The 137,932-nt window shown below is 44.2% G+C and overlaps 1 protein-coding gene across 3 annotated transcripts; it reads left to right on the top strand.

Annotated features, from left to right (window-relative positions):
• Window positions 1–28,926: 28,926 nt before the first annotated feature.
• Window positions 28,927–124,136, top strand: MXRA7 (matrix remodeling associated 7). Of its 3 annotated transcripts, XM_073563191.1 has the most exons (5): window positions 28,927–29,424; window positions 61,625–61,685; window positions 103,080–103,176; window positions 109,415–109,479; window positions 121,144–121,242. In XM_073563191.1, the coding sequence occupies exons 1-4, from the start codon at window positions 28,927–28,929 to the stop codon at window positions 109,446–109,448; spliced, it is 690 nt and encodes a 229-aa protein (XP_073419292.1). In that variant the 3' UTR covers window positions 109,449–109,479; window positions 121,144–121,242. The 3 variants fall into 3 exon arrangements, with proteins under 3 accessions (XP_073419292.1, XP_073419290.1, XP_073419293.1); XM_073563189.1 differs by lacking the exons at window positions 109,415–109,479; window positions 121,144–121,242 and adding an exon at window positions 122,897–124,136; XM_073563192.1 differs by lacking the exon at window positions 109,415–109,479.
• The last annotated feature ends 13,796 nt before the right edge of the window (window positions 124,137–137,932 follow it).

The raw sequence follows: 137,932 nt of genomic DNA, 5'->3' as shown, positions 1-137,932 counted from the left end.
ATTACTGATGACAAGAAAACCAAGCTGTATGTGAGATTTCTGAAATCTCCTGGGCTTTGCTGGTATTGTAAAATGCATCTGAAAATTAGCATCCAAAAAAACACAGCAAAAAAAAAAAAAAAAAAAAGCTGCAAAAACGCCTAGTGTGAACTTGGCCTTAAAAGGGTTTTCCAGTACTACGATATCGATGACGTCTTCTTGGATAGCTTATTAATTTCAGATCATTAGGGGTCCTATATCTGGCAACCCCACAACTGCACTCAGGTGTTACCAGCTTGGGCAATGGCCGGATGTAAACAGTTTGTAGAGTGGAACCACCACCACTCCGTCATACTCTGTAGTGGCCACTTCTGTGTGAATAGCAGCTGATCTGAAGCAACCAGTAAACAATGTAACAGAGCACTGGAGTTTCACTTTGCGCACTACTTTCTGATCGGTGTTGAGTTTTAGACGCCTCCCGAACTGATATTAATAACCTGTCCTGAGTATAGGTCATCAGTATGGCGGAACTGGAACACTGTTTTAAAGGATGACTCCCAATAAAGATACAGCTTAAAGGGAATCTGTCACCCCTTTTCTGAGATATTATATAATGATATCCTTCAATTGTGTGTCACATAAGGATTCTCTTAGTACTTTTGCTTCCCCCTGACCCCGCACCTTTCATGCATAAATACCTTTTTTATATCGGTTCAGATGTATGTAAACTGCCACGGTCATGTGATTCGAGGAACCGCCATGCGTTTAATGCATCAATGAACGTGAAATTTTATACTAATCTCACCTGTTTCATCATTGGAGGACCCTCTTTTCCTAATGACTGTGGCGCCTTTGATCTGGGCGGCTCCGTGTGATGTCTACACCCTGATTACTTCTACAGCATACTTGAAGAGCTAACTGCTTTACCTCCATCCCCTCTGCTTAGATTTAAACCACAGAATTGTCTCCTTTCCCTCCCTCTGTATGAATGGTGAAACAAGTTTATATTGCATGGATTTTGCGCTAATTTAAGGAGCACTTGTCACCCTATCAAAACTTGTCGCAAGTTTTTGCTCTTATTGTGTTCCCATTTTATTTAGTGCACCCAATATATTAAATATTATGGTCGTTATCTAATGAGTCTATTCAAAAGTAACTTTGAAGGGAGTGAAAGCAATTTCCGTCGTCACCAAGGATGGGCGAACCCGAATGGTAAAGTTCGGTTTATAGTCCGTATCGAACACCTAATGTCCATACCCTGAACACAGACTTCTCCCTGAACATCTGGCGTTTCCCACGCTGTCATCTGTGTGTGAGCACGAGAAACAATGGCTCTGATAAGCAGTACAGATGACCAGCTATGACCGGTGGTAAAAAGCTTACTACCGGTCACAGGTGTCAGCTCATCATCGTACGCCTGGTCTCACGGATAGCAGCAAAAGCCGCTACCTGTGCAATAAATAAAATAAAACTGCGTAGGACCCCTCTATTTTTGCTAACAAGCTCGGATAAAGCTGACAGCTATGGGCTGCAGCTCTCAGCTGTCAGGTTTATATTAGGTGGTTATGAAAAATAGAGGGGCCCCACAACTTTTTTTAAATTATTTTAAAAAACTGCTTTGGATCCCCCCCTTATTTTTGACATTTAGCCAAGCTTAAAGCAGACAGCTAGGGGCTGGTATTCTAAGACTGTGAAGGGGCCATCGATATTGGCCTTCCCCAGCCTAAAGATAGAGGACATGAAGTGTTGATTTCAAATAACTTATGTGTTTATTTCAATCAAACAAATTTTTTCTTTGTGAGTCCTTAATTTTCACTGCGGCGTTAGTAAGTTCCATTAACCCCGGGGCTTGATAGCAGACATTACACAGCTGACATCAACCCCACAAATATTACCCCACTTGCCACCGCACCAGGGCAAGTAGTAAGAGCCGAGCAAAGTGCCAGAATTGGATTATATCTATTTTTTAATTTTATTTATTGCACAGGCACCAGCTGATGAATACGCTCATCGCTGTACACCTGCTCTTGCTGCTATCCGCAAGACCAGGCGTAAGATGAAGAGTAGTACTCTTTATCAGTCGATGTCTGTGACCGGCAGTAACCAGTCACAACTACTGGCTCACACGCTGTCATCTGTATGACAGCGTGGGAACCGCAGCGCTCTGACTGGCAGTAACGAATTTAACACCGACTGCACAACAAATTTCAGGGAAGTTCTTGTCCCCTGAGAAAATTTTATTGTATCTTATAGATTTTTATATGCTGAACACGAATATGTGCTCCAAAATTCTGTATCACGTATGGTTTTTAACCCTTTCATCACCGGTGCGTTTTTCAATTTTTCATTTTCGCTCCCCTTCTTTCCAGAGCCATAACCTTTTTATTTTTCCGTCAATATGGCCGTATGAGGGCTTATTTTTTGCAGGACAAGTTGTACTTTTGAACAACACCATTAGTTTTACCATGTCGTGTACTCGAAAACGGGGAAAAAAATTCCAAGTGCGGTGAAATTGCAAGAAAAGTGCAATCCCACATTTGTTTTTTTTGGCTTTTTTGCTAGGTTCACTAAATGCTAAAACTGACCTGCCATTATGATTCTCCAGGTCATTACAAGTTCATAGACACCAAACATGTCTAGGTTCTCTTTTATCTAAGTGGTGAAAAAAAAATTCCAAAGTTTGTTAAAATAAAAATTGCGCTATTTTCTGAGACCCGTAGCGTCTCCATTTTTCGTGATTTCTGGTTGGGTGCAGGCTTATTTTTTGTGTGCCGAGCTGATGTTTTTAATGATACCACTTTTGTGCAGATACGTTCTTTTGATTGCCCGTTATTGCATTTTAATGCAATGTCGCGGCGACCAAAAAAAATGTAATTCTGGCGTTTTGATTTTTTTATCACTACGCCGTTTAGCGATCAGGTTAATTCTTTTTTTGTTGATAGATCGGGCAATTCTAAACACGGCGATACCAAATGTGTAGGTTTGATTTTTTTTTTTTATTATTTTGATTAAGGCGAAAGGGGGTGATTTGAACTTTTATGTTTTTTTTTATTTTTAAACACTTTTTTTTTTTTTTTACTTTTGGCGTGCTTCAATTGCATGCTTCAATAGAAGCTGCCATAGCGCGATCGCTTCTGCTACATAGAGGTGATGCTCAGATCACCTCTATGCAGCAGAATTAAAGGCTTGCTATGAGTGCCTACCACAGGGTGGCGCTTATAGCAATCTGTCATCAACAGCCATAGAGGTCTCGAGGAGACCAGTGGTTGTTATGGCAACGCTGCGATGACCCCCGATTACATGACGGAGGTCATCGCTGCGTGTATTTCTGGACCGGTGTTCGGAAGTGCATTTATAAATGCCCGCTGTCAGAGTTTGACAGCAGCATTTAACTACTTAATATGCGAGGGCGGATCACGATTCTGCTCGTGCCTATTGCGGGCACATGTCAGCTGTTAAAAAAAACAGCTGACATGTTGCAGCTTTGAGGTGGGCTCATCGCTAATGGCACCAATATTGGCTGCAAAAAAGTCCAAGTGAGAATGTAGAAAATGCATTTTTAGTGACATATTGCATTTCATCAAATGATGCATGTTGTCCACTAGTTGTTCAAAGTTCGGTGCCCTGCTGTTGCCAAGGAAGTTGAAGGTCACCTCTTTAAAGGCTCTCCATGCCACTTGTTCAGCACGTTGCAAAAGACCAGCAAAGCTACTGTCATTCATTATATCTCTGATCTGTGGGCCAATAAAAATACCTTCTTTAATCTTTGCATCACTTATTCTTGGAAATTTCTGTTGCAAGTAAGAAAAGGCTAAAGATTTTTTGTTCATTGCTTTGACAAAATTCTTTTTTCTGTCCAGCAACCAGGTTTTCGCGGAGTGGCAAGTCCTTTCTGAAATAGTGCATTTCTCGTGCACGACTGTCCCACTCACAAATAAAACAACAATACTTGGTATATCCAAGCTGCAGTCCAAAAAAGAAGTGCAAAAACTTTTAGATCACCACATATGTTCCAGTTATTTCTATAATTAATGTGGGTCAACAGTAACTCCATATTCTCATACGTTTCATGTGTACGGCATGTCCAATAGGTATAGAAGGATAGATATTTCCGTTGTGTAGTAAAACAGCCTTCAAACTTAAAACTGACGAGCCAATGAACAGTCGCCATTCTTTCGGGTCATGTTCGCATCCAAGAGTACCAAACAACCCCAAGATGTCGTTGAAAAAGATCAAACTGTCGACATGGTTGAAAAATTTATTAAGGTCTTCTTGATGACTGCGAAAAACAGAAACACTTGTTGCTGGTAATAAGAGATTCTGTTCTTGTAGCCTTGATCCCAATAATTCTGCCTGCCTCTCTAATAATTTCAAATCTCTCACCAAGTCACTCAGATCAGCTTGACTGAACAGATGTGGATTAGATGTACAGTAGAAGGCTCAAAGTCTGGGTCTGCAGCAGTTTAATTTTCCACTGACATTGTTAGTTCATCTTCGTCGTCCTCCATTGCCTATACTTTGGGCGGCTTTGGAACACAACAACATTCATCGTGTAGAACTGGTCTTATGGCTGAAGGAAGATTAGGATATTCTATTGATTCCTTGTTCTTTGATGAATATCCTGTTACATTTGTAAGGCAGAAGTAGCAATCTGTTGCATGATCTCTCTGCTCTCTCTATATCATTGGGACAGCGAACAGCATTGAAGGTCGTGATCCATTCAGCCATGCTCTAAGTATGTCAGTATTGTTTTTTGATTCCTCCCCTGCCCAGGAGATGTGGTATGCTCCGTACCCGGTCAGCCGAATTATTCACTGCGCCTGCGCGGAATTCGTATAATAAGTGCTTGCATATGTGTAGATCAGCGATTTATGTTATTTCAGTGGAAAATTCAGAATATTACTGTTTCAGAAAAAGTTTGTGAGCTTTTCAAATTATAACAGAATATTATAATGTTTCGTATCATTTATAAAAAAAACCTTACGTGATAGGAAAAATCTGAAGTCATTTCTGAAATCGGCATGAAAAAATCTATCAGGAACACTCAAAATTGTCCGAGGGACAAAACCTTGGTAACACAGTGCGATCAGTGTCGGGGTTCCATGCGCTGTCATACAGCTCAGGGCTCAAGTTTGGGTACTGTTCTGGTACCTGAACCGAACTTTTTTTTTTTTTAAATGTTCGGCCGAACCCAATGTACCTGAACCATCCACGGGTCCATTCATCACTAGTTGTGACTTCATCTATTGTGAATGGTGGATCCTTTATCCGCTTTGTATAGAGGTGTTCTGCCTGTGATAAGGAGCCTCCTAAAAGGAAAGGAAGTATGACTCTAACAAAAACGTTAGTGGCCAGTGTGAAAATTGCAAGATAGCTAAATTAGTTTTTTAATAAATATCAGGATGTTAAAGAAAAAAGCATTGCTAAATTCAAAAAAAAACACAAAAACCTGATGAGCGCTTCACATTACGTGTGTGCCTTGAGATTTAGGGACTTTAAAAGACCGTGACTTGCGTTAACTTTATTTCTGTACAATCCCCATTAGTAAAATGTGCTCCGTTAATGACAATGCCATCCAGTGTAGAGTTGGGTCCAGAAATATTTGGTCAGTAACTGAATCTTTGTGATTCCGTAGTAATTGGACAAATTATTTTTACCATAAAGTTCGTTTTTAATACTTTTTAGAAAATCCTTTGAAGGCTATAACTGCCTGAAGTCTGGTAGCCATGAATGTCACCAAATGCTGTTTCCTCCTTTGTGATGTCTTGCCAGGCCTTTACTGTAGCATACTTCAGTTGTTGCTTGTTTGTGGGTCTTTCTACACCAGGAAGTCCGTGTTACTGTTCGGGTTCATCTGCCCAAACACCGGGTGTTTGTCGTGCTGTCATGTGCATGGCAGCGCGGCAAACACTGCTTCTGATCAGCGGTGAAATCATCTCCGCCGGTCAGAGAGCAGCAGTTCCCACACTGTCAAAAGACAGCATGAGCGCGCAGCTGTGATCGGGGGTATAAAGTTTAGCTCCAATCACTGGTGTCAGCTGATTGAACAACCGCTCCCATCATCTGACACCTGCTGCCGCTAATAACAACAGTGAGAGCAGGAGCTGTAGATGGGAGTATTCATCAGCCGGCACCTGTGCTGTAAATAAATAGTTAAAAAAAAAACTGCTTGGGTTCCCCTGTATTTTTGCTAACCAGACAGACAAAACTCACAGCTGGAGGCTGCAACCCTCAGCTGTCAGCTTCAGCAAGGCTGGTTATCAAGAATAGAGGGATCGCCACTCTGTTTTTTAAAATTATTTAAATAGTTTTGTGGGTCCCCCCCCCATTTTTGACAACCAACCTTGCTAAAGCCTGAGAGCTGGGGGCTGGTATTCTCAGTCTGGTAAGGGGCCATTTATATTGCCCCCTCCCCCCCCAGCCTAAAAATAGCAGCTCGCAGCTGCCCAGAAAAGGCGCATCTATTAGAGTAGAGTGCCGGATAAATGTGAGCACAAATGTTATGTAAAATGTTCCCAATAAAAGCTTCAACTCAATCCACAAAAAAAGCAAGCCCCACTCGGGTCTGTCATTTGTTAATGGAAATATAGGGGTCTTCCACGCTACTGGTAGTACAAAGGCTCTGGAAAAGCGAAATGACTCTCCTCCTGCCTAAAGATATTCAGCAAATTCTGCGCTCCCAAATCCAAAAGCCCCCCCTCCCTTCTGAGCCCCAGTGTGCCTAAACCACATTTAGCACCCACATATTTGGCATTTCTGGAGTGATGAGAGCCCACCTAACTTACAGGTGCGTGTTTCTAGAAGCATGAGCTGGGCATAATGTACTGGTGACTTCAACGGCAGTTTGCGATTTAAACTGCGCAACATCCACTGCTGCCTGTTTCTGGAAAACATCCATGGAGTCAAAATCATCACTACACCTGTAGATAAATTTCCAAAGGGTTATAATTTCAAAATAGGGTCACTTGAGTGGGGATTCTGCTCTTCTGGCAATTAGGGGCTCTTTTTATGGAATGAATAAACTATTCTAGGAAAAGCTGTGCTCCAGGAGGCAAATAGCGCTCCGTCCCTTCTGAGTCTCTCCGTATGGCTAAGGCCTCTTTCACACTTCAGTTTTTTGTGTCAGTTAAAATCCGCCAAAAAAGCAGAAAAGCGGATCCGTTCCTAACTGATGTGAACGGATGCAACAGGATCCGTTTTTTGACGGATCCGCAGAATGAAGAATTTTAAAGGAACCGCTGGCCGGGAAAGAGAATTTTTTTCCTCCGCCAGAAAGGATTTCAGGGTTAATTTTCTCCCTGACTTCCTTTCTCCGGGCATGCGCAATGGAAAATGCAGATCCAACAACAAAAAAAACGTTGCATGGTCCGTCCAGGCATGCCGGCGGACGCAAAAAATGTGGCGGATCCTCACAAAAATGGATCCAACGGATGGCCATCCGTCAAGATCCACCAGTAATGCAACTCAATGGGGGAAAAAATGGATCCTCAAAAAAAAATGGCGGATCCGTTTTTTTCAAAACCTGGCGGATTTTGACTGATGGTCAAAAACGGAAGTGTGAAAGAGGCCTATGTAGTACTGCACAGCCACATATGGGGTATTGCCACGTTCATCAGAAATTGTGGGACAAATTTTGGTGCCATTTTTACCCATTTCCCATTATGAAAATGTAAAACTTGGGCTAACACACAATCTTGATGGTAAAAATGTAAATTATTTTTTCTTCACTGCTCAATGGTATAAAAGTCTGTGACACACCTGTGGTGTCAATATAATCACTTCACCCCTAGTTGAATTCAGTGAGAGGTGTAGTTTGTAAAATGGGGTCACTTATGGGGGATTCTGCTGTGTTGGACCTCAGGGGCTCTGCCAATGTAACATGGGTAACATGGCACCTTCAAACAAGTGGAGCCAAATCTGCACTATAATATGGCTCTACTTCCCTTCTGAACTTTGCACTGTACCTCACTGTGATGACATATGGGGGTATCAGTAAACTCAGGAGAGCTTGCACAACAACTTTTTTTTATTTTCACAGCTTAATGTTATAAACTTCTGTAAAGCTCCTGGGAGTTCAAGGTGTTAAATACACATCTAGATAGGTTCTCTAAGGGGTCTAGTTTCCTTGTGGGGGGGTTTCCACTGTTTAGGCACATCAGGGGCTCTCCAAACATTACATGGCGTCCGCTAAATATGTCAGAAAATTTAATATTCAAAAAGCGAAACGGTGCTCCTTCCCTTCCAAGCCCTGCCATGCGCCCAAACAGTACATTTCCCCACATATGGGGAATCGGCATGCTCAGGAGAAATTGCACAACAAATTGTATGGTCCATTTTCTTCTGTTCCTCTTTCAAAAGTAAAAAAAAAATTAGGTCTAAAGAAAAATTTTTGTGAAAGAAAAGTAAATGTTTATTTTTTTCCTTCCACATTCCAAGAATTGTGAATCCCTGGAAGGGTTAATAAACTTCTTGAATGTGGTTTTGTGCACCTTTAAGGGGTGCAGTTTTTAGAACGGTGTCATTTTTGGGTATTTTGTGTCGTAGGCCCTTCAAATTCACTTCAAATGTGAGGTGTTCCCTAGAAAAAAAAAAAAAAAAAAATAGGTTTTCGCAAGTTTTGTTGTAAAAATGAGAAATCGCTGGTCGACTTTTAACCCTTATAACTTCCTAACAAAGAAAATGATTCAAAAATTGTGCTGATGTAAAGTAGACATGTGGGAAATGTTATTTATTAACTATTTTGTGCAATATGACTCTGTTTTAAGGGCATAAAAATTAAAAGTTTGAAAATTGCGAAATTCGTTTTTTTTCGCAAACACAAGTCATGTCAAATAAATTTTTCCACTTTCATGAAGTACAATCTCAGCATCACTGTGATCCATGGAAGCGTTTCCTGGTCAGGAAGATGAAAACGGGCTTCGGGGTGAAGGGGTTAAAATGTAAAAAAATTACTTTTTTTTTTGCCTAAATACAAAGGAAATGTGTCCTCTTTAACTTTAGGCCTTTTGAAGATGATATAATCTTCAACTTGCTTAACGGTTCACAATAATTGTAATTTGACCAGATGTGCCCAAACTTTTACATGCCACTGTATATATTTGTTCTGGGAATACCATTGATCGCACAGAGTGAAGTATCTGAAGGCCTTGGTCCCACTTATTTACATACTAGCTGAAGATCCTGGCGCTGCCCAGTCATAGTAACTAACTACGGTTAGTTATAACAAATTATAATGAATATATATATCCTATATATATATATCCTATAATATCCTACATCATCCCGTCAGCCAGAGCTACCGGACTACTACCCCTAATATCCCACATCATCCTGTCAGAGCCGCCGGACTACTACCACTAATATCCCACATCATCCCGTCAGCCAGAGCTACCGGACTACTACCACTAATATCCCACATCATCCCGTCAGCAAGAGCTACCGGACTACTACCACTAATATCCCACATCATCCCGTCAGCCAGAGCTACCGGACTACTACCACTAATATCCCACATCATCCTGTCAGCCAGAGCGACTGGACAACTACCACTAATATCCCACATCATCCCATCACAGCCCCCAGACTACTACCACTAATATCCCACATCGTCCCATCAGCCAGAGCTACTGGACTACTACCCCTAATATCCCTCATCCTCCCATCAGCCAGAGCCACAGAAGTACTACCCCTAATATCCCACATCATCCTGTCAGCCATAGCCACCGGACAACTACCACGAATATCCCACATCATCCCATCACAGCCGCCGGACTACTCCCCCTAATATCCCACATCATCCAGTCAGCCAGAGCCACTGGACTACTACCCCTAATATCCCACATCATCCCATCAGCCTGGGGTCAGAACCAGAGCGCTGAGTGGAATGGCCCTAACTTCCATACCGGGGATCCCTTTAAGAAAGCCTGGAATCAGAACCAGAGCGCTGAGTGGATTTGCCCTGACTAGCATACCAATGATCCTTTTAATAGAATCCTGGGGTCAGATTCAGAGTGCTGAGGGATTTGCCCTAACTTCCATACAGGAGATCCCTTTAAGACAGCCTGGAGTCAGTACCAGAGCATTTGAAGGCAATTGCCCTTACTTCCACACCAGGAATCCCTTTAAGAGAGCCTGGGGTCAGAACCAGAATGCTGAGTGGATTTGCCCTGACTTCCATACCAATGATCCCTTTAATAGGTGCCTGTGGTCAGAATCAGAGCGCTGAAGGATTTGCCCTAACTTCCATACTGGAGATCCCTTTAAGAGAGGCCTGGGGTCAGTACTAGAGTTGAGCGACTTTGGTCGGATTGGGTTTCGTGAAACTCGAATGAAACAAAATAAGTTTCAGATGAAACTCGTTCGACTAGAGCAAAAAAAGTCGGAGTTTCATCCGACTTTTATTTCCCATTGACTTGCATTGGGGTCGGGTTTCGGACGAAACTCCGACTTTGTTTTGCTCTAGTTGGACGAGTTTCATCTGAAACTTATTTTGTTTCATTCGGGTTTCACGAAACCCGATCCGACCAAAGTCGCTCAACTCTAGTCAGTACCAAAGTGCAGAGTGGATTTGCCCTCCCTTCCGTACTGTGGATCCCTTTAAGAAGGGCCTGGGGTCAGAACCAGAGTGCTTAGTGGAATTGCCCCAACTTCCATACCAATGATCCCTTTAAGAGACCCTGTGATTAGAACCACAGAGCTGAGTGGAACCGTCCAAACTTCCATACCGGGGATCCCTTTAAGAGAGGCCTGGGGTCAAAACCAAAGAGCTGGATGGATTTGCCCTGACTTCCATACCGGAGATCCCTTTAAGAGGGAAGATGTGCCTATTAGATGGAGGATGTGTGATGGGGATATGGGCACGGTAGTGAGGGAATTCATTTCTGACATGTGCTCTCTGCTCCTTTCTGGGGGGCAGACAATGGCAGGGAGCTTATGTTCCTGGGGATGCTAGATTTCTCCCACCCGGTCAGTATCTGCTGAGGTGTTTTCTGGAGTGGGAAAACTGTTGCTCATAGCAACCAATCACAGCTCAGCTTCTTTTAAACAGCTATGGTGAAATGAAAGATGCTTAGTGACTGGTTGCAAGGAAAACTGTTGCTCATAGCAACCAATCACAGCTCAGCTTCTTTTAAACAGCTCTGGTGAAATGAATGATGCTTTGTGATTGGTTGGTGATACACACACACGCACACACACATACATTCAATTTTATATATATATATAGATATGTGTGCTTCTGCTCTTTTACTTTGCCGATTAGAGGAACCAGACCACCATCAAACATTATCCCCTTTCTGGCAGCTGACGTACTTTACCGTCCATGCGACCTGGCACAAATTTACCATGTATGCTATAGTACGTCATTACGATGGGCAACGTACACGGGTGGTGTGCAGCCGATCACGGCCTGGTGTCAGCTGATTCTCAAAGCTGACACACGGCACTAAGTGCCAGGAGCGGTCACAGACCACGATCGCAGCATTCCAGAAGCAGGCAGAGGGCTGACGGCCCCTCTGCCTTTGGATCGGAGACCCCGCGGCGTGATGTCGGGGTCCTGATCACTGCCATGGTAACCCGATGTCGTCATGATGACATCCGGGTCTCCAAGGCTAAGAGACTTCCTGTCATGCACAGTGATGATCAGGAAATTTCTCAGGTCAGTGTGCAGTAAGTGCAGCACTGACAGTTTCTGCAGCATGGGGTTGCTGCTTCATCTGCATGCCATATAAGCGATCAGCCTGCAAAAAATGAGTGTCCCATAGTGGGACAAAGTGTAAGTGTTAGAATAAAGTAAAAATAAATAATTGTAAAAAAATAATAAAAATTAATATTTATTCCATCACTAAATAAATACTTGAATGAAAAAAAATCTAAACAATAAAAGTACACATATTTGGTATCGCCGTGTCCATAATGACCCGACCTATAAAACTGTCCCACTAGTTATCCCCATTATAAATTCCTAACAAAAAACTGCTTTGTGCTTATAGAAAAATACAGCTCTGGATATCTGGTATTGTCAGATCTCTATGACCATCCATGCTGATTATACCACTGGGAAATGTAAACCAAGGAATTTTATCAAGACCGGCATTTTGCACATCAGTCTGGTGTACTAGAGTTAGTTGCGCCATCAATTGAGAACAATTCAGTGGAAAAGTATGCCTTTTTTAAGGCATTCTGGTTGGTGAATCTGACTGCCACGCTAGTTTTGGCTAAGCTCCGCCAAAGTTGATGGAGCTGGCATAAAAACTAGAAAAATTGCTAAATTTTTGCCTTTCTAGTTGTGCAAACATTTTTTGACTTTCAACCAGTTATGCATCAGAAATCTGGTATAAACCACTTGATGAATTGGGGCCTAAAGGCCCCGTCTCACATAGCAAGATCGCTAGTGAGATCACTGATGCGTCACCGATTTTGTGACGATCTCGCCAGTGATCTCGCTACATGTGACACATAGCGGCTACCGGCCCCCGCTGGATATCGCTGATTGTGTTCGAATGTCCTGGGCCATATTTTAATCGTCGGCTTCCCGCTGGCCAGCGCGCATCGCTGTTTGGCGACTCAGACCTCAGGGACGCAGGCGGGAGTCGGCAGAAAAGCTGCTGTGTGACAAGGTACCAACGACCGCCGAGGTCGTTATACGGATCGTTGCTGCGTCGTTGAAGAGATCTGCCTGTTTGGCAGCTTACTAGCGACCATGTAGCAACGCACCAGCGATTCTTACCAGGTCGTATCGTTGTCGGGATCGCTGGTGCATCGCTATGTGAAACGGCACCCTAAGGGTGCAATTATATCTACTGAGTTAACAACCACTGATTAGTATAGGTTTGCTGATTTGTAGTTGTTTAAAAGACTGTTTACACTGGCGGATTGTGCTTCAGATGCACAGTGAACGATCAGTAACAGAACTTTCAGTGTTCATAGTCTGACATTGTTTTCGGCAGAACATGTCCTGTTTACACGGGACGGTATGTTGTACAGAGCAATGATTTTCTTTGGCAAAGCAAAAAAATTATTTCACCTGATAAGCAAACGCTTTGTTCCTTCATTGGGCAATAATCAGCCTATTTATACTGCGTGATTATATTGAAACGAACATTCCACAGAATGCTCATATATGACAATCATGCAATGTAAATGTACCATATTTTTCAGACTATAAGACGCACTTTTTTCCCCCAAAATTTGGGGAGAAAATGGGGGTGCTTCTTATAGTCTGAATGTACGGTATTTACACTTAGCGTAGTGGCATCAGGAGTCGCACAATTCTTCCTGTGACCCTGGTCCGACCGACGCTGCAGGGCCCGGATTGTGCGGCGGTGGTGCCGGGGCTCCGGCAACATTTGAGAAAGCCAAGAGCCCCGCACTTCTATTGCCTTGATGCTGTTGCCTCCGGGACAATGGCCGCTGGAGGCAGAGCATGCACAGGTTGAGATCTCTGCTCTGAGATCTCGTCTCCAGAGATCTCAATCTGCACATGCATCGCCTCCAGCGGACAGTTTCCCAGGGACCACAGCATCAAGGCAATAGAAGTGTGGGGTCTCCAAGGTTTCAGAAAATGTTGCCGGAACCCCGGGCACCACTGCACCATCATCGCTCTGCAGCGTCAGACATCAGAAAATGTCGCTGGAGCCCCCCACACCACCGAGCACCGCTGCATCATCATCACCATCCCTTGAGAAAGGCCATTTGCCGAAATGTGCGTTGGGAGGGCATGCTGGGGAGGGCATGCTGGGGCGGACCTCTACTTATTATCCTGACAGGTAAAGACTTTTTTTGCCATGCTGCTATATACACTTAGGTATTCTGTCTGGTTTCATTATTTCAATTAGGGAAAGGTGCAATATATCTACCATCATGTTATTATAGCAATGCTACTGTTACCTTTATCCCTTTGGTCCCTATACCCTATGTATGCCCCATTTTTTCAACCTATGTGCTCTTATGGTCATTTCGACTCAATTCCCATGTTTTCCTGTTTCCTGTCCATTTATAATAAAATTGTATTTCATATTTTTCTAAAAACTTGATTTTTGGACTTTATTTGATCGTTTCTTTTTTTCTTGTTAATTTTGATCATCATCACCATGCAGCGTCGGACATGAGAAAATGTCGCCGGAACTCACCACACCACCGAGCACCGCTGCACCAGGCTGTGATGGGAGCGAGATCATCACCATGCAGTGTCGGACCACTGGAAGAATCGCCCGACTCCTGCTGCTACCAGCGCTGCCGATCCCCCTGGGTAAGATGAATTCAGGACTGTAACACGCACCCCCATTTGACGCATTAATTTTTTTCCCCATGTTCCTTTTTAAAATTTGAGATGCGTCTTTTGGTCCGGTGCATCTTATAGTCCGAAAAATATGGTACTTTGAGAAACTAGGCTACATACCTGTATTAAAATGCCAGGCTTTTGTCATGTAAAAAGATCATACCAAGAAGAGGAGTTTCAGAACTTTTTCCACCATTAATTTTGCCTATAATCTGTACAATTCATTGGAAAAATGAATATGATATCATTTTGAGGAGGGGGAAGAAAATAAAACTAAAATAATGTTGCATAATTGTGAACAGGCTCTTATAATTGGGGATTTGGTTATGTTCAGCATTCATCACCTTTGAACTCATGTTAAATAGTAGTCAGTACACAGTTGCCATCATTAATAGTGCTTCTAATTAACAACAAAAGCCATGATAAACCGCTTACAACACAGCAAAGGGATCTCGATGTTGAAAGTTATCAGTCAGGGAAATGTTGCAACATTTTTTCCAAGTCATTGGATATACCATGTAACACAGTGAAGACGGATATCATGAAATGACTTAGATTTGGCACAACAGTGAAATTACCTTGATCTGGATGTCCCTCAAAAATTGATGAAGAAAATTAGTCCAGGTGGCTGTCATACCAAGGATTTCTGGCATATATTGGTTCTGTTCTGCATGTGACAACAATTTCCCATCTTCTTTATATGTCTGGCCTTTGGAATAGGTTGGCAAAACAGAAGCGTTTAGTGCAAAAAAAACCATCCAAGTCCTACTATGTTTAGTCAAAAAACGACATCAAGTCTGCCAAAAGCATGTTGGAAAATATGTTATGGTCTGAAGCTGAGGATGAACTTTTTATCCATAAGTCCAAAAAGTATGTTTGGTGCAGAGCCAGCACTGTGCATCTCCAAAAGAACACCATACCCACAGTGTGCATGGTGGAGGCAGCATTATGTTTGAGTCTGTATGTCGTCTCCTGGAACTTGGGCTTTAGTCAAAATGGAAAACATTATGAATAGTTTTAAACGTCAGTCAGTTTGTCATCAAAACCTTCAGGTCTCTGCTAAAAAGCTGAAGATACAGAGATTGTTCGCCATTCAGCATGACAACAACCCTAAGCACACCTCCTTATCAACAAATGAATGGCTTCGCTAGAAGAAGAACAATGTTTTGGATGGAATGTCCCAGCCAGAATCCAGACCTGAGTCCAATTGAAAAATTTGTGGGTTGACCTGAAGAAGGCGGTACACAGGAGATGCTCTTGTAATCTCACAGAGTTGGAGTGCCACTGCAAGGAAGGGTAAAGATTACCAATTCTACAGTTCTGCAATGCAAATAGACTACTACCCAAAAAGACTAAATGCTGCCATAAATTCATAATACTTCAGCAAAGTATTAATACATTGCTCAAAAAATAAAGGGAACACTTAAACAACAGAATATAACTCCAAGTAAATCAAACTGTCCACTTAGGAAGCAACACTGATTGACAATCAATTTCACATGCTGTTGTGCAAATGGAATAGTCAACAGATGGAAATTATTGGCAATTATCAAGACACACTCAATAAAGGAGTGGTTCTGCACGTGGAGACCACAGATCACATCTCAGTACCAATACTTTGTGGCTGATGTTTTGGTCACTTTTGAATGTTGGTTGTGTTTTCACATAGTGGTAGCATGAGAGTGACTCTGCAACCCACACAAGTGGCTCAGGTAGTGCAGCTCATCCCGGATGGCACATCAATGCGAGCTGTGGCAAGAAGGTTTGCTGTGACTGTCAGCATAGTGTCCAGAGGCTGGAGGAGCTACCAGGAGATGTGGAGGGGGCCATAGGAGGGCAACAACCCAGCAGCAGGACCGCTACCTCCGCCTTTGTGCAAGGAGGAACAGGAGGAGCACTGCGAGTGCATGTGTCTGCACAAACGGTTAGAAACCCACTCCATGAGGATGGTCTGAGGACCCCACGTACAAAGATGGGGATTGTGCTCACAGCCCAACACCGTGCAGGACGCTTGGAATTTGCCACAGAACACCAGGATTGGCAAATTCGCCACTGGCGCCTTGTGCTCTTCACAGATGAAAGCAGGTTCATACTGAGCGCATGTGACAGATGTGACAGAGTCTGGAGATGCCGTGGAGAGCGATCTGCTGCCTGCAACATCCTTCAGCGTGACTTGTTAGGCAGTGGGTAAGTAATGGTGTGAGGTGGCATGTCTTTGGAGGGCCACACAGCTCTCCATGTGCTCACCAGAGGTAGCCTGACTGCCATTAGGTACCGAGATGAGATCCTCATACCCCTTGTGAGACCATATGCTGGTGCGGTTGGCCCTGGGTTCCTCCTAATGCAGGACAATGCCAGACCTCATGTGGCTGGAGTGTGTCAGCAGTTCCTGCAAGATGAAGGCATTGAAGCTATGGACTGGCCCGCCCGTTCCCCAGACCTGAATCCAATTGAGCACATCTGGGACATCATGTCTCGCTCCATCGACCAAGGTCACGTTGCACCACAGACTGTTACAGGAGTTGGAGGATGCTTTAGTCTAGGTCTGGGAGGAGATCCTTCAGGAGAACATCCGCCACCTCATCAGTACCATGCCCAGGTGTTGTAGGAAGGTCATGCAGGCACGTGGAGGCCACACACGCTACTGAGCATCATTTCCTTGTCTTGAGGCATTTCCACTGAAGTTGGATCAGTTTGTAATGTGATTTTCCACTTTGATTTTGAGTATCATTCCAAATTCATATCTCCATGGGATATTAAGTTTGATTTACGTTGATCATTTTTGTTTTATTGTTCTCAACACATCCCATTATGTAATGAATAAAGATTTGAAACTGGAAAATTTCATTTAGTAATATCTAGGAAGCAGTATTTTAGTGTTCTCTTTATTTTTGTGAGCAGTGTATTAGGGTATGCATATTTATGCAACCACATTATTTGTTATTTATTTTTATTTTTCCACTTGAAATTATTTGTTTGCTTCTCATTGAATTGTACAGATTATGGGAGACTTTAATGGAAAAAGCTCTAAAATTATTCTTCTTGGTGTGATTTAAAAAAAAAACATTTTTCAACAGGGGTGTATACACTTTTTATATCCTCTCGTGTGTTTAGGAATAATTACCTTGCTCATCTCCTTCATGTCATCCTGAGGTCATGGTGATTCTAACTATCCAAATACAACAATCGATAAATCAATAATATACGGAAAGAGGAAGTGGCTCTGCCCTTGTTCTATCAATAGTATGAGGGTACGTTTGATTTCCAGCCGCAAAAAAAAAACTTTGACCATAATTCTTTCTGACTTCTAAAATCCTTGTTCTCACAGCAGGGGCGAAAAACCACAGTGAGGGAAACAATGGCCGTTCACTATCAGTTATTGCTTGGTAACACTAAGCAAACATTCCTTATTTTCACTATGTGGATAATGCAGCCTATGCAACACTCATTATCACATGTATGACAAAGAGGAAGCTACAGATGTCATCTTATATCCATTGGGCCTCCTTCAGATGTCTGGGGGTTTTGCAGATGGAACATGTATCCATTGTAGCCATGTCCACATATCTGATTTCCACAAAAATAAAACGAGACATATCTGTCTTTGATAAAAAAAAATTCAAAATCAGCCATTCTAGTGAATTGGTCAGTGAAATTTAACAGCATTCAGATGTTTTTACTGATTAACCTCAGAACTCAGGGTCCCGGTTCACATAGCGACGCTCCAGCGATCCCGACAACAATACGACCTGGCAAGGATCGCTGTTGCGTCGCTAGTAAGCTGTCAAACAGGCAGATTTATTCAACGACGCAGCAACGATCCGGTGATCCGTATAACGACCGCGGCGGTCGTTGGGACCTTGTCACACAGCAGCTATTCTGACGACTCACGCCTGCGTCCCCGAGTTCTGCGTAACGAGGTCGCTCGTCGGCGTCAAACACAGCGATGCGCGCTGACCAGCGGGACACCAGTGATCAAAAAATGGCCCAGGACATTCGAGCACAATCAACGATATCCAGCCGGGGGGGGCCGGTCGCCGCTATGTGTCACACGTAGCGAGATCGCTGGCGAGGTTACTATTGCATCACAAAACCTGTGACGTTTCAGCGATCTCGCTAATGATCTCGCTATGTGAGACGGGGCCTTTACTCATTTTGGGACTTTAAGGATAAAGGATTTTTTTCATCAACATAGCTGTATAATGGCTTGATTTATCTTTTTTTTTTTTTATGATGACCTGTGTTTGTCAGTGGCAGCATTTTGGGGTGTACATAACTTATTTCCTTAACTCTTTAAACTAAAAAAAAAACGGAAATAAAAAAGCAGTTTTGTTGTTTTTTTGATGTATTACATTTTTTTGCTAATGATGGGCTGCACAAAAAAAGATGTTAACCTTATTCTGTGGGTCAGCATACCAAATTTTGATAGTTCCATGTACGGTATGTTTTCTGACTTTTGCACAATAAACACACTGAAAAAAAAAATCCTTTGTTTTTATGTTGCCATATTTTTACAATTTTGCATAAATGGAGTGCATATTTTTTGCATTAAAATATTAATACCCCAAAGGAACTTAAATATTCAATCTTATGATCGCATTCGTACTACACAGCCTTACCTGATTAGTGCTGTATATTACACTGTCATGTTAGTGTTTGACTTCTAGTTCGCTTATCATACCTCGCCTCCAATGGATGTGAGAGGCTGTAGAGGGTGGTATAACCAGAAGGTATTTGTCAGGTGCTGTGTTGAAGGGCTGACAGAGGGAGCACTCTCCCTCTGTCAAACTCCTCATATGCAACTGGAAATATTGACAGCGGCATGCGAGAGGTCAAGCTTTTAGGGTCGTCTAGAGCACCCATTCTATATTTACAGTATGAGTTGGGCTGTGTATATCAGTTGAGCTGCTGCATCTGCTCACACCGGTACACTATGGCGGATGTATACGTCATGTAGTGTTGTGATGTTAATGGGTAGGAAAAACTTGGAAAAGATTTTTTTTTTGCATAGGAAAAAGAGATAACATATGGATGGTAAAAAAAGAACACAAAAAAAAAACACAGAAAAAAGTTAATCCAGCCCACTGTAATCAATAGTCTGTGTTTTTCTCTCATATGAATGAATGAGGACTTACTCTAAAGATGTATTTAAATGGGCAAATTTCTTCCAACAAATAAATGACAATAGACTACATAAAATTCAGCTAGCGCTCATTTCATGCACCCAGAGTTTGTATCATACTGCACATGGTTGGCATAACACTGTGTTTAAGTAGTTGGGGGAACATCAAATTTTGTGGGGAAGTGTGGAGACATCACCCCATGTGAGCGTTTCATATTGTGTGTGTTTGGGGGTACAGTGGACTCATAATGTGTGTGAGCAGCTATAGGGGCATCATAATATTTGTGGGGACTGTGAAGGCATTATTGTCATGATCTGAGTTTGATCTGACAGATTTAATGTATATAGTGGTGGGGTATGCTTTTCCTGTGGGAAGCTGGGCCATTTCATGGGAGCCTGCCCAGTGCGTGCCAAGTCTCCGGACGAACCTATGCAAGTAGGAGGTGTTGGGTTGAGTTCAGGCCTGCCTACGGTTCAGGGAGTGGTGTCGGCATGTTTTTCTGTGGGCAGACTGGTCATGTCCTTAAGGCTTGCCCATTGCTCGCCAAATTATCTGTGTCATCTCAGAAGCCGCATACCCCTGGTTGTTTGGAGGGAGACGACCAGGGAGTGTACATTTCCTCCATTTTGCCCTCCCAAGGTATCATGTCAGCAGAAGTGTTGGCTGGCGGGGCACCGGAGGTGGTACCGGTGCTTGTGGACAGCGGAGCAGGAGTCAGTCTGGTGGATGCTCGCTTTGTCCAGACTCATGGCCTGAAGTGTAGGATGCTGGCCCATCCTATAAGCGTCCAGGCCATTAACTCTGTTCCACTGAGCCAGGGGAGCCTTACCCAAGTCGTAGAAAACATCCATCTGCGTATAGGACATCATGAGTCCTTGTCATGCTACGTCTTGGAGGGAATGTCAGTACCTATCGTTTTAGGCTTCACTTGGCTGAAAAAACAAAACCCGGTGATAGATTGGCGAGCGAGGGAAGTAGTCAGCTGGGGGCAGTCGTGTGAGGGCTGCTGCCTAGGGACTACTGTCTCTGCCGTCTCTCTTCAACGGACCCCTTCCTCTCCAGTGAGAGCAGCGGATGTGCTGCAGGAGAGTAGGGGCAAGTCTCAGCCCTCGCCGCTAGCCAACTCTGTGAGGCGCAGACCTCGTGGTGGAAAGGGTTGGAGGGTGGTGTACCCCATGGTGAAGTGCGGGGGTGTGAGTGTGGTGACACAGGGGGACACCTCTGTTGTCAATTCCAGAAAGAGTTCTCTAAGTGGTGACAAACGAACGAGTGGCAATAAACGTTCAGGTCCGGACCTGTGTGTGAACGAGCATGTATGGGTGGCCACCAAAAAACATCCAGTTGATGTGTGTTGTGGAGTCTTACCAGCTCATACCAAACATACACATACACAACTCGTTCCCCAGGTCAGCGCTTCGGAGATGTGTGGTACCTCCAGAACATACATTGCCAATACCAACGGTACTCGTTTGTCATAAACCTGAGGTTCAGGTAGTGGGGGTGTTAAACTCTGGATCTGGGCGTCCCCGCTGCAAGGTGTTTCCCTTATGAGGAGTGGTCTTGAGGGTCCAGAGGCCCCTCATTAAGGGGAGGCTACTGTCATGATCTGAGTTTGATCTGACAGATTTAATGTATATAGTGAACTTTCTTTCCTTTGGCTTGGTGCCAAAGTGGGTTGATTGCCCCGGTGGCCATTAGAATTATTACACGTGGTGTCGTTTGGTCTAAGTTACCCCGGTGGTGGTTAGTGGTATTACACTTTAGTTAAAGTGCACATTAATCATGCAGGTGTGCTTGCTGGCTCTGCTACAAAAGAGTCACAGGTGTTGCAATCAGGGTTGGTGATAGTTGTTCATTTGCAACCAACCTTGGTGGAGGAAGGAGCTGGAGAGAGCTCCTTGCAGCATGGTCTGAGCCCTGTTGTGGAAGTAGTCAGAGGGGATTTCCTTGCAACTCTGACAGAGCTTGGTAGCAGCATTTCAGGAGGAGAGTTGCATTCTGGTGGTGGACTCTGTGCTGGAGCATTAGCACAGAGAGAGCTAAGTGTTTCTGTGTCTGACAGGATATCAGGACTCTTCAGACCTACAGATGACTACCCATTCCTGCTACTACATGTGGGGACAAATGACACCGCAAGAAACCATCTGCAGAGACTTTGAAGACTTAGGCAAGAAAGTGAAAGAACTGGGAGCGCAGGTGGTCTTCTCTTCCATCCTCCCAGTGGATGGCCATGGAACAAGGAGGTGGAATAAGATTCTGCAGGTGAACAACTGGCTACGTCGATGGTGCCGTCAGCAACGATTTGGATTTCTGGATCACGGAGTGAACTACTTATACGATGGACTACTTGCTAGAGATGGGGTGCACCTTACGAAGACTGGAAAGCAGGTATTTGGAAGTCGCCTTGCTACACTTGTAAGGAGAGCTTTAAACTAGAACAACATGGGAAGGGAAGCAAAAGACCAGAAAAAGCCATACACCTGACAAATGCTACTGAGAACTCTGCTATTAGAAGTGGAAAGGAAGAACAAAGACGAAAGAATCTAATTAAAAAAAATATTGGAGAAAGAGAAACCAATCACAAACTAAAATGTTTCTATACTAATGCACAAAGCATGGGCAACAAACAAGGAGAATTGGAACTACTAACACAGGAAAAGAAATATGATGTCATTGGAATCACTGAAACTTGGTGGGACAATACACATGATTGGAATACAAGACTAGAAGGATACAACTTATTTGCAAGAAACAGACTTGATAAACGAGGAGGGGGTGTCGCATTGTATGTTAGAAATGCGTATATCTGCACAGAGATTGAAGCTTCAGAGACTGGGAGTTCTGTGGAAACTGTTTGGGTAAGAATACAAGGACAGAACAATGGAAAGGACACCATTGTAGGCATTTACTACAGGCCGCCTGTGCAAGCTGAAGATATGGATGAACTCTTTATGCATCAAATGGCCAAGTTCTCCAAAAAATATGACATAGTTGTCATGGGAGATTTCAACTATCCAGACATTTGTTGGGAATCTCTCTCAGGCAAAACTAACAGGTCAAGGAAATTCTTATCCTCTCTTGCTGACAACTTTATCTTCCAAAAGGTAAAGGAGAAAACAAGGGGAACTGCTACCTTGGATCTAATCCTTATAAACAGGGAGGAAATGGTTGAGGAGGTAAAAGTGGCTGGGACCCTAGGAGGTAGCGACCATGCTATTTTAGAATTTTGGATAACTAGAGGCGGAAGACCTGTGAAGACTCAGACGTCAAGGTTAGATTTCAGAAAGGCAGATTTTAAGGGATTCAGAAAGAGAATTGGAGGGATCCAATGGCTGGATATCCTTAAAGACAAAAATGTCCAGGAAGGATTGGAAATCTTGAAAAATGAAATTCTCAAAGCACAGTTGTTAACAATTCCGAAAAGAGGGAAGAATAGGAAGCATTTAAGGAAACCAGGATGGATGAACACAGAACTTAAGCACATGCTAAAAAGGAAGCAAAAAATGTTTATAAAATGGAAAGAAGGAGGCATATCTAAAGAAGAATATAATGCTGTCTGCAGAACCTGCAAGGCACAAATCAGATTATCTAAAGCTGAAAATGAATTGAGGCTTGCAAGAGATGTCAAAAGCAATAATAAAGGATTTTGGGGATATGTCAAAAGTAAAAGAAAAGTCAAAGATGCTATAGGATTTTTACAGGATGAAAATGATGAAATGGTAAGACAGGATGTTGAGAAGGCTGAACTTTTAAATTCCTATTTTGCATCTGTTTTCTCTCAGAAAGGAAATGTAACATCAACTGTTATTCACTGTCCTATTAAGGGAATAGAAGAATCCAGGATATCTATAAACAGAAAGATAGTGAGGAAACACTTAGCTAACCTAAATGTATTCAAGTCTCCAGGTCCAGATGAATTACACCCCAGAGTACTGAAGGAGATAGCAGAAGAAATTTTTGAACCCCTCTCCATAATCTTTGAAAATTCTTGGAGAACAGGAGAAGTGCCAGAAGACTGGAGAAGAGCAAATGTTGTTCCTATCTTCAAAAAGGGGAAGAAGGTGGACCCAGGTAACTATAGGCCGGTGAGTCTGACTTCTATACCAGGAAAGATCTTTGAACAAATTATTAAACAACATGTATGTCAATACCTGGATAAGAATGAAGTGATTAAACAGAGTCAGCATGGGTTTGTAACTAATAAGTCATGTCAGACTAATTTAATTTCCTTCTATGATGGTATTACTGATTGGGTGGATCAAGGAAATGCTGTAGATATAGTATATCTTGACTTCAGCAAAGCATTTGACAAAGTCTCTCATACAATCCTTATTGAAAAAATGACTAAGTATGGAATGGACAAGGCAACTGTTAGGTGGATTCATAACTGGCTTAGTGATCGGACCCAAAGAGTGGTCGTAAATGGCTGCACATCCAGTTGGAAGAATGTCTCAAGTGGGGTACCACAGGGCTCTGTCCTGGGCCCTGTATTGTTCAACATCTTTATCAACGATTTAGATGAAGGAATTGAGGGTAAACTGATTAAATTTGCTGATGACACAAAGCTAGGAGGGATAGCTAATACTAGAGAAGAGAGAGAGAGGATTCAAAAAGATTTAAATAAACTGGAGAAGTGGGCAGCAACTAACAGAATGGTTTTTAACAGGGAGAAATGCAAAGTACTACATCTGGGCAATAAAAATGAAAAAAGCATATATAGAATGGGAGGAATAGGGCTAAGTGACAGCACATGTGAAAAAGACTTGGGTATACTAATAGATCACAGACTGAATATGAGTCAACAGTGTGATGCAGCAGCAAAAAAGGCAAATGCAATTCTAGGATGTATTAACAGAAGCATACAGTCTAGATCACGTGAAGTAATTATTTCCCTCTACTCCTCTTTGGTCAGACCTCATCTGGAATATTGTGTCCAATTTTGGGCACCACATTTTAAAAAAGACATCAACAAACTGGAGCAAGTTCAGAAAAGAGCGACCAGAATGGTGACCGGTCTGCAAACCCTGTCTTATGAGGAAAGGTTGCAGGATTTGGGAATGTTTAGTTTGCAAAAGAGAAGACTGAGAGGAGACTTAATAGCTGTCTACAAATATCTAAAGGGCTGTCACATTGTAGAAGGATCAACTTTATTCTCAGTTGCACAAGGAAAGACTAGAAGCAATGGGATGAAGCTGAATGGGAGGAGACACAGATTAGATATTAGAAAAAACTTTTTGACAGTTAGAGTGATCAATGAGTGGAACAGGCTGCCACGAGAAGTGGTGAGTTCTCCTTCAATGGAAGTCTTCAAACAGAGGCTGGACAGACATCTAACTGGGATGATTTAGCGAATCCTGCTTTGAGCAGGGGGTTGGACCAGATGGCCCAGGAGGTCCCTTCCAACTCTACGATTCTATGATTCTATGATTCTTTATCCCTGTTTGTGACTTTCCTTATGTGTGTTCTAGTACAGTGGTGGGATTAGTTTCCGCACCGACCAATTCCCTAGTGAGGGACTAGGTGCAGGGTGAGTCAGGGTTTCTAGGTTCCCGATCGGCACCCGGGGCGGAACCGGCATAGGGACTGTTGAGGAGTGCAGGGTCACTGGCTCAGGGGAGTGCAGGAGGTCTCCACGTTCCCATTCCCTAGTGCAGGGCCCACCACTGTAATTGTTCCCTGTGTTTACCCTTATTATTTAAATTCGCCAGCTGGAGGCTGGGTATCCAGTTTTACGTGTACTTCTTAAATTCGCCAGCTGGAGGCGGTGTATCCGGCTGCACGTTCCATTATTATTTAAATTCGCCTAGCTGGAGGCGGTGTATCCAGGGTCACGTGTGCCATAAATTCACCCTGCTGGAGGCGCTGTGTCCAGTCACACGTTGATCGTTACAATTATACTAAGTGCAGGTGAATTTGGGTACATCATATAGTGCGTGAGGAGCTGTGGCAACAGTATTGGGTGGCGACTATGGTGAAGTCATAACGCTGAAGGGGTTGACTTTTGGGGATATACTATGTACAGGGCACTGAGGGGGCATCATACTATGTGTGATCGGCTGTGGGGGGACGGCATCCTACTATGATGGCAACTGTGAGGGTATCACAAAAGTCACAGGAGCAAGTTCTGGTGGAGATGTGACCGTCCTCTACCTTTTATGAGTGGTCTCTGGACCCTTTGAACCAGGATTATTAGGAAACCGAAGATGAAACTTCCCAATCAGATTTTTGCCGTTAACATTACTCACCAGGACCCATAATCTCTCTTCTGGGCCATAATTCCTCCAATGCACTAGATATTGTACAGACCATCTTGCCATACTAGAATCCAGGGTTCTCTGTACCTCATACTCTAAATGTACTTTAACTAGAACAGGAGGATGAGGATTTCTGACTGGGTGCATCAGGGAATGATATGGCTTGAGGAGGGACTTATGAAATACATTGGGTATCTTAAAAGATGGAGGAAGTTTCAGGCAGAGAGAGATTATCTCATAAAGACCAGTAAATCTGGGACCCAGCTTGGCAGAAGTAATCTTAAGCTTGACATTTTTCACGGACAACCATACCTTGTCCCCAACTCCAAAGCTTGAGCCTCTTGAATTTTTCTTATTAACAGCTTAGGTCTGACCACCCTGAGCCCTCTTCAAGTTCTCTCTGACTTTAGACCAGATAACCTTTAATTTATCCACAGATTTTTCAACTTTTGGAGTATCCATCATAGGGGTTGAAAAGGAACCGAAACGAGGATGCAATCAGAGATTACAGAAAAATTGAGAAGTTTTAATTGATTTCTGATGTTGTTTATTAATAGCAAATTCAGCTAATGGTAGATGTTCTGCCCAGTTTGACTGATGATCAGTCACAGAACACCAAAGATATTGCTTCAGTGTTTGATTTGTATGTTCTGTCTGACCATTGGTCTCTGGGTTGTAGGTAGAAGAAAAAGACAATTCAATAATCTTTTTTCAAAATGCCCTCCAAAATTCAGAAATTAACTGAACCCCCCAGTCAGAAATTATATTTTCTAGAACACCGTGTAATAGTACACACGGAGGGACAAAATGATGCTGTTTAATGAACCTGTCAACCACCACCCAATAACAAGTCTTCCCTTTTGAAGGTGGGAGTTCATTAATAATGTCATTGGAGAGGTGGGTCCAAGGACTCTTAAGGTACTGTCACACTTAGCGATGCACTAGAGATTATGACCAGCGATATGACACCGTCAGGATCGCTGGTGCATCGCTAAGTGGTCGCTAGTGAGCTGCCACACAGGCAGATCTCACCGGTGACATCGCAGGGGTCGGGGGTCGCTACTTACCTGTCAGACGAGGCGATCCTGATGTCCTCCCGACCGCGTCCACGCGTCGCTCGTCTCCACAGCAGGATGCCCAGCAGGAAGCTGACGACGAGAAACGGTCCAGGACATTCTCGCGCGATCAGCGATAACCAGCGGGGGAGCGGTCGGAGGTAAGTATCAGACATAGCGATATCGCTAGCAATATCGCTATAACGTCACAAAAACCAGTGACGTTATAGCGATATTGCTAGCGATATCGCTTAGTGTGACAGGCCCTTTAGAGATGAGTAGGGGTTGGAGAAAACTAGCGGAACGGGTTCGGGGCGTCTTGGCTCAGGAACAAGTTTCACAAGCGAGCACATATTCCTTTCAGTCTTTACTATAGTTGTCCTCCAAAAATTCCTGGTTATCAGTCGGCTGGTATTGTTTATACCAGGGTGACCTGCAAACACAGAATCATGAACCTCCTGAAGATTACATTATTTAGACGAACCTGGGGAGGAAAAAATTGTTTATGGGTAAGAGAGGTGTCAGGGGCTTGGTCTTGGGATTTATGGATCTCTTCTACAAGATTTAAAAAAAAAAACTAAAAAAAAAGAGACAGACAGAGAAGGACAGAAACTCCGGGAGAGTGCATCAGCTTATGTTCTTAGCACCAGGTCTGAACGTCACCACAAAATCATATCTAGAAAAGAACAAAGCCCATCTTGCTTAGCCTAAGGTTGAGTCTCTTAGCCGATTCCAAATAAGTCAGATTTTTATGGTCCGTGACAACAGTGACTTTATGTTTTGCACCTTCGAGGAAGTGACGCCATTCCTCGAAGGCCCACTTAATTGCCAATGTCAGAATTCCTCTCAGCAGATGAAAATTTTTGTGAAAAGAAGGCGCACAGATGAAGTTGACTGAGAGGTAGGGTACCTTGCGATAACAGCGTTCTAACTCCATCCTCAGATTCATCGACCTCCACAATAAAAGCATGCTCAAGATAGGACTTAACCAATACAGGGTCAGACAAAACCATTTCTTTAACTCAGAGAAGGCACGGATTGCCTCTGCTGTTCAATTAACCACATCTGCCCCCTTCATAGTAAAGTCAGTGAGTCATTCTGCAATCATGGAAAATTTTTTTATAAATTTATGATAATAGTTTTCAAACCGAAGAAAACGCAGCATGACTTTCAGAGACTTGGGTTGCACCCACTATATAATTGGTTGGACCTTAGATGGGCCCATGTGGAAGCATTTAGTTGACAAATACACCCCACTAAATTTGCTTCTTTAACGAAAAATTAAGAAAAAAAACATTTTTCAAGTTTAGCAAATAAAAAACTTGTCTGAGTCTTTGGAGTACAGTACGTATATGTCAGATTTATGAATTAATATCCGGTGAATAAACCAAGATGTCATACAAATAGATAACCACATATTGACCTCTTATATATCTGAATATGTCATTGACAAAATTTTGAAAAGCAGCCGACGCATTACTTAGCCCAAAAGGTATCACAAGACACTCATAGTGACCCTCTGGTGTGTTAAATGCTGTCTTCCATTCCTCTCCTTCTCCAATGACTCCTAGCAGCTGGTTGTAGAGATGCAGGGATGAGTGGCCAATAATAACAGAGGGTAACTAATTTTGACTAGTGGTGCCCAAACTTTTACATGCCACTGTATCTACAACAAAGGTATCGCTTTTATATGGGGACCGGCACCTTTACCAATTTTCCCCTACTTTCATATGGTTTCATACAAATGTGCTGTCAGGCTCCTTTTAAAGGGACACTAGTCCTAAAGTGTCATCTCCACTGTATTTACAATGCAATGAAATGCAGACTATTGCTCCCTGTTATCCAGCATTACAGATTGGGGACATGCCAACTGCAATGTTTTTAATGGGATTAAAAACAAGCGGTCCAGAAAAATGTCCCCCCCACCCCATGATTGCTGGTCTGCCCTGAATCTGAGACCCTCCAGAAACATTGACCTACATTCTGTGAATGAGATTAGCAGCTGTTAAGGTTTTGTGCTTCTCTTAATGAATAGCACTTGCTGAGACATGGCACATAGAAAGGCTGAGAATAGTGATCGATATGCACATTGGTCCTGATTATTATTGTTTTGGTACTATGTGGGTAGTCATCGTGGCGATGTATTAGAGCTGAGACTTGGTAGATCTGGAGGGTCTCTGCTGCCTGCATGCCTGCTGTGTACTGTACTGTATGGGTAGGCGGAGAGATGGAGGGAGATGGATTCTAGTGGAAGAGGCAGGGCCAGGACAATGACAGCTGTTTTGTGGCAGGGTAGCTGGGAGGAGAGAGGATCAGTCAGTCCAGCTTCTGCCAGGAGACAGAACAAAAGCCTTCTCATCCCAGACAACATGGAGCAAGCAGGGGACTTCTCAATGACAATTCCCCTGATATTCACAGCTTTAGCCGTCATCCTTGCCACCCTTATAGTCAAACTCCGTACTGCCAGGGAGAAGCAGCCATCTGAGACTGTTCAAGAAGAGAAGAAAGAGACAGAGGCAGAAGAACCCTCAGAGACAGAAGAGAAAGACAAAGAAGATCCCATAGCAGAGGATGAAGTGGGTGAAAGGACAGCTAGTGATGGGGCAATCCCAGTGGAAGAAGTTGGCACTGTTGAGGAGTCACCAGAAGCCAAGGACGAGAGCGAAGTAGAAGAATGCGCTGCGAAAGAGAGGACCCCATCCAGCCACTCAAGCCAAGAAGAGGAGGACAGTAAGGTAAGACTGGAGACACCGTGTCCCCACAATAGAGTGGGGATTACAAAGCCAAGCACAAATAGTAAAGTAAAACTTCACATCTCAAGAAGTTACGTAGCTTATCGTAGCTTTTTTCCACTACGTACGTCAGACTAATGCCAGTCTGAAAGTCCAAAGAGTTGTCCAAGTTTGGGCATCATCTCTGGACATTTAACGTCTTGCCGTCTTTCAGTTTGTATTTTCTTAACAAAACTCGAAAATGTGGCATAAAGTGCATTTTATCCAAGGTGGATAACATGGACACATTAACTTAAAAATGACTGCAGATGAACTTTCGGTGCCAGTGTGTAACTGGCATCCAGCTGTCTGCCCCCGCCCTGGCTGGCTGCAAATGCATATTCATCTTCAGTGTGTATTGTTAATGCCCAGTGGCACAGTACTATTAGTCTATTTCTTCTTCTAGTCCTGGTTATGGCTCCTACAATGCTACCCGTAGGAGTAGTAGTGTGAGCCGTGAAGGTACGCCAGTATAGCAGAGAACATTTCCCATACAAATGGTATATATATATTCATTTTTTATGTGTACGTGTCTTAGTGCAGTAGTACTAGTGATGAATATGTCATATAATTCTCTGGGGCTTATTAGATTTTGTGTAAAAGCTCAGATAATATAACGGCGTGTTACCCTGAGCTGTGCCAGATCTGTACCTGGCGTGCCAGTGTTTATATCTGTGCGCCAGTGTATAGCTATGTGGGACAGCCTGGAATGTGGCACAGTTGGTATAAAGTAACATGTAGGTCTGCCAGTTTGTCTGCTCTCGGCCTTGTTTGCGTTGAATTCTGCCCTCTAGGTTAGGAATTTTGGTCTCATACCCAGGAGCAGGCTCATTTCCTGTCCACATTCCTGCCCTGTAACCCATTGCAGTCAGAGGGCTCCAGGAGACATTGAGGGCTTCTCCAGACCTCTATATAGTAATGTACCTATAGCTCTGCTCACTATAGGAGTTGTCAGCATGCTACGTAGGATGTTTGCAGTCATCTGTCATATCGCAGAGTTTTCCTCCTTTATAAAGTCTTTTATATATTTTTTGTAGCTGGTCCTAATGGCAGCCGTTACAGCTCCACCACGGAATGTCACAAACTTTTCCTAAATTCCCAAATGACAAATCTGTCTCGCTATTCAGGATTTCTGGCTAATTCCCCATATAACTTCCCTTATAGCAGCCTGCATTACAGCTACTGTGGGTTCTATAATGGCTATTAGATCTGTAATCACCCAGCTGTCCCAGAAAAAGCTGCATGCCACATAGGGTTCTTTAATTCTGCAAGCTCTGTATAATAGGCTGGACTTGTTTTACAGTGTAGAATATATTGCTCATACAGACACACCAAACAGTGGGTGGAGGTGACGCAGATTAGGAGGTAAAAAGCTGTTCTTGACCCAGGTCCACGCGCAGCACACATGTACTCACAGAGGCGGCATACATAATACAGATGTTTTGGCAGGACGCGGATGATTACATAACCATGTCAGAGTTAGAGATACCTTATTTGGGTTGGGTGTTAAACATTAAGTCATAGCTGGTAGCCTGCACATACCTTCCAGTGACTCTACTTGTATAGGCTTCTCACAAACTTATTAATAAACCTAATTATGTAATATACTATGCCATGTAATATCAGTATTTCTATTCCATTATTTTTAAAACCTCTGCTGTCAACAGTTAAAAAAGACCAATGGCTAGTTTTCCGCCTTAGGATTCCAGAAATATGAGCCTTTCTGTTTAGTACTAAATTTTATGGTCTTTGCAAGGAGATACTACTCACAGGATAATAATGCAGAGCAGCCAAAAGATACGCCCCCGAGGAATCCTGTGAGACACACCCCTTTGGTAAAGACCATAAAGATTAGCATTAAATAAAGGGTCTGATCTCTGGAACCTCATGTTGGATTTACTTAAAAGAAAACCCAAAACAAATAAAATATTCAAGGGAGCAGCAGGAATAGAACAAGAACAAATACTGGTCACTTTTGACCCGGTGACAGATCCTCTTAAGGGATGAGCGAATGTGCTCTGTGATACTTGGATATCACTCGAGTATCTGGGTGCTCGGATGTGCTTGTTACTCGGTGAGCATTAGCCAGTGCTCAATTTCAAACTCGAATCCCTACCCCGCATGTTTGGCCTCTTTTACACAGCTAATAATCATGCAGGGATTGCCTGCGCTCACTGTAATACCGTAGCCCATCTTGGTAGTGGCATTACTGTCTGTGTGACATCATTAGGGGCAATAAAAGGACAGGTGCCGCCAGGCTCGGCATACTAACACCATTCCACATCTCTGTGACAGTTCGCATTGGAGGAAGAGAGCGCTTGTCCATGCCTGTGTGTTCACAGTATAACGAATCAGACATAGGCCTGTAGTATTGATACTGGCGCTGAAGCTGAACCATCATACTATCAGTCCTTGTAATGGATAATTTTGTGTTTGCAGTTTGTATCAGATCCAATCTGCATTTAGCCTAGGGAGAGAGAGAATTGAAGGAGCAGGGACAGTGACTGAACACAGTCTCAATGCAAGCATTAGGGCTTTGCAGTCCGTTGCTATATTTATAGCTGCGGCAGTTGGCCACATTTTTATTTTTTGGGTGAAAAAATGTACTAAATTCCGAGTAAGTAGCGAGGAGTGATTGAGCCCTGGGGGCCACTGAGCCAATTTCTTCAAACTATCTAAGGTCATAATTACAACAGATGTGCATGAGAGAGCGTCGTATCGGTTGAGGCGACATTCTGGTGGGGGCGGTTCATCGGGCCTCTTCACTAATATTTTTATCGGAGAACCTCAAGAGCTTGTTTTTCTTTGTAAAGTATGCCCTAGAGCATCAAGGATACCTGCCTATGTAATGGGTTAGTTTTAGTTAGGTTATTTACCTCGTTAAGTGTTATATTGTTTTGAAAAGAGTAAAACTGTATAATTAACCCCTTAGCGACAGAGCCAGTTTGCAGCTTAATGACCAGGCCAATTTTTACAATTCTGACCACTGTCCCTTTATGAGGTTATAACTCTGGAACGCTTTAATGAATCCCGCTGATTCTGAGATTGTTTTTTCGTGACATATTGTACTTCATGTTAGTGGTAAAATTTCTTCGATAAGTCTTGTGTTTATTTATGAAAAAAACAGAAATATGGCAAAAAAATTTAAAATTTTGCAATTTTAAAACTTTAAATTTTTATGCCCTTAAATCAGAGAGATGTGTCACATAAATTTCTTAATAAATAACATTTCCCACATGTCTACTTTACATCAGCACAATTTTGGATGCAAAATTTTTTTTTGTTAGGAAGTTATAAGGGTTAAAAGTTGACCAGCGATTTCTCATTTTTACAACAAAATTTACAAAGCCATTTTTTTTAGGGACCACATCATATTTAAAGTCATTTTGAGGGGTGTACATGACAGAAAATACCCAAAAGTGGCACCATTCTAAAAACTAGACCCCTCAAGGTGCTCAAAACCACATTCAAGAAGTTTATTAACCCTTTAAGTGCTTCACAGGACCGAAAGCAATGTGGATGGAAAAAATTAACATTTAACTTTTTTTTGGAAAAAAATTACTTCAGAACCAATTTTTTTTATTTTCACAAGTGTTAAAAGAGAAAATCAACCACAAAATTTGTTGTACAATTTCTCCTGAATACGCCGATACCCCATATGTGGGGGTAAACCCCTTTTTCAGCACACGGCAGAGCTCGCAAGGGATGGAGCACCGTTTGACTTTTTCAACGCAGAATTGGCTGGAATTAAGATCAGATGCCATGTTGCGTTCGGAGAGCCCTTAATGTGCCTAAACAGTGGAAAACTCCAACAAGTGACCCCATTTTGGAAACTAGACCCATTAAGGAACTTATCTAGATGTGTGATGAGCACTTTCAACCTTCAAGTGCTTCACAGAAGTTTATAACGTAGAGCCGTGAAAATAAGAAATCCATTTTTTTTTCCACAAAAATGATCTTTTCACCCCCAAATTTTTATTTTTACAAGGGTAACAGGAGAAATCATACCCCCACAGTTATTATGCGATTTGTCCTGAGTACGCTGATACCCCATATGTGGGGAGGAACCACTGTTTGGGCGCATGGGAGAGCTCGGAAGGGAAGGAGTGCCATTTTGGAATGCAGACTTTGATGGAATGGTCTGCGGGCATCATGTTGCGTTTGCAGAGCCCCTGATGGGCCTAAACAGTGGAAACTCCCAACAAGTGACTCCATTTTGGAAACTAGACCCATGAAGGAACTTATCTAGATGTGTGGTGAGCACTTTGAACCTTCAAGTGCTTCACAGAAGTTTATAAACGCAGAGCCGTGAAAATAAGAAATCCATTTTTTTTCCACAAAAATGATCTTTTCACGCCCAAATTTTTATTTTTACAAGGGTAACAGGAGAAATCATACCCCCACAGTTATTATGCAATTTGTCCTGAGTACACTGATACCCCATATGTGGGGGGGAACCACTGTTTGGGCGCATGGGAGAGCTCGGAAGGGAAGGAGTGCCATTTTGGAATGCAGACTTTGATGGAATGGTCTGCGGGCATCATGTTGCGTTTGCAGAGCCCCTGATGGGCCTAAACAGTGGAAACCCCCCACAAGTAACCCCATTTTGGAAATTAGACCCCCTAAGGAACTTATCTAGATGTGTGGTGAGCACTTTGAACCCCCAAGCGCGTCACAGAAGTTTATAAACGCAGAACCGTGAAAATAAAAAGTCTTTTTTATTTCCACAAAAGTGATTTTTTTAGACCCCAATTTTTAGACCCCCAAAGTGGGTAAATAGTGGAAACCCCTCAATTCTTGCTCCAACCCTAACCCCAACACACCCCTAACCCTAATCCCAACCCTAATCCCTAATCCTAACCCTAGCCCAACCCTAACCCTTAACCCTAGCCCAACCCTAACCCTTAACCCTAGCCCAACCCTAACCCTTAACCCTAGCCCAACCCTAACCCTAGCCTAGCCCTAACCTTAGCCTAACCCTAGCCTAACCCTAGCCTAACCCTAACCCTAGCCTAACCCTAACCCTAGCCTAACCCTAGCCTAACCCTAACCCTAGCCTAACCCTAGCCTAACCCTAACCCTAACCTAACCCTAGCCTAACCCTAACCCTAGCCTAACCCTAACCCTAGCCTAACCCTAACCCTACCCCTAGCCTAACCCTAACCCTAACCCTAGCCTAACCCTAACCCTAGCCTAACCCTAACCCTAACCCTTATGGAAAACTGAAAAAAAAAAATATTTTTTTTATTTCATTATGTGTGCCAGAATAAGGGGGTGATAAAAGGGGGGGTTATGTACTATTTTTATTATTTTGATCACTATGATCGTTTATCATAGTGATCAAAATAATGAATGGAATCTGCCAGCCGGAGCCAGCAGATTCCCGGCGGGCGCACTGCGCATGCGCCCGCCATTTTCAAGATGGCGGCGCCCATCGGATGACGCCGGCGGGCGCGGGACCACCGGGAGGGGACGGAGGACAAGGGAGAGGTACCGGGAGGGGAGCGGGGGGATCGGGGACCCTATTTCTCTATCCTCTGATGTGCGATCACATCAGAGGAAAGAGAAATTAAATGTAAAATCGCGGCTTTTTTTTTTTTTTTTGCGGTCGCCGTTATAGGGTTAATAACGGCGATCGCAAAAGCGGGGGTCGGTAAAAACCGACCGATTCATGTTCTCTGGGGTCTCGGCTACCCCTGGCAGCCGAGACCCCGGAGAAAATCCGACACTGGGGGGGCGCTATTCACTTAAATCACAGCGCCGTGAATTAACGGCGCTGTGGTTTAAGTACCCTTAATTACCGCCGTTAAAAGGCGTATCGGCGGTCGTTAAGGGGTTAATGCTCTGTAATTCTACATACAGACTTGTACCTCAAAATTTGAACATGTTTTGCTTCTGTATTGCTGTAATCTCTCTTTATTAATAAAATAAAGAATTACAAAAAAAAATGTACTAAATTGTCATCCATAGAGTATTAGGTGCTTTGTGAAACATTTCTGTGCTATATAACACTCCAAAAAAGCCTTGAAAATTTTTTTTGTATTCAATTACTCAGTCATATACTATTACATGGTCTATGGTACATTTCGGTGTTACTGTACATAATTCCTCATCCATAGAATGTATTTGTCCTCTTGGTTACATTTCTTGGTATATAACCCTCCAAAAAAGCGTTCAAAAATTTTTCTGTGTTCACTTACTCATCCATAGAGTGTTATATCCTTTGAGATACATTTTGTGGTATATAACCCAATAAAAAAGCGTTCAAAAATTTTTCTGTAATCACTTATTCATCCATAGAGTATTACGTCCTCAGGGGTACATTTCTGTGGTATATAACCCTGTGAAAAAGCATTACATTTTTTTTAAGTATTCAATTACTCATCCATAGGGTATTCCGTGCTCTGGGGTACATTACGGTGGTATGAAACCCCCCCAAAAAATTAAAACATATCTGGATTCAATTTCTCATTCATAGAGTATTACTTGCTTTCTGTTACATTTCGTTGTTATATAACCCTCCAGAAAAGCGTAAAAAAATTTTTAGTATTCAATTTCTCTTCCATAGGGTATTACATGCTCTGGGGTACATTTCTGTGGTATATAACACTCCAAAAAAGTGTTCAAACATTTGTCTGGATTGAATTAGTAATCCATATAGTGTAACGTATTTAGTAGGCAACAAGGTGACAAAGATGGCAGAATCCAGCGAGACTCCCAAGGGAGCGACCGGAGGAAAACCAAGCTGCTGCGACATCGGAGGTAGCCCTAGCCTGTCGTCAAGAACCAGTCACTTTCCCAGAACCACCAAGGCCCGAACCCAGGCCACAGCCTTCACCACTGGGGTTCCTGCGGACTGAAGATGGGAGAACCATGATCCAGCAACTAGTAAGCGGACTGCGGGACCTAGCATGTGATTCATGCTTTAAAATACTTACAGGCATACATTCATTATTATTTCTTTTATTCATCCAAGGCTTCTAAAATGAAAAGTGAAGCAACTTTACCAATTCTGCTTTTACATCTATATCTCTAATGCAAACTTTTGTGTCTCCGTGGTTACAAACTACGAAAAACTCCTTGTACGTAGTCATACTCCCTACAGTAGCCATACTCCCTACAGTAGCCATACTCCCTACAGTAGTCATACTCCATTCTGTCTACTTCCTATTTCTTAACAATGTATATTTGGTAGGAATCTGACTATGCATGTTTGTTTGTAGTCTGTAACCATGGGAACACTTAGGTCTGCATAAGAGCTCTTTACAAATTGAGACATTTTTAATTAAAAGTACTTGCATCATTTTCTGAACTGGGATAATGAAAATAAATATTGATTTTGAAGATGTACCTACCCTTGAATATTTTTGTGTTGCAAATTTAGGATATGTAGTTGTTAGTTTGCATATTGCTGCAACTCTCACCTTTAAATCACCGCTCTCGTGGTTTACATCCTATGTAGAAATTTGAAATGGTTAAAATAACTTCTTTCTTGCCCAGCCTATGAATGGTTAATGCCTGTCATTCCCAAATGAGTCACTACAGCTGCAATCCACCCTTACAAGGCAAAGCTCTTCACTAGGTCTTGACTCGTGATCACCCAGAATATTCCTAGTTCTCTTTTTCCACATATGATATATACGCTTTGACCCGTGTCCTGATCCAACCCTTATGCTCCGTTTTTTTCTTTCATTGTGACTCCTTGTGCTTTGTCGTGCTGTATAGGGCATTTGCACTTTCTGTGTATGGGCCTATCCTGATTGTGGCAGAATCCCACAACATGGAAAATCCTCCTCATTATCAGTGTTAGGACATGTGCACAGCCAAAAACCAGGAGTGTAACGGTCAGAGGAAAAGCACAATAGAAACATTTGCACCACTTCTGAATTTTTCACCCACTCCTGGTTTTGGCTTACAAATACGTAGGTAAAAATTCACCAAATACTGAATGTGTGCATGTGGCCTTGAGGCCCCGTCATACTAAACGATGTCCCAGCTATCCCATCAACGATCCGACATGATGGGATCGCTGGGACATTATTAGGCTGATCGCTGGTGAGCCGTCACATAGACAGTCCCAGTGATCAGAACCAGCAACGCTGGACGCTGGTTTCTAATGTAAACGTCGGGTATCCAGGAGCCGCGCGACTCCTGGATACCCGCTGTTTACCTTGTAAACCGGCGTACACGCTGGTTTCCAAGGTAAACATCGGGTATCTAGAAGCCGTGCGACTCCTGGATACCCGACGTTTACCTTGGAAACCAGCATGTACGCCGGTTTCCAAGGTAAACAGCGGGTATCCAGGAGCCGCGGCTCCTGGATACCCGACGTTTACATTAGCAACCAGCGTCCAGCGGCGCTGATCGCTGGTCTCTCGCTGCCACACGCAGCGATGAGCGCTGGGCAGTGGGAGACCAGCGATCGAAAAACGGTCCAGGCCACTCGAGCACGATCAGCGATAATCGGCAGGGGGGCCGGTCGCTGGTCCCCGTCACACACAGCGATCTCGCTGGCGAGATCACTGATGTGTCACAAAATCAGCGATCTCGCTAGCGAGATCGCTTAGTGTGACGGGGCCTTTAGATGTCACATTGTAGTCTTTGCAGTGGGACTGTCTTATCTGCCCCTTACACAATTTGAAGTATGGCTGGAACCTGACAGAGGAAATAAGCAGATTACAGACTGGAAAAGATTAAACCATTTAAATCTTCACTGCGGGCTAATTCTAATGACAGCAGGTTACTTTATGTGAGGTCAAAGAATGGCTATATAGTGTCTAGTGTCACGATTATCAAAAAGCATAGTCTTTGGAAAAGCATCATTTATCCCCTTTCCGACATGTGGCGTAATAGTACGCACATGTCGGACTCCCCCTGATTGGTGCAGGCTCCGGCGCTGAGCCCACACCTTTTCGGGCACATGACAGCTGGATCTATACAGCCGACATGTGTCCGCAACAGCCATGGGTGGAACTGCGATCCACCCACGGCTGTTATCTAGTTAGATGCCGCTGTCAATCTCTGACAGCGGCATTTAGCTCGCGCTTACACTAATCCCGCCCATTGCTAACCCTGTCACATGATCGTGGGTCACCGATGGGTCGGCATGACAACCAGAGGTCTCCAGCAGAACTCTGTGGTTGTCATTGCCTGATTGCTATGAGCGCCGCCCTGTGGTCGGCGCTCATAGCAGTTGAGCATTTCTGCTACACACAGGAGATCTGATCATCACCTGTGTGTAGCAGAGGCGATCAAAGTACTGCAACTTCTAGTCTCCCATGGATACTATTGGAGAAAAAGTAAAAAAAAAAAAAAAGAAAAAGGTTTTTAAAAATATTAAAAAAATAAAAGTTCAAATCATCCCCCTTTCGCCCCATTCAAAACAATAAAAAAAAAATCAAACATGCACATATTTGGTATCGCCGTGTACAGAATCACCCGATCTATAAATATAAAAATAGAATTAACCCGAACGCTAAATGGCGTAGCAAGAAAAAAATTCAAAATGCCAGAATTAAGTTTTTTGGTCACCGCTACATTGAAATAAAAAGCAATAACAGGCAATGAAAAGAACGTATCTACACCAAAATTGTAAAAATAAAAATGTCAGCTCGGTGTGCAAAAAATAAGCCCTCACCCAGCCCCAGATCACAAAAAATGGAGGCGCTACGTGTCTTGTAAAATGGTGTCATTCCTTTTTTTTTTTTTTTTTTTTTAACAATTTTGGATTTTGTTTTCACCACTTAAATAAAAAAGAACCTAGACATGTTTGGAATCTATGAACTCATAATGACGTGGAGAATCATAATGGCAGGTCAGTTTTAACATTTAGTGAACATGGTAAAAAAAAAACAAAAACTGGAATTGCTATTTTTTTGCAATTTCATCGCACCTGGAATCTTTTCCTGTTTTCCAGTACACGATATGTAAAGGGGTTGGTTTAATAATGTTTATTGATTTATTTATGTCTGTTTCTTATTGGGTATTGCTACATGTTTTATGTACTATCTAATTCATGTTATGGTACTGTTACCCCTTTGGGTATTACCATTACTGTGTTGTCATATTCTTCACTGTATATAATGTAATAATGTTTACTATGGCTCATGTACAGTTTAGGGAAAGTGAAGTGCACCCTTCGGGCATTAGAGGGGGGCACTTTAGTATTATAGTTCTTATAGATAAAGGTAATTGTAATTTCTTTGTGGGCCACTATATGGGGGCATACTAGGGTGCACGGTTAGAGTAGGTTATAGCTAGTGTATAGGGGGTTAAAGTAGGAGTGGCTGCCGGGTGGTAAGACAGGAGTTTTAGGAAGTTAAGTCAGACGGGGACAGGGTGCCCGAAGTGTCCACATGGGCTATAGGCTCAGGACAGCTCGGCAGCCATGCAACGTTTAATAGCTGCAGCCCACGTTATCCACGGCCACTGGGCATTATAGCAGTGGGCCAGTACAGGAGAGGGAAGATGTGGTGACTCATAGCCTGGGCGGACGCCTTTAGGGCGGGAGTCGGTTAGAGTGAGGAACTGAAGGAAATTGCAGCTTCGAAGGGAACGGCACAGACGGTCCGGATGCTTTACTAGAGGCAACCAAACCGGGTGGCTGATGATTTCAAGTCTGGGGCGAAACAGGCAGAAGGAATTGTCATCATGGCGAGGTTAGGCCAGGAAGGAACTGGGGAGCAGTCTTAAGACGGTCAGGTCCGGACGTGTGCCGCACAGAAGCGTCAGCAAAGCAGGGAAAGATGAGGAAACAAGTGAATTCCATGACGTGCCAACTGTGGATATAATGTGTGAAGTACTAAGTAAAGAGAATGTTCAAGTTATCCTGGACTGTGTCTCCATTACTGGGGGGCACCTGGAATAGAGGCCGTCGCCTGAGAAGTGCCCAGGGGGACCTGAAACTGGAGACAGGTACGCTGAGAAGTGGAATACAGTTTTCTGTGAGGGAAGGTCGGGACATAGATGCTTCAGTGTCTCTGGTCATGACTACAGTCGTGGCCTCCCCTTACAGATATGTTAAAACCAATGGTGTCATTCAACAGTACACGGTGTCCTGCAAAAAACAAGCCGTCACATGGCCATAGTGACTGAAAAATACAAAAGTTATGGCTCTGGGAAGAGGGGGAGCAAAAGCAAAAGCGCAAAAATGGAAAATGCCCCGGGGGTTATGGGGTTAAAGGACAAGAGGTAAATGGTAATTCCAACGCTATCAGACAGAGTAGAGATGTCTGGGGACAGTATCATTGCTTCCTCCTGTAGACGGCACTAGCTAGGGGGCAAACAGCAGCTGCCTGGCACCATATTCCTGTAAAGATGGGCATGACCCAATGCAAATAGAGAGGAGCTGAATACCCAATATACGTAATTTTCATATAGGTTTTCAGTGCATCTTTCTTATTTTGGATTTTAGGTAGGAGTGTTTGGTGAAGGAAGGGGTCCAGCATAGATACACCCTCAACCTGTTTAGATCTTCAATGACAATCTGAGATCAACGAAATGTACTGTATAATAGAGTGATGTTAAATAAACAATATTAGTATCTGTTTATTTTACCATGTTATGTAATTATTATGCTCACTTATATTGCACCAACAAATTCTGCAGTGGTTTCCAGGCATTGTCATCACTGTCCCTATTGGGGTTCACAATTTAAATTCCCTATCAGTATGTGTTTGGAATGTGGGAGGAAACCAGAGTGCCCGGAGGAAACCCACGCTAACACGGGGAGAACATACAAATTCCATACAGATGTTCTTGGTGGGAATTGAACCCAGCAACATCACAAAGCAACAGTGCTAACCACTGAGTCACCAATAGCACTATTTTGGTAAAATGAACACTTATAGTTAACTGTATTTTGAGAGCTACAATAAGTAGTAGCTGCCATTCATGAGCCTCTGCCATGGACAATTCATTTTCATCGAGTAAGACCATGTCTAATTGGCATGTGACCACATGTATGCAAATTGCATACCTCCCACTCACTGCCAGTACCAGAGAATCCTGACAGCGTGCCGTGAGCGCTGAGAATTCAGAAGTCTGCAGTCACATAAAATGACTGCAGATTCATCACAAACTTGAACAACGATCTTAAAGGTTCCCAATATAAATAAAAATATAGTAACCCTTAATTTGTCAGACCGCAAACCACTTTATTAACATAGCCATGTATCACATAATCTTACAAGTTGTCGATTGTTACAAGTGTACATGATCAGAACCAATACCAGCACAACAATACTGTACATCACCAGAACCACCAGCAGTACATAAATGCATCACTAGAACCCCCATCAGCACAGAAACACAGCATCACAACCCTCATCAGTACATAAATATATCACCAGAACCACCAGCAGTAGAGAAATTCATCATCAGAACCACCAGCAGTACAGAAATACATCTGTGTAATCGCCATCAATACAGTAAAACAGCATCAAAGCCTCATCAGTAAAGGAATACATCACAAGAACCACAATTAGTACAGGAATACATCACCAGGACCACCATCAGTACATGAATATGTCAATAGGACCAACATTCTCGGAGTTGTTGCTATCAGTCATGTCCGGTTACGCAGGGAAGCTGAAGGCGTCCCTGCGCGCATAGTGGAGATGGGATTTCATGAAATCCCATCCACTATGCTGTAACATCTGGCCACCGCGGATTGGATACTGCGGATGTACGCAGCGTCCAATTCGCAGCATTTACTGACCGTGGAAACATACCCTAAAGCTTCTGAATAAAAATGTCTGCCCTATGCTGTGCCCCTGAATAAATAATTTCCCCTCACTATATTCCTTGACAAAATATCACCCACAAACTGTCCCTATGGTACATGCCCTTGACATTGTCCTGTCCTTTCCATACTGGAACCCCTTTTCACAATTTCCACTCACACTGTCCCCCACCCTATAAGATCCAGTCTCTATACTGTGCCCCCTCATCATACTCCCCCTTCTTGGCATACTGTCCCCTCCTAGCTTTGCCTTTACACTGACCTCCCATGCTACCCTACACACACTCGGCCTCTATAGTCTGTGCCCACTCACCCTTTTCTCCCCCATACTGTCTTCTCACACTATTCCCCTCAATAGTTTCCTCAAACATTTCCCCCTCCCTCCTCATACTGTCTCCTCATATATTTACCACCTCGCTCTCCTTACTGCTTTCTCATACATCTCCCCAACTCCCCATACTGTGTCTGCACCCATTCCATCACCTTTCGCTTCCCATACTGTATTTGCACCTGTCTTCCCCATTCTGTGAGTTTACATACCCCTCTCCCTCCTTATGCTGTGTCCTGACCCATCGCCTCCCTCACTCCCCTTTCTGTGTCCACAAATGTGCTACCCCATCACTCCCTATACTGTGTCCACACCCATCTCCGCTTCATCATACTGTGACTGCACCCATCCTCCCGCTCACCATACTGTGTCTGCACTTATCCCCCCGCATACTGTTTCCTAATACATGCCCCCATCTCCAACCTTGTTCCTCATACTATGTCCCCAAATTTTTCCCACTCCCCAATAATGTATCCGCAGTCCGCACCCATCTATTCCTCACTCTCCAAACTGTGTCCTTATATCATTTCCTACAATAAATTTTGGTGTCTTCAGCTGCACTGGAGCACTTACCACCAATGTTGATTTCTCCTCTGTGGCGCCAACAAGTGACATCAGCAGCGTGATCACATCATCTAATTTAAACTGTAAAGTGCTGTGGAATATGTTGGCGCTATATAAATGAAAATTATTATTATTACGCTGCTGACATCTCCTTGACGGCTTCAATTTTGCTTGCATCTGACAGTCTAATGTTGCAAGTCGACTAGAGTAAATGAGGCCTTAAAGGTAATCTGTCATCATGTTTTCGCTATGTAATCCGAGAGTGGCATAATGTATGAAAATAGACCCTGATTCCAATGATATATCACTTAATTTACTGGGTGCAGCAGTTGAGACACAGTCAGAGTTTTTATATGTAGCATGTAGCAGTGCTGAGAAAGCTAACACCCACCCACACCATGCTCTCTATGTATATTGTCTATTAACACTGAGCTGTTTATCAGAAGAGGGGACGTTAGCGGTCTAGCAGGTATGTGAGGACAGTTTTGGCAGTGACAACGTCCTGGTGATAAAACATTTATTGTAAGTAAACAATAAGTGAGACGTCACTGAATTCAGTGTTTTCGCCCTGACATCATGCTCTCCTCTGATTACATGACAAAAATCTGCTGACAGGTTCCCTTTAATCACCCCATATGCAATATATAGCTGTTGGATCACTCATACCAGGAACAGTCGGCTTGGCCAAGCACTGATGTATTCTCTATGATAGAGCTGCTGCCAGACTCCACTGGCAGCAGCTTATCTCTCGAAGAACTAAAATATCATCTGTTACAAAACAGACTTGACAGATCTTTCTCTCACCCAATATCATCTGTATTGGGAACATTGTACTGAAAATGTAATAAGGACCCAATGTTGACCTGGAGCGCCATATCTGTGTGAAGGTGGTGTTATATATTGGAATAGAGCATGTGGGACTCCTGTGACCAGGTAGAAAGAAGAATGAGAGGGACACCTCAACATGACATCCTTGTCGGTGGAGTAAAGGGGGAGCAGACACAAGGAGTCAAGTGTCAATTGGACATGCGCCTATGCCTGTAGAAGACTCCTTTGCTGACTGCAAGGCCGGGATCACACATGCGAGAAACTCAGACGAGTCTCGCATGTTAATTCCCGGCACTGCCGCCGGCCCTCGGGAGCGGAGTGTGCGGCCGCATACCCGGCACTGCCGCCGGCACTCAGGAGCGGAGCGTGCGGCCGCATAGCAATACATGCAGTTGCACGATCCGATCCGAGTGCCAGCGGCAGTGCCGAGTATTAACATGCGAGACTCGTCCGAGTTTCTCTCATGTGTGATCCTGGCCCAAGAGAAATGTCAGTGACACTGCTGTAATAGAGAGGCGGACTGCAGCCAGGGCCATAGAGGAGCCTCAATGTTGCAGTCTAAAAGATGCTTGTATACATTTGGATGGAATTAATCAGGTTTTCAGAATTGATCTGCTTTCACGCAGGTTAGTATTGCATTCTGTGCACAATCTCGGAAGGCAATACTCTGATTTACAGTCTTGGCAGCCAAGAAACGCCACCTCACCCAATTTTCCTGTCTGTCATCACATACACAATGCCTATTTGTCTGAATTCAGCTATTTGCTTCAAGCTATATTTGTAATAGACCTGAAATATATCTACAGCTGATCTGCCCTGCCTCAGACCAAGTATGTCATTGTGGTACAGGTTATCTCCCTTTCCAGCCTGATGTAATATACAAAAAAATGGCCCTGGCATCAATGTTCTCTACCATTGTTCCTGGTTAGTTCCTTTTTATCACCATGTCTAAAAATGGAACACAATAAGCAAAAAGATGTAAGAATAGATTGGAGGATAAGTCCTGCATCATGTGTAATATATTCAGATTGAAGTGTTACGCCTACTTCCCGCGAGGGGGTTCCTAAAGGGAGTCAGTGTCATGTCTAAGGAGTATGATACATTATTCATCTACAGTACCAGGCAAACTTGGGCAGATACCATGGTCTACTGGTGATCGCCCTTAACAATCTGTGTACACAGGACCATGTTCGTAAAGTCGAGGTCAGGATAGTACCTTTGGATGTGGCCAAGTGAAGACAGTGCTCTCCAGGAAGTTTCAAAACTAAAAAACAATTCTTTATTTCTCCATATGGGACGCCCTCACACCCAGGGGGTGTGAACATTGTAAATGCTCAGTGTGAATGTGTAAGTCGTGACGCCACCTGTGGTGTTCGGCAATGAAGATGTTAAGCCGACGCTGCAGACAGATCCTCTGGGACAGATGGTGTGGTGCAGCAATGATGTTATAGCCCTCCACAGGCAGGGCTGTAGTCCCAGGGCAGAGTAGGTGAAGTGACACTTAGATGGTATAGTGTCAGGCGCAGGGGATGTAGCAGTGCCGGGCAGGTTGACGCAGGAATAAGTGGAGGACACCAGGGCATGTAGTTCCAAAGCTTTACTCACAGTCTGTTGTGGCACAAGAGCCCGCATCCGTGCCGTGTCCTCCGGGTCAGGAGCTCAGCCAACTTCCAGGCAAGATGAAGTACTCCTTTCCAACACTCCGCCAACATATGTGCCTTTTCTGAACGTCTCCCTTTTGCACCTAAAATGAAGTACTCTCAGTACTGAGTTACACTGGGGTTTCTCTTGTCAGATGTTCCTATGACCTCTACTTGTATGACAGGCAGCTGTAGCCTGCTTCGGGGACTCCTTGCTACCTAGTCCTGGCTCACCATTGTTGCTGTTGTGCCCCCAAGTCTTGTGTGGGAAAAAAGCGGTGACAAACTTCTATTCCTCCGGTGTCTGTTGCGGGATCATTAGTAACCAAACAACCTCGGGGACCGGACCCCGGCCTTGCGCTGTGAACTTGAGAAGGGTTCTGCTCCAACCCTAATCCTTAGTCCTCCTCTCCTTACGTTCCGTGCTAATCTTTCTTTCTGATGGACAGAGTCAGGCTTTCCTTCAATGTCTCTTTCCTGTGCCAGCGGACCTAGATCACTGTGGTCGGCTGCAGCACTTCCTTCATCCATCCCACTCAGGGGATCTTCACTCTTCCTCTGACTCTGTCAGACTGACTGAATCCTAAACTCTTCCCGCTCTTTTGATGCAAAACTAAACTCCACCCGCCTCCCAGCACGCTTCGTGTTCCAAGCAGGAAGCCACCAAAGGGTGCTTTGCTACACTACTGTGTTGTGTGGGATGCAGGTGTTGGAGTGTGGTCAGGTGTCTCCACCTTACCTGGATAGTGGGGTACCACACCTCAGGAGGAGGTGCAGTACCTCTGTGGCGACTGAACCCTCAGGGGCGCCACACACACATAAAAACAGCATTGTTGTGACCAATATGGTCTTCTCCAAGCTGATATAGGTTGAAACTTTGCTGTTTTTATGTGTACGGAGAAATAAAGAATTGTTTCATTCTTTTGGAACTTCCTGGAGAGTCACATGTCACATTTATTTGTCTATATCGTTTGGATTCCTTGAGTATACTATACAGCTCTGGCAAAAATTTAGAGACCACTGCAAAATTTTCAGTTTATCTGGTTTTTCTCTTTATAGGTATATTTTTGAGTAAAATGTAAATTTCTCTTTTATTCTATAAACTACTGACAACATGTCTTCGAATTTTCAAGCACTAAATTTTGTATTTATTTTCAGAAAATGAGAAATGGTCAAAATAACAAAAAAATGCAGTGCTCGCAGACCTCAAATAATGCTAAGAAAACAAGTTCAGAATCATTTAGAAGGCAACAATACTAATGTTTTAACTCAGGAAGAGTTCAGAAATCAATATTTTGTGGAATAACCATAATTGTTAATCCCAGCTTTCATGCGTCTTGACATGCTTTCCACCAGTCTTTCACACTGCTTTTGTGTGACCTTATGCCACTCCTGGTACAAAAATGTAAGCATTTCTTTGCTTGATGGTTTGTAACTATCCATCTTCCTCTTGATTACATTCCAGAGGTTTTCAATGTGATTCAGGTCTGGAGATTGGGCTGGCCATGACAGAGATTTGATGTGGTGGTCCTTCATCCACACATTGATTGACCTAGCTGTGTAGCATGGTGCATTGTTCTGCTAGAAAAAAAACAGTCCTCAGAGTTGGGGAACATTGCCTGAGCAGAAGGAATCAACTGTTTTTCCAGGATAACCTTGTGTGTGGCTCGATTCATATGTCCTTCGCAAAGATTAACCTGCCGAATTCCAGCCTTGCTGAAACATCCCCAGATCATCACTGATCCTCCACCAACCTCCACCAAATTTCACAGTGGGTGCAAGTCACTGTGTCTTGTTGTTAAGATAAGATAATCCTTTAATCGTCCCACCATGGGGAAATTCAGAGCATTACAGTAGCAAGGCAGGAACAAGTACAGATACAAATGCATAAAGGCATTACATTGACAGTAGGTAGGTACATATACGGGGGAAAAAAAAAATGTAACAAGACTGTCACAGCTTTGGATCTATCAGTTCACTGTTTGGGTCGTTCTCCGTTTTGGACAGTGCTGGTTATACAGCCTAACTGCAGCAGGAAGGAAGGACTTTCGATAGCGCTCCCTCTCACATTTAGGATGAAGTAGCCGGTCACTGACAGTACTGCACATCTTTGTCACGGTCTCATGCATGGGATGGGAATCATTCTGCACCATGTAGCTCACCTTGGCCAGTATCCTCCTGTCGCCTACTTCCTGAACTGGATCAAGGGGGCATCCCAGGACAGAGCTGGCCCTTCTAATCAGTTTGTCCAGCCTATTCCTATCCCTGGTTGATATGCCACTACCCCAGCACACCACACCAAAGAAGATGACTGATGCCACAACAGAGTTGAAGAAGGATGCAAGGAGTGCCCCTCTAACTCCAAAGGCTCTCAGCCTTCTGAGCAGATAAAGCCTGCTTTGGCTCTTCCTGTACACTGCATCCAAGTGATGGGCCCAGTCAAGCTTATTATTGAGGATCACACCAAGGTACTTATAGGTGTCGACTATCTCAATGTCATTTCCCTGAATGTTCACCACTACTGGTGGATTTTTGCCCTTGCGAAAGTCCACCACCAATTCCTTGGTCTTCCCGGAATTAATCCTAAGGTGGTTCCTCTGACACCACTCCACAAAAGCTTGGTTAGTGTCTCTGTACTCTCTTTCATCACCTCCTGTGATGAGGCCTACTATTGCAGAGTCATCAGAATACTTCTGCAAGTAGCAGCTAGATGAGTTGCACCTAAAATCCGCAGTGTGCAGTGTGAAGAGAAAAGGGGCAAGAACTGTACCTTGAGGTGCCCCTGTATTGCAGATCACCGTGCCTGACACACTGTCCCGAACCTTTACAAACTGAGGTCGGTTCGTGAGGTAGTTAAGGATCCAGGTGGAGAGTTGGAGGTCCACACCAACAAGGCCCAGCTTGTCTCTCAGTAGACCTGGCTGTATGGTGTTAAAAGCACTAGAGAAATCGAAGAACATTATTCTCACAGTGTTCCCAGGTTTCTCCAGGTGAGAGAGAGTCCTATCTAGAAGGTGGATGCGGAACGCACCAAATTATAAAATAATTATAGGTGCGTTCGCAGCCCGGGGTCCACCGTGCAGAGGTGGTACACTGCTGCTAAGTAATGGCGGAAGAATTAAGCGGTGTGAAACCAGTCACATGTGGGTTACGTCACCCAATGTGAACAAGGGCGAACTCTATTAATGCACTGAGCCGCACAACCACTGAACGTAGATGCCGGAGCCTGTTTAGCTCACAGAGCCTGGCCAAAAGAGCACACAGTGTATGGCCACAGAACTCTACCCCAAGGACACGGGGTTAGAGTCCTTCTAGGCCCACTGAGCGCGCGGCGTTGCTGCCTCGAGCGCCGCTATAGACGCTGGCTATGGAGCACGTGCACTGAGGCGTGCCGAGTCCCTGGTGAGGACTGATGCCTGACTCAACCACTGACCTACCTACGCCTAAGCCTGGGCGCTAGCAGGCTAGGCTGCACAACACATGCGTACCAAGGGTAGGGGTTTCTTAATGAGTCATTCACCAGAGACATTCATACGTGAATACATCACTCACTCCACATAGTCTGTAAATACAGTCTATCCTAGCGCATGGCCGAGTGGCCATGTGAACCTTTTATAGCCGCGAGCGTCCGGGACCTTCCTGGCTTCTCGGGCCAATCCGAACAGGAGCAGGACCTGAGCACGTGACCTTCGATCTCCAATGGGAGATCACTCCACGGGCATGCTCAGTGGCCCGACATGGGGACTTAGTCCCTGGAGAATCTCGCTGCTGAGCAGCCTGCATTGCCAAAGCTGTGCCAGAGGTGGCAGCAGCAAGCAAACCCACGGAGCTGGTCTGGGCAGAGCGCCGGGACCGAAGAGTTTGCTGAGCAACCTCCTCTGCAGCTGGAGAGGAATGGGAGACCGCGGGAAGCAAGGCTCGGGATTCCAGCTGTGCAGCGACAGGAAACCAACGCCTAATACTTGTACGCCTCTCCAGGTCTCCGTCTAACCATTAGATGACTAGGTGTTATGCAAAGCTGAAAATTAGACTCATCAGAGAAAATTACTTTACTCCAGTCCTCTATGGTCCAATCCTTATTGTCTTTGGCAAACTTCAGCCTGGCTCTCCTTTGCTTCTCATTGATGAAAGGCTTTTTTCTAGCTTTACATGACTTGAGCCCTGCCTCTAGGAGCCTGTTACGAACTGTTCTTGTCGTGCACTTAACACCAGCTGTCATTTGCCATTCCTTTTATAGGTCACTTGATGTCATTCTGCGGTTGCTGAGTGATATTTGAATAAGATTACGGTCAATCCCGGTCAGTGGAGAGTCGTTTACGCCCTCTGCCGGTCTGTAGCTTTGTTTTCCCCAATGTCTGCTGCTTGACCTTGTTGTAATGTACTGCCATCTTAGAAATTTTAAGGATGGAGGCAACATGATTCTCACTGTATCCCTCTGCTAGCAAAGACCTTCTTTTCCTCACTCAACACTTTTCAACTCCTCTGGCATGGTTAAAAGTTATTTTTTCATTCTTATTACTTTTGGGATATTACTAGCACTTGTTTTACCATCCAGCTTGTCCTATTGCAAGAGGATTGTGAACACCACAGCAGGGTTTTTTATTCTTTCCTTCGTTAAATAAGATTTGGTTCAGGTGATCCCCTAATCAGAAGCACATCAAGTAGAATGAGGTGTACTCTGGTTGGAATTCAACTGACACTGGAATAGAATGGCTGTCAGACATGTAGAGAAGCTGATTTTTATAAAACTGTGCAGTGGTCTCTGAAGCTGTATATTGAACGTGTTGCTCTCTCTGCTTTAGGTGTGCGCGAACAAGCCATTTATTCCAGTGTCTGTGAGTGTGTCACTAGGGACTAATTTACACATATCGATTCAGCCCTGTTTCTTTGAACACATATCCTACTGTTCAATGTAGAACAGGTTGCTCCACTCCATTCCTCGAGAGCCGCCACCACAACATGTTTTACGGATTTTCTTAGAATTACAGGTAATAATTCCATCACCTGTGCAGTACTAAGGAAATCATGATCGGTTGGGAGCCGTAAGGTCTAGAGTTGGGGAACAGTAATGTAGAGTTAAGGTGAATGTACATCACTCGATTTACAGCATGAAAAGGCCCACCGATTGGAAAATATCTAGTGCTTTAGTAGCCTATTTACACAGGCATATCGCACGTATCAATGTGCACTGAAAAATCTGTAATAGATCATTTAGTGCACACAGTTAACTATTGTTCTCGGCGGCATTAGTCCTCTTGACACACAATGATGCGCTGCCGAAAACTATGATCTTTTGTGCAATGTAAAAGATGATTTCAATCGACCAACAAGCTTTTGGCTCATTCATTGTGTGATCAGCAGCCTGTTTAAGCCCCCGTTACACACTCCGATATCGCTAGCAATATCGCTGTTAAGTCACCGATTTTGTGACGTTGCAGCGATATTGCTAGCGTTATCGCTGCATGTGATACCTCCGACCGGCTCGCCCGCTGGTTATCGCTGATCGCGCGAGAAGCTCCTGGACCATTCCTCGTCGGCCACTTCCTGCTGGGCTTCCTGTGGCGCCGACGAGCGACGCGTGGAGCCGGGCGGGAGGACGCAGGATCGCCTGGTGTGACAGGTAAGTAGCGATCCCCGACCCCAGCTATGTCACTGGTGAGATCTGCCTGTTTGGCAGCTCACTAGCGACCACTTAGCGATGCACCAGCGATCCTGACCGCGTCATACCGCTGGTCGGGATCGCTGGTGCATCGCTAGGTGTAACGGTACCCTTAGACTACAAGATTATCATGAAACAGTTTGCTTGGGCAGATATCTACTCATCTATCCTCCATCAAGGAGACGGAATTCATTTAGCATCAGTACCCAATTCACATTTAGTAAATTAAATGTTACTTTTTTGCAATAGCGTATCATCTATTTGCAATCAAAGGTTCAGAATAAAACTATGATGGGCTCGTCGGCCTCAAGTGGTGAGGCTGAGGTGTTGCTATGCAACTGACCATGATACTTTTACTGAAGATATTGACCATGAGAATGCTGTTGGAGGGAATGACATCTTCAGAAAATGACGTAATGATTAAATCAGATTTTCTAGTTAATTTTTTTTTACATAGTTGAATCTGTATTAAAAATAAAAAAATCAAAATTTTCAAATTGGTTAATAGGGCCGTTTTCCTTTTTGTTTCAGAAAACAATATGTGCATAGACACAATGATGTTGTCTGTAAAGCGTTGTGGAAGTTATGGCGCTAAATAAGCCTGTAAAATAAATAAATTATCAGACCCTGACCCTATCTTTTGTTTTTAAGTATCTAATAAACCTGTACAAAGGTCATTGTGAAGGGAGGAGGAGCAAGGATAGATGGATGTAACATCATCTATTGTAATTGGTGGATCCTATGTTATCAGCTTTGTATAGAGGTGCCTCTGATGATAAAAATTACAGCCTCACACCCTTCTTTGGGGTAATTTTTAAGTACAGTAATTTTACATAGTGAATTAATCATCTTGTTATATCTGTACAGACAATATTTAAAAAAAACCTGCCTCTGATGATAAGGAAACTGCTGTAAACTCTTCTTGAAATGACAGAAGAATAAGTTTAAAAAGGTATCAGTAGTTAGTGTGAAACTTGCAAGACTACATTTTTTTTAAATAAATATATGAAAAAAACCAACTTCCAATTATAAAAAAATATGTCACACCAAATCTTGATTTAACCCCTTCCCAACATGTGCCATTTATATATACTGTTCTGTGGGGACTGCATTCCCGCAAAGAGAATTGTATATACGGCGCTGCGATTGGGTTCTGGTGTCAGCTCTAAAGCTCATAAAGCTCCATCAGTGCAAAAATAAAAAAGTTATAGCTCTCAGAATTAAGTGATGCAAAAATAATTATTTTTTCCATTGTGTAAAAGCGCCAAAACCTAAAAAAAATATGAATGTGATATCGCTGTAATCATACTGACCCGAAGAATAAAGCTGCTTTATCAATTTTACCACATGCGGAACTCTGCAATGTACTGGTCACTTCAACATGCTGGTCACTACAATGGCAGTTTGCGATTTTTACTCAGCAACATCCACTACTGCTTGTTTCTGGGGCTAACACACAATCTTGGTGGTAAAAATGTAAATTATTTTTTCTTCACTGTCCAATGGTATAAAATTCTGTGACACACTTGTGGTGTCAATATGATCACTGCACCCCTAGATGAATTCAGTGAGAGGTGTAGTTTGTAAAATGGGGTCTCATAGGGGGTTTGCTGTTCTGGAGCCTCAATGTCTCTGCCAATATGACATGTGCCCTCAAACCAGTGCACTGTAATATGGTGTTCCTTTCCTGAGCTTTGCACTGTGCCTCAAAAGTAGTTTTCGACCACATATGGGGTATTATGGTACTCAGGAGAAATTGTACAACAAATTTTAGGGTCCATTTTCTCCTGCTACCCTTGTGAAAATACAAAATTTGAGGCTAAAAAACATTTTTGTGGGAAAAAACTAATTTTTTTATTTTCACGGCTCAACGTTATAAACTTCATCACCACACATCTAGATAAGTTCCCTGACGGGTCTAGTTTCCAAAATTGTGTCAATCGTGGGGGTTTCCTCTGTTTAGGCACATCAGGGGCGTTCGCTAATTATGCTAGCAAATTTACATTCAAAAAGTCAAATGGAGCTCCTTCACTTCTGAGCATTGCAGTGCGCCAAAACAGTGTTTTTTTCCTCACAAATGGGGTATCGGTGTGCATCTGAAGGGTTAATAAACTTCTTGAAAGTGGTTTTGAGCACCTTGAGGGGTGCAGTTTTTAGAATGATGTCACTTTTGGGTATTTTGTCATATAGGCCCCTCAAAGTCACTTCAAATGTGAGGTGGCCCCTAATAAAATGGTTTTGTAAATTTTGTTGTAAAAATGAGAAATCGCTGGTCAACTTTTAACCCTTATAACTTCCTAACAAAAAAAAAATATATGTTTCAAAAATTGTGCAGATGTTAAGTAGACATGTGGAAAATAAATATTTTGTGTGACATGACTCTCAGATTTAAGGGCATAATATTAACAGTTTGAAAATTGCAAACTTTCCAATTTTTTTTACAAATAAATGTAAGTCATATCAAATAAATTTTACCACTATCATGAAGTACAATATGTCACAAAAATTTGATCTCAGAATCAGTGGGATCTGTTGATGTGTTCCATAGTTATTTTACCTTATAAAATGACAGTGTTGAGAATTGAAATAATTGGCCTGGTCTGGAAGATGAAAACAGGCTTTGTGGTGAAAGGGTTAAACCGAACCTGTCATCAGGATTTTGATAAGTTACCGTCACTAGAGGTACTGTCAGGTTGGCATCATTACATTGATTAAAATGAAATTCTGGTGCTTCAAGGTGGCCTGTGGGCGCATCATTATTTGGTGCTCTGCTTACATATGCATCCTTATGGGCTTAAATGACAGGTCACTGATCCTTCAGTGACTGGCCTCCTATTTTAATTACTGCATATTATAGTGTTGGCTTTGGAAAAAAATTTACCTCCAGCAAAAGGGCACCGACGGAGGAACCTGCGCAGTAGCAGCTATCGTTTGCTGAAAGATGGCCACTGCGCAAGCGCCAGTGCCAATTTTGCTGCAGCCAAGTTTTTTTCTTCCAACAAAATGGCTCTGTCAGATGCGCATGCGCAGTGGCATCTATCGTGAAGTGATGCTCTTAATCTGCAAAAGCCCCATCCACTGGGGAACTGAGAGCATGCACAGTAGTGTCTATCAGTAGGAGATAGATGCTACTGCGCAGGGGCACCATTTTGCTGAATGTAATTTTTATTTCAAAGACAATACTATTATATGCAGTATTTAACAAAGGGGGCAGGTTACTGAAGGATCAGTGACCTGTCATTTAAGCCCATACAGATGAATATGTAAGCAGAGCAACCACATCAAGACCCCCCCACAGGGCATCCCGGACCACAAGAATCTCATTAACTGAAAACTGCAAATAAAGATTAAGCAACAACCACAAGACGGATTTCATCACCCCAGGTATCATTTTAATCAATGTAGTGGCACCAACCTGACAGTGCCTGTAGATATCTTAGCAAAATCCTGATGACAGGTTCGCTCTGCCGATAGGACATTTTTTGATGATAGTTTCTCTTTAAAGAGGATTTGCATATCCTACGAAATAATGTATGCTGGGTTCTGGAAAGTGGAAACTATTTGTGGATTGTTTTGGTTCCTGTTTTATTTTCCCCTTTTGCTCTGATGCCAGATGCATTCAGCTCTCATTAGGACATTCTTCTGTTATTTTGGCTGTCCTGTGCTTGTGATAAGCCTTCTGATAGGACCCATAGGTCATGTAAAGGCAGTTGTCACAGCTGCTGCCACTAGTTGACCAAGCAGATAACATATATTGAACATTCCAAAATCTTTGTATTACATTCCACTCTCCAAATTCTTCCATGCCCATGCCACAGCAGCGATGGCAGGCAGACTGGAAAATGTTGAGAAAGATTTTAAACTATCTCACTATAGCGGCCCTTGGTGTGCAGAAGCAAGGAAAAACGTGTGGCTCCACTTGCAGTCCATAAAAATAAAAAGTATTCCAGCTTCATAAAATCCAAAAGTTTATTATTAAATCTTTAAAAATGTATTACAAAATTGTAATTTTTAAAAAATTTTTAATAATAAACCTTTGGATTTTATGAAGCTGGAATACTTTCTATTTTGATTGGAAAATGTTGACTGCTCCACTGATTACCAGTTTGCCCTAACTCACCATACTCCAGTGGAATTGATAAAATCATGGAGATGCTGGTAGATGTTTGCTGCCTGGACTTGTAAATACCAGCCTTACAGGTACTGGTACATTCACTTAGGCTGGGACTACATGGTGACTTTGGTCACGACCCCTGTTGCACGACCAAAGTTTGCTAGGTGTTACGGCTACATCTCAGCGCAATATAACTGAATGGAGTCACAGTGCAACCACCCAAGGCTGAATTTCTTGTCACTTTATTGTTCTACCTCATTTACTTGTATAGCATGGCAATGTAGCAGCGAACCTAGCAAACTATGGCTGCGTGACTGGTATCATTGTCAAAGTCGTCATGTAGCCTCATCCTCCACCAATAACAGTCCAAAATATTTCTGCACATTTTTATTGATCATTATCCTTTTATTAATAGATTGATGTTAGGCTAGGGTCACACAACTGATTTTTTCTCAACAGAAAAAATCCGTCTGATTGTGCTAATCGCACTCTGATCAGAGGGTATTAAGAGCGCGATCAGATTTTCTTGGAGGTGGACAAAAAAATAGTTTCTCCACCTTCTCCATTCAGTCTGTCCGTGAAAATCGGAACACACTAGGATGTCATCCAATTGAGGTCTGATGTTTTCCAAATATGTTATGATTCGGTCACCGAGGAGGATTACGGGAAATTAGCTAAGCAACCAGGAAACCAGAAAGGTTGGCAACTTAGCAGATTGCAGACCCCTAAACCTAACAACACAACAAGCATTAGCCGTGGGATGTGCCTATGATGTCCTAGACGCCTCGGCACAGCCAAAGAGTTAGCTAAGCCTAAAGCAAAAAAGGGGAAAGCTAAACTGCCCTGGAGTAGAACCCCAAAGAAATAGATAGCCCCCAAACATATATTGTCGGTGAGACAACATGAGGCACAAACGCAGGCAGAAAATAGAGTGAGCAAATGATGGGGCCCAAACTGTCTAGATAGGACAGGACAGAAAAGATACTGTCTGCAATCACGCAAAAACCCTAAAAAATCCAACATGTCTGATATGCAAAAACACTGAGGCCACACAACTTCTCCCCCGCTAGATCAGCATTCTGGTGTGAACTGGAAGCAATGCAAAAGATACTAATATAAAAGATGATTAGCAATCCTGACAGAATGACATAAGCTGTGACATATGAGCGGGGTCCAGCACAAATCCCAGCATGCAATAATGCTGAACCCACACAGCAAAGCAAAAAGCAGAGAAAGGCAAAAACTATATCAAATGCAAAAGATTCCAGCAAACAAATAACTTATCTGAACGATGCAGGACCAAGCAGGGGGCAAGCGGACTTCAAAATGCTCAGGAAGAAAACCAAATCACCAGCAACAACTGAAGGAAGCCTGCTCACTTAAATCTTTCCAGTCTCTAACCCCTGACCTCCAATCATCCTCTTCAGGTGATTGACTTCTGTCAACTCGACCAGCTCCATTACCCACAGCAACCACCAGAGGGAGCCCAAACTCAGAAGTCAGGTCACAAGTGTTCACAACAAAGGTAGCTGTTCAAGGTAGAGGATAGAATGATGCAAAACCAAGAAGGGGAAAAAGCAGACTTCACAATGAACAGGAAGACAAACAAATCACCAGCAGCAACTGAAGGAAGCTTGCTCACTTAAATCCTCCCAGTCAGTAACCCCTGACTTCCAATCATCGTCTTCAGGTGATAGACTTCTGTCAATACGACCAGCTCCACTACCCGTGGCAACCACCAGAGGAAGCCCCAACTCAGAAGTCAGATGAAGAGAGTTCACAACACCCATAGACTTGAATGCCTAGTGTGGTCCGAGAATCGGAGGCATATTGTGTATGCTGCGATTTTGTTCCTCGAACCGAGAGGAAAATATCGGACATGTGCATTGGCTCATTAGATAACATGGGGACAAGTGCTCTCCGTGAAAATGATGGATAACACTTGTCCGATTTTTATGGTCGGGTGCTCAAGCCCTTAGTGTGGTAGGTAGCTGAGGCGCTGTTACTCCTGTAGTCAGAGATTCCAGGTTGCAATGTAAAATCTGTATCAGGATCCACAACTATTATTTACCTTACTGGTGACCATTGGGCCACCCCAAGTTCCAGTATAGGCAAGTGAATATAACCTCCACAAACCATATAGTTACACCCCTGTTTGTAGTAATTGTTTTCTATGATTATTTACCTGCTTCCAAAAAGTTCCAGGAGACATTAGTTCAGATATTAACATTCTCATATACACGAGGATCTATTGGGCCAAGTAACAGCTGAATGCCCAAGTACAATAGCAGAAGAACATGGTGACCTGCATTGTGACTCTACCAGGGTCATTATTCTTTGATCTCATTGGGAAACAAATTATACAGAACTCAATTGCAATGTAGAAGTGAGCATATACAGAGAGCAATTTGGGAAAGATAAGAGGAATAAACGTCATTTATGAGAAAATGATCATCCTGAAAGTCTTAGGTTAATGAACAGCACAAAGTATTTATAACCAGATACCACATAGGCATGCCAAGGGAAACTTATTAAAAAATCTAGGCACCTTCAGCTCTAAAGAAACTGTACTGGTTGACTAAATTAAGATTTATGCATATATGATGTGTCAATGTTCTGATATCACAAGATACTATGAGCAGCGAAGATCAAGAATGACAGGCAGGTGTGATAGCTGGGCTTTGGCTGCCTTCTCATGGCAGCATAGCGATAATAAACCAATTGATTTTTTATTTTTGTAGAACATTTCTAGTTTTGTGTGCACTAATAACTTGTCTAAGATTCACCTGACTCATTCTTGACCAGAAAATTCACCAGTGGACTCAGGTTCTAGATATGATTGAGTCCTAAAGATCCAGTAGAAGACAACCCCATGATATGCAGCAAAATAGCAATATGATTTATTATATAATGTTCTGTACAGATATGACCTCAGAATTGTTTTTGCTGGAGGGTTAGTCCAGCACTGAATTTATCATACCCATAGCACTTACCCAAAAATTGTATGAACTTTTATTTTATTTTGGCAATCATGGCTCTGCATTCCCTGTGTGAACACTGCCACATGCGGATTATTTCTTCTGCACTGGTGCACCACACGGCCAATCCCTGATTGTAGGCTTGCTGTTTCATTTGGTATTTATGCACCTGTGCAGCTGCCATTTTACTTGGGTCCGCTGCACCCTGTTAGTGCAGTTGTATTGAGGCCTGTTTAGACAGGTAAGCATCTCTGCCTGTTTCTGTTTTTTTTCTCAAATATTGGAGGTTTTTTTCCTCTTTCTGAGGTTTTCATATATTAATGATTTGGGCCAGCTGTATGTTGGATGAGGCCCTGTTGATAATCTTCAGTGGACATTTCCATTATGGCATACTGCCATACTGTACACAAATACTCATATTATACACATTTATTCGCTCCTCACCCAACCGCCTCCAAGACTTCTCCCGAATAGCCCCCATCCTCTGGAATTCTTTTCTCCAACACATCCGACTATCAACTACACTCGGATCCTTCAGACGGAACCTAAAAACCCACCTCTTCAGGAAAGCTTACAGCCTGCAATGACCCCTCTGCCTCCTCACAACTACCGGAGCTACCAACCCAACCAACACCGGAGCTGCTGCAACCCCCACAACCTACTGTCTCCTTCCCCACCATGCTGTAGAATGTAAGGGTACCGTTACACCTAGCGATGTACCAGCGATCCCGACCAGCGATATGATGCGGTCAGGATCGCTGGTACATCGCTAGGTGGTCGCTAGTGAGCTGCCACACAGGCAGATCTCACTAGCGACATCGCAGGGGACGGGGATCGCTACTTACCTGTCAGACGCGGCGATCCTGCGTCCTCCCGCCTGGCTCTACGCGTCGCTCGTCGTCACAGCAGGAAGCGCCGCAGGAAGTGACCGATGAGGAATGATCCAGGAGCTTCTCGCGCGATCAGCGATAACCAACGGGGGAGCGGTCGGAGGTAAGTATCACATGCAGCGATATCGCTAGCAATATCGCTGCAACGTCACAAAATCGGTGACTTTACAGCGATATTGCTAGCGATATCGCAGTGTGTAACGGGGGCTTAAGCCCGGAAGGTCAGGGTCCTCTCTCCCCTCTGTATCAGTGATGCCATTGTTAGTTTGTTTACTGTAAGTGATATCTGTAATTTGTATGTTAAGGTACTGTCACACTTAAGGCCCCTTTACATTTAGCGATGCACCAGCGATCCCGACCAGCGATATGACCCGGTCAGGATCGCTGGTGCATCGCTAAATGATCACTAGTGAGCTTCCACATAGGAAGATCTCACAGCGATGCAGCAGCGATACAGCGGACGATATTTACCTTTCAGACGCGGCGATCCTGACGTCCTCCGTCCGCGTCCATGTGTCGCTCGTCGGCGCCAGCAGGAAGCCCAGCAGGTAGCGCCCGACGAGAAATGGAGCTGCACGATCTCGCGCGATCAGCGATGGACAGCGGGGGAGCCGGTCGGAGGTAAGTATCACACATAGCTGCAAATCGGTGATGCTTTTGCGATATGTGTAAAACATTTAGTGATGCACCAGCGATATGACGCGGTGAGCTGCCACACAGGCAGATCTCACCAGCGACATAGCAGCGGTCGGGGGTCGCTACTTACCTGTCAGACGAGGCGATCCTGACGTCCTCCCGCCCGCGTCCACGCGTCGCTCGTCGGTGCCACAGGAAGCCCAGCAGGAAGCTGACAACGAGAAACGGTCCAGGACGTTCTCGCGCGATCAGCGATAACCAGCGGGGGAGCCGGTCATTGGTATCACACATAGCGATATCGCTAGCAATATCGCTGCTCCTTCACAAAACCAGTGACGTTATAGTGATATTACTAGCGATATCGCTTAGTGTGACAGGCCCTTTACCCCTTCTCATGTACAGCACCATGGAATCAATGGTGCTATATAAATAGATAATAATAATAATATTACAGTGACTAGTTATAAGTGCTACACAGTACATACCTATAGAGTCAACGATATAATATTACAATGCCACCATATGCTGCAAAAGTAATATACTGTGCAGTTACAAGCAATACTACTATATGATGCTCATTACAATGCTTATAAGCCTCCTCACATTGGCATGCCAGGAGAAACGTTAGCCCTTGAGTCCCACTAACAGGCCTATACACTATACACTGATGAAGGGGAATACCCTGAAACATCGTGTCTGCCAACTCATATTCTTGTTTTACTTTTATTGTAAGTCATACTGCAAGGCTTGTTAAAGGATCGATAATGACTTTTAGGATTGCTACTTACAACAAATGGCACGAGAGTTCAAGTCCTCTTTCTTTCTGAAGAGGCAATTTACAAATTTAGTTTTCACATAGAAGCATTGCAAGGCTTTTTAGACTCCTCACATTGGCATGCCAAGCTTGTCACTCTCTACAAGGAGAAACACTACCTCTTAGATGTCATTTAGTGCTCCAATAATACCCATCATACAGTTCTACACAGAAATAATCAATTACAAAAAAAACCTGTTATACAAATAATTTTAAGATTTATGGTGGTCGCAAACCTCAGATAGCAGAATATATGTGACACTTATCCATGTTAATACATAATGGACCAGGTTGCCAGTTCAAACCAGTAGAAATACCTCTTGACATATTTGTCTAGAAGCCAAATAAATCTGTCACGTAGACCAAGAACAGAAGTCACTTACATGCGCCTTGTGGAAACCCTATACATACATGTTTTTTTTTTTTATAACTGGATTTTTATTGAATTTTCAAAATAAAGTTACAGAATAACAACCCAAAACTCAAGATGGAAGCAATACTATACAGATTTATTTAATAATCTATCATCAACAATGAAGGAACTCAACAGTAAAGAGCTCATATATTATATTTAGACGTGGACAATGACACGACAGGACAGGGTTGAATTAACTTCCATTTACATGCAATCAGACATGGTCATGTGGTCGTGTGTAGCAAAAGTTGTCTGGATTTCCGACTAATCTGAAATGGTGGGATATTGAGCAAATAAAGTTTGGGATCTAAGGGTACTCGAAGACCAATGACCTTAAAATAAATCCTATACATATGTTTAAGATGATGGAGTTTTAGCATATAAATTTGAGGATCCTAAAAGGGCTACTGTAGAGGGCAGAATGCAGGTTGCTCTAGATGGGCCTCCGTCAACACTGGAATACTGTACTGTGGGATCGGGTTTTCTTCTGAATTGATGGTTTTGTGTTATGGACCTTAAACTACTTCAGTAACATCCATGTCTTTTTATCTTGCAGGAAGATGACTTTGAAACAGAAAGCGATAAGGTTTTGAAGATCAGCGAAGCAGATGATGCAGGTGAGTTAGTCATCCTGGATGTTTCAATCATGGCGCATAGCTTACCTCCCATTATATATCCATTCTTGGGTGTCATGATGACTGCCGTGGTTTCAGCATGTTTTCTGAATAGAACTGTGTTCTGTAGAATGACAGCTTATTATTTATTCAGTTCATTGGATGAATAATGGATGGCTTTGTCTAATAATCAATACTTTTGTACAGGAAATTGCCATATTCTCATAGATGCACAGTAACTTCACGCTCAGACACAAGGGGCTCCTGTGTAAGAACGATATATGGGGCTTATGCAATCAAATAGCTCATCATAATGCGCAATTCCACCTGCTTCGGAGGTGGTGGCTGCGGTCACTTACTTCTGGACCCCTATGTGGCTGCCTTTTGTTATAGTTTTAGTCCTGCAAATAATAAAGTGCGCACTACAGATTCAGAGAAATAGCAAGAATATTTCACACAAAAAATCAAACTTAATAAAAATGTCATGAATCTTTATTTCCTCTAATTAATTGCCGTCCTATGACATTGCCCCTAATGTGTGTTTCTGTGGAACATTTTGACACTTTGTAAGCAATATAACTCATACAGTGTCTAATTATATGTGCTCTACACTGATGTCCAACTTCAGCCAAGCAAACTGGGGGGCATACGCTTGGACGCCCAGTGATCCCAAAAAGTAAGTGTCGCTGAGCTTCATCTGATTAGAGTGGAGTTCCAGTACCTGCACTTCCCCTCCATTCATTGTCTGTGGCACTGCCAGGTACAGAAGGAAATGGCTCCAGTTTTTTTGGTAATTTCCAGTGTGTTTGCTAACAAACAGACACTAATTAGAAAGCTCAATTGAAGCTTTTGTGTATAAAATGGCTTTCACCGTAGGTGTCTGTATAGAACCAGTGACCCCATAAATAGAGCTCTTCTTATCCCAACAAAGGGGCCTTTGTCAGTCCTGCAGCTCTATGATATATTACTATGCAGAATTTGATTACAGATAAGACCTTTTCTCCACCTAGCCAAGCATTTTTCTGCCAAATGTAAATTCACAGGAGTAAAAATTCCATGCTGCCAATGGCATCTTTGTTGATGTATTAAAAGGGTTGTCCAGACTTACATATTGATGCCTTAAGGTGCAGGTGCACCTACCAATTTTGTGGCATGGAACAACAGCCGATCAATAAATATTTACTGATCAGTGGTCATTTAATAGCCGGTTTACACAGTCAGACCGCTAATCAGATGTGCACTGAGGATTAGTAATAGATAGTTCAGTGCTCATAGGCCGCCATTATTTTTGGCAATGCAATCCTACTTAGAAAGATGACATTTCACCCGACGGACAAGCATTTTGCTCATCATGTTTACACCGCATGATTATCAGATAACAGGTATCCTAGGACACTCGTTGCATAATCATTTGGTGTAAATGGATCTATAGGTTTGACTCCAGGCATCCGACTGATCAGCTGATATTCGGTATGGAAGTGGCTAGATGTAAGCAAGGCATGGTGCGGACCACCGCAGCCCGTTGTTTAGTGGATTTGCTGATTGCTGCAGTTTATTTCTAATTAAAACTTTAGTTGATTATTTCTAATACTTTATCATATTGAATCTATTGTGTTACACTTTGTACTAGTTGTATATTTATCACCACAATTGGTTGGTTATATTGAAGGTGTTCTGTATATTTAGGTAGATTAGGCACCAATAATCTTTAATATGGTGTTGCATGTTTTGGTGTTCTCACTTTCAAAAAGGTACAAGTGAACTGGAGTTTAAAGTGACGCATACATTGAAAATGTACAGTGAATGTGCTAAAAGGTGTTATCCACTACCAGAACAACCCCTTCTCAATTACTGGATTTGCCCATGTAAAATAAAAACTGCCCATACTCACCTACTCACCTTCAGTGTCGGCACTGTTCCAGTGGTGGCATGCAGTGTCTCTCAAGGCTCAGGTGACATTATGTCACATGAACCTTATCGGTCGATCATGGTCCTCTTCTCTCTCATTTTTTTCGGATGAAACTGACATCTGGAGGAAGTCAGAACTGCTGCTGCTCTCTGACTTCTTCCAGATGTCAATTTACTCCAAAGGAAGTGAAAGTGAAGCAGACTATTGGTCTGCTGATTGGCTGCAGGGCTCACGTGACATAACAATGTCATGTCATGCAAGCCCTGGGAGATCCGTACCAATGTGGCTGGGAAGGTGCCAGCAATGGAAGTGAGTACAGCCTGTTTTCATTTTACATAGGGAAATATAGTAATTGAGAACCAGTTGTCCGAGTAGTGGACAACACCTTTAAAGAAAAGGAGAACAAAATGGCATTAGTTGAACTTGGAGCAAAAGAGATCTTAGATGACCTTGTATATACAGTATATATATCTACTGTATGCAGAGCCAAACACTAGGAACTGGTCTGTGAACTGTACAAAAAACTCAGGGACATCTTGGAAGACAGTAAGAAGAGTCAAACTTCATAATATACTACAAGAAAACGCTGTAATGGCAAATACGATAACAGTAAAATGTGTCTAGACAGGTGAAAATAGCAAAATTGGCTACAACTGCCTAATAGATTAGTTTTTTCCTTCTAAATTGAACATTTGTGTTTTTTTTCCAAGGACAGTCATAGGAATATTTGTCAATTAAGATTTCGGCCAATGGACATAACACTGTTCATCAAATTATATTTCATTTACAAAAAAACTGGAAGTTGTCATTGTGTCAACGAGCTGCTATAAGTTGACTTGCTATGTTCAATGTCCTTATTTCTTTCATGGACAATTCTTGAAATCTCCAATCCAGTGCAAGTGAATTTGGCTTAATTTTCACTATTTTGGCTGGTAGTTTTAAAATTATAGACGAACGACCAAAACATTCTGTTGTCAGATTTTAAATATGGGTGCGTCATGTTTGACCGATTATAACAACTCATTCCCCAATTAGAAGAAGCCCACTCTGGATTTTGTTTCACATTTATTTTGACTATCAACTTAGGCCTGTTTCACACATCAGTTTTTTCAAATCAGTCAAAATCCGCCGTTTTGCAAAAAAAACAGATTCGCCATTTTGCTTGGCGGATCCGTTTTTTTCCCCATTGAGTTGCATGACCGGCGGATCTTGACGGATGGCCATCCATTGGATCCGTATTTTTGCGGATCCGCCAAAATTTTGGCTTTCGCTGACTTGCCTGGACGGACCATGCAATGTTTTTTCGGGCGGCCGGATACGCATATCTCTCTCTCTCTCTCCTCCCCAGGCAGCGGTTCCTTTAAAATTCTTCCTTCAACGGATCCATTAAAACAACGGTCCGGTGCCAAACATTGTGGTCAGTACAGGAATGGATCAATTGTCCGCCATTTTAGCGGATTTTAACTGACGATAAAAACTGATGTGTGAAACAGGCCTAATCTGTCAAATGTCTAGCATGTTGATGGTCAGATCTTTCCTATACGTTCTTCAATTTTTCATATAGGCTTTATCAACATTGACAGTAATAGACTTTAAGGCCGGAGTCACACTACAGCGAGATACGGCCGAGTCTCGCAGATTAAAACCAAGCTCTGGCACCGGCACTCCGGAGCGGAGCGTGCAGCTCCATGTATTGCTGTGTGGCTGCACACTCCGCTCCGGAATGCCGGCGCCAGAGCTTGGTTTTAACCTGCGAGACTCGGCCGTATCTCGCTGTGTGTGATCCCGGCCTAATTAGCCCACTCATACAGGTTATGACATGAGGTCACATTGTGCTGTCCAACTGAGGTATGATGTATGCATCTTTCACTTGACTACAAGGGGCCGCAATAGTGTGGGGCAGTGCAGATTTCTGTTTTCTCATGCCGTTTTGCATGCTGCAAATGCATCTGATAATTCGGATCGCATTCACCCATTCAAGTCTATGGGTACATGTGAAACATCGTACTGCACTCGGATGTCATGTACTCAGACAGAATAAATGGAGAAGATGAAGAAATGAAGTTCTCGGTCTTCTCCACACCTGTGATATGATTCTCTCATGCGAGAGAATGTGATCACACTCAGATGACACTCAAATCAAATTCTGACAGTTATATGATATATTTTTAATAGTGAATTTATTTATCTGGAAGAATGAACATTACATTAGTAGCAAAGGCAAAGCTAGGTTTTTAGCTGAGGTGGGGAGGAGGATGCATCTTATGAAAATGCTTGGCCCCCATCTATAATAATAAATGCGCTAAGCAGCTTCCGGGTTGTAACAACTTCCGTCCAGTTGTAATTGGTGACGTCACAGCACACCTCTTGCCATGTTAACCCTCAACACACCACTCCTCCTCAACACACACTCCTCTCACCTGTCACCATCTCCACTCACGTCCACTCACTCTTTCACTCCACATACGACCCTTTCTCTCACTCCATCTCTCATACTCACACCGTCATCGTCGCTGCTCCACGATCCCCGACATCTTCTTCCGCCGGCGCCGTCCTGGATCCAGACGTTGTCCACGCCGGCGACATGTTCTTGCGGCGACGCCATCTTGAGTATCGTGAAATCCCGCGATACTCAAGATGGCGTTGCCGCAAGATCATGTCGCTGGCGTGGACGACTTTGGGATCCAAAATGGCGTCTGCGAAATCTCGCGAGATTTTGCCGACGATCCTGGGTCCCGACGTCGTCCACGCCGGCGACATGTTCTTGCGGCGACGCCATTTTGGATCGGCGAAATCCCGCGATACTCAAGATGGCGTCGCCGCAAGAACATGTCGCCGGCGTGGACAACGTCTGGATCCAGGATGGCGCCGGCGGAAGATGTCGGGGATCGTGGAGCAGCGGCGATGACGGCGTGAGTATGAGAGACGGAGTGAGAGAAAGGGTCGTATGTGGAGTGAAAGAGTGGGGGGACGTGAGTGGAGATGGTGAAAGGTGAGAGGAGTGTGTGTTGAGGTGTGTGTGTTGAGGGTTAACATGGCAAGAGGTGTGTCACTATCCGGGCCTTAATCTAGTAAAATGATAAAGCTTATACTCCCCTCCTGTGCCGGCGCCATTCCTGTGGTGTCAGCAATCACGGTGCTAGGGTTTGCGTGCGGTTGTTGTGACACGTGATACCAGCGTCACTGTCTCCGCTGTCGGATAAAACAAACTTGATGAGGAAGTCAGGGTTGCAGCTGATCCCTGACTTCCTGTTCCTGCTGATATCGACAAGAGGCAAGGACAGTGACGCCAGCTCTGATTGGGCGCCGGCGTCACATGCAGCCCCAGTAGATGGAGTGCCGACACTGCAAAATGGCCCCGGCATGGGAGGTGATTATAAGCTTTGTTATTTTATGGGAGCCAAGCAAGAGGTATGAGAAGAAGTTGTCCATTTAACATTTAAAAATTCCCCTAGAGTCTTACCCACATATAGTAAACTAATAATGTCCTCTGAGCCCCCCCCAATATACAGCAAAAAAGGCTGTGTGCATACGTTGCGGAACATCAGCAGGTTTACCACTGCGAATCAGCTGCAGATCTGCAAGTGATTTACAGTGCAATGATAACCTATGGGAAAAAAAAATGGCTGTGCACATGCTGCAGAAAATTCCGCACGGAATCCGTAGTGGTTCACTTTCCGCAGCATGTCAATTCTTTGTGCGGATTTCCGCAGCGTTTTTAAAGGCCATTCCATTATCGAAATCCACAGGTGTAAAAACACATGCCAAATCCGCAGGAAATCCGCATTAAAAACACGCTGATTTAGACCTGCGTATTCTGCCAAGAGATGCAGATTCCGCACAGAAAATTCCGCACAGCAATCTGCAACGTGTGCGCATACCCTTAGGGTATGTGCGCACGTTGCGAATTTGCTGTTGTAAAATTCTGCGTAGATTCTTCCTCTCTTGGCAGAAAACGCAGTTGAAAATCTGCATGGTTTTGATGCGGATTTTCACGCAGTTTTCTCTGCGGCTTTGTCTCGGATTTACAAGCTAAATAAAGATATATTATTTAACAAAGAAAAAAAAGAATTGTGATGTAATTTCCTTGTCCAAACTCTTCTTTTACATTTTCCATTGAAGACCATTATATCATTACATACCATGTTCAAATACAGTATAATGTTTACACATAAAAAACAAAGTGAATATAATATATATGGATCGCCCGCCAGGGCCGTAGGGTACTCGAAGCCGGGCCCGATGATTTCAATGGGAAGTGTCACGGTAGCGGTGACCCGGTCCGTGGCCCTGGGCGTCCATGTAAAAGGAAATAGTGTGGCTGATGATTAAAGTTTATAAGTGGATGATTTGTGACGCCACCTGTGGTGTTCGGCAATGAAGATGTTAAGCCGACGCTGCAGACAGATCCTCTGGGACAGATGATGTGGTGCAGCAATGATGTTGTGACCCTCCACAGGTAGGGCTGTAGCCCCAGGGCAGTGTAGATGGAGAGGTAGTGAGGAGAGGAGAACGGTGTAGTGTTAAGCACAGAGATGTAGCAGTGCTGAGTGGGTTGGCGCAGGAATAAGCGGAGGACACCAGGGCATGTAGTTCCAAAGCTTTACTCACAGTCTGTTGAGCATACAGGTGCCCGCATCCGTGCCGTGTCCTCCAGGTCAGGGGCTCAGCCAACCTCCAGGCAAGATGAAGTACTCCGTTACAACACTCCGCCAACATATGCCTTCTCTGAGCGTCTCCTTTCTAGCGCTTGTAATGAAGTACTTGTGGTTGTGTGTTAAACCCAAGTTCCTCCTTTAAGATGTTCCTTTGAACTCTACTTGTACGGCAGACAGCTGTAGCCTGCTTCGGGGACTCCTTGCTACCTAGTCCCGGCTCACTCACGTTGCTGTTGTGCCCCCAAGTCTGGTGTGGGAATAAAGTGGTGACCACTTCTATTCCTCCGGTGTCTGCTGCAGGACCATTAGTATCCATACAACCTCAGAGATCGGATCCCGGCCATGCGCTTAGAACTTGAGGAAGGGTTCCACGCCGACCCTAGTCCTTAGTTCTCTTCTTCTCCTTACGTTCCGTACAAATCTTTCTTCCTTATGGAGAATCAGGCTTTCTATATCTCTTTCCAGTGCCAGCAGCTCCAGGTCACAGGAGACTGCTGCAGCACCTCCCTCCATCCATCCCACTCAGGGGCTCTTCTCTCACAGACTGACCTAGTCCCAATAATCTCCCGCTCACTTGTGCAACTATGCTCCACCCACCTCCCAGCGCTCTTCGTGTTCCAAGCAAGGAGCCACCAAAGGTGCTTTGCTACACTACTATGTTGTGTGGGATGCAGGTGTTGGAGTGTGGTCAGGTGTCTCCACCTTACCTGGATGATAGGGCACCACACCTCAGAAGGAGGTGCAGTACCTCTGTGGCGACTGAACCCTCAGGGGCGCCACATATACATATATATATATATATATATATACATACTGTATATATACAGTGCCTACAAGTAGTATTCAACCCCCTGCAGATTTAGCAGGTTTGATAAGATGCAAATAAGTTAGAGCCTTCAAACTTCACACAAGAGCAGGATTTATTAACAGATGCATAAATCTTACAAACCAAAAAGTTATGTTGCTCAGTTAAATTTTAATAAATTTTAAACATAAAAGTGTGGGTCAATTATTATTCAACCCCTAGATTTAATATTTTGTGGAATAACCCTTGTTTGCAATTACAGCTAATAATCGTCTTTTATAAGACCTGATCAGGCCGGCACAGGTCTCTGGAGTTTTCTTGGCCCACTCCTCCATGCAGATCTTCTCCAAGTTATCTAGGTTCTTTGGATGTCTCATGTGGACTTTAATCTTGAGCTCCTTCCACAAGTTTTCAATTGGGTTAAGGTCAGGAGACTGACTAGGCCACTCCAACACCTTGATTTTTTCCCTCTTGAACCAGGCCTTGGTTTTCTTGGCTGTGTGCTTTGGGCCGTTGTCTTGTTGGAACATGAAATGACGACCCATCTTAAGATCCTTGATAGAGGAGCGGAGGTTCTTGGCCAAAATCTCCAGGTAGGCCGTGCTATCCATCTTCCCATGGATGCGGACCAGATGGCCAGGCCCCTTGGCTGAGAAACAGCCCCACAGCATGATGCTGCCACCACCATGCTTGACTGTAGGGATGGTATTCTTGGGGTCATATGCAGTGCCATCCAGTCTCCAAACGTCACGTGTGTGGTTGGCACCAAAGATCTCGATCTTGGTCTCATCAGACCAGAGAACCTTGAACCAGTCTGTCTCAGAGTCCTCCAAGTGATCATGAGCAAACTGTAGACGAGCCTTGACATGACGCTTTGAAAGTAAAGGTACCTTACGGGCTCGTCTGGAACGGAAACCATTGCGGAGGAGTACATTACTTATGGTATTGACTGAAACCAATGTCCCCACTGCCATGAGATCTTCCCGGAGCTCCTTCCTTGTTGTCCTTGGGTTAGCCTTGACTCTTCGGACAAGCCTGGCCTCGGCACGGGAGGAAACTTTCAAAGGCTGTCCAGGCCGTGGAAGGCTAACAGTAGTTCCATAAGCCTTCCACTTCTGGATGATGCTCCCAACAGTGGAGACAGGTAGGCCCAACTCCTTGGAAAGGGTTTTGTACCCCTTGCCAGCCTTGTGACCCTCCACGATCTTGTCTCTGATGGCCTTGGAATGCTCCTTTGTCTTTCCCATGTTGACCATGTATGAGTGCTGTTCACAAGTTTGGGGAGGGTCTTAAATAGCCAGAAAAGGCTGGAAAAAGAGATAATTAATCCAAACATGTGAAGCTCATTGTTCTTTGTGCCTGAAATACTTCTTAATACTTTAGGGGAACCAAACAGAATTCTGGTGGTTTGAGGGGTTGAATAATAAATGACCCTCTGAATAAACTTTTCACAATTTAAAAAAAAATTAAACACAGAAATAACATTCTTTTTTGCTGCAGTGCATTTCACACTTCCAGGCTGATCTACAGTCCAAATGTCACAATGCCAAGTTAATTCCGAATGTGTAAACCTGCGAAATCTGCAGGGGGTTGAATGCTACTTGTAGGCACTGTATATACAGTACATATATTTATGTGTGTATGTGTCAGCCAGATGCTCTCATTATTAAAATGGTACATAAAGAGTTAAATAAGAGACACACACACACACACTATTTGCATGAAACGCAATATCTGTTTATTTTTCAAATTTATTTTTTAAATTGCGTGGGCTCCCACGTAATTTTCATAACCATTTGAGGGAAAGCCGATGGCTGAGGGCTAATGTTAATATTCTGGGAAGGAGCCAATATCCATAAATGTATCAGCTCACAGATGTTTGCTTAGCCTTTACTGGCTAGTTTACAGGGGAACCACAGAAAAAAATTGACATGCGGTCCCCCTATAAAATTGAACCAGCAAAGGCTAGGCAAACAGCTGCGGGCTGATATTAATAGCCTGGGAAGGGGCGATGTATATTGGCACCCCCCAGGCTAAAAACATCAGCTCTCAGCCACCCCAGAAATGGCGCATCTTATAGTAATGGAGAAGCGTCAATAAGACACTTATCCATTATTAATCCTATAGTTATATGGTAAATAAAGACACAGACGAATAAAGTCCTTTATTAGAAATAATCACACAGACTCCTTTATTGAATCTTAATTTACCATACTTACTGCATTGCCTAATCCCTGAATCCTTCGATCTCATGCAACAAAAATAAAATAATAAGCTAACATAAATACTCCCTGTCCAACGTAGTCCATTTACCGAATGTCCCATGACGATCTCACGTGTAGAACAGTCACATCTGGAGATATGAATACTTTACTCGGCCTCTGGTGATACACTGACAGGAGATAATCGCTCCTGCTTTGCATCACTGAGAGTTCACCGGAGTTCGTGCTCTCACGGCACCGTGAGAATTTTTTCATGCAGCAGTGCCACAAGTGACAGCACGAACTCCGGTGAACTCTCACGGGGGCGCAGTGATACACTGCAGGAGGATTACTTCATATCAGTGTATCACTGGAGGCCAGATAGAGCAGTCACATCTCCCGATGTGACTGTTCTACTCGTGAGATCATCGTGGGACACTCATTATTAAATGGGCTACGGCAGAAAGGTAAGTTGGTTTATTATTTTATTTTTGTTGCAGGAGACGCGGGGATCGGGGATCAGGTGTTTTTTGGAGAATATGAATGTTTTTTTTGTTGTTTTACAATTGAACACATTCGCCAGATGATGGGACTACTGTCCCATCATCGTCTCATGCTGTCACTGTTATATGTGACAGCAGACATAGCCGGATGAGAGTAGTAGTCCCATCAGACGATGCCTGGCTACACAAACATGCAAATCAACAGCCACGGAGACACCATCACATGTTTCTCAACGCAAGCAATGACTAGCCAAGTCTTTCACCGGGAAGGAACAACCACGGGAAGGGCAGTCTCCAATGAAGGAAACCACCTATGCCAAAACATGGTATCCATCCACTGACAGCTGTTTCGGGGTATTACCCCTCATCAGTGTGGAGTAGGAAACTGGCTAGTAGGAGCAATGCCTAGTAAAAGACTGCGAAAATGAGGATGAGTGACCTCATGGAGATCAACATCCAACACTGCGGAGACACCATCACATGTTTCTCAACGCAAGCAATGACTAGCCAGGTCTTTCACCGGGAAGGAACAACCACGGGAAGGGCAGTCTCCAATGAAGGAAACCACCTATGCCAAAACATGGTATCCATCCACTGACAGCTGTTTCGGGGTATTACCCCTCATCAGTGTGGAGTAGGAAACTGGCTAGTAGGAGCAATGCCTAGTAAAAGACTGCGAAAATGAGGATGAGTGACCTCATGGAGATCAACATCCGACACTGCGGAGACACCATCACATGTTTCTCAACGCAAGCAATGACTAGCCAGGTCTTTCACCGGGAAGGAACAACCACGGGAAGGGCAGTCTCCAATGAAGGAAACCACCTATGCCAAAACATGGTATCCATCCACTGACAGCTGTTTCGGGGTATTACCCCTCATCAGTGTGGAGTAGGAAACTGGCTAGTAGGAGCAATGCCTAGTAAAAGACTGCGAAAATGAGGATGAGTGACCTCATGGAGATCAACATCCGACACTGCGGAGACACCATCACATGTTTCTCAACGCAAGCAATGACTAGCCAGGTCTTTCACCGGGAAGGAACAACCACGGGAAGGGCAGTCTCCAATGAAGGAAACCACCTATGCCAAAACATGGTATCCATCCACTGACAGCTGTTTCGGGGTATTACCCCTCATCAGTGTGGAGTAGGAAACTGGCTAGTAGGAGCAATGCCTAGTAAAAGACTGCGAAAATGAGGATGAGTGACCTCATGGAGATCAACATCCGACACTGCGGAGACACCATCACATGTTTCTCAACGCAAGCAATGACTAGCCAGGTCTTTCACCGGGAAGGAACAACCACGGGAAGGGCAGTCTCCAATGAAGGAAACCACCTATGCCAAAACATGGTATCCATCCACTGACAGCTGTTTCGGGGTATTACCCCTCATCAGTGTGGAGTAGGAAACTGGCTAGTAGGAGCAATGCCTAGTAAAAGACTGCGAAAATGAGGATGAGTGACCTCATGGAGATCAACATCCGACACTGCGGAGACACCATCACATGTTTCTCAACGCAAGCAATGACTAGCCAGGTCTTTCACCGGGAAGGAACAACCACGGGAAGGGCAGTCTCCAATGAAGGAAACCACCTATGCCAAAACATGGTATCCATCCACTGACAGCTGTTTCGGGGTATTACCCCTCATCAGTGTGGAGTAGGAAACTGGCTAGTAGGAGCAATGCCTAGTAAAAGACTGCGAAAATGAGGATGAGTGACCTCATGGAGATCAACATCCGACACTGCGGAGACACCATCACATGTTTCTCAACGCAAGCAATGACTAGCCAGGTCTTTCACCGGGAAGGAACAACCACGGGAAGGGCAGTCTCCAATGAAGGAAACCACCTATGCCAAAACATGGTATCCATCCACTGACAGCTGTTTCGGGGTATTACCCCTCATCAGTGTGGAGTAGGAAACTGGCTAGTAGGAGCAATGCCTAGTAAAAGACTGCGAAAATGAGGATGAGTGACCTCATGGAGATCAACATCCGACACTGCGGAGACACCATCACATGTTTCTCAACGCAAGCAATGACTAGCCAGGTCTTTCACCGGGAAGGAACAACCACGGGAAGGGCAGTCTCCAATGAAGGAAACCACCTATGCCAAAACATGGTATCCATCCACTGACAGCTGTTTCGGGGTATTACCCCTCATCAGTGTGGAGTAGGAAACTGGCTAGTAGGAGCAATGCCTAGTAAAAGACTGCGAAAATGAGGATGAGTGACCTCATGGAGATCAACATCCGACACTGCGGAGACACCATCACATGTTTCTCAACGCAAGCAATGACTAGCCAGGTCTTTCACCGGGAAGGAACAACCACGGGAAGGGCAGTCTCCAATGAAGGAAACCACCTATGCCAAAACATGGTATCCATCCACTGACAGCTGTTTCGGGGTATTACCCCTCATCAGTGTGGAGTAGGAAACTGGCTAGTAGGAGCAATGCCTAGTAAAAGACTGCGAAAATGAGGATGAGTGACCTCATGGAGATCAACATCCGACACTGCGGAGACACCATCACATGTTTCTCAACGCAAGCAATGACTAGCCAGGTCTTTCACCGGGAAGGAACAACCACGGGAAGGGCAGTCTCCAATGAAGGAAACCACCTATGCCAAAACATGGTATCCATCCACTGACAGCTGTTTCGGGGTATTACCCCTCATCAGTGTGGAGTAGGAAACTGGCTAGTAGGAGCAATGCCTAGTAAAAGACTGCGAAAATGAGGATGAGTGACCTCATGGAGATCAACATCCGACACTGCGGAGACACCATCACATGTTTCTCAACGCAAGCAATGACTAGCCAGGTCTTTCACCGGGAAGGAACAACCACGGGAAGGGCAGTCTCCAATGAAGGAAACCACCTATGCCAAAACATGGTATCCATCCACTGACAGCTGTTTCGGGGTATTACCCCTCATCAGTGTGGAGTAGGAAACTGGCTAGTAGGAGCAATGCCTAGTAAAAGACTGCGAAAATGAGGATGAGTGACCTCATGGAGATCAACATCCGACACTGCGGAGACACCATCACATGTTTCTCAACGCAAGCAATGACTAGCCAGGTCTTTCACCGGGAAGGAACAACCACGGGAAGGGCAGTCTCCAATGAAGGAAACCACCTATGCCAAAACATGGTATCCATCCACTGACAGCTGTTTCGGGGTATTACCCCTCATCAGTGTGGAGTAGGAAACTGGCTAGTAGGAGCAATGCCTAGTAAAAGACTGCGAAAATGAGGATGAGTGACCTCATGGAGATCAACATCCGACACTGCGGAGACACCATCACATGTTTCTCAACGCAAGCAATGACTAGCCAGGTCTTTCACCGGGAAGGAACAACCACGGGAAGGGCAGTCTCCAATGAAGGAAACCACCTATGCCAAAACATGGTATCCATCCACTGACAGCTGTTTCGGGGTATTACCCCTCATCAGTGTGGAGTAGGAAACTGGCTAGTAGGAGCAATGCCTAGTAAAAGACTGCGAAAATGAGGATGAGTGACCTCATGGAGATCAACATCCGACACTGCGGAGACACCATCACATGTTTCTCAACGCAAGCAATGACTAGCCAGGTCTTTCACCGGGAAGGAACAACCACGGGAAGGGCAGTCTCCAATGAAGGAAACCACCTATGCCAAAACATGGTATCCATCCACTGACAGCTGTTTCGGGGTATTACCCCTCATCAGTGTGGAGTAGGAAACTGGCTAGTAGGAGCAATGCCTAGTAAAAGACTGCGAAAATGAGGATGAGTGACCTCATGGAGATCAACATCCGACACTGCGGAGACACCATCACATGTTTCTCAACGCAAGCAATGACTAGCCAGGTCTTTCACCGGGAAGGAACAACCACGGGAAGGGCAGTCTCCAATGAAGGAAACCACCTATGCCAAAACATGGTATCCATCCACTGACAGCTGTTTCGGGGTATTACCCCTCATCAGTGTGGAGTAGGAAACTGGCTAGTAGGAGCAATGCCTAGTAAAAGACTGCGAAAATGAGGATGAGTGACCTCATGGAGATCAACATCCGACACTGCGGAGACACCATCACATGTTTCTCAACGCAAGCAATGACTAGCCAGGTCTTTCACCGGGAAGGAACAACCACGGGAAGGGCAGTCTCCAATGAAGGAAACCACCTATGCCAAAACATGGTATCCATCCACTGACAGCTGTTTCGGGGTATTACCCCTCATCAGTGTGGAGTAGGAAACTGGCTAGTAGGAGCAATGCCTAGTAAAAGACTGCGAAAATGAGGATGAGTGACCTCATGGAGATCAACATCCGACACTGCGGAGACACCATCACATGTTTCTCAACGCAAGCAATGACTAGCCAGGTCTTTCACCGGGAAGGAACAACCACGGGAAGGGCAGTCTCCAATGAAGGAAACCACCTATGCCAAAACATGGTATCCATCCACTGACAGCTGTTTCGGGGTATTACCCCTCATCAGTGTGGAGTAGGAAACTGGCTAGTAGGAGCAATGCCTAGTAAAAGACTGCGAAAATGAGGATGAGTGACCTCATGGAGATCAACATCCGACACTGCGGAGACACCATCACATGTTTCTCAACGCAAGCAATGACTAGCCAGGTCTTTCACCGGGAAGGAACAACCACGGGAAGGGCAGTCTCCAATGAAGGAAACCACCTATGCCAAAACATGGTATCCATCCACTGACAGCTGTTTCGGGGTATTACCCCTCATCAGTGTGGAGTAGGAAACTGGCTAGTAGGAGCAATGCCTAGTAAAAGACTGCGAAAATGAGGATGAGTGACCTCATGGAGATCAACATCCGACACTGCGGAGACACCATCACATGTTTCTCAACGCAAGCAATGACTAGCCAGGTCTTTCACCGGGAAGGAACAACCACGGGAAGGGCAGTCTCCAATGAAGGAAACCACCTATGCCAAAACATGGTATCCATCCACTGACAGCTGTTTCGGGGTATTACCCCTCATCAGTGTGGAGTAGGAAACTGGCTAGTAGGAGCAATGCCTAGTAAAAGACTGCGAAAATGAGGATGAGTGACCTCATGGAGATCAACATCCGACACTGCGGAGACACCATCACATGTTTCTCAACGCAAGCAATGACTAGCCAGGTCTTTCACCGGGAAGGAACAACCACGGGAAGGGCAGTCTCCAATGAAGGAAACCACCTATGCCAAAACATGGTATCCATCCACTGACAGCTGTTTCGGGGTATTACCCCTCATCAGTGTGGAGTAGGAAACTCCACACTGATGAGGGGCAATACCCCGAAACAGCTGTGTGTGGATGGATACCATGTTTTGGCATAGGTGGTTTCCTTCATTGGAGACTGCCCTTCCCGTGGTTGTTCCTTCCCGGTGAAAGACCTGGCTAGTCATTGCTTGCGTTGAGAAACATGTGATGGTGTCTCCGCGGCTGTTGATTTACATGTTTTTGCATATTTCCCATAAGGGATGGGGGCATTGCTTTTGCATCACTGCGTTGAGAAACATGTGATGGTGTCTCCGCATGGCTACACAAACAGACACCCGCAGACAGACACATACATATTCTCCACTCACACACATATTCTCCGCCCACACACTCTTCCTCCTTCTTTTCTGCAGCGTTTTTGGCACACAAATCTGAAGACCTTTTTACACCTGCGGTTTTGCTACGGATTTAACTGACCCAGTGTAAGTCGATGGGTGCAGAAACATTGCAGATCCGCAAAAGAATTGACATGCTGCAGAAAATAAAACGCTGCGGATTCAGTGCGGATTCCCATTGATCTCACCAAGGACAACATCTGCAAGGAGTTTGTATGTTCTGCCCGTGTTTGCGTGGGTTTCCTCCGGGTACTCCGGTTTCCTCCCACATTCCAAAGACATACTGATAGGGAATTTAGATTGTGAGCCCCATCGGGGACAGTGATGATAATGTGTGCAAACTGTAAAGCGCTGCGGAATATGTCAGCGCTATATAAAAATAAGGATTATAATTATTATTAACATTGCTTGAGCTACCCTTTGCAGATTTGGTGCAATTCCAAGTGGAAAAAACGCTTCGGATCCTCAACAAAATCCGCAATGTGAGCACATAGCCTTATACCACAACAAAGTAATAATGCATCAAAAAATTTAAAAAAAATGTATACAACCTCCCACAGCCCATCCCAGTCTATAGCAAGATTTAACTGTATTAACGTGCTGTACACAGCCATAAAATTATTAATGGCAATCCCTCCAGATAGACCCCTCGATGGGCATGATCTCCAGGTGCTGGGTGCCCACCCTCCCTTTAGCAAAGCTGCTTAGTAGTTATACTCTTGTGGGATCTGATGGAAAATTGGAAATTAGCTGAACTACAATTGGTGATGGAGGCAGCTCCCCAAGGAGGCTGGGTGTGACTGTTCATGAACCACTAGATTGAAATAACAGGAAAAAAGGGAAGGGAAAAAGGTCAGCTCACCCGATCCTCAATTTGTATCCATAACTTCCAAGTGCACGGAGCCGCCTGAATCACGGTGTTGTCACTGCAAACCACAGGGAAAGAGAATCTCCAGCGCTGGAGATTCTCTTTCCTTGTTCATGAACCACTATCCTTCATTGTGTATGGCCACCAGTGAAGCCCCTGCTAGGCTAACACTAATTGTTTACATGAATCCCTTGTGGTTTGGTCTGTGCACGCAGGTGATGTTACTGGAAGTGACTTACATCCTGCCAGAGGCGTAGCTAGGGTTTTGGTTCAGGGGGGGCGAAACTTCCGAGTGGGCCCCTAACCAGAGAACCTCAACAAATGACCTCGCTGCTGCCAAAAATAATCTATATATAAAAAGACCAATATTGATATTACCACCATATGGTCAGTGGTAAATAATACCAGTCCTACAGAATATATAATAGATTACAGCAGAGTTACAGATAGTGACTTACCGCTGACGTTTTTTCTGATGGAATCATTCACTTTTCACGTCTTTTCCATCTGGCTCAGACCGACATGACTTCTCCAGCCAGGACTCGGCTACAGAGAATACAACAAAGACACGATTCACTTCTTACATTTTCAGCACTGTCACCAATTGGACTATTCTCAACCAGCACAAACTGCTCATCCTGCTGATACCCCAATACTGAGCCGCTGCTGCCGCATGTGTCCCTATTACTGCACCTGATACCCCAATGCTGAGCCGCTGCTGCCGTATGTGTCCCTATTACTGCACCTGATACCCCAATACTGAGCCGCTGCTGCCGTATGTGTCCCTATTACTGCATCTGATACCCCAATACTGAGCCGCTGCTGCCGTATGTGTCCCTATTACTGCACCTGATACCCCAATACTGAGCCGCTGCTGCCGTATGTGTCCTATTACTGCACCTGATACCCCAATACTGAGCCGCTGCTGCCGTATGTGTCCCTATTACTGCACCTGATACCCCAATACTGAGCCGCTGCTGCCGTATGTGTCCCTATTGGTGCACCTGACACCCCAATACTGAGCCGCTGCTGCCTTATGTGTCCCTATTACTGCACCTGATACCCCAATACTGAGCCGCTGCTGCCGTATGTGTCCCTATTGGTGCACCTGACACCCCAATACTGAGCCGCTGCTGCCTTATGTGTCCCTATTACTGCACCTGATACCCCAATACTGAGCTGCTGCTGCCATATGTGTCCCTATTACTGCACCTGATACCCCAATACTGAATCGCTGCTGCCGTGTGTGTCCCTATTACTGCACCTGACACCCCAATACTGAGCTGCTGCCGTATGTGTCCCTATTACTACACCTGACACCCCAATACTGAGCTGCTGCTGCCGTATGTGTCCCTATTACTACACCTGATACCCCAATATTGAGCCGCTGCTGCCGTATGTGTCCCTATTACTGCACCTTCTGTGTGGTTCTGTGTGACCTCTAAATTTTAAAGCAACCCTCTACAATGTGTCCTTATTACTACACCCAATACCCCAATACTGAGTCGCTGCTGCCGTATGTGACCCTATTACTACACCCAATACCCCAATACTGAGTCGCTGCTGCCGTATGTGTCCCTATTACTGTACCTGATACCCCAATACTGAGCCGCTACCACCGTATGTGTCCATATTACTGCACCTGATACCCCAATGCTAAGCCACTGCTGCCGTATGTGTCCCTATTACTGCACCTGATACCCCAATACTGAGCTGCTGCCGTATGTGACCCTATTACTGCGCCTGATGCCCCAATACTGAGCCGCTACTGCCGTATGTGTCCCTATTACTGCACCTGATACCCCAATACTGAGCCGCTGCTGCCGTATGTGCCCCTATTACTGCACCCAGGGCCGGCTCGAGGTTTTTGAGGGCCCCGGGCGAAAAAGTCTCAGTTGGCCCCCCCTTAACACATACCACGACTCATGCCGTGTGACATCCGTGGTGACGGCCAAAAACGGACTTCTCTCTGTGTGGATCACACGGACACGCATGTGATCCACACGGACACTCGCTCTGTGGCAAAACACGTTCATGTGATGGAGGCTACTGATTAGTAGTGTATGCATGAAAGAAAGAAGAGAGGGGAAATAAAGAACAGAGAAAGAAAGAGAAAGAATGGAAGGAAGAACAGAGAAAGATACAGAGAGAGAAAGAAAGAAAGAACATAGAAAGAACGAACAGAGAAAGAAAGAAAGAGAAAGAAAGAAAGGAAGAACAGAGAGAGAAAGAAAAGAACAGAGAGAAAGAGAGAAAGGGTAAAGAAAGAAAGAACAGATAGAGAAAGAAAGAACAGAGAGAAAGAAGAAAGAAAAAGAACAAAGAGAAAGAAAGAGTGGACAGAAAAAAAGAACAGAGAGAGAAAGAAAGAAAGAGGGGAATAAAGAACAGAGAGGGAGAGAAAAAAGGGGAAAGAAAGAACGGAGAGAGAAAAAGAGTTGACAGAAAAAAAGAACAGGGAGAGAGAGAAAAAGAAGGAGGGGAAAGAAAGAACAGAGAGGTAGAGAGAAAAAGAAAGAAGGGAAAGAACAGAGAGGAAGAGGGGAAAGAAAGAACAGAGAGAGAGAAAGAAAGAGAGGAAAGAGAACAGACAGAGCGAAAGAACAGAGACAGAAAGAAAGAAAGAGAACAGAGAGCGAAAGAACAGAGAGAGAGAAAAAAAGATTAGAGAGAAAGAACAGAGAGAGAAAGAAACAGAGAAAGAAAAATTCTATAAAGATACTATAGCAGCCCAGCTCCCATTGTAGTGCCCACTTGAGCCTCCTGGTGCAGGATATATCATGATCCGCTCACATGGCCGACATCCCCGATTCCATGGCGATCTCGCTGTCCGCTGTCAGAGGAGGACACGGTGATGGATCTGAAGCATTCCCTGAAGTGCCTCCATGGTTCCGTCACAATCTCCTACTGAAATGACCTAATTTCTGGTCAGCTTCCAGCACGTCACTTCCGGTAGAACGTTACGTGCAAGTTTTAAATTGCTCCTTGGGGCTCCGCTGTGTACTCCTGTGTCCCGTGGGGAAAGTATTCTCCCGGCTGGGGCAGTCTCTCTCTCAAAATCGGGACTGTCTCGCTGGATCCGGGACAGTTGGGACTCGGGAGGTATAAATGCTCCCCACCATACACCTCGTACACGCACGGCTCCGCTTTGTATGCCTCGTACACACACGGCTCCGCTCCGTACACCTTGTACACACGCAGCTTCACTCCGTACACCCCCGGCTCTGCTCCGCTCCATAAACACACGGCTCAGCTCCGTACACACAGGGCTCCGTTCCGTACATCTCGTACACACACAGCTCTGCTCCATACACCTCGTACACACACGGCTTCGCTCCGTACACCTCGTACACACACGGCTCTGCTCCGTACAACTTGTAAACCCCTCCTGACCCCACCCAAGAACACACACGGCACTGCTACATCCACCTTGTTAAACCCCTCCCTGACCCCACACAAGTACACACACAGCTCTGCTACATCCACCTTGTAAAACCCCTCCCTGACCCTACACAAGTACACACACGGCTCTGCTACATCCACCTTGTAAAACCCCTCCTGACCCCACACAAGTACACACACGGCTCTGCTACATCCACCTTGTAAACCCCTCCTGACCCCACACAAGTACACACACGGCTCTGCTACATCCACCTTGTAAACCCCTCCTGACCCCACACAAATACACACACGCTCTGCTACATCCACCTTGTAAAACCCCTCCTGACCCCACACAAGTACACACACGGCTCTGCTACATCCACCTTGTAAACCCCTCCTGACCCCACACAAGTACACACACGGCTCTGCTACATCCACCTTGTTAAACCCCTCCTGACCCCACACAAAGTACACACACGGCTCTGCTACATCCACCTTGTTAAACCCCTCCCTGACCCCACTGTCCCACACATAAACGTTACCTCATCCATCCAGACCAGCACCATAATGAAAAGCGACCAGCACAGCAGAGTCCTGCAGCCACCCTGATCATGTGACCTGACTCCTCCCCTCCTGTGACCTCATCACAGGTCCTGTGCTGGCACCGCACACAAGATTACAGCCGAAGGAAGCGATGATCATTGCTGGCTGTAAGGGGCTGCGTCACTGCGTGGGTCCCTCGCGGAGGGCACAGGATGGGGTCAGTACAGGGCCGGACTGGGACTAAAATTCAGCCCTGGCATTTGAAGTTACACAGGCCCACTAGTCACATGGTGACTATATAATATCTTTGTACACTTGTAGTTTACAAGAAGTGAGAGGAGATTAACACGACTATATAACATGTAGTCACAGCTGTGCCCAGTATTTCAGCTCAGTCCTATTTATTGCTTTTAGGTACAGTACTCCTCCCAAATCTCTGTACCCTTTTGTATGCATGATTACAGAATTCCTGGCAGAACTGCTCTCTATTGGGCAACCAGACCCCCTGGTCATAGCCGCCCCTATCATACCTCCCAACTTATGAAGAAGGGAAAGATGGAAAAAGACTGCGGCGCGCGCCGCTGCAAATTTTGGCCACGCCCAGCCACACCCATTTCACAACTAGTCACACCCATGTCCACACCTAATCGCACCCATTTAGCACTGCTGATCACACTGACTGGTACTGAGGGCACAGTGGCTGGCATTATGGGCACACTGACTGGCACTAAGGAAGAGAGAAAACAGAGAGAGAGAGAAAAAAGAAAACAGAGCGAGAAAGAAAGGGGAAAGAAAGAAAGAACAGTGAGAGACATAGAAAGAACAGTGAGAGACAGAGAAAGAACAGAGAGAGAAAGAAAGAAGTAAAGAAAAGAAAGAAAGAACAGAGAGAAAGAGAGGAAAGAAAAAGAAAGAAAGAGGGGAAATAAAGAACAGAGAGAGAGAGGAAAGAAAAAGAAAGAAAGAGGGGAAGAAAGAACAGAGAGAGAAAAAAGAAAGAACAGAGAAAGAAAGAACAGAGAGAGACAGAGAAAGAACAGAGAGAAAGAAAGAAGTAAAGAAAAGAAAGAAAGAACAGAGAGAAAGAGAGGAAAGAAAAAGAAAGAAAGAGGGGAAGAAAGAACAGAGAGAGAAAAAAGAAAGATTAGAGAGAGAAAGAAAGAACAGAGAGAGAAAGAAAGAACAGAGAGAGAAAGAAAATGAGGGAAAGACAGAACAGAGAATGAAAGAACAGAGAAAGAAAGAAAAAGAGAGAAAGAAATAAAGAAAGATTCTACAAAGATACTATAGCAGCCCGGCTCCCATTGTAGTGCCCACCTGAGCCTCCCTGTGCAGGACCTATCATGATCCGCTCACATGGCCGGCATCCCCGATTCCAAGGCGATCCTGCTGTCTGCTCTGTCGGAGGAGGACACGGTGATGGATCTGAAGCATTCCTGGTTCCGTCACAATCTCCTCAAGAAATTATCTCATTTCCCGTCAGCTTCCAGCATATCACTTCAGGTGGAACGTCATGTGTGTGTTTTAAAATGCTCCTCGGGGCTCCGCTGTTTACTCCTGTGTCCGTGGGAAAAACCCGCTTTGTATGCTTTGTACACACTTGGCTCCGCTCCGTACATCCCGTTCACATATGGCTCCACTTCATACACACACGGCTCCACTCCGACCACCTCGTACACACGGCTCCTCTCCGTACACCTCATACACGCGCGGCTCCTCTCCGTACACCTCGTACACACGGCTCCGCTCCGTACACGCGTGGCTCCGCTCCGTATACCTCGTACACACACGGCTCCTCTCCGTACACCTCGTACACACGGCTCCGCTCCGTACACCTCGTACACACGGCTCCTCTCCGTACACCTCGTACACACGCGGCTCCTCTCCGTACACCTCGTACACACGCGGCTCCGCTCCGTACACCTCGTACACACGCGGCTCCGCTCCGCACACCAAGTACACACGGCTCCGCTCCGTACACCTCGTACACACGGCTCCTCTCCGTACACCTCATACACGCGCGGCTCCTCTCCGTACACCTCATACACGCGCGGCTCCTCTCCGTACACCTCGTACACACGGCTCCGCTCCGTACACGCGTGGCTCCGCTCCGTATACCTCGTACACACACGGCTCCTCTCCGTACACCTCGTACACACGGCTCCGCTCCGTACACCTCGTACACACGGCTCCTCTCCGTACACCTCGTACACACGCGGCTCCTCTCCGTACACCTCGTACACACGCGGCTCCGCTCCGTACACCTCGTACACACGCGGCTCCGCTCCGCACACCAAGTACACACGGCTCCGCTCCGTACACCTCGTACACACGGCTCCGCTCCGTACACCCCGTACACACGCGGCTCCGCTCCGTACACCTCGTACACACGCGGCTCTGCTCCGTACACCTCGTACACACGGCTCCGCTCCGTACACCTCGTACACACGGCTCCGCTCCGTACACCTCGTACACACGGCTCCTCTCCGTACACCTCGTACACACACGGCTCCGCTCCGAACACCTCGTACACACGGCTCCTCTCCGTACACCTCGTACACCCACGGCTCCGCTCCGTACACCTCGTACACACACGGCTCCGCTCCGTACACCTCGTACACACACGGCTCCGCTCCGTACACCTCGTACACACACGGCTCCGCTCCGTACACACACGGCTCCGCTCCGTACACCTCGTACACACACGGCTCCGCTCCGTACACCTCGTACACACACGGCTCCGCTCCGTACACCTCGTACACACACGGCTCTGCTTTGTACACACACGGCTCTGCTTTGTACACACACGGCTCTGCTCCGTACACCTCGTACACCCACGGCTCCGCTCCGTACACCTCGTACACCCACGGCTCCGCTCCGTACACCTCGTACACACACGGCTCCGCTCCGTACACCTCGTACACACACGGCTCCGCACACCTCGTACACACACGGCTCCGCTCCGTACACCTCGTACACACACAGCTCCGCTCCGTACACCTCATACACACACAGCTCTGCTACATCCACACTGTAAATCCTGACCCCACACATACTTACCTCAACCAGCACCATGACAACAGCAAAGCAGAGTCTTGCAGACGGTAGAGGCAAGGCTGAGCGCACAGGACCTGTGATGAGGTCACAGGAGGGGCGGAGTCAGGGGTGACATGATCGGGGGTCTGGAGTCAGGGGATCATGTGACCCCCTGACTCCTCCCCTCCTGTGACCTCATCACAGGTCCTGCGAACAGAGCGAGCAGGCAAGCGAGTGCGACGCTGTGAGTAGTGGCGGCGGCGGCGGGAAGGGGGTCTCATCTCATCTCATCTCATGCTGCGGCGAGGATGGGGTGCGTGGGGGGGCGTGGCGTCTTATCTCCCTGCAGTGCGGGAGGAATTGAAACTATCACCGCCATGCCCGCAGAGGGGCGGAGGCAGGAGCCACAGTGGCCGCAGCAGCTGGCAAGCGGCCGGATGATCGGGCGCTGCCGCCCGCGGCCCACGTGATAGCGGCCCAGCAGGAAAATGCCCAGTTGGTTATATTGCCAATCCGGGCCTGGGTCAGTACATGGGGGGCGTGGCGGCGGCCGGCGGGTATCCCAGACAGCGTGAGTGGGCCCTCCCATCTCGCCAGGACCCCGGCACTTGCCCGGGTGTGCCGGGTGCTGACGCCGGCCCCTGCACCTGCTGTGTGGTTCTGTGTGACCTCTAAATTTTAAAGCAACCCTCTACAATATAGTGATGCTGGGTGCAAGTGCCCTAGAAAACAGTGCCCACATTTTGTCCCCTAGAATGTATTAGTGCCCTGTGTGCCCCTTTGACAGTCACAGTAACCCAAGTTCCCCTGTAATAAGTGCCCGCTTTACATTTAGTAATGTCCCAAGTCTCCCCCCTGTACAGCTCCCCTATACACAGTATGATGCTCTCTTATACACAGTATAATGCCCCCCCACTGTATGATGTCCCAATCACTATAATCACTGTATGATGGCCCCCTAGATAGCATCCATATAGCACAGTGGTCTCCAACCTTTCTGACCTTGAGAGCCACATTCAGCTTAGACAGAGGGTCGCGAGCCACATTCAGCTCCCATCTCCTTCAAAGTAGTGTCACTCAAAGCCCCCATTACAGGTATAGTGATAACCAAAGCTTTTCCACAGAAATTACTCCAAAGCATCACACTGAGATCCAGGGGTTCCCACAATACCCCCATTCAGTATTCTCGCATCAAGGGCTCCCAACACACTGTCACATCCAGCTTTGAGCACCTCCTCTAACAGGTAGTACCATCCTCCAGCGTACCATACCTAAAACATCTCTAAACCCCTAAGACCAGGATATGTGCGTCCAGATCTGCTCTTCTGTGCAGGGCTACTCACGTAAATCACTGTTTTGTGATGTGCTCCTCATACCTGTTTGCTAGACCTGGAGCTAATGCACCATGCTGGCAGACAGTCGCAAGCCACAATTCATGGGACTGCGAGTAACATGTGGCTCCCGAGCTACAGGTTGGGGACCCCTGATATAGTATAATACACCAGATAGTCCTCAATATAGTATAATGCACCCCCCCATAGGCAGAGTCTATAATATAATGCACCCTCATAGGCAGCCTCTATATTATAATGCACCCCCCCATAGGCAGCCTCTATATTATAATGCATCCCCATAGGCAGCCTCTATCTTATAATCCACCCCATAGGCTGCCTCTATATTATAATGCATCCCCATAGTCAGCCTCTGTAGCCCCATAGACAGCCTCTATATTATAATGCACCCCCATAGGCAGCCTCTTTATTATAATCCACCCCATAGGCTGCCTCTATATTATAATGCACCCCCATAGGCAGCCTCTGTAGCCCCATAGGCAGCCTCTGTACCCCCATAGACAGCCTCTTTATTATTATGCACCCCCATAATCAGCCTCTGTATTATAATGCATCCCCATAGGCAGCCTCTGTATTATATGCACCCCCATAGTCAGCCTCTGTACCCCCATAGACAGCCTCTGTATTATAATGTACCCCCATAGGCAGCCTCTGTATTATAATGTACCCCCATAGTCAGCCTCTGTACCCCCATAGGCAGCCTCTGTACCCCCATAGACAGCCTCTGTATTATAATGTACCCCCATAGGCAGCCTCTGTATTATAATGTACCCCCATAGACAGCCTCTGTATTATAATGTACCCCCATAGGCAGCCTCTGTACCCCCATAGGCAGCCTCTGACTGTACCCCCATAGACAGCCTCTGTATTATAATGTACCCCCATAGGCAGCCTCTGTACCCTCATATTCAGCCTCTGTATTATAATGTACCCCCATAGGCAGCCTCTGTATTATAATGTACCCCCATAGTCAGCCTCCGTACCCCCATAGACAGCCTCTGTATTATAATGTACCCCCTTAGACAGCCTCTGTACCCACATAGACAGCCTCTGTACTCCATAGGCAGTCTCTGTACCCCATAGGCAGCCTCTGTTCCCCTATAGGCAGCCTCTGTAACCCCATAGGCAGCCTCTGTACACCCATAGGTAGCCTCTGTACCCCCATAGGCAGCCTCTGTAACCCTATAGGCAGCCTCTGTACCCCTATGGCAGCCTCTGTAACCCCATAGGCAGTCTCTGTAACCCCATAGACAGCCTCTGTACCCCTATGGCAGCCTCTGTACCCCCATAGGCAGCCTCTGTAACCCCATAGGCAGCCTCTGTACCCCTATGGTAGCCTCTGTAACCCCATAGACAGCCTCTGTAACCCCATAGGCAGCCTCTGTACCCCCATAGACAGTCTCTGTACCCCTATGGCAGCCTCTGTAACCCCATAGACAGCCTCTGTACCCCTATGGCAGCCTCTGTACCCCCATAGGCAGCCTCTGTAACCCCATAGGCAGCCTCTGTACCCCCATAGACAGCCTCTGTACCCCTATGGCAGCCTCTGTACCCCCATAGGCAGCCTCTGTAACCCCATAGGCAGCCTCTGTAACCCCATAGGCAGCCTCTGTAACCCCATAGGCAGCCTCTGTACCCCTATGGCAGCCTCTGTACCCCCATAGGCAGCCTCTGTAACCCCATAGGCAGCCTCTGTACCCCCATAGACAGCCTCTGTACCCCTATGGCAGCCTCTGTACCCCCATAGGCAGCCTCTGTAACCCCATAGGCAGCCTCTGTAACCCCATAGGCAGCCTCTGTACCCCCATAGGCAGCCTCTGTAACCCCATAGGCAGCCTCTGTACCACTATAGGCAGCCTCTGTATTATAATGCACCCCGTTACAAAAATAAATAAATCTAATACTCACGGCTCTTGCGCTGCTCCCTGCTCTCCCGCTCATCTCCTGGCAGCGGGCGCCGGGCAGGCAGTGACGTCAGCGCGCCCGCTGTCAGGGAGAGGGGGATGAAGGGAGAAGGAGCGCTCGCTCCCTCTCTCAGCACTGCGGTCAGCTGTATGGGCTAGATGCCGATACAGCTGACCCTGCAATGACGGGCGGGGGGCCCACTGCTGGCACAGGGCCCCCTATCACCTGCTCAGGGGCCCATAGTGGCAGAGCGGGGAGATCGATTCTCCCTGCTCTGCCACAGAATGTAATATTATCGGCGCGCTGCGCACGCCAATACAGTTACAGTAGTGTAGCTCGGGGTGGGCCCCCTCAGACCGCTTGGCCCGGGGCGACCGCCCCCTCTGCCCCCCCCGGTAGCTATGCTACTGCATCCTGCACATTTCCAGAAATATAATCACAGTAAGCACATTTACATTAACAGGTAAAATTTTCATCTATGAAATCATTTGTCCTCTACTGTCAAGTTCTTAAAAATTGTCTCTATACAAGAAAAAAAGCGATCCGCACTGCAGAGAACCCAACAGCAGGAAACCATCAGGTGCGTTACTTAATGGAAATCATTTCGTTGCATATCCATCGAAATTGCATGGAAAGCATATGGAACCTGACCCTTCGGGTGCACACCGTAGAAAACACAATACTGGTAATTCTTGTCTGAAAATGAAAAAGGTGGCACTCACTGGTCTAAAAAGTCCATTCTTTATTTGAAATTGGTACACGGCATCTTCACAGGGAGAATGGGAGATGGAGTGTGCGAGTGACGACGGCCATTACGCGCTATTGCGCTTCTATGGGTCAATAGGTCAGAGGAAATGACGAAAGGTGTATACCTGCGTGCAGGTACACCCCTCCCGCAGACTCCCTAAACACCTCAATGACAATATATACAAAAACACACATATACGTGCAGCAATAAAAAAGTGAGAAAACACTTAATATTAAAAACAAATCAATAAGCAAATGACTAGAAATTACAGGCAAATTGACATGTCTATCCTATCATTTAAGCCGGTGGATTCTGCGGTGCAAGTGCACCTAGCTTCTCTCCTGAGGAGGAGTTTATGTAAATCGCCCCCCTGTGGGGGTAGGACAACCTTTTCCAAACATGCAAAGGACAAAACCCGTGGATCTCCCCCATGGGACTCTCTGACATGGCTAATTAAACGGGGGACTCCTTTTCCTGAAGAGATAGACTTGAAGTGTTCCCTAAACCTAATAGATAAAGGACGTATTGTCTTACCTATGTAGAGATGTCTACAGGGACAAAAAATTACATAAACAACATAATCAGTTTTACATGAAATGAAATAAAAAACACTGTGAGATAGTCCCAATTTGTAAACAGCGATCTGTGACATGAAATCTACAAAATGAACAGTGTCTGGACTTGAAATTGCCTTTCGGAACCCCCAAATTCAACCAGTTACTACTCTTTTTTTTTTTTAATGCGATTTTGCACCAGAACATCCCCTAGACTCATGCTACACTTGCATGAAAGCAAAGGGCCCCTGGAGACAATGTCCGTCAACTCCCTATCGTGCTCTAAATTATGCCAGTTTTTTCTGATAACTAACCGAATGGTATTATCCATAGGGCCAGATTGAAAACAAAAAACAAATCTCTATCCCTTCTTACTCTCCTTGCCAGATCGCCCAGTATTTGATGATCCGCCCATAGACCTATTCAATGCTTCCTTCAGCAACGTATCCGGATACCCTCTCTCACTGATATTATGGAGTTCCGTTGATTGTTTCAAAAATCCCTCATTGGTACTATTAATTCTTTTTAATCTAAGGAACTGACTATAAGGCAGAGATTGTTTAGCGTAAAAGGGATGGAAGCTATTAAAGTGCGTCATAGAATTGGTGGCATAAACCGTGGTGTAAATGGCGTCTTCCTTGATTTCAACAAGAACATCTAAAATTCTAACGACGAACCGCCAAATTTGGAAGTGAAGGACATATTCATGGTGTTCGACTGGTTAAGATATGTGACAAAATTATCGAATACTTCCTGTGTGCCGTCCCACACCATGAATATGTCAACCACATATCTTACAAACAATTTAATGTGCTTCAAATATAAGTTGCCAAATGAATAAACAAACCTCTCCTCAAACACTCCCAAAAATAAATTGGCTAGAGTACATGCTACCGGAGTCCCCACCGCGGTACCAACATTCTGTAGGAACCAAGTGTCCAAAAAACAAAAGCATTATGCGACAACACAAAATTAATGCCTACACAGACAAAGTTTAAGAAATTAAGATCCTTGTCAGTGGTATTTAATATTTTAATATGTCTCTGATAGCCTCTACTCGCATATCTTGGGGAATTCTGGTATGCAGGCTCTCCACGTCTACAGAGACTAAGGAGAAACCTGTTTGCCACTCAAATTTCTGTATACCAACAAATTTTTTAGTGTCTCTAATGTAAGACGGAATGTGTTGTAAAATTGGTCGAAGAAGCCAATCCATGTAATGGGACGGGCTCAGTGAGAGACCCTATCCCAGAAGCAATGGGTAGACCAGGCGGAGTAACCATAGATTTATGTATTTTAGGAATGAGGTACCAATGTTGTTTCCTGGGGAACTCAGGTAGCAACTTCTCAGCCTTCTTTTTAGAAATAGTTCCTAACTCCACGTATTTTCTAAGAAAGGAATGTAATTCATTTTTGAATTTACTAGTGGGGTCCTTATGGAGTTTGAGATATGTGTTAACATCAGACAACTGCCTATTAGCCTCAGATATATAGTACGATTCGGTTAACAGGACGGTATTACCGCCTTTGTTGGCAGATCTGACTAAGGCCTCTTTCACACTTCAGTTTTTTACAATCAGTCACAATCCGCCAGGTTTTGAAAAAAACGGATCCTCAATTTTCTTTTGAGGATCCGTTTTTTTCCCCATTGACTTCCATTACTGGCGGATTGTGACGGATTGCCGTCCGTTGCATCCGTTTTTTTTGCGGATCCGCCAAAAGTTGCTGTCCGTCAACATCCTCAAAGATTTGAAAACGGAGCTTGCAACGTTTTTTTTTCTGGCGGATCCTCCAGACACTCATTTAACCCGAAATTCTTTCTGGGTGCCGGACAAAAAAAATTCTCTCTCTCTCTCTCTCTCTCTCTGTCTCTCTCTCTCTCTCTTTCCCAGCCAGAGGTTCCTTTAAATTTCCTCATTTTCAGGATCCGTCTGAAAACGGATCCTGTGCCATCCGTTCACATCAGTTGAGAACGGATCCGCTTATCTACCTTTTTGGCGGATTTGAACTGATGCAAAAAACTGACGTGTGAAAGAGGCCTAATGTGTCTGTCCACCCTTTAATGTCCGTAAATGCTTGCCTTTCCAATGATGTTAAATTGGACAGCACCTTATGGTAGCTAAGGGCTTCCATATCTTTTATAACCTGTTTTTCAATCGCATTCCCTGGAGAAACTGGGGGGTATATAAGTGGATGTGTAATAACGTGCAGGAGGAATATATGTCACCACGGAGCAGGCAGACCAACAGTAAAAGGAGGTTTATTTACAGGGAGAATATCTGGTGAACATATAATATAACAGAGAAAATACTGTAACAGGTAATATCAGAGACTGAAGAAATAACAGAAGTGCAAAACAACAGACAGTTATTTTCTTATGGGGAAGAAACTTATCAGTTCCTGGAGCTCTTGCTTGTAGAGATCACTCTTCTCCCACGTAGGCACCCAGGCACCAGGGGTGCTTGATGTCGTCTGTCTCTGGGGTCCTAGGTATAGTCCAACTGGCTTATGGAGGGTTAATGTGAGAGCTCAAGGGGTATGCGGATGACGGTATCCCCCTGTGTGCAAAGTTCTTCCCTCTGCTGCAGCAGCGGCGTTCCCTCACCAGGGTCAGGGGCTCTGCCTGGGACAGTCTCTCTTGGCAGGTCAGTGTCACGTTACCGTATGTTCCTCGGTCACAGGGAAGCGTCTCAGGGTAAAGCAGGGCCTCACTGCAGGGGAGCGTCTTGCCAAGGCGTGCAGTCTGTCGGTGTGATAAAGTCTCTAACAGGAGGGGAGTGACCTGACCAGCCCTCCAAGAGGTGCAGTGACAGGCTTCTCGTACTCAGTGCTTACCGCCTGTGTCTGCGGTCCCTCAGTGTTCAGTCGCTGCACCTGTCACCTGTCCTCTCCTCGGTCAGCGTCCTCTCTGCTCCTGTCCCTGCGCTGCTCTGCTGAAAGCGCGCCCAATTCTCCCACTCTCCATCCTGCCCTCTTCCTGTTCCTGGTACTCGCGCAGTCCCCTAAAGCATCCCCCTGGGAACCTAATGCCCTGCTCGATGGTTCCGGGCACGGAGCTAAGAAGGCAACTCCCCCTCGGCTCCTTCGGTTCTTCACCCCCTTACAGATGCTTCATCTGCTATAAAAGGTTTAAACACATAAGGCCCCACCATTCTTATCAATACCTGTGGCGGCCTGTGAATCTGTCAAATTCAATAATTCTATTGCATCATCCCTAATATCGGAAAGTGCATTAGTGCCAGCTAAAAAACCTAATGGGCCTATTTGACAAGGACGTTCACCTTCTAAATTCGTGTCATTAACTGATTAAAAATTGTATTTAGCTGGTGATAACCAACAGTCCACAATGTTTGTCGCCCAAATTTTCCAGGCTGTATTATATGGCAATAGATGAAGCAATATAAATGATTGAGTCAGTATTTCACCTCAGTTCAGTCCTATGTGACTTTAAATGGCTATGTCATGTTTAAAGGGAATTAAACGGAACCTGTTGTGTAAAATAACGCTATTAACATGCAGATACAGCGTCAATCAGCAGATTACTAGCATAGAATCATAGAATGGTAGAGTTGGAAGGGACCTCCTGGGCCATCTGGTCCAACCCCCTGCTCAAAGCAGGATTCACTAAATCATCCCAGACAGATGTCTGTCCAGCCTCTGTTTGAAGACCTCCATTGAAGGAGAACTCACCACCTCTCGTGGTAGCCTGTTCCACTCATTGATCACCCTCACTGTCAAAAAGTTTTTTCTAATATCTAATCTGTGTCTCCTCCCATTCAGTTTCATCCCATTGCTTCTAGTCTTTCCTTGTGCAAATGAGAATAAAGATGATCCTTCTACAATGTGACAGCCCTTGAGATATTTGTAGACAGCATTCTGAAGCTGCCCAGCGCCAGCACTGAGAGACCCGCTGCCTGGAGGAGCTTTAGTCCTCTTGTAGTGTTCAGCTACCAATCATAGGGGTGGCGCCAGCACAGTTTCACTCACCGCTCTGTGTATAGAAAGCAGTAACTGTAGCCGTACCTCCAGCACTGACTGACAGCCAAGTCTAATGCTGAACTGTTAGTCAGTGCTAGGGGCACGGTGACTTAAACTAGGCCAGCCCTATCCATGTGGCTGAAAGAGCGAAGCTGTCAGGGGGAGGGTAATAAAGTTCATTTTCTCCCGGCAGCGGGACTCTCAGTGCCGGTACCACATGGTTTTAAACACTATTCACCTGAAGATCAACCCCATTTCTGTAGGTTAATAATAGTGTTATTCTACACGACAAGTTCCCTTTAATCTGTTGTTTCCTCTCAAGTTTGGATGACAATGATAATATTGTTCCATACCCTTTGGCGTTCCCTTTTTTGGAATATTGACCCCTTACTAAGTGTCATGAACAATATATGGGATACATTTTGTTTTTTAAAACGGAAATCTGCAAGTAAAAGTAAGAAAACAAAATCTTTGAAAAAGGTTATCCTCTTTCCTTTAATTGAATCCACTCTAATTTTTGGAAAACAAATATGGAAGGGAACAGAGAATTAAAATCTGTTAATTTAAATGAGCCTTAAAAATTACCTAAAATATGAACAAAAGTATTGGGTTACACTTCTTAATCACTGAGTTCAGGGTTTTCAATTAGTCTCATAATCACATGTGTAAAAAACCCAACTTCTTGCCTTGTCTTTGCTAACATTTGTGAAAGAATGGCTCATTATAAAGAGCTATCTGAATTGGAGCGTGACCTTTGCAACAAGTCAGATTATCACATTTCTACCCTCCTAGATATTCCACAATCAGCTGTGAGCGGTATTATTGAAAAGTGAAAGCGTTTAAAATCTACAGCATCTCAGTCCCAAAGTAACAGACCTGATAAAAGTTACAGAGTGGGGTCACCGAGTTCTGAGGAGCATAATGCATAAACGTGACCAACGCTGTGCTGACTCAATAACTTAGTCCAGACATCCTCTGCCATATACATTAGCACAAAAAATGATGGCAGGAGCATTATGGCATGGGTTTCCGTGGACGAACAGCTGCAAAATAGTTTTACATTATGAAGCACAATTCCAGGTATTGGATGGGGATGTGCAGTGGCGTAACTACAAAGTTATGGGCCCCGGTGCGAACTTTCAAATGGGGCCCCCATGCCAAAAAACACGCACATCTCCGCTCCGTACACCTCGTACACACGCAGCTCTGCTCCGTACACCTCGTACACACGTGGCTCCGCTCCGTACACCTCGTACACACACGGCTCCGCTCCGTACACCTCGTACACACGCATCTGCGCTCCGTACTAGTGATGTGTCGTTCGTGAATGATCCAATTCAAAGAGCCGGCTCCCTGCTGTGAACGAAATGAGCCAGCTCACCAAAAAGAGCCGTACTTCCCATCACTACTCCGTACACACACAGCTGCGCTCCATACACTTCGTACACACATGGCTTCGCTCTGTACACCTTGTACACACACAGCTCTGCTACATCCACCCGGTGAACCCCTCCTGACCCCACACAGAAACTTTACCTCATCCAGCACCATGACAACCAGCACAGCAGAGTCCTGCAGACAACGAGGCCCCTGATCATGTGACCCCTGACTCCTTCCCTCCTGTGACCTCATCACAGGTCCTGTGCGCACAGAAAAGAACAGCCTAGGACGTCATTGCAGGCTGCAGTGGGTCTATCTGGGAGGGCGAGGATGGGGTGCATGGGGGGGGCATGGTGGCTTAGTGCAGTGCATGAAGAATAGACTCCCTGGCGGGACGCGCATAGGGGTCAAAAACGGGACTGTCCCGCGAGAATCGAGACGGTTAGGAGATATCATGATCTGACCTGCCGGTCCCCTGACTCCCCCCGGGCCCGGTCGCAGTGGCGACTGCTGTGTTACGCCCCTGAGGATGTGTAAAGCCACCACTACAGTAAAGTAGAATGAACGTGTTCTGTAGAGTGACGAATCATGATACATTATCTGGTGGAAGAATCAGGATTTGGAAAATGCCAGGAGGACGTTATCTGCCTAACTGCATTGTGCGAATTGTAAAATTTGGTGGAGAAGGGATAATGATGTTATGGGGTTGTTTTCATGGTTAGGTCTAAGCCATTTAGAACTATTGCAGGGGGGCGTGGCCTGGACCTCATGTAGGGAGGACGTGGAGTGAGAGAGCTCCTGCCCGGATCCGACAATAAATCCTGATTACCGGCACTGCTGACGAGTCCCACTGACCTGGAGGGCTGCAATATCTCCCTGGGCGTTTAGACAGCGGAGGATCCTTGGGCCATGTCGAACCGCAGCAGTAAAAAAGATAAGGAGACGCCGGGGCGCGCCTCTGCTACATCCAGGATGGCGCCAGCAAACAACAAGTCGGCTGGTAGTGGAGCGATGGGAGCTGCTGGCAGGCTGGAACGATATGCAAGGGTGCCTCCTGCTGCTGCTCGATCGCCCAGTGCACAGACTGAGGCAGACGCTGGATGCAGCGTGGAGCTGGAGGATCATCTCTCCAGGGAGGGAACAGTGAGTAAACTGGGCCCCCCTTCAGCCCAACATGTGCAGACACAGGGGCCTGTGCTGGAGGAGGAAGGAGTGGGGGATGGGGAGCAGCCGGAGTCTGTGACTGCTGAGCCCACACTGGGAGAAATCCTCGCAGCAATTAACTCCTGCAATACCACACTGGCCACTCTAAGTAATCAAATGGAGATTGTCACCAAGGACATGGCCTGTATTAAACAAGAGCTGCGAGGGGTGACTGCCAGGGTGGGGGAACTGGAGGAGCGTGTTGGTGCGACGGAGGATAAATTGCCACCAATAACACGGGAGCTGGGAAAAGCCACGCAAAATATTACAATACTGCTGAACAAGGTGGATGATTTAGAGAACCGCTCCCGTAGAAGTAATCTGCGACTGGTGGGGGTTCCGGAGAGGACGGAGGGGACTGACTCACTTGGCTTTTTTGAAAAATGGCTAATGGACACCTTTGGTAAAGATGTTTTGTCCCCATTCTTTACTATTGAGAGAGCACACAGGGTCCCTACGCGTGCCCCCCCGCCTGGAGCACCCCCGTGTCCCATCTTGCTTAAGCTCCTACACTTTAAAGATAGAGATGCTATCCTGCGCAGATCCAGAGACATTAAGGAACTTGCTATTAATGGGAGGAAAGTCTCCATTTTCCCTGATTTTTCCCTGGAGGTGCAGCGTAAAAGGGCGCAATTTATTGAGATTAAAAAACGCCTACGTGACTTACAGGTGACATATTCCATGATGTACCCTGCTAGACTGCGGATTGATGTGAATGGAGAAACGCACTTTTTTGATACGGCGGGAATGGCGCTGTCCTGGCTGGATATTAATGAGAGGTCCATGAGGAGGAAGAATACTTGAAGTTCTCCCTTTTTTCGCCACCAGGTGTTGTTACTCCTTTTTGTCTAGGATGCTATGCTGGTATAATTACTACTGTTCATTCCATTTCGGATTCAGGGCGGGAGCTGACCGGATTGCTGTGGACACTCGTTACAGTGACAAGCTGTGGACCCTTCTCCCTGCATGGACTCTGGGCGAGTTTTCTAGCCCTGATTCTCTCTATTTGAGAGAAATGTGCAAGTTACACTTGTGTTTGGGGGTAGGGGCGCTGTGCACTGGTGTGCAGTGCTCCCTCTCCCTCCTTTGTTTTTTTCGTTTGTTGTTGTATTCCCTAATTGTTCTGTGGGATGTGATGTGCGTCAGCCGTGTCGCCCAATTCATTGTACTGAGGGATGGTGGAGATTGCCTCTCTCCCTCGGGAGTGGAGTATGTTCCGATTTCTCATTTTTTAGTCTGCTCTTATGGCGATATCACTTAATATTGTAGCGTGGAATGTTAGGGGGCTCGGGGATGCAAATAAGAGATGTGCTATATTTACTAATATGCAGAAATTTCTCCCGGCTATCCTGTGTATGTCTGAGACCCACATGGTGAAAGATAATATTCATTGGCTAAGAAAGGGATGGGTTTCACATGAATATCATTCCACGTACTCGACCCATGCGCGGGGTGTCAGTGTGCTGGTGCACAGGTCCATCCCCTTCTCATGTACTAAATCAGTGGTTGACCCTGGGGGCAGATTTGTATGTTTGCTTTGCACGTTATACGGTATACAATTTATTTTGGTTGCCATATACATCCCCCCGCCCTATTCAGTCGAACCAGTAAAAAGAATCTTGTCTATTTTGGGTTCCTTTCCCCCTGCGCCGACTCTTCTAATAGGAGATTTTAATACATATTTGCATCCCTGTTTGGATAAGTTGCATTCGGGAAACATATCAGAAGATGCAGCCTCAACCTCATTTGCTAGAACGTTAGTGGAGCTGGGTATGGTAGATCTTTGGCGTGTCCAAAACCCCACAGCCAGACAGTTTTCCTGCTACTCTAGCTCCCACCACGCTATGTCACGGATAGACCTGGCCATTGGGAATACACTCATGACCCCATATGTACGAGGGGTGGCCTACCTGCCTAGAAGTGTATCTGATCACTCGCCGCTACATGTCACACTTTCATGGGGACACCCCCTCACCCTATCTAGACCTATCTGGAAGCTTAATCCCTTCTGGATCCAGCTTATAGGGGGATCTTTGCATGATGCCATTCTAGAATATTTTCAACTTAATGAGTACTCTGCATCATCACACATAGTCTGGGATTCCATGAAAGCCTATGTCAGGGGCTTATATATTAGAGAAATATGCACACGGAAAAGCCAAAATAGACGCTACACCCAGAGTCTGATCCAGGAGGTGTCTGTTGCGGAGGCTGCGGTGATACTCAACCCGACAGAGGAAACTAAAAAAGCTTTGGAGAAGGCACAGGGGTCGCTCAGGGAAAACCTCATGTCGGCGGCAGCAAATAAACGTTATTTCCTCAAACAAAAATATTTTATAGAGGGGGAGGGAGTAGGACATTTATTGGCCACGGTCATTAGAGCACAGGACGGATCTTCATATATCAATAGGCTAAAAACGGACTCGGGTGGTCCTGTGACAGACAGTGCGGACATAGTGAGTGAGATAAGGAGGTATTATATGCGACTATACACATCAGATTGCAGTCTCACGGAGACTGAGATTGAGCAGTACCTGGATGCTCTCTCTCTCCCTGCATTGGCTGATAGCGATAGGGATTCATTGGATCGGGACATCCTGTTGGAGGAGTTGGAGGAGGCGCTTGGTCAGATGCAAAATGAAAAGGCTCCAGGAATGGATGGCCTGCCTGGCGAGTTTTACAAAACCTATGCACCCTTACTGCTACCTAAGCTACTTAAGGTATTTGAAGAGGCTGAAAGGCAGAGGGTCCTCCCGCCATCTATGAGGGAAGCTTTGATAGTTTTAATATTAAAGCCCGGAAAGGATCCAGAGGTTCCGGATTCATATCGCCCGATTTCCCTATTATCAACAGATGTTAAATTATTGGCCAAGGTACTCGCCAATAGGATGTCCCGAGTTATCTCATCTGTTATACAGAAGGATCAGGCGGGATTTATCCCAGGCAGAGCCACATCTATGAACCTTAGGAAACTATACTTGGGGATTCAACATAGTTCTGGGGAGTTGGGGGGAAGAGCAATTTTGTCCTTAGACGCCGCTAAGGCGTTCGATAGTTTGGAGTGGGGTTTTTTGTGGGCGGTACTTCGGAAAATGGGCTTTGGACACAGATTTATAAATTGGGTGAGGCTGTTGTATGGCTCGCCGGTGGCGAAGGTTGGGGCTAATGGCAGGGTCTCTGAGTCTTTTCCTCTTGGGAGAGGTACTAGACAGGGGTGCCCGCTCTCGCCCTTGCTATTTGCTACTGCGGTGGAGCCATTGGCAGTTGCAATTCGGAAGTCCAGAGAAATAATGGGATTCAGATGTGGAACTGTGGAGTTGAGGATATCATTGTACGCGGATGATTTACTTCTATATTTAGATAAGGTACATTCCTCGATTTTGCCGGCAATGGAGGTCATTCGAGAATTTGGGCTGAGGTCTGGTCTTCGGATTAATTGGTCCAAATCAGCTTTAATGCCGATAGACCCTCTCCCGGCGGATTTCTCAGATTTGCAGATACCGGTCCCTGTAGTTCGGAGGTTTAAGTATCTGGGTATAATTGTTAGTCCTGCCCCGAAGGATTTTCGGGCTCTGAATCTGGAGCCCCTGTTGCAGCGATTTAGAGCAAAAGTACATACTTGGTGTCGCCTGCCGTTGTCGAATATTGGTAGATCTAACTTAATCAAAATGGTAATGATGCCACAATTATTATATTTGATACATAATTCTCCGGTGTGGATCTGTAGGGACTTTTTTGCAAAAATAAATACATTATTCCGGGAATTAATTTGGAAGAAAAAACAGGCTAGGATTCGCTTGGAGATACTGCAGCGAGGGAAGGAGGAGGGAGGATTGGCGGTGCCAAACCCATTCATATACTTTATAGCCTCCCAGATGCAACATCTTAAGGGTTGGGGTAGAGACGGGGCGTGTGACAATGGTGGTGATATTGTGAGGGAAGGATCGGTATGGAAATATCCAGGGTGCCGGTTGGAGGTGGGAAGACGGCAGATAAATGGGGCACGATACCCCACGTTGGCTATGATTTTCAAGGTGTGGGATAGGGGTAAGTCTCTTTTGAAGATAAATGGGCCTACGGAATTGTGGCCATTGTGGCGAAATCCGGATTTGCAAGAGATCAAAAAGCTGGTGGGGTTCGGAAGATGGGAAGATAAAGGGATTTATCTGGTGTCACAAATTTTGCAAAATAATACTCTTAAGAGTTTTGAACAATTGAGAACAGAATTTCACCTCCCGCACGTCTTCTTTTATCAGTACTTACAGCTAAGACATGCATTGGAAAAACAGAGAAGGACAAATCCGGTGATAGTGACACATAATCAAACACTACATATGCTACTTACATCTGAGTCTTCTAGGGGACTTATCTCTGAATTATATAAAAGATTATTACCTGCCCATCTGGAGACATATCCACTGACTGCTGCTAAGAATAAGTGGGAACGGGACGTTGGCCCCCTGACGGAGGACCAGTGGTCCGATATTCTAGAACAGGTCCCTAAAATGGCGGTTTCTGAGTGCCAGCGGCTTTCGCAAATATATCTCATTCACAGGGTATATAAAACACCCAGCTTATTATTTAAAATGGGACTTAGGCCCAATACACAATGTGTTAGGTGTGGGCAGGATGATGCCCACTTGATGCATGTTATGTGGGAGTGCGGGCACATTGGGGATTTCTGGAGGCAGACCCTGGGACTCATAGCCCAAGTATACCATATCACAATACGACCGTCACCTCGTCTATGTTTGTTGAATTTGTGGGAGGAGGGGGTTGAACCGGACTCTGCAGTGGCCCTGGGAATAGCACGCATCCTGTATCAGGCAAGAAAGATACTTGCATATCATTGGTTGGATCCTATGCCACCAACATTGTCAGAGCTTAAAAATAAACTAAATAATGTCATCAGATTGGAAAGGGGGGCTTATTTAAAAAGAAATGCATTAAGAAAGTTTTACAAAATTTGGCAGCCATGGATGGAGTCACCGGGTCTCCCCTCGGGCGCACTGGTACGGGATGCGATGTTGGACCAGTTGCTGTTGTGCTTGCGATGAGGGGATGCTTGGGGGGTGAAAATAAAGTCTAGTGCCCTTTGTGGCGAAGTAGATTTTGAGTGGCGCGGTGGGAGGGAGCTGGGGTGGATTGGACCTGATATCCGTGGGGGGCGGGGGGGGGCGAAATATGATGCGGAGTGGCGCGGCTGGCGGGGATGGTTTTCCCGCTGAAATGAGGCACTGATGTATAATTTTGATTTTTGTTTATTTGTGGAGCCATGTTGTTTATAGGCTCAATTTTATGCAAATATCTGTGTTTTGAGATTTCTTCTTTTTATTTATTCTTACACAGGAAGAGTTTTACCCTTTAAATAATATTTGCTCTCAATGTAAATTTTACTAGCTATATAAGATGTCATATTCTTTCTGTATTGATTCCTGAATGTTTAATAAAAAAGATCTGATTCAAAAAAAAAAAAAGAACTATTGCAGGGAAATCTTAAAAGCTTTAGCAAACTAGGACATTTTGGACAATTGCATGCTTCCAGCTTTGTACACGGGGTACTTGCATGCTGGAACAGAAAAGATCCTTTTCAAAACTGTTACCAGGTTTCTTTGGAAGAACAGGACATGAGGCCTGATGTTAGCTTCAGCAAGAACACCTTTGGATGAACTAAAAAGGAAATTGTGACCCAGGACATATCCTACAACATCAGTGTTTGATCTCGCAAATGTTCTTCTGTACTAATGGGTAAAAATTCCCATAGATGCTCTCCAAAATCTTGAGGAAAGTTTTCACAGACGAGTGGAAGCTGTTTTAGCTGTAAAGAGAGATCCGACTCTATATTATTATCTATGGGTTTATAATGGCATGTCATAAAAGTCCCTGTAGGTATAATGTGTAGGTGTCCCAATATCGTTATCCATGTAGTGTATGTCCAGTCTATGGATACTAGGATAACCTCTGGTATGCGTTCAATCCTGAGGACAAAGGTGTCAATGTCCCACTGGCTGTACAGTGCAGTACCCATTCACCCATTATTTAGGGCTTTGCAGTATTGTTCTGTCCAAGGAAGGAACTTTGAAAAAAACAAAAAACTGCAGCACTAATCAACCCCTTCTTTCGGAGTGGTGTGTATGTTTCTGTTATTAGAGAAGCCATGATCTTGGCTGCCATATGGCACTGATCTCCTTCTAATGATTCTAGTGAATTGGATAATATTAGACAGTTGATAGACTTGGAGGTTTGTAAAGTTATTTCAGTAATCACAGGGCAGAACAGGGTGGAATATCATGTGTTATATCCCTGGAGATGTGAAATCAAAGACTAATGTTAAACCATTGAGCATTAACTTAAACTTAAAAAAGAAAAGGACTCTGAAGGAATGTGAGTGATATAAAACATGGAATGTTGGTTTTGACCCATACAGAAGTCATTGGGCCCAGTCCAAATGTCCCCCAGTGGTCTACAGCTCTATATGCGATAACATAACACTCAGTAGGACCTAAGTTTTTAATGATACTTCTAAACCTGACGTTCTGGTATGTGTTGACTTGGCCATCAATGATTCAGAAATAGATTGACCCAGTTGGCCGAGTCGGCCATGAGTTTTTTCTTATTCTAGCAAATGATCTACTTGACGTAAGGTTTTAGCCAGTGGGCAACCACTTGTTCTCTGTTTCTCAAATCTGGTATGAAACAACTGGAATACTTTTGGGAAGTTCCAAGTCACTCTCTTTTTTTTTGTCTTTCTATTTTCAGATGATGAGGCATTCTCTTTTAAATATCAACCAGGAAAACTGCGAGGTAGTGATTATGAGAGCATGCTAACAAAGGAGGAGTTAGAGGAGGAGCAGAGGTAAGTCCATTCATTGCTGGAACCTCTTGCATGTCATGCACTAAACTTGGCTCAGATTTATGGTTGCAAATCAGAGACATAAAGGATTTTGTTCGTTTTGTAGACAATTCTCTTTCATATATGGCATAACACAGCACAAGGAAAGTATACCTGTAACCCTGCACAAGAGCTTGCAATCAACTTGAACACTGAGGAATTTGCAGCTATTCATTTAGACATATGTTCCTGACTTTATTAATACATGTCATTAAATAATACAGTAAATGTCTATGCTGAGTGGTACAACATGCTTCTCTAAGTGTGAGATAAAATGGAGTCCCTGATATTATTCCAACTGCAGCCCTTCCTAGTCACATGTTAGTGTGGGTTTTAGACTAAAGACATACAGCTCTGGTGATGTGTGTCTCAACTAACAAAAGCTGTAGTATCACACATACAGTGGCTTGCGAAAGTATTCATCTCCTTGGCTTTTTACCTATTTTGTTACATTACAACCTGTGTTTAAATGTTTTTGTAATTCGATTTGTGTGTGATGCGTCATCACTAAATAGTCTTAAGTTGGTGAAGTGAGAAAAATATAGTCATATATTAAATTTCTGGGATCAAATAAATAAAAATTGGCATGTGCATATGTATTTACCACTTTTTCTATGAAACCCCTAAAAACTTCTGGTGCAAACAATTGCCTTCAGAAGTCACATACTTAGTGCAAGGAAGTTCCCCTGTGTGCAATCTAGGTGTCACATGGTCTGTCAGTATATACACACCTTTTATGAAAGGCCACAGAAGCTTCAACACCAAAAAGCAAGAGGCACCACTAACCAAACAACATCATGAAGACCAAGGAGATCTCCAAACAAATTAGGGACAAAGTTGTTGAGAAGTACAAATCAGGGATGGGTTATAAAAAAAAATCCCAATCTCTGATGATCTCTTGGAACACCATCACATCCATTATCATCAAATAGAAAGAAATGGATGAATATGGTACCACAATAAACCTGCCAAGAGAGAGACACCCACCAAAACTCTCAGCCCAGGCAAGGAGGGCATTAATCAGAGCGGCAGCATAGAGACCAAAGGTAACTCTAAAGAGCAGTTCCCTAGAAGAGATATGGTCTTCATGGAAGAGTGGCCAGAAAAAAAGTCTTACTTATGTAAGGGGTGTACCGTGACCGCGTGATGCTCCATTCCTTTTTCCTCATGTTGATATTATATTGTTCGTATAATTGTATATATAATGTATCTGATGCTGCTATGTGTATATATATGTTGTATAGATGGGGAAAGTGCAGTTATAGGGTTAGCCACTAGAGGGGGACATAGTAGGATAGGAATAGGAGTTTAGTATAACAAATAGTTAATATAGGAGGGGCCTACTGTGGGTAAGACAGGAGTATTTCCTGAATGTAGTTAGTACGGCCAGGGAGCCCAGACAGTTCGGTAGGGCCTTAGAGTCCAGGCTACACAGTGGACCCCGTAACGTTTAAAGCTAGGAGCCCAGTTGTCCAGGGCTTGGGAACTGAAGGACAAAGCAACAGTGGAATGCAGGGCAGCCGCAAGATGTGGCAGCTGACTACGTGGGCAGATGCCCTTATGTCTGGGGCAAAATGGACAGGGGAAAACCTGAACGTAGTTAAGCTGGACAGAAGAAACGCTGCGGTACCGGATGAGTCAGTATGACCCGAGAGCATTCTAGAAGAAGTAGGGAAAAGCACAGACAAGCATAGACAAGGCTGTGTCAGTGATGTTGAAAACCACAGAAAGATTAAAGAATCCTCCAATATTTGAAAAAAAAACTCAAAACAGGCAGAGATGCTTACCTATATAGACAGCCTCAATACAAATGCACTAACAGGGTGCAGCGGACCCAAGTAAAATGGCAACTGCACAGGTGCAATAATACCTAATGAAACAGCCAGCCTACAATCAGGGATTGGCCGTGTGGCACACCAGTGCAACAAAATTAATTCGTATTTGCCACATGGGTCCGCTGCACCCTGTTAGTGCATTTGTATTGAGGCCTGTCTATACAGGTAAGCATCTCTGCCTGTTTTTTTTTTTTTTTTGAGTCAGCGATGTTCCCTGTGAAGTTGCTGTAACTGAACTGGATGTACTGCGAAAGGATTTGTGTAAAGTTGTCTGTTACAAGTTGAAGCTGGACTCTGTCTCTCTGTGCAACCAATAGGAGTGAACCCCCAGCAGATCAGGGGGGACCCTGATGGCACTGACGGCATTAAAGAAGGTACGCTGCAAAGGGGACATTGTAATTATGTGGCGGGTGGCCAGGGTGTGCTCCAGCAGCTATCATTGCGGGCCACGACTTTGGCCCTGGCACCCCTCACACTTACACACAAAAATTGTAAGAATCGTTTTGAGTTTGCCAAAAGACATGTGGGAAACTCCCAAAATGTTTGGAAGAAGTGGGACCAACATTTAACTTTTTGGCACCACAGTAAATGCTGTGTCTTGCCCCAAACCAACACTGCTCATCACCCAAAGAACACCATCAACAGGGACAGGGAAAATGTCCTAGTCAAGGTCAAGATGGATGTTGTGAAATACAGGGATATTCTTAAGCAAAACCTGTTTCAGTTTGTAAGAGATTTGCGACTGGGACAGAGGTTCACGTTCAAACAAGACAATGACCCAAAGCATACTGTGAAAACATAAGTGTTTTGGGGTGACCTAGTGAAAGCCCAGACATTAATCCAATTTAGAATCTGTGGTCAGACTTGAAGATTACTGTTCACCAGTGGAAACCATCTAACTTGAAGGAGCTGGAACAGTTTTGCCTTGAAGAATGGGCAAAAATCCCAGTGGCAAGATGAGGAAAGCTCATAGAGACTTATCCAAAAGTAACTTTGCAGCTGTAAATGCTGCACAAAGAACTAACTTTAGTGGGTGACTAGTTACACACACTGAAATTTTCAGTTATTTTGTTCTTTTTGTTGTTGCTTCACGATAAAAAGAAAAACAAATTTTCACAGTTGTAGACATGTTATTTACATGAACTGATGCAACCCCTCAAAAAGCAGTGAAATTCCAGGTTGTGAGGTAGCAAAACACAAAAAATGTCAAGGGTGGTGAATATTTTCACTGTACACCGTCGGCGGCTGGGAGCCCAGTGTGAAGAATGTATGTGAAGAAATATGTAAAGAAATATGTTTTAACCCACACTGTGCTCAGACTTAGGGAGAAGATCTCAAGCTTCATCCTTCTCCTTAAGGCCTGTTTCACACTTCCGTTTTTTGACGTCAGTCAAAATCCGCCAATTTTCAAAAACCCCCCGGATCCGCCGAAAAAGGGGCGGATCCGTTTTTTCCCCCGTAGACTTACATTAGCGGCGGATCTTGACTGACGGTCGTCCATCCCACCCATTTTTGACGGATCCGTCAAACTTTTAGCGTCTCCTGGGCGGATGAGACGGACTCTGCAACGTTTTTTCCGAGCGACGGTCCGCTAATTTATATTGCGCATGCCCGGCAGATTCACTGGAGCATGGCTTTTAACCCCTGAGTAGCATTCCGGAACAGCCGTGCAACTCTCTCTCTCGCCCTCTCTCTCTCCTTTCCAGGCCGCGGTTCCTTTAAATTTCCCCTCCAGCGGATCCGTACACAACACGGATCCTGTAGCATCCATTTAGCCCATGACGGAGGCGGATCTGCCTCCCATCAAAATAACGGAAATGTGAAACAGGCCTAAGTCTGACAGCTCTATAGCAGTGCAGGTAGACTGACTGCACTCAACTGGAAAAGAAATAAGCACTGAGGAGGATGAAGCTGGAGATAACTCCCTGTGTGCACACGGAGAAAGAGGTATGTTTCTTCACTTATGACAACCGTCCTCCTTCTGCCAACTGAGGTATGTGTGATACAGCTCTTGTCATTTGCAACATGTATGTCTGCAGCCCATCTGCAGTTTGAATTACCGTATATCAGCGATGCCATTTTATCTAATTCTTGGAGAACTCTTTTAAAGGTTATGTGCACAATGAGTCTTTTTGCTGAGTTTTCGGAAGCGTAAACTGAGTGTAAACTCCAAGGTTTTGAAGAGTTCTGAGTTTTTTAGGAGGATTTGGAGAGTTTATGCTCAGTTTTTGTTTCAAAAATTCCAAAAACTCATTGTGAACATACCCTCAGGCTGGCCAAACATGACCAAACTCTTATTTTTTTGCAAAGCCACACATGGGTCATAATATGCTTCTCTGGGTGCCATATTACGGCAAACCGATATGGTATCCATATCATATTACAGATTACTGCAGACCCATGATACCAACAACGCCATGTGCACGGGCCCTATGGTACAGTGTGCCTGGTGGTAGAAGATGAATGCAGAATTTATGTGACTGGGAAAGTATTTTGGCTACCAATTTACAATTTTCTCTCCAAATTGGTTACAACATGAATGGGGCTTTATACAACTGCTGTAGGGCACATGGAGGGATAGGCCCCAAATTATGTTGGCCAAATCTCCTATTCAGTAGGTTGTATGAATGTGCACAGTCACCTAATGGCTAGGTAACATAACATATACGATGATAAACTGACCAAAGGGTGAAGTCGTTATAGGAGTTCCCACTGTATGTATGTGGGATCACCACGCCAGAAACCAAATATTAAAAAAATATATAATTTTATTATGGCATACACAAAAGACAGCAGCAAAGGAGCGGCAAAAAACACCACACATAAAAACAATTAAAACAATCTGATCGACATGTAAACCGCTGGCTGCGAAATATAAAGGCACCAATTGAAAGCAATAGCAGTCTCAATATCGAAACATATAATACAGACAATAAAATGAGGACACACAAGCACACAAATGACTGGATAATATGATAAGATCCTATACCAACATGCAAGGTGTGTAGCACATAACAGAAAATATCAATCAATACATCCTGAAAAGAGCCCCTACAATGTTAGAAAAATGTCTAATAAAAGGGGTATAAATGTCACATATACCTCCCCATAGACTGAGAGCAATAGCCCTAAAGAGTCATTGATGCTGCCAAAAAGGATAAAGGCTAGTAAAATGTGGCAGTGAAAGACCCCAAACAGGAGTGTGATACATCACCCAAAGATAAAGCAGTCAGTAAGTCCAGTCAGAGGTCGCCCCAGCGTCTGTATATGGTGCCAGCAGCCACCGCGGGATACAAAGACCCACGCGTTCTGACACCGCTAGGTGTCTTTCTCAAGGTGAGTGCTAATACAGCCCCTAAGCGCCATCTATTTAAATAAAAAAAATCACACATAAATCCAAACCAGGTGACGGCTGGCGGCGTTCAGGGAATGTCGTAGAAGCGGATATGACCTCATAGCTTAGCGGATATCAATTGCGCAGGCGCCGTCGCGCAGCAACCAAAAACACAAAGGTTGGTTGCTTTGTATCCCGCGGTGGCTGCTGGCACCATATACAGACGCTGGGGCGACCTCTGACTGGACTTACTGACTGCTTTATCTTTGGGTGATGTATCACACTCCTGTTTGGGGTCTTTCACTGCCACATTTTACTAGCCTTTATCCTTTTTGGCAGCATCAATGACTCTTTAGGGCTATTGCTCTCAGTCTATGGGGAGGTATATGTGACATTTATACCCCTTTTATTAGACATTTTTCTAACACTGTAGGGGCTCTTTTCAGGATGTATTGATTGATATTTTCTGTTATGTGCTACACACCTTGCATGTTGGTATAGGATCTTATCATATTATCCAGTCATTTGTGTGCTTGTGTGTCCTCATCTTATTGTCTGTATTATATGTTTCGATATTGAGACTGCTATTGCTTTCAATTGGTGCCTTTATATTTCGCAGCCAGCGGTTTACATGTCGATCAGATTGTTTTAAATGTTTTTATGTGTGGTGTTTTTTGCCGCTCCTTTGCTGCTGTCTTTTGTGTATTCCATAATAAAATTATATATTTTTTTAATATTTGGTTTCTGGCGTGGTGATCCCACATACATGCATAGTCTTTTCTCTCTTTTTGTATACTTACTTATTATACTTGCATGTGGTGATCCCTGCATGAGCATTCATTTGGTTGGTGCCCGCTCACCTGTCTTTCAAGAAGTTCCCACTGTGACATTGGCTATTGGGCTTCCCTCCCCAATTTATACTATGGCTGTAAGAATGATATTCCATATTTGTCATGTCCATTAATATTTGTGTGATATGTGCACCCGATGAGATGCACAACGTTGTGGTAAGCATCATGCATTTGCCTTTCAGGATTGAGTTGACCTCTGATCTCACATCCCTGTAACACGTACAATGCCCACGCACTGTTACATGTGGTAAGACGTACAACCCATGTGTTAGTAATTAGCCTCCAGTAAAACTCATTAACGTGTCTGTTACATACCCCTGTATCCCCCTACCCTCCATTTATGCCCATCACTACTATACCTCTAGTACTGGAAATGCTAAAGGTTCTCATTTTCTTTAGCTAAATACTTGCAATGAAGCTTTGTGAATCTACCCATTGCATAGTATGCTTCTGGCAATTCCCTTTATAATCTTATTATGGGAATCAGTCACTTTGAATTATGTTAATTTCTGCATAGATACCTTCTGCAGAATATATTCCTTTTTTAGTGAATAGAGACTGTTAAATGGACAAATAACCATGTGTGTTGCAAAATCTACCAACCCCAGGTGGTGCCGACCAGTGTTGGCCACCATATAATATAAGTATCTCTTATTATGCTGCTAAATGCCTACAGCGGGATTAATAAGTGATGCTATATCGCCCCCAAGTGTTTACTATGTATCACTACACAAACATTTCTGAAGAAACTAAAGAGAACCTTTACCACTTCAGTGCCCTACTCAATACCCATTCAGCTCATCTTAATGAAAGAGGTATACTAGTGATTTACCTATTTTTAATTGTTATGATTCATTTTGTTTTAGACTGATTATGTACACTTTTATAGTAGAGGATAAATCACCATCAGGCCGTTGATCACAATATGCACAGTGTAAACTAATGCATTGCATGGAGAAGACAGCAATCCTGACACATCACATATCACACTATTGCTTGGTGGTTTGATCCTATTCAATACACAAAGGTGACATCGTAAGGCCTTTGTGAAGGTCTTGTCCCAGATGAGTGGTGTAAGTACAGGACCTGCAGTGGCAAATAAACCATCAGCCATCGGCCCATCTGCCAAAATGAAGAAGACATATGTAAGAAGTGGACATGGTAGTTTGGGGGGTCCAGGCCTTGGTGCAAATTTTACATGAAGGTATAAGTGCTTCAAGTTATGCCTCTATGTGAGAACATAATTGATCCTAAATTTATTTTATGAGAGATATAGCTAAATCTAGCACAGTGCAGAATTCTGTTATTACATCTTCAGCACAACAGACTTGAAAGAAGCATTGAACTCCTCCTTTCGGTGGCTTTGCTGAAGTCCCCCATTGTGTCCATCATGTACGGACTGGGACTGAAATTCAGCCCTGGCATTTGAAATCACACAGGCCCATTCTGTCACTGTTCCCAACACCAGATGGGGATATATTACTAATATTACCCTGGATGGAGGAAAGGAAGATTTACTACAAGACCAATATATCTAATGATACCAGTGGCCTGCTGGGGTAAGTGACGGAATCAGTGACTTTGTGCTTCATCACAACTCTTATCAGTATGGGTGTCTTGAGAACATCGATTCTGTTAGGAACGTAGCAGACAAGACAGTCCATGACCAGACAAGCCCTTCTGGCATTTGCCAGAATTGCCAGATGGCCAATCTGGCCCTGGTGTCCATCATTGGGAGTCTTAATAGTTTTCACCTATAAATGATAGTGAAATGGTGATAACTTGCTTAGACTAGAATGTTCCTTTAAGATGGCCATTAGGGTGACTGCAAAAAATCGATGTCGGAATTTTGTTCGTCTGGACCCCACAAAACGATTCTCCTTTCCAGATATTAGCCAAAATTTGAGCTCGATCAAACGACGTTAACCCGTGCCGCTCGTCGCTCAAAGTTTGAAAAAATCCAAATTGAGGTATTTTAAGATTTAGGTATTTTGCATAGTCTGTTAGACTATAAAGAATGTGACAACAACATTGCAGAAATAGCCCTGACCAAATTTTCGAACCATTTGTGGTATTTGAATGCAGAGTTGGTGGGATTATCGGTTTTTGATCCCACCATTACAGACAATGAAAAGTTGTTAATGGCTAATAAATTGCTCAGTAGCACAGATGAACCATCAGAGCACGCTAGGGTTGTAAATCCAAAAGTTAGGAAAGAAAAATTAAAAGAGGTAGGAAGTAACCGACTTTAACGACCTTCTGACAAAAGATGAAGAACAAAAGCAATATGTCCTGCAAGTTGTAAGCAAATGCCGAGCATTATATTCTGACGTTTCAAAAACTACTTTAACAAAAGCTCTAGAATAGATTAGATAACTATGTAAAATTATCAACTCATATAGGTTAGCGTGCTCTGATGGTTCATCTGTGCTACTGAGCAATTTATTAGCCATTAACAACTTTTCATTGTCTGTAATGGTGGGATCAAAAACCGATAATCCCACCAACTCTGCATTCAAATACCACAAATGGTTCGAAAATTTGGTCAGGGCTATTTCTGCAATGTTGTTGTCACATTCTTTATAGTCTAACAGACTATGCAAAATACCTAAATCTTAAAATACCTCAATTTGGATTTTTTCAAACTTTGAGCGACGAGCGGCACGGGTTAACGTCGTTTGATCGAGCTCAAATTTTGGCTCTCTCAATATCTGGAAAGGGGAATCGTTTTGTGGGGTCCAGACGAACAAGATTCTGACATTTTTTCCCCCCCATATGAGATCCGGTCACCCTAATGGCCATACATCTTCAACAGCTTTAAGCCAAATACTTATTTGACCTATAGCTATTCTCCCTTACCTGGTTTGACAGATCAAGCTTAGACACCTTTGAATCTTCTTATTTTCCTTGAAGATAAAGGATTAGGCTTGATAACATCCAGCATGTCTGATTCTTTTTTCCCCCAATATCTTCTCTCAGTAGAAGGTCTGCACACCCCCATACACTTAAGATAGTTGACCAATCCCATTGAAACCAGAAGGTTTGGCTAGCTTTGATCTTATGTGTATGGGCCCCTTTAAACCTTTGTTTAGTAACCTGTTCCTTTTCTGAGATCCAATGATCGCATGATGTTACAGAGCTGAAATCATTGAAGCCATTGTCAGCTTGTGATTATAACTGCTGTTACTAAATAGCCAAACATGTTCATTTTAGAACTCCAATTCCAAAAAAGTTGGAATGTTGTGTAAAAAGTAAAGAAAAAAAGAAGGCAATGATTTGAAAATCTCTTCTAACCATATTTTATTCATCCCACATCACAGAGCAATGGCACGTTTCAGAGGGTGAAAGTTAGACATTTTTCAATTTCATTAGAAAAATTAAGAAATTAACAGAAATTTCAGGCTGCAAATAAGCTAAAAAAAAGTTGTGACAGACCATGTATACTATTGTGTGGCATCCACTCGTCTTATTACAACAATCTGTAACCGTCTGGGAAGTGAGGAGACCAGTTACTGGAGTTTTGGGAGAGGAATGTCCCATTCTTGTCTGATGTAGGATTCTAGCTTTTCTACTGAAAGGTCTGTACGGCAGGAAGGGTTCCTGGCCCTTGTAGAGATTTGCATGACTGAATCCTAACTCTTTTTAACCCAGTGCCAAGTGAGACCACGTAGACCATGGGCATCCAATATTGACTTTCCAACTTGTCCTTTGTGCTCGTGGGTTTGTTGAGAATCTCTGAACCTTCTGATGATATTATGTACTTTTAGGCTATGGGCCCACGTAGCATTTTAAAACGCACACTAAAAACCGGACTCCTTCCCAGAAATCGCGCGTTTTTTTCTGCGCGATTTCACCACGATTTTACCACGATTATGATCGCGATTTTGCCGCGATTTTCGCGTGCGATATTCAAGCACTTTCCAAGCGATTTGAAGCATCACTTGGAAAGTGATTGACAGGTTGGTCACACTCGTCAAACATAGTGTTTGACAAGTGTGACCAGGTTTTTACTATTGAGGCTGCCTATGCGGCATCAATAGTAAAAGATAGAATGTTAAAATGCTAAAAAAAAATAAAAAATCGGGGTATATTTACCTTCCGGCGTCCCGCGCTGCATTCCCGGCCTAAGCGTTCCCAGTAATGCCTTGCGAGACCTGTGATGACGTTGGTCTCGCGTTGATAGAGCGATCTCGCGAGACCGCTAGAGTCACGCGAGACTACGTCATCACAGGACCTTGCCGCAAGGCATTACTGGGAACGCTTAGGCCGGGATGGCAGCGCGGGACGTCGGAAGGTAAATATACCCCGATTTTTTATTTTTTATTCATTTTTTTACAGGGGTATGGTACCCAGGGCCTGGAGGACAGTCACCTCTCCTCCACACCGTGGGTACCAACCGCACATGAAACGCTTAACTTCCCGCATGGTGGGCATAGCCACATGCGGGAAGTAAGCGATTCTCATGCATTCCTATGGGTGCGGAATCGCGGCAATTCTTTGCGATTCCGCACAAAAGAATGAGCATGCTGCGTTTTTTTCTGCGATGCGATTCCGCCGCGGAAAAAAGCGCAGCATTAGCACAGCATGTGCGGAATGCCATAGGAATGCATGGGGGGCGTTCTGTACACGATTTTTAAACGTTTTCGCTGCGTTTTCACGCCGAAAATCGCGGCAAAAACGCTTAAAAATCGCTAGGTGGGCACACAGCCTTAATGGTGGGATATATAATCCATTACTGAAATATGACATACTGGAACGTCATATGCCAGCTCCCTGACTTTGAGGCAGGCTTGCATGCCAAACCCTCATCTTTCCTGGCAAATGATGGCTGGCTGATTTATTTAAAACCTGTTAAATGCCGCTGATATTCTCTGACAGTGGCATTTAATAAAATGAAAAAAATTAAAAAAAAAAAAACACAAAAATGAAATCACCCCCCTTTGCCCCATTTTAAATAAAGCATAACAAATACACATATTTGGTATAGCTGCATTTGTTAAAGCCCGATATTTCAAAATATGAAATATTTATATGAATTCAATCGGTAGATAGTGTAATGAGAAAAAAAATCGAAATGCCAGAATTGCATTTTTTTTGCAATAAAACGCAATAAGAGGTGATCAAAACATCATATCTACCCAAAGATGGTATCAGTAAAAACATCATCTCAGGATGTAAAAAAAAAATGGAAATGCTACAGGTCTCTGAAAATGGCGACAATGGAATTTTTTATTTGTATTTTTACAAATTTTCCCAAAATATTTTCACCACTTTAATAAAACAAAACTATAAAAGTTTGGTATCTGCATAATCGTACTGACCTGGGAATCATATTGTCAGGTTGGTCTATGTGGACAGAAAAATCAAATAGTTATGGCTCTTGGAAGAAGGAGAAGACAAAAATGAAAACGAAAACAAGGAAAATAGCCCTGTCATGAAGGGGTAAAAGGCTTTACAATTTTACGTTAAGGAACATTTTTCTGTAATTGTTCCACAATTTTTAGATGCAATTATTCACAGATTGGTTACCTTCTGACCATCTTTACATCAGAGAGACTCTGCCTCCCTAACATGCTCTTTTTATGCTAAACCATGTGAATTAGTTAAAAATTGTTCCACCCGCTGTTTTTCATCAGTACCACTTCACTTCAAAGTTATGTTTTGTTAATACAGTTCCAACTATTTTGAGTTGTGCTGCTGTCATCAATTTCTAAACATTTTTTCAGATGAAATGGAAAAATGTCTAGCTTTCACATTCTGATCTGAGTTCTATGGTTTTTTTGTGAATTAAATATGACTATAAGAGGCTTCTAAATCATTGCATTCTAGTTTTCTTTATATTTTACACAACATCTCAACTTTTTTTGGACTTAAGGGCCTGTCACACTAAGCGATATCGCTAGCAATATCGCTATAACGTCACCGATTTTGTGACGTTATAGCGATATTGCTAGCGATATTGCTATGTGTGATAATTACCTACGACCGCTCCCCCACTGCTCATCGCTGATCGCGCGAGAATGTCCTGGACCGTTTCTCGTCGTCAGCTTCCTGCTGGGCTTCCTGTGGCACCGAAGAACGACGCGTGGATGCGGGTGGAGGACGTTAGGATCGCCTCGTCTGACAGGTAAGTAACAACCCCCGACCACTGTTATGTCGCTTGTGAGATCTGCCTGTGTGGCAGCTCACTAGCGACCACTTAGCGATGCACCAGCGATCCTGACCGGGTCATATCGCTGGTCGGGATCGCTGGTGCCTCGGCTAAGTGTGACAGTACCTTTAGGATTGTACTTGTTAGCTAATTATTCCTCTAGGATAAAAGCGAACCTGTCAGCACTTTTGGCCAATATAAGATATGGCCACTGGCTTTCAGGGCTTATCTACAACATTCTATAATGCTGTAGATAAGCCCCCAATCTGACCTGAAAGATAAGACAAATACGTTTTATTATTCTTTCCAGAGCCATAACTTTTTTATTTTTCCGTCAATATGGCCATCTGAGGGCTTATTTTTTGCGGGACGAGTTGTATTTTTGAAAGACATCATTGGTTTTAGCATGTCGTGTACTCAAAAATGGGAAAAAATTGCAAGTGCGGTGAAATTGCAAAAAAAAGTGCAATCTCACACATGTTTTTTGTTTGGCTCTTTTTGCTAGGTTCACTAAATGCTAAAACTGGCCTGCCATTATGATTCTCCAGGTCATTACGAGTTCATAGACACCAAACATTTCTAGGTTCTTCTTTATCTAAGTGGTGAAAAAAAATTGCAAATTTTGCTGAAAAAAAAAATTTGCGCCACATTCCAATACCCATAGCGTCTCCATTTTTCGTGATCTGGGGTTGGGTGAGGGCTTATTTTTTGCATGTCGAGCTGATGTTTTTAAGGGTACCATTTATGTGCAGTTCCGATCTTTTGATCACCCGTTATTGCATTTTAATACAATATCGTGGCGACAAAAAAATCGTAATTCTGGCGTTTTTATTTTTTCCCCACTATGTTGTTTAGCAATCGGGTTAATCCTTTTTTTATTGATAGATCGGGCGATTCTGAACGCGGCGATACCTAATATGTGTCTGTGTGATTTTTTTTAATTGTTTGGTGAAAGGGGGATGATTTAAACTTTTATTTTTTTCATATTTTTTAAAACATTTTTTTTTAAATTTTGGCATGCTTCAATAGCCTCCATGGGAGGCTAGAAGCTGCCACAACTTGATTGGCTTTGCTACATATAGGTGATGAGCAGATCGCCTATATGTAGCAGAATTACAGCATTGCTATGAGCGCCGACCACCGGGTGGCGCTCATAGCAATCCGGCATCAACGACCACAGAGGTCTCTATGAGACCTCTGCTTGTTATGCCAATGCATCGTTGACCCCAGATCACGAGACGGGGGTCGGCGATGCGCGTATTTCCGGCTCGGCGGCCGGAAACGCTGGTTAAATGTCACTATCAGCGTTTGACAGCGGCATTTAACTAGTTAATAGGCGCAGGTGGATCGGGATTCCACCTGCGCCAATTGCGGGCACATGTCAGCTGTTCAAAACAGCTGACATGTCCTGGCTTTGATGCGGGCTCACCGCTGGAGCCCTCATCAAAGCGGGGGTACTGCCATTGGAGGTACTATTGCGTCCCATGGCAGTAAGGGGTTAATGGGGAAAAAGGTGGTGTGATTAAAAAATTTTATTTTCTTAATTATGTACTTTATTTTTAAACCTTTTTTTTTAGTTCCTTTAGGGGTCTAGAACCTTTGATCGTCTGATCACCTACACTATATGCTGCAACATCATTGTATTGGCATCCTATGATTGCGTTGCGGAGATGGGAAGGTGAAGGAAGCATGGAACAACGTGCACCTGTGCCACGTGCTGTAAATGCCACTGTTGCATTTAACAGGTTAACAGCATTTGGCAGAGCTTTGTTCCATCCGTGGCTATTAGAGGGAGATGGTGGCTGAATGACAAGTAAATGTCCTTTATATTTTTTCATTTCCTAAATCAACAGTACCACTCCAGCTCAGCCTAAAGATCTATATCTCACACAACAGCTCTAGCATTGAAAGTTTGAGCAGTAGTAGAAACGATTGCTCTACACTTAATGGGCATCTGTCAGTAGGATCAACTCTCCTAAGTCGTCTATATGGACATGTAGGTCATAGAAAGCTGAATAAAATGATACCTTGAAATCTGCGATCCCATGGCCTATACCAGAGAAATCTATGTTTTTCTTAATAAGTAAATGAGCTGTTATGACCTGAGAGCTGGACACAGATATCCCTGAGAATCTGGATCCAGAGCTTATTGTAATGGAAAGTGGGCATTACGAGTGTGAGACATGTAGTGACTAACAGTCTGCTCACCTGCTCTACATGTCTCACATTGGAAACACCCCTTTTATTTATAATAAGTTCTGAAGGCAGATTCTGTGGGAGATCTGTGTCCAGTCCAAGGATCTTCAGAGATCATTTACATATTAAGAAAAATGTGGATTTCTCTGGAGCAAGATATAAAATTGCAGATATCAAGCCAAGGTATGATTTTATTCAGCTACCAGTGACCTACATGCCCATATAGACGGCTTAGGCCTCTTTCACACTTCAGTTATTTGCATCAGTTAAAATCCGCCAAAAAGGCAGACAAGCGGATCCTTTGTCAACTGAAGTGAACGGATGGCACAGGATCCGTTTTTAGACGGATCCTGAAAAGGAGGAAATTTAAAGGAGCCGCTGGCCGGGAAGGAGAGAGAGAGAGAGAGAGGGAGAGAGAGAGAGAGAGAGAGAGAGAGAGAGAGTGAGACAGAGTGAGAGAATTTTTCTCCGGCACCCAGACAGATTTTGGGGTTAATTCAGTGTCTGGAGGATCCGCCGGCCAAAAAAACGTTGCAAGCTCCGTTTGCAAATCTTTCAGGATGTTGACGGACACTAACATTGTGGCGGATCCTCAAAAAAACGGATGCAACGGACGGCAATCGGTCAGGATCCGCCAATAATGAAAGTCAATGGGAAAAAAAACGGATCCGCAAAGAAAAATGGCGGATCCGTTTTTTTTCAAAATTGGCGGATCTTGACTGATTGTCAAAAACGGAAGTGTGAAAGAGGCCTTAGGAGCAGGGGTGTAACTACAACAGGTGCAGGGGTTGCAATCGCACCCAGGCCCTGGAGTCTAGGGGGCCCTAAAAGTCCCTTTGGCCTGTAGAAAAAGACAATTGCTGTTAAAGATTTAAAATATTTGGGGGCCCTGTTGGAGCTTTCACATCTGAGTTTCAAGTTACGCCACTGCTTAGGAGGGTTCATCCTACTGACAGATGCCCTTTAAGTGTAAAGCAATCGTTTCTATTATCGCTCAAACTTTCAATGCTAGAGTTGTTGTTTGAGATATAGAGCTTTAGGTTGAGCTGTACTGTTGATTTAGGAAATGAAAAAATGTAAATGATGGATAGAAACAGTGCAACTGGACTGGCCTGCCCATTCTCCAGACCTGAATCTCATCTCGCATATCTGGGACATCATGTCTCATTCCATCCACCAATGACATGTTGCAACACAGACTGTTCAGGAACACCATGCCCAGGCATTGTGGGGAGGTCATACAGGCACATGGAGGCCACACACAATATTGAGCATCATTTCCTTATCCTGAGGCATTTCCACTGAAGTTGGCTCAGCCTGTAATTTGATTTTCCACTTTGATTTTGAGTCTCATTTCAAATCCAGACCTCCATGGGATATTAATTTTCATTTACATTCATCATTTTTATGTTTTATTGTTCTCAATGCATTCCACAATGTAATGAATAAAGATTTGCAACTGGAATATTTCAATCGGTGATATTTAGGATGTGGTATTTAGTGTTTCCCATTATTTTGGGGGCAGGGTCGTTCTCACAGTGCCTGATCTCTAGTATTCACCATCATATTGACTCACTATACACTTGTCACTTCCAGTATCCCAGTTTGCTCTTTGATTTCTATGTCAGAAATTACTATAAACTTGGTTGATTTATACCTACATTTTATAAAATACTCAAACAATAAGCAATGAACATACACTCACTGGCCACTTTATTAGGTACACCTGTCCAACTGTGTGTTAAGACTTAATTTCTAATCAGCCAATCACATGGCGGCAACTCAGTGCATTTAGGCATGTAGACATGGTCAAGACAATCTCCTGCAGTTCAAACCGAGCATCAGTATGGGGAAGAAAGGTGATTTGAGTGCCTTTGAACGTGGCATGATTGTTGGTGCCAGAAGGGCTGGTCTGAGTATTTCAGAAACTGCTGATCTACTGGGATTTTCACGCACAACCATCTCTAGGGTTTACAGAGAATGGTCCGAAAAAGAAAAAAAATCCAGTGAGCGGCAGTTCTGTGGCCGGAAATGCCTTGTTGATGCCAGAGGTCAGAGGAGAATGGGCAGACTGGTTCGAGCTGATAGAAAGGCAACAGTGACTCAAATTGCCACCCGTTACAACCAAGGTAGGCAGAAGAGCATCTCTGAACGCACAGTGCGTCGAACTTTGAGGCAGATGGGCTACAGCAGCAGAAGACCACACTGGGTACCACTCCTCTCAGCTAAGAACAGGAAACTGAGGCTACAATTTGCACAAGCTCATCGAAATTGGACAGTAGAAGATTGGAAAAACGTTGCCTGGTCTGATGAGTCTCGATTTCTGCTGCGACATTCGGATGGTAGGGTCAGAATTTGGCGTAAACAACATGAAAGCATGGATCCATCCTGCCTTGTATCAACGGTTCAGGCTGGTGGTGGTGGTGTCATGGTGTGGGGAATTTTTTCTTGGCACTCTTTGGGCCCCTTGGTACCAATTGAGCATCGTTGCAACGCCACAGCCTACCTGAGTATTGTTGCTGACCATGTCCATCCCTTTATGACCACAATGTACCCAACATCTGATGGCTACTTTCAGCAGGATAATGCGCCATGTCATAAAGCTCGAATCATCTCAGATTGGTTTCTTGAACATGACAATGAGTTCACTGTACTCAAATGGCCTCCTCAGTCACCAGATCTCAATCCAATAGAGCATCTTTGGGATGTGGTGGAACGGGAGATTCGCATCAGGGATGTGCAGCCGACAAATCTGCGCCAACTGTGTGATGCCATCATGTCAATATGGTCCAAAATCTCTGAGGAATGCTTCCAGCACCTTGTTGAATCTCTGCCACGAAGAATTGAGGCAGTTCTGAAGGCAAAAGGGGGTCCAACCCGTTACTAGCATGGTGTACCTAATAAAGTGGCCAGTGAGTGTAGATGTAGGCTATTAAGACATTTTAGGGATTTGCCTGCAAACAGCGATCATTGGAAATTAAATCAATTGAAGTTCAAGGGAGCCTGACTATTGGTTGCTTCACATGTGTGAAGGTCCTAAAATCAAATACACAACTAAAGCTGGTTATAAATGCCCAGTGTGGTTATTTATAATGGTTTCTGTCGACCAATGAAAATTAAAACAATCTCTAGCAGAAATCTGTATTATTTAAAGAGGAGTTTTCCTGTTCCAGCAGGAATGATTTTCCTGGTATTTTAGTGTCTCTGCATGACTGTGGTATAGGAAGACAAGGTAATAAATACATTATGACACCCATGTTATTCTATAGGACCCTACAGAACTGTACCTCTGTTAATGAGGTGGCAATTAGCCGTTAATTGTATACAAAGCTATCTTCCATTAGAGGAAAAAATATCTACTAGGTGAGATTATCACCATAGCATGTCACTGTACCGTGGCGCCATATGGCAGCACCGTGATTGCAGACTAATCTGCAGGGATTGGTGTACAAGTCTCCGTCATGTGTATGAGGCCTTATGTCTACTCATTTGGAAGACTGCCCTGCTTTTAAAAAGATTGTCACATATATCTAGTCACTCCCTTTTGTTTTTGTTTTCCTACAGAGCCGAAGATGATAAGAAGTTACCCAGCTAAAGAGATTTACAGAAAAGATCAGATTTGCCCAATCCAACACTATAATGTCAGCCATCCAAAAACGGCAACCAATACGGGGGAAATGGAAAATAAATACCTATAACAGATCCTAAGTAGTTGAGAGAAAGATGGGATCCCTAAACACAATGTGTGGTCTTCTACAGAGACATGTATATTGTGAATAGTGACATTTTATTTCCTTCTAGCAATATTTCCTAGCACCATATAGAAAAGATTTACAAAGGCTTAAGGGAATCTGCAAGACTGCCTGGCATCCATTACTCATTTTAAGGGGATTAGATTGTATCCCTGCTTTAAAAGTAACTTTATGTGCAATATCTGTCTTAAAACTATGCAAGCAATGCCTTATGTTGACATATATTTAGCGTAATGTCTAAAAGGCATATTAGTGAACAGATTGCAGTGCCAGCCCCCTTCGTTGAAGCTTACATACAATTTGAGTTGGGCTAGGTGGGCCTTGTAAAGTTTAGTACCCTCTAAAGAACATAACAAGCTACGACAAGGCCTTGTGTTTCCACGTGTCCTCAGCACCCCCTGTACCTCCAATCATTTACACCGCTCTATACGTCGTACAAAGCTGCATGACAGCACTGAACGTTGCTTATGGGACCTTCACGCTTTCTTGATCTAAAACTGCCCATGGACAATAGGTCATTGATGTTCATGAGACACCTTGGCTGGAGCTTTACACTAATGATTCTTCCATGAAATGAATCCAAAATATTGATCTTGGGTGTCTAGGAAGAGGGATGAGTTGACAAATATGTGATAAAATCATATTGGAAAATCAAGTTTTAAAAACATCTGTCAAAATATTTTTGATAGCCACCCATGTATTACATTGTCTAAAAGTCTTCTGGCTGTTGTAACCCACCGTTATTACTGAATGGAGTAATGAGGTGCTTACAACTTGTATGTGCTTAATTGCTGTTCCATCTTTACTCCAGTCACCCTTTTAAAGAGGACCTTCCACATTTTCGCAATTAAACTCTTCTAAGTTGTGCTGCCCCTCTGATTCTATCGTTCTTCTGTGCCCCTCTGGTCCAAACTTATGCAAATCGTTAATAATTGTGCAAAATTTCCCTTCGATCGGCAACTGGTCGTCTACTGAGGACGCGGACGTGTATTGATTGGCCTCCATCAGAGGAGATAAAGCAAACGCTCAATGAGAAGCTCTGTGTTACATGCCCAGTTGGATGAAGGAACAATTTACATCTTTATTACCAGAGTCATAACTTTGGACTGAAAGGACACAGAAGGAAAAGAAAAACTGTTCCAGAATCAGTGGAGTAGCAAAAAATACCCCCAAAATTTTTAAAAAAAGGTCCACTATAAGTGCCTATTACAGGGCCATGTCCCCAATTGCTTGCATGATACTAGAACTTGTACAGGGAATGTTCCATTTTTATAGTTGGCAAAACAGCAGGTAATTCAAATTGCTAAGAACAAATCTCAACAGCCTGAGACTAATGTATGTTCATCAGTCCTAAAATTTGCAAAGCCAAAAATTGTCCTCTCAAATGTTCCATATACTATGCAGTTCACATGACTCCATATTGGCCTTCCCTTTGTATACCAAGGTGTGATGAAATTCCACTCTGCCGAAAGTTAGATTGCAAGCTCTGCAGGTTCAGGAGGTGAGAACCTTCTCCCATGGGTAATCTGCCTAACTTGAGATACATCATGTGTTTTCATTGCCAGGATACAGAGGGAACAACTGGGCGTCATCTTTAAGATGATGGAAAGCAACGAAGAAACTTTTGGAACGATGTCAGAAGGAGAAATGAAGGAGCAGCTGAAACTATACAACATGTAGTGCCCTATATTGATTGAAGCAATATGAAATACATGTTCCTAGACTGGTGTAATAGAGAGTGTTGTGAAGTTTTAGGGATATCATGGTGGTAAACTAGAATGAGACAGTTACTAGATGCAGTGATACTTCCCACGACGCAGTGCTGTCAGCAGGCAGAGCCTTGGTACATTGGAAGCCTAGTGCAATATCTCCAGGTCTACTGGAACATGCTTCTTGTCCTTGTTCTAGAGTAATAAATGTCATAACATTGATGTCCTCAGAAGTTTCATTGGGAGACAGGTAAGGCTGATCAATAAGTAATCCAAATCTTTCACAGCTCAACATATAGCTTTCATAGCAATTTGGTACCCAAGAGCAAATTTTATGTATGGCAAATAAGGGGCAGATGCAGTCCATGCCTACCTCATTCATGGATCCACTATATATAAAAAAAAGTGTGGTTCCTATAGTTGAGGACTTTGAAATGTTTTGGGGGCCCAAATTATTGCATTATAGGGGATAACTCAGGAAAGCTGTGTCCCCAGAGACAGTTATTTGTAGCAACAAACAAACTATGCTTTACTCACGTTACCTTGGTCCATCCCTGAGTATTCATTGCTGATTATGGTGTCTGCTATTGCCTGTAATGATGGACATGACAACAGCGCCATAGGCAATCACTGAGTTCAGTGGCTCTGCCCGTGTAGACCTCATTGATTGGCTGCAGTGCTGTCCACATAATATCAACACTCCAGACAACACCAAACATCGGGAGCAGAGGCAGACAGGCAGATCTAAACCCCACAACGGGGAGTAAAGTACAGTCTATGTTTTTACTACAAACTACGCATGGGGACACGTTTCCTGAAAATGGAAAAACCCCTTTATATTCAAGGGATTGTAAAAGATTAGAGAAAGCATTTTGTCTTTTATTTATGAACAGCGTTACTCTTGCACATTAACAGTGTGTAGTAGGACAGGTCAGCTACATTCATTTTAATGGGGTTGGGCTGAAATTCAAGACACAACCCTTGGACAAAGGGGGCGCTGTTTCTGGTAAAGCTAAACCATTCTAATTTTGTACAACCTGTTTTGAACACTTTATATGCTTGACTTGATTAAAGAGGTTGTCCAATACTGGATAACCCATTACACAGGTCAACGAAAAAAATTTTTTTTTCTGGTGTCCAAAATATTTTAATGAATTTGGGGTATTTTTGGGGTGCTGATTCTGAATATGTCATCAGTTTTGCCAGATTGGCTCAAGTTTTTGAGATTTTTGGTATCTTATTTATAGCACTTGTTGGTAAATGCGACGCATCATCTCATTAATTTCTTTGGATTAGTACTTGAACTGAGCAGTTCTCAATATAGTTTTGTGTTAATTAGTGTTCTAAAAGTTTGTTCATAGCTTGATTTTTGCACTAACTTTATGTTGTTGTCTGTTTTCCAGTGAAAAGCATGAACTCATCAAGAAGAAGTTGTCTTAACGATCCAGACTCATTCTGTTACATTTGTGGTGAATATACACTGCCAAAACATAGAAGAAACATAACACACTTCGTAAAAAAAGTGTATTTTGCCTATTTTGGGGTTATGCTTGGGGACCAAGACAAGTTTTGGGCACCACACATAGTGTGCAAAGCATGTATCGAATTATTACGAAAATGGAGCAAAGGACAAAGAAAAAGCTTCAAATTTGGTGTTCCAATGGTGTGGAGAGAGCCAAAAAATCATCATGATGACTGTTATTTCTGTGCAGTGCAAGTGCAAGGATTCAATAAGCATAAGAAACGAAAATGGGAGTAACATGGAATCTGCAAGAAGGCCTGTCCCTCATTGTGAAGATGTGCCTGTACCTGTGTTTACCATAAATAACAGTCATCATGATGATTTTTTGGCTCTCTCCACACCATTGGAACACCAAATTTGAAGCTTTTTCTTTGTCCTTTGCTCCATTTTCGTAATAATTCGATACATGCTTTGCACACTATGTGTGGTGCCCAAAACTTGTCTTGGTCCCCAAGCATAACCCCAAAATAGGCAAAATACACTTTTTTTACGAAGTCTGTTATGTTTCTTCTATGTTTTGGCAGTGTGTATTCACCACAAATGTAACAGAATGAGTCTGGATCGTTAAGACAACTTCTTCTTGATGAGTTCATGCTTTTCACTGGAAAACAGACAACAACATAAAGTTAGTGCAAAAATCAAGCTATGAAAAAACTTTTAGAACACTAATTAACACAAAACTATATTGAGAACTGCTCAGTTCAAGTACTAATCCAAAGAAATTAATGAGATGATGCGTCGCATTTACCAACAAGTGCTATAAATAAGATACCAAAAATCTCAAAAACTTGAGCCAATCTGGCAAAACTGATGACATATTCAGAATCAGCACCCCAAAAATACCCTAAATTCGATGAAATATCTTTGGCACCAAAAATGCTGTTGACCAGTGTTATTAATAGGACCAGGGAGGTGAGCAAAATGAAAAAGTTGATGCTCAGTGCATGCCTTCTCCCAATGAATCACCACACACTAAACAGTGTTTCACTGTCCTAAGCAATAGTATTTTGTGCTTTATATCACTACTGCTATGTTATGAAGATGATTTTTTTGTATATATCCTGATTTTTGGTATTCTATCTATATACAGTATAGTTTGTCTTTTTTCCTCCATTGATTTGATGTAGAGGTTCTGCTCTCGCAGCATTTGACTTGATGGGGTAGACATAGTCTGCACTATATGAATTGAATGGCGTATGTGCTTCTCTTCATATGGGCTTAGGACATTTTCCAGGCTGCACAGACAGCTCATAGGTTTCTTCTTTAACATTTCTTATCATTTCTAATAAAATATTTTGCAAGCCTTACTTTTTTGTATCTGTCTTTAATGATTGGACATGCTCATTACAGTCTTTTCTTACACACAGTTGGGTAGATTTTATCCCGAACTGTACTAGGTTTCCATTCCCTCAGGGCACAGTGTTTAGTGTACTACCCTCACCCTACATCTAAATATCCCAGCCTATTCAAAGTGCCCATCCCTGGCGCAGTCTGACAGCCGTATAAATCGGACCAAGATTGGACCACAATGCTCGGACTGGCCGGTGGTGCTCTCCACCCGGGAGTGGCAGCTGTAGAAATACCTGAAACTGTCACACTTGGGTTGGAAGAGCCGCCAGCCAGTCCGAGCTCTGCGATCTGATCTCAGTCTGATTTATACCGCCGTCTGACTGCGCTGAGCTCAGTGAGTTATCAATTATGTTGAGAAATTTGATTGATAAATTGGCATGCTAATATATCATATATATGGTAATGTTAATGTCTGGAATATCTATCAAAATGTATTGGTTTATTTATTCTTATGTATATGAACTTGCACGTAAACGTCTACGATGAGAAAGAATATATTTTTTATGGCTGAGAATTGTAATCAATGTAGGTAATTAGTCAAATACACGATATATTAATATTAATATATTATTATCTGTCAGATAATACTCAGTTTCTTCCTGAAAATGATTGCAAACACAAATTCTTTGGTATTATTCCAATATAATGGAAACAACCATCACGTCAAGAGGTGCAAGATAAATAATCGTTCTTATTCATAAAGAGAGGCCACAGTAACCAATGGGATTGCAGATTTTTCACTGCGGTTTGGGTATTAAAGCCAAAAAAGGTATATAAAAAATAAAATCATCCATGCTAAAAGTGACCATTCACAGCATCTTATATATGAAATTAATCTACATGTAAAGGAGGGCAACTATTTAAATAAGTGACACTTTGTTTATATGACGTTTACTGTACAATTCTGGAGGCATCAAAGCTTACATGTCCCAGCACTTAGTGCCTCTTTTTGGTCATAGAGGTTATAAAGTGCTGAAAATAGTCCTACCTGTAAGCCTCATATCAGATGTCTTCTGAGATGAAGCCTACATGTAGGATTATATTCAGTATTCTATAACCCGTATTCTCATATTAATAGTTTAGATAGGTCAAATGTGGTGACAGATTCCCTTTAAGCTCGGTGGTGTCTGTGTGCCTCGTATTCCTGTGCTCTGTCTCAGATCTATTGTTACCCATCCTTTGACCTTGTTTATGACCATCCGTTTGCCTAGCCCCTTCACCTTGAACAGCTACCTTTGTTTTGAACACTTGTGACCTGATTTCTGAGTTTGGGCTCCCTCTGGTGGTTGCTGTGGGTAATGGAGCTGGTCGAGTTGACAGAAGTCAATCACCTGAAGAGGATGATTGGAGGTCAGGTGTTAGAGACTGGGAAGATTTAAGTGAACAGGCTTCCCTCAGTTGTTGCTGGTGATTTGGTTTTCTTCCTGAGCATTTTGAAGTCCGCTTGCCCCCTGCTTGGTCCTGCATCGTTCAGATAAGTTATTTGTTTGCTGGAATCTTTTTGCATTTAATCCAGTTTTTGCCTTTCTCTGCTTTCTGCTTTGCTGTGTGGGTTCAGCATTGTTCCCTGCTGGGACCAGTGCTGGACCACGTTCCATATGCCACAGCTTATGTCAGTCTGTTCAGTATTGCTAGTCCCCTGTTATATCAGTATCTTTTGTTTTGATTCCAGTTCACACCAGAATTCTGATCTAGTGGGGAAGAGGTCGTGTGGCCTCAGTATTTTTGCATATCAGACGTGTTGGATTTTTCTTATGGTTTTTTGCATGCTTGCAGACAGTATCCTTTCCTGTCCTATTCTATCTAGACAGTTTGGGTCCCATCATTTGCTTACTCTATTTTCTGCCTGTGTTTGTGCTTCATCTTGTCTCACCGGCAGTATATGTTTGGGGGCTATCTATTCCTTTGGGGTGCTACTCCGGGGCAGTTTAGCTTTCCCCTTTCTTGCTTTAGGCTTAGTTAACTCTTTGGCTGTGCTGAGGTGTCTAGGGCATCGTAGGTACGTCCCACGGCTAATTCTAGTTGTGTTGTTTTAGGGGTCTGCAATCCGCTAAGTTACCAACCTTTCTGGTTGCTTAGCTTATTCCCCGGCTATCCTCCTCGGTGACCTAATCATAACATACTTTTCTGGAATTCTTAACTCGGAGCAAGAGCTGACTACACCTTTGTCTAACCCCTTTGTTTATGACGAGCTCTCTTGATATATGACCCTGGACATCTTGACTACCCAGCATCATGGCTTGCCCCTGAGTACTGACTAGCATCACATTTTTTTTATACAAAACACTGCACCAAAAATTCAGCAAATAATGGGGAAAAGCATAAAAAACAGAAAAGGCTGTTATTGTGTAGTTTAGTGTGGACACTAGCATAAAATAAAAAACACAGGATTTATGCGAACACAGTATTACAGACACAAAAAGCCATTTTTCATATAGCAAAGCTGCTACGACTGTGAATGATTGAACAAAAAATAAATCCATAGGTCCCAACTAGAGATGAACATGACGCATAGATGACATTGGGTCAGCTAATCAAAAGCCGCGCCGAGGACGCCAGAAGATAAGAGATTCACAGGTCTCATGTCCAGCTGGCTGGTACCGCTGACCTGGACGCTGGAATGGAATCCTTTAAGTCAATCTGCTCATCTCTAGTCCCAGCCGTCCTGGATGCAGAAGGATATTTGAGTCTATGCCCTGTAGTCGTGGGCATCTGCTGAATGTCTCTCAATGCAACCTCCCCTCTGACATCTCCTATCAGGGGAGAAATGGTAAATGAGTGTGGTTCTGTGTATGGCCTTGGGTGTGGTCAAAATTTGCCATAGCACTCTAAATGTGCCACATGCCACATGTCCCTCTATCAGTTCTTCAATTCCCGGAGGTATGTTTTAAGGCAGAGATAAGCAGGATAAAGATGTGCCGCTGCCCATTCCAAAATTTGCCAACCAGCCCCAGATTCACACAATGTTGCCATCATGCCTGCATTCTTCTGTGGCCTCTGGTGTGTCCTAGTGCACTTGCTTGTCATCTTGCATAGCATCTTGTCCTGGTCTTCACCACTGTGAGCACTCAAACAGTAATTATGAAAATATTCATGTACATTAGCGTTTATAGTTTTTCTTCTACATTTATGCTGTGGTCTACAAAGTAATGTTAGGTCATATCCAATTCTTAAAAATCAATTTTCCTTCTTAACCCCTTCCCGACAGGCGTCGTATTAGTACTGCTCTGCGGGAGGTGTGTTCCCACAAACAGCAGTACTAGTATGGCACACTGATCGCGTGGCCTCACGCTGAGCGCCGCAGCGATCGGGTGCGGGTGTCAGCTATATGTGACAGCTGACACCCCGCAGCAATGCTCATGATTGGTGCTAGCACCGTTCGCGGGCATTTAACCCCTCTGATGCCGCTGTCAGTAGTGACAGCGGCATAGAGAAGCATCGCGCAGGGAAGGGGCTCCCTGCGTGCTTCCATTGAGACATCGCAATGCGATCGCGATGGTCTCCATGGAGACCCCTGGCACCAAAATGGCCGTGGGGTCCTTCCGGGTCCTGCAGAGAGGTGGCTTGTGAGCGCCTGCTGGGAGCAGGCGCTGGCAAGCCTCCTTTCCTGCCCATCAGATCGCTGATCTGATAGTAAGCAGTGAAAAGTGTCAGACCAGTGATCTGACATTATATAATGATGTCCCATCCTGGTAGAATGTAAAAAAGTTTTAAAAAAAAAAAATATTAAAATGTGTAAAAATATTTTTTTTAAAATTCCTAAATAAAGAAAAAAAAAAAAATATATATATATTTCCAATAAATACATTTGTTTATGTAAATAAAAAAAACATAAAAGTACAAATATTTGGTATCACAGGGTCCGTAACGACCCGACCTATAAAACTGTCCCTCTAGGTAATCCCTTCAGTGAACACCGTAAAAAAATAAATAAAAAATGAGGCAAAAAACAATGCTTTACTATCACACCACAGAACAAAAAGTCCAATAAAACGCTCTCAAAAAGACAAATGTAAATAAACATGGTACCTCTGAAAACGTCATCTTGTCCCGCAAAAAACAAGCCACCATACAGCTCCATCAGCAGAAAAAAAAAGTTATAGCTCTCAGACTAAAGCGATGCAAAAATAATTATTTTTTCTATAAAATAGTTTCTATTGAGTAAAAGCACCAAAACATAAAAAAAAGATAAAAATGAGGTATCGCTGTAATCGTACTGACCCAAAGAATAAAGCTGTCTTATCAATTTTACCACAAGCGGAACTGTATAAAAGAAACAACAAATAAAAAGCAATTCCTGAATTGCTGTTTTTTGTTCATTTTTTCCCTCCGAAAATCTGAATAGAATCATAGAATCGTAGAGTTGGAAGGGCCCTCCTGGGCCATCTGGTCCAACCCCCTGCTCAAAGCAGGATTCGCTAAATCATCCCAGACAGATGCCTGTCCAGCCTCTGTTTGAAGACTTCTATTGAAGGAAAACTCACCACCTCCCGTGGCAGCCTGTTCCACTCATTGATCACTCTAACTGTCAAAAAGTTTTTTCTAATATCTAATCTGTGTCTCCTCCCATTCAGTTTCATCCCTGAAAGCGATCAAAAAATGTCAGGTGCCTGAAATGGTAATAATAAAAACATCAGCTTGTCCTGCAAAACAAGCCATAACATGACTGTCAGCCGAAATATGAAAAAATTATAGCTCTCAAAATATGGTGATGGCAATAAAAAGCGTCTTTTAGTGTGTGACAGCGGTCAAACACAAAAACTCGATATAAATCTGGTATCGCTGTAATTGCACCGACATGAAGAATAAAGTCGCCTAATCATTTATACCGCACGAAGAACGGCATAAAAATAAAACCAATTCTTCACATGCTGTTGATTTTTTTCATTCTGCCTCCCAAAGATCGCAGTAAGGCTCGGCGTACATATATCCTGTGCTCTGCACTGAGCGCTTACCCTGGGGTTTCTGTGTAAATCTCTGAAATACATGATTCAGACAGAACCCCTGGCAGAAGATTCCCTATCATGAGGCAAATGGAGGCACTGTGGGTGCCATAGGACTTGTGACCCGGTGGTGTCTGTCTTTTTAGGACTGCATAAAAGTAACATTGGCCACAGTTTTGTGCACTTCTGAAAAGGACACCGCTGAACAGAGGCCAGACACAGTCAAGAGTAATGGAAAAAGTGGCAAACAGCACTTACAGGATCAGGAGGATGCACGCTCAAAGTCCAATGACCCAGTCGGACAGCAGAAATCCCAATAAGAAGAAGAAGAGCAGCATCCAATTCAGGTGAGAGTAGTATAAATTTATTCAGCCATGAAGAAATGCAACGTTTCAACCACCAAGTGGTCTTTTTCAAGCATGCTCTCACCTGGATTGAATGCTGCTCTTCTTCTTATTGACAGTCAAGAGTAAATCTGCTACTTCATTATAGTGAATGGATCCCTCAGGGATTTCATCTGTCACCACTCAAAGATTTAGATGGAAACCCCAAAGTGCTCAGCGTAGAGCGCAGGATAAATGTGATCCCTATTATTATGTAGCATATTCCCAATAAAAGCTGCAACTCAATCCACGAAAAAAGCAAGTCCCCGCTCAGGTCCGTCATCTGTTAATGGAAATATTTGGCGCTTCCACCTTACTGGTAGCACAAAGGCTCTGGAAAAGCTAAATGGCTTCATGGTCCCCAAAAGAAATTCAGCAAATTCTGCGCTCCCAAATCCAAATGCACCTCTTCCTTTTGAGCCCCAGTGTGCCTGAACAACATTTAGCGCCCACATGTTTGGCATTTCTGTAGTGATGAGAGCCCGCCTAATTTACAGGTGCGTGTCTCCAGAAGCATGAGCTGAGCATAATATACTGGTCACTACAACAGCAGTTTGCAATTTTCACTCAGCAACATTTACTGCTGCCTGTTTCTGGAAAACACCCATGGAGTCAAAATTAACACTACATTTGTAGATAAATTCCCAAAGGAGTATAATTTCCAAAATGTGGTCACTTGAGGGGGGTTAACACTGTTTAGACACATCAGGGGCACTCCAAACGCTACATGGCATCCGCCAATTATTCAAGTAAATTTTACATTCAAAAAGTCAAATATCCCTCACTCCCTTCCAAGCTCTGCCGTGCACCCAAACAGTAGTATTCCCCCACATATGGGGTATCGTTGTACTCAGAAGAAATTGCAAAACAAATTGTATGGAGCAATTTCACCTGTTACCTTTATAAAAATGCAAAATATGGAGCTAAAATAGATTTATTTTGTAAAAATGTAATTTTGTTATTTCCATGGCTCTACACTATAAACTTCTGTGAAGCACCTATGAGTTCAAGGTGCTCATTACACATCTAGATAAGTTTCCTGAGGTGTCTAGTTTCCAAAATGGTATCACTTGTGGGGGGTGTTCACTTTTTAGGCACATCAGGGGCTCTCCAAACGCGACATGTCAGCCGCTAATTATTCCAGCATATTTTATATTTAAAAAGTTAAACGGCGCTCCTTCCCTTCCGAGCCCTGCCATGTGCTCAAACAGTAGATTTCCCACACATATTGGGTATCGGCATGCTCAGGAGAAATTGCACAACAAAATGCATAGTCCATTTTCTCCTGTTACCCTTGTGAAAGTAAAAAAAATTAGGTCTAAAGGAAAATTTTTGTGAAAGAAAAGTAAATGTTTTTTTTTCCTTCCACATTCAAAAAATTCCTGTGAAGCACCTGAAGGGTTAATAAACTTCTTGAATGTGGTTTTGAGTACCTTGAGGTGTGCAGTTTTTAGAAAGTTGTCATTTTTGGGTATTTTCTGTCATAAAGGCCCCTCAAAGTCACTTTAAATGTGAGGTGGTCCCTATAAAAAATGGATTTGCAAATTTTGTTGGAAAACGAGAAATTGCAGGTCCAGTTTTAAAAATATAACTTCCTTAGGCTGCTTTCACATATCAGTTTTTGGGCGTCAGTCACAATCCGTCGGATCGACGGATCCGTTGCAGATTGTGAAAAACTGATGCGACGGACCACTTTTTTCACTGGATCCGCTAGCCTGATCCGTAAAAAAAGGATCCTTTGCATCAGTTTCTTCCGTTTTTTGACGGATCCGTTTTTAAAAACGCCCACAGACAGAAAGATAGATAGACATGGGATAGATAGAATACATAGATATATTTATAGATATATCCATAGATATCTCTATAGTAACAAGAATCATAGAATCATAGAATCGTAGAGTTGGAAGGGACCTCCTGGGCCATCTGGTCCAACCCCCTGCTCAAAGCAGGATTCGCTAAATCATCCCAGTCAGATGTCTGTCCAGCCTCTGTTTGAAGACTTCCATTGAAGGAGAACTCACCACTTCTCGTGGCAGCCTGTTCCACTCATTGATCACTCTAACTGTCAAAAAGTTTTTTCTAATATCTAATCTGTGTCTCCTCCCATTCAGTTTCATCCCATTGCTTCTAGTCTTTCCTTGTGCAAATGAGAATAAAGTTGATCCTTCTACAATGTGACAGCCCTTTAGATATTTGTAGACAGCAATTAAGTCTCCTCTCAGTCTTCTCTTTTGCAAACTAAACATTCCCAAATCCTGCAACCTTTCCTCATAAGACAGGGTTTGCAGACCGGTCACCATTCTGGTCGCTCTTTTCTGAACTTGCTCCAGTTTGTTGATGTCTTTTTTAAAATGTGGTGCCCAAAACTGGACACAATATTCCAGATGAGGTCTGACCAAAGAGGAGTAGAGGGAAATAATGACTTCACGTGATCTAGACTGTATGCTTCTGTTAATACATCCTAGAACTGCATTTGCCTTTTTTGCTGCTGCATCACACTGTTGACTCATATTCAGTCTGTGATCTATTAGTATACCCAAGTCTTTTTCACATGTGCTGTCACTTAGCCCTATTCCTCCCATTCTATATATGCTTTTTTCATTTTTATTGCCCAGATGTAGTACTTTGCATTTCTCCCTGTTAAAAACCATTCTGTTAGTTACTGCCCACTTCTCCAGTTTATTTAAATCTTTTTGAATCCTCTCTCTCTCTTCTCTAGTATTAGCTATCCCTCCTAGCTTTGTGTCATCAGCAAATTTAATCAGTTTACCCTCAATTCCTTCATCTAAATCGTTGATAAAGATGTTGAACAATACAGGGCCCAGGACAGAGCCCTGTGGTACCCCACTTGAGACATTCTTCCAACTGGATGTGCAGCCATTTACGACCACTCTTTGGGTCCGATCACTAAGCCAGCTATGAATCCACCTAACAGTTGCCTTGTCCATTCCATACTTAGTCATTTTTTCAATAAGGATTGTATGAGAGACTTTGTCAAATGCTTTGCTGAAGTCAAGATATACTATATCTACAGCATTTCCTTGATCCACCCAATCAGTGATACCGTCATAGAAGGAAATTAAGTTAGTCTGACATGACTTATTAGTTACAAACCCATGCTGACTCTGTTTGATCACTTCATTCTTATCCAGGTATTGACTTACATGTTGTTTAATAATTTGTTCAAAGATCTTTCCTGGTATAGAAGTCAGACTCACCGGCCTATAGTTGCCTGGGTCCACCTTCTTCCCCTTTTTGAAGATAGGAACAACATTTGCTCTTCTCCAGTCTTCTGGCACTTCTCCTGTTCTCCAAGAATTTTCAAAGATTATGGAGAGTGGTTCAGAAATTTCTTCTGCTATCTCCTTCAGTACTCTGGGGTGTAAAACATAGTTAGTAAGGCCTAAAAAAGACATTAGTCCATCTACTTCAGCCTATAAAATTCTGTCAGAATAAATCCCCAGATCTACGTCCTTCTAAAGAACCTAACAATAACTGTAAGATACAATATTGTTACGCTCCAGGAAGACATCCAGGCCTCTCTTGAACCCTTCGACTGAGTTCGCCATCACCACCTCCTCAGGCAGGGAATTCCAGATTCTCACTGCCCTAACTGTAAAGAATCCTCTTCTATGTTGGTGGAAAAACCTTTTCTTCTCCAGACGCAGAGAATGCCCCCTTGTGACCGTCACCTTCCTTGGTATAAACAGATCCTCGGAGAGATATTTGTATTGTCCCCTTATATACATATACATGGTTATTAGATTGCCCCTCAGTCGTCTTTTTTTCTAGACTAAATAATCCTAATTTTGCTAATCTCTCTGGGTATTTTAGTTCCCCCATCCCCTTTATTAATTTTGTTGCCCTCCTTTGTACCCGCTCTAGTTCCATTATATCCTTCCTGAGCACCGGTGCCCAAAACTGTACACAGTACTCCATGTGCGGTCTAACCAGAGATTTATACAGAGGCAGTATAATGCTCTCATCATGTGTATCCAGACCTCTTTTAATGCACCCCATGATCCTGTTTGCCTTGGCAGCCGCTGCCTGGCACTGGCTGCTCCAGGTAAGTTTATCATTAGCTAGGATCCCCAAGTCCTTCTCCATGTCAGATTTACCCAGTGGTTTACCGTTCAGTGTGTAATGGTGATATTGATTCCTTCTTCCCATGTGTATAACCTTACATTTATCATTATTAAACTGCATCTGCCACCTTTCGGCCCAAGTTCCCAACTTATCCAGATCCATCTATAGCAGAATACTATCTTCTCTTGTATTGACTGCTTTACATAGTTTTGTATCATCTGCAAATATCGATATTTTACTGTGCAAACCTTCTACCAGATCGTTAATAAATATGTTGAAGAGAATAGGTCCCAACACCGACTCCTGCGGTACCGCACTGGTCACAGTGACCCAGTTAGAGAATATACCATTTATAACCACCCTCTGCTTTCTATCACTAAGCCAGTTACTTACCCAGTTACACACATTTTCCCCCAGACCCAGCATTCTCATTTTGTGTACCAACCTCTTGTGTGGCACGGTATCAAACGCTTTGGAAAAAACAAGATATACCACATCCAATGACTCACCTTGGTCCAGTCTATAGCTTACCTCTTCATAAAAACTGATTAGATTGGTTTGACAGGAGCGATTCCTCATAAACCCATGCTGATATGGCGTTAAACAGTTATTCTCATTGAGATAATCCAGAATAACATCTCTCAGAAACCCTTCAAATATTTTACCAACAATAGAGGTTAGACTTACTGACCTATAATTTCCAGGTTCACTTTTAGAGCCCTTTTTGAATATTGGTATCTATAGATATATATAGATATATCTATGGATATATATATACTAGCTATGAATCCGTTCTACGCCCGGGTGGTGAGCATTTTTATTGGTATATGGTCTCCCATCCTGGTATATGCTGCACCCCTCATCCTTTTTAATGGTATATTGTCTCATCCCTATCCTGGTATGTATGGTACCCTCACCCCCCAATCCTGGTATGCATGGTACCCCCTTATCCATATACTGGTATTGTTAGGAACGGCGGAACGCACTAAATAAAAATAATAATAAAGTGCGTTCGCTGCTCGGGGTCCACAGTGCAGTAGGTGATATAACTGCTGCTAAGTGGTGGCAGGAGCAATATGGCGGAAATGCGCACAGGGTTAAACTCCACCCAGGTGCGCAGAGCAATCTCAGTTAATTCACAGAGATTCCAAATAAGTACAAACACAAAAGACTGAGCCTGTTGAGGTCACAGTACTCAGTAAAAACGCACACATGGTATCAGGTCACAGGAGTAGCCCAAGACGGCGGCCACTGGCGTAACTACCGGGGTAGCAGCCAAAGCGGTTGCTTTGGGGCCCGGCCCATATAGGGGCCCGGGTCCCCGGCTCCGATCGGCGCTACCCGGTAGTGCAATTTAATTACATTACTGCGGCGCTCTGGCGGGTGCTGTGGGTGGCCAACGCTGTCTTGGGGGCCCGCCGGCCCGGTGCGTGTAGTAGGGGATCCGCGGCCCCGGCAAAAAAAATATGTACACTATGATTTCGCAGCCTACGCTGCATTTCAGTGCTTGCTGTGCGGAGCGAAGCACATATTGGGCCCGCCTCCCTGCCTGCAGCCAGTCACAGAGTGTATTGCTTCAGACTAGTCAGGTCCCGCCCCTTCCCTGAGCCCTCGCTATTAGCTCTCTGCAGAGCTGCCTGCCGCATGGACCTCTGGGAATAACTTGAAGGGGGTGTGTCTTTGAGGGGGTGTGTCTTTGAGGGGGCCCCGTTTAAAAGTTTGCTATGGGGCCCAATCAGTTCTAGTTACGCCCCTGACGGCGTCCGTCTAGACCTACTGTGTGCGGAGCGTCGCAACTGCGGACGCAAAGGGGCTGCTACTGCAACGCGGCGTGGACACTGCCGATAAACGACAAGGCTAAGGCGCAAGCGCAATGTCAGACATCAGCAGCTGTGGATGTTGCAGCAGAGGAGCGCTGGCGCTGATTCTAACTCAGTCCCTAACCACATACGTAATATCAGAGGGAAGGGTTTTTTTTTAATGAGTCATTCACCAGAATCATACATTCGTCCTCATACACACAGCAGCAAGTAAGTCTATACTAGCGCATGGCGGAACAGCCATGCGCGCCTTTTATAGCAGCCGGGACCTTCCGCAAGCTTCCAGATCTCTGAGATGGACCAATGGGAGATCGTCCCATGAGCATGCGCAGTAGGAGGACAGAAGGAGAGATGTGCTGCAAGGCAATCTCCTCTGCAATCTCCTTTGCAGTAGATAAACAGCAGGAGACTGCAGAATGTGAAGGTCTGGATCCATGCGGAGTAAACGCAGAAATCCGATGCCTAACAGGTATTCATGGTTCCCTCACCCCCCAATCTTGGTATGCATGGTACCCCCTCATCCCTATCGTGGTATGCATGGTACCCCCTCATCCCTATCGTGGTATGCACGGTCCTCTTACCCCCCCAATCCTGGTATGCATGGTCCCCTCACCCCCCTATCCTGGTATGCACGATCCTCTCACCCCCCTATCCTGGTATGCATGGTCCCCTTACCTCCCTATCCTGGTATGCATGGTCCCCTCACCTCCATATCCTGGTATGCATGGTTCCCTCACCCCCCAATCCTGGTATGCATGGTCCCCTCATCCCCAAATCCTGGTATGCAT

The sequence above is a fragment of the Dendrobates tinctorius genome, unplaced genomic scaffold (genome assembly GCF_039654945.1).
Source record: "Dendrobates tinctorius isolate UK_male_01 unplaced genomic scaffold, ASM3965494v1 ptg000383l, whole genome shotgun sequence".
NCBI lineage: Eukaryota > Metazoa > Chordata > Amphibia > Anura > Dendrobatidae > Dendrobates > Dendrobates tinctorius.
Note: the sequence above shows the minus strand (reverse complement) of the source record. Positions and strands in the feature narration are given on the sequence as shown.

Coding starts and splice junctions, on each gene's coding strand:
- MXRA7 (XM_073563189.1), top strand. CDS start 28,927: ATGGATTCTAGTGGAAGAGGCAGGGCCAGGACAATGACAGCTGTTTTG. Junction 61,686..103,079: donor CAGCGAAGCAGATGATGCAG/GTGAGTTAGTCA, acceptor TTCTATTTTCAG/ATGATGAGGCATTCTCTTTT. Junction 103,177..122,896: donor GAGTTAGAGGAGGAGCAGAG/GTAAGTCCATTC, acceptor TTTCATTGCCAG/GATACAGAGGGAACAACTGG.